The sequence below is a fragment of the Mauremys reevesii genome, linkage group 23 (assembly GCF_016161935.1).
Source record: "Mauremys reevesii isolate NIE-2019 linkage group 23, ASM1616193v1, whole genome shotgun sequence".
In the NCBI taxonomy this organism is placed as follows: Eukaryota; Metazoa; Chordata; order Testudines; family Geoemydidae; genus Mauremys; species Mauremys reevesii.
This window is the reverse complement of record NC_052645.1, coordinates 22,593,919-22,733,101: the sequence shown is the minus strand read 5'-3', so window position 1 is coordinate 22,733,101 and position 139,183 is coordinate 22,593,919. Positions and strand designations below refer to the sequence as shown.

Here is a 139,183-nt window from a genome sequence, read left to right as displayed (position 1 = left end):
CTGCAGCAGGCAGTGTAACAACTTAGCATGCTCCAGCCAAGTCCTCATTGCAAACCAATATTTATCCTTCTCTGGGAGTCCGCTGAGAGACCCTGTGTGGAGATGTGCAGAAGCGGAGGATCTTAGTCAGTTTTAGTTTGAGGGGCTGACAGGCTGCTGTTGGTGGAGCTAAACCTCAGTTACTGTTACACTCTCCCATTCTTATTTCATGCCGTGCCCAGATACTACCAATGTTCTCGCTTCCCTTCTAGGAGGAATATGAGGATTCCAGTGGGAATGTGGTGAATAAAAAGACCTATGAAGACTTGAAACGTCAAGGGCTGCTGTAACTTTCTCTGGTTGGAGGATTTGGCACCTCTGAGGCCCTTGGTGAAGCACACTGAGCCCTGTGCTTTCTTCTCCGTACTTTTGCATTTTCTGTTCCGCATGAACATACATTTCAAGGACACTTTGTAGAATCACTTTCTAGTAAGTCCCTTCTTGTGCAAGACAGAGTCGTGATGGTCCAAAATGTATTTTATACTAAAAGATACTGCAAAAATAAACTGATTTTAGTGTAGGAAGCCCTGAGTAACTTCTCTCCTTTTGTAGCCTGGTAAGGAAGAGCTCAGCTCGATGAAAATACCAAGAATCTCTCATGCACACAGCTATTAGAGATCCCAGTGTAATAGCGTCGCTTCTCTGATTCTCCAGTTCTTTGAGCTGCTTTGGTGGGATTGACTCTTTTAAAAACCACCTGTGAACATCCCAAGTTAAAGTGAGCACTAGGTCCACAGGACTCTGAACTGAGCTGTGTGAATAAGACTCTTTCAGTCCTGGTTTCTATCCATGCAGTTACTGTAGGAGGAATTGGGCACTAGGAAGCTGGTGAGCTACCCAGTGTGAGTGGCACTGCAGGAAAACGAGCAGCAGCAGGTAGTGTGAAAGGCGGGTTCCAGTTCTGTCAGCATTCTTGAGTTTTTAGGGACATTGTTCTTCCCTCCCTTTCTTGATCAAGAATATGACAGCGCCGGCTGCAATGGAGTGAGTGTCTGGAGGCTTCTGCACTGGCGGTGGTTAGGTGGTCCCCTTGACCTTGTACTGCAAGAAAACAGCCACCAGTCTCGTGTTATGTTACTTAACCACAGTAATGGCAGCATATGAGTCAAGTGTGTAGGTTCCTTTTTAGTCCTGCTGTTCCTGAACATGTAACATGAACTGCTGGGAAATGGAACATTCTGAATATCCCCATCGCACTACATCTGTTTGGCTCAAAGCAGTGTTAGCATCAGCCCATTCCTGAGCACTGTCCTGTCAGTGGGCTGTGAGGCTGCTTGAGCTGAGGAGGGAGGTGCAGGAGGCTGGGCAGGGGTTTACTTGGAATGAATAATAGGAGGGGCAGCCTTTCTTTTCCCGGGGATGAGGCAGCTTTAACCTCTCCTGCAGCGGGGAGAGCCCAGGTCAATATTTGGTGGTCGAGTGTTTGTGTCAAACAGTGTATGTCCATGAGAATAAAAAAGAAATCTCTCATCCAGCCCTGGGGGAGGGGAAGCAGGGGATGCAAGGGAGGCATCGTCTCTCCCTGATAAAGCTACTTGCATCAGGTCCCTGCTTGATAAAACTCCATTTTCAGTATGGCTAACCCTATGCCTGAACCTCTGCGTGGGGTGTGTTTTGTTGGGTAATTGCTGTCTGAGAGCATGGTGGCAGATCTAAATGAGGAAGACACAATAGAATGTCCTAAACTAACCTATTCCCAGAGAGCGAAGGTGGGTGTCAGTGTGACAGGCTGACAACACCCCGAACAAACTTTATTGAATGAAGTTAAACCCTACTTAGGGTTAGTACCTTTGAGGGATGTTGTATTGGAAATGCAAATATTATGTGTGATTGTGAGATTGGTGGGGACTTCTTTCGAAGGGGGTGGGGACTAATGCCCTCACTGGAAGGGATTGGGACATTCAGAGGTCTTTGGGGACAATATATGTGAAGTGGATTTCCTAGGAAATACCCTGGGGTGAGGGAAATGCACATTCTCTCCTCCAAGGCAACCCTTTGAAGATGAGGCCTGGGGAGAAGGATTCATTATATGCTAATTACCTGCTACAGGGGTCTTTGGTCTGGAGTTTCCAGATCTGTATAAAGGGCAAACTGAACATGTTATGGGTGTGCTTGTTCTGAGCTGAGGCTGTGAACACAAAATTCCCTGGCTTAGGATTTAAAGGAAGACTGCTCCTGCCAGAATCCATGTTAGGATTTGGGGGTGGGGGGTCCCCTGGTAAGCTTATTAGAATATGTGTGGGTTCTTTCACTATTTTTATTGTTTCTCTGTATTGCTCAGGAATACAGTAGGGTTGCCTAGAGAGACCTATGTGGTGCTTGTAACTGTACCAATTGCACTGTTAGCTGTCTCTGAAGAGAGAGCAGGCAGGTCTGTTTAGATGGACTCTCTTTGTTGGGGTAACCCAGTGAAGGCCAGGGAATGGTGCTGCCTGGAAATACCCCAGTCAGAAGGGAGAGTCATGGATTTCCATCTAGGAGAGGCAACCACTGGGGAGCTGGAAGCCAAGAGCGGGTGCCTTTGCTGGAACACAGCAGGGAAGTACAGGTGCAGTGGCCCTGAACTGTGACAGTCGGCTCTGCAGTTTCTCTGGCAAAGTGGCATCATTATCCAAATATGCAGCCTGCCAGACAGTGTCAGTTTAGCGAGTCCCAGCAAGCATTTGCAGAATTATTCAGCAGAGGGCACCCCAGCCACAGTCTTGGAAGCTGGTACAGGCCAGTCGTCTCTAGCATGTAACTTGTGCAGTTTCATCACTCTGTTTATGGACTGGCCAGAATTCTCAAATTGATTTGAGAATTTCCTGCAGAAGCTTGTGACTTTCTCCCCTATGTGAACAGCTGGCCTGTGTTTGAAATTCCTGCTGTTGATTGGCTGCATGTGTGGTTTGGCTTGCTCTGGTACTTGGCTAGAATCTAGCTGCTAGATGATGGAACAGCACAGTACAGATCTCGTAGTTTGAAAGCTGCTCTCAGTGAGTGCTCAAGCTTCGCCAGCCATTGTAAAGCTCTCGTATTTGGGGAAAGATCAGGCTGTTCAGCAGGCTTTGGAGCAGGTCTGAGCAAAGCCCCTCAGTTACCAGGGGAAAAGGAGTCTGTCCTGGAGGAAACTTGGAAACTGCAGGAGGAGGTGTGGTTAAGCCAGTGAGATGCCCCCTGGGTCTCATGCAGTGAATACGCACAGCTCAACTTCCAGGTTGTTTGGAGCATGGTTGAATGGAGTAATTCCCTAATCTCAGGTGCTAACCCCTCTTAAGATACATCCAGTATTGATCCCTAAACAGGAACCCTTAATGTCTGTGAGTTTAATATGGAATGATGTGCTGCCAATAGAAACAGACCTGGCACCATTGGCCTTCCTCTCTGATGCCACAGTGTATGCAGCTGCCCCTGCCTGTGTTGCTTTCCACTGAAACAGGGAGACTAATCACATACTGTGCTTAAGAGAAACAGGCTTCACACCAAGCTGATCTGTCACTTCACAGCAGATGAATGGATGGAAAGGACCAAACCCATTTTGGATTACAGGGAACATGGCTAGAGTGGAGGGTCACACTCAGTTTGGCACTGTAGCCTGATGGGCTGGATCAGTGTGTGACAGATACTTTTGGTGTGGCGGGGAAGAGTCTCCCTGTAGGAGTGTCTCCATCAGGAAATGCCAGGACGTGGGCTGCTGCTGTTCCAGAGAGCCGAACCCTCAGCCCATCTCCAGCCACTGCGATTCTGCCCCCAGCTTGGTGACACAAGATGTCTTAGGGGGAAGTGCAGAGCATGACTGTACCAGTGATTAGCTGCTGCCCAGTGCTCATGGTGTGAGGCAGAACTATGGAGAATCACTAGAGCGCATGTTCCTAGGAGGTGGGAGTGCTGCTGTCCTGAGACAGGCAGCTGGGGCTTGGATTCTACACCTGCAAGAAGTACAGGGTTTCCCTTGGGCTCCTCTGCCTGCCAGGCACGCTTGTTTGGCTCATTTTGCTCCGTTAAATTCCCAGTGGCCAGAGCTCCCTAGAGTGAGCAGGTCTGGGAAGAAAGGGAGTGAGTAATCAAGGCTAATTGGGTCTGGCTGGGCAGGCTGATTACTGTAATTACTCCAGCCCTGTTCTTGGCCCTGAAGGGAGGTGAAATCTAGTGAAGGTGGCCTCCCGTGTTGGGGTGGGCAGACATTGGAGATGGCTGCAGAAGAGCTAGGGAAGAGGCAACAGCCTGCCCCGTGCTCAGATCCCGGCAGTAGCTGTGCTGAGGCAAAGGCAGTTTCCGATGCGGGGCAGGCTGGAGCAGGTGAGGGAGCAGTCCCTGTGTGGACTTCGCTGCAGTCCCTTAGTGTCAAAGCAGCAGAGCCCTGGATAACAGCGCAAGGTTTGTATCCAGCAGGGAAAGCCCCACACGTCATGCCAAGAGCAGAGGAAAATACCAGTTTTAGCTAAGCGCCCCTTGGTAACGCACACAATGGCACCGCGGTCCCAGTGAGGGGGTTGGGACCGAGCGCAGAGCTGGGTCACAAATTCTAATCCCAGCTCTGTTCTGGACTCGCAGTGACCGTCTGTGATCAGGGACAGGGCGGCCCTACCTCCTGTGGGCTCTCCTGCACCGTTCCTTGTTCTGTTCCTAGCCTTCAGCGCTACAGCCGAGTCCTGCTCACGCCTGGGCTGGCAGCAGAACCATTGTGCCAAGGCAGCTGAAAGAATCTGGGACTGAAATCTCACAGGCCCAGAGTACTAGGAACAGCTGCCCCATGGGATGGCTCAAGCTACTGCAGCAGAGACCTTCCCATTCCCCAAAGAACCTGGGATTAAAACAATAGGGCTCATCTGCGCCCATCCCCCTCCAGCTCTAGAGTAGGGAACAGGTAACCTAATAGCATGTGCACCTAGGACAGTGATTAATGGTTGTCAGGACAACCTCTTCTGCCCTGGCAGAGTGTACAAAGGCTGGAGCTGGCTGGGGACTGGTGAAAAAGGATCGGCTGATCAGACAGTTGCTATGAGCAGAGAGCCACAAAATTGTTCCCAGTACTCCCCTCTCTGCTGATTGTTACATTCAGCAGCACATGTGGGTGGTGTCCCCAGGGGCTGCCCCTGATGATGGCACTTGGTCTCCATACTTGGACTTCTGGGTTTTATGAGAAATGCAGCCGTGCTCCGTTGTCCCTTAGCCTCTGACTGCCAGAAGCTGGGAGTGGGGGACTGGGGATGGATTGCTTGGTAATTGCCCTCTTCTGTTTGTTCCCTCTGAAGCATCTGGCAGAGGCTCCTGTTGGAAGACAGGATACTGGGACACAAGTCTGACCCAGTGTGGACTGTTTTTATATTGTACGAGCCCTGGAGAGCTCTGTGCGCTGGGCAGCAGGTGGAAGTGGGGAAAGCCAGCTGGGGCCACCAGTTCATCTCCTTGAATGAGAAGTCCCCAGCCCCACTCTAGAACCTGCCTTGGGAGAAGGCACCTGCTAAGCCCTAGGGGCTGCCTATTAGCTGCTCTGCACTGTGTCCTCTGAGAGAACATGCGACTGGATGTGAGTTAGCCTGTGGGTCTGGCTTCTCCCTGGCTGTGGGTCAGAGGGTGAGCTCTTTGGAGCAGGGCCTGTCTGTCTGTCTGTCTGCGATAAATCCTAGTGTCATGGTGGGGTAGGTGCCTCTTACTAGCTCTCTTTGCTCTGGGCTGAGTGTACAAGGAAGCTGAATCTGTCCCTTCAGCCCCCTGGCAGGTGTGGAGGACTCCCCGGTTCCGTGGGTGAGCTGACAGTAGATTCCCAAGTGAAAGGAACTTGAAGTGCTGCCATGAGGAGTCATCCATGTGACTGGCCTGTCCCTAACTGAGAGGGTGGAGCTGGGTGAGAAGGTGATTGCTTGTTACAGGCTACATGAGGCTGTATTAACCTGTGTAGGCACTGGAAGAGGGGCTGGCTGTTATCCAGGGCAGGTTGCCTGGCCTTGGCACTAAGCATAGGGGGCCTGGAGCCAGCTTGCCTGCCCAGCCGTGTCTTTGCCCCATATGGAGACGTGCTCCATTTGGCCGAGTTGTGTTCTTCGTAGCCCTCATCTTGTTCCCTCTGACTCTGTGGAGGGGGGATGGAGTTGGAGGCAGGAAAAGTGGTGGTGTGATGAGATAGCAAACTGGCCACTCGTCCTGTGCCATGCTCTGCCCATGCGGCAGGGTGGATGCCCGTTCCGGTGCTCAGAATGCACGTGCTGCTGGTGGCAGGGAAGGAAAGCTGCCTGTGTAGGGACCCGGGAAGTGCATGTGGAACCTGCCCTGCCTCCCTCGCTCTCCTGTTGACTGCAGGGCCCGTGGGGTGGAGGGAGACAGAGCTCACTCACTGCCTGTGCTGCCCTGACTCTTCCCACCTGCAGCCCCTCAGGAGTTTTGCTGTCACACAGGCTGGCTCATGCGCCATGTCCACGTTCAGAGAACTCCTTTCTCTCTGGTTAATGCAGCCCAGAGCTGTGCCTGTCTCCCTCCCCTGGACCCTGCAGCCCTCTGCAGCCCTGAGAGCGGCAGGTAACAAACACCTCTCACTGGCTAATGGTTTGAGCCGCTCTTCCTGGGCGGGGAGGTGGGGCTGCTTGGCAGGCACCAGAGTGAAGCACCTGTGCTGCATGCATCTCGGGCAGTAATTAGTGCCTAGCACAGGCACCCCCCTCCCCACTCCGGCTCCCTGCAGGGCGATCACCACTGCGGAGAGCAGACAGGCAGGGTGAGTTGATGCAATGGGCTGTCCTTCCCCTGCCCTGCCTTGGGAGGAAGCCCCCTTTCTTGGGTGGTTGGACCTGACTCTTACTCATTGTAATCTCTCCTGGAGCCGGGTGTGGCTGTGAGGAAGGAGACTTCCAGCACCTCTGTGCGTTATTCAGGGGCGGCTGGTCTTTCGGTAAGAGCCTAGGGGGAAGCAGGGACCAAAGCTATCAAAACCCCACCAGGCTTCCCCACTGGAGCTCACCGTGCAGCCCCAGAGTGCCAGAGATCCTCTGGGTGCATTGCCGTGGCCCCAGGCCTTCGACTGACTCTGATCCTAACAGAGCTCGGCTCAGCATGAGCCCAGAGCTGATTTCTAGCCTGCTCCATTCCTTCTGATCGCTCCCTGCTCTCCTCCTGAAGTGAGCTCCAGCCTCCACCCTGGAATGGCCCAGGTCTGCTGCCCTGGCCCAGATGCAAGAGCTGCTTAGGTTCTGCCTTGTTTCGAAGGCTGGGGATGGGGTAGGAAGGGGAACCTCACCCGGAGTTGGCTTCCAGCTCATTCATACTGGACAAGTGGCTGCAGTCAGGGCTAGCTGGAGTGGATGTCTCTGATTACCCTGAGGCAGTTCTGCCAACCCTCGCTGCTCAAAAAGGATGAGCCAGGCTGTCAAAATCAAGAGCTTTTTAAAGAATTGGGTTCTTTTTATTTGTGTCTGGTCTTTGAGCCTGTAGGATTCACAGCTTCAGCTTTTCACAGGCGCGAGGGCTAGAAATTTACTGTAAATGAAAGCTGAGATCCTCACGTAATTGCTGGACTCCAGGACATGGGGGTTTATGAGAAACACCAAATACAGCCAGACTCCTGATAAAATCATAACTGGTGGCAACAGGCTTGCCTGGTTCCCTAGAACCTGGGAGTGACCCCTTCCTGCTGTGAGTGGAGGCAGGGGCGGAGGCAACCAGCAAGACTTGTAAAAAAGAAATAAATAATTTTCAGTAGAAAATCTCGTGCTAGGCTCCCTGCAATCAGCGTGAGGAACCCATCCCCCTCCCCGTAGGACCAGCTGGGGCTCCAGGTGCGCTCCAAGGAGCGAGCTGGCAGTAGGAGGGTGATGGGTTTGTTCCACACACAGACCTGGTGGGAGCATCTGGACTTGTTCTAAGGTGACCCCGAAGGGCTGCTTGAGGGAGGCCCCCGCTCCCCAGAATGCACTGAGTGACGGTGCTGGGAATCTGCTTCAGCACCTCCCAATAATGAACCAGTTCTGGCCACAAGCGCTGCCATCCTTCATCAGAGCAGTGGGCCTGTCTTGCCTCACTGATCCACTGCACCGGGCCCAGTGTCCCTGCCTTGCTGGATCTGAGCGATGGTCGCTCGGTCTGGTATCTGGCCATGTCACGGTGGATCAGGCCAGCTGAGCTGGCTGTGTTGCTCCAAAACTGCTGCACTGATTATAACCAGACTCCCGTCCAACAAGCAGAGGGAGGAGAAATGTCTCTGCACATGTTCCTTGGGTGGCTTTTGTGGCCCCAGCCTGTTACACCCTTTATCTGGGCATCATTGCACAAAGGGCAGAGGTGCTTTTGTGTGTAAACTGGGTGTTCCAGGCAAGGCCCATGGGCCTGGCCGGTGTTGCTGTTTCAGCAGCAGTGATTCCTGCACTTGGTTGCCTCTCTGAGCAGCCTGTATCCGGAGCGAGCCAGGGTGGCCCCATTAAAATCATTGTCATGGAAATGCACGGCTTGGGCATGCCAGGGGGTAGGAGACAGCTTCTCTTTATGCCTGTCGCTGAGAAAGGGACTGCAGAAGGGATGTGGCCGTTTACCCTGGGGTCAGTCCAATGTTCTCCAGTTTCGGCACCACAGTTCAGCTCTTTACAATCCGAAGTGTTTCCCTCTCAGGTCAGTGGAGGCTGTTTTAGCTGTGAATGTTCCACATCAGTTAGGCCCATGTGCTGCTCTTTGCTAAACCCCAAGGGGCCAGGAGGGGTGTTTTTGGAAATAGGCATTTTTCTTGCTAGTATTTTCCATTGTCCATTCAAGCTGAAAATCCCCATGTGCAGGGGCCTGGCAAAGGCCTGTGTGCCCCTGACATCCCACCTGAGCCTCCCGCACGGGGCAAGCGGGAATGTCAGCCAGTGAGCGGAGCTAAACCCAGCCTGCCATGGCCTGCCTGTGCCCGGGTTCCCTTAGCCTCTGGGGCTAGCGCTGCCACCTAATGAATTCCGCACGGTTGTTCTCTCCGGGAGGGGCTCTCAATGGGGTAACAAAAGGGGACGGGCCAGAATGGGACTTAGCAGGTTTAACGAGCTGGGCGTAGGGCTGACTTTCGGATGAGAAGTAAACTGGGGCCATGGCCCCTTGTGGCCAGCACAGAGCCTCTGGCTCTTGGTTTGATAGTTGGCTGATATTTTACTGATGTCCTAAAGCTGGGGCCCAAGGGTCAGTTACAGGAGCTTTACATCAGGTTTGCGGACTAGTGAAAGATGAAGCTGTTGTGTCAGAGATGAGTGTGTGCTCAGAGGTTGTTACGCTCGCTCCGGTCCGCTTTGCACAGCACAAGACCTCCCATCAGCCCATCCACCAGGAAAGCGGCTTTGGCAGTTGGAGAAAGGTGAAAAGTCAAGTAAGCTCTTCAGGAGAGAGGGGGCGAGTGATGCTGCTGATTCTATTGGTCCATAGTGAAGGGAACCCAGATGCAAGTCCAGTGTGTTCCATAACTCAACTGATGCTGTAACAAATGGCAAGATCTACCCTGTCCTGTCTTCTAGCTCACTGGACCTTCTCATGGGAGCTGGGGCGTGTAAGTCCCAGTGTCCTGGCAAACTGCAGGCCGGGTAACTCCCCTCTGCGGCACTTTCACGTGGATGAGGGAGGGACTTGTCTTCCCTTGCTGCCCTGGACTCTTGTGCTGCTATTCGCTGTGAAATGTGTCTCAGAGCTGGTTGCACTTTAAAGTTGGGTGAAGTGATTCCTCTAGGGAGAGTTCTTAGCAACCCTGGGGTTCTTCTTCATAAAGGCCACTGGCTAAAGATGAGATGGTTACACTCTCCAGTACTCACTCTACAAGGATTCGTCCCTGCCCCAGGAGAAGTGTGACAGGTGTTCCCCAATGCAGGGTTCAGAGGGTTGAGCTGGGTGAGGAGTGCAGGATCACCAGCCCCCTCCTTTCCCGTGTGGGAGCCCTTAGCACCATAGTTACAGGCTCGCTCATGCCTGGCAGAGAGGCCCCACTTCCCCAGCTGTTCACATCTTTATTTTGAATAGCAGAAGCTAATTGCTGCCCGATGCCTATCAGCACAGTAACCTATAGGCGTTGCCACTCACCGGGTCTGTTTGCAGCTTTACGAATTACCTGTGAGACTCAGGCAAACACAATGTCGCTATATCAACCGAGCTGCACGGGGGATCCCATGTGTGTTTACTTCGTTCTGAGCCCCTGGACGATGCTGCTGGCTGGTTGCCATGGCAGCCTTGATGAGTTTGGGGAGCCTTACGGGAAACAAAATGATGGTGGTGCCAGGTTTGAAGTGAGACTCCAGGCCTGAGCCTGCATCCTTCCCAGTGCTGCATCTGCTAGGCGCTCACACTGCTCAGCTGAGCAATCTCTGCCCTCACCACATTCCTAAATGTCCAATATGATACCCCAGCCCCCTGGGTTTGCACAATGCACTGTGCCGCTCCCCCAGCTGCAGTGTTACAGAGGACAAGAATCTGCACTGAGAGACCCCAGGATCTATCTAGTCCCAACTCCTGCTCTTCGTCCATGTAGCCCAGGCAGCCTCTGAGGGTAAAAGCGGAGCGTGGCTCTGTTGCTGGACGACCGTGGCCAGGAATGCCCTACCGTTGGTATTAGTAGGGGGAAGGGGCTGGGTCATTAGCCCAGAGACCGAGGAGCCCCACTGGCCGCTCAAGAAGAGAACTCAGCATGGGCCGCCTCAGTGCACGTTCCCGGCAGGGAGCCCCCCACCTCTGCCCAGTCTGGGCAGCGCTGCGCCTGAGGGAAGTGGGGAGGAGGTGGTGGCTGTGAGTGAGGGAGGGCCTGGCCTGGCTGGAGACGCCTTGCAGGCCCCAGGCAGGACCGTCCCGCTGGCTTGGAGGCAGCCATAACCTGTAGCTCAGGGCCGTGCGGTTCTCTCTGGGACGAGTGCCCCTTGCCCATGCAGCGCTCTGCACGGATTAACATGGTGCTGCGAGGCTGCGGAAGCTCAGGCCCTGAGGGGAGCTCTGGGAAGTGGGCAGATTCTCTGACCGTCGGCCTCCGTGGAGCCCTGCTCCCTGAGGCCCGTTTCTGCTCTTGTTGACTTGCTGTGGCTGCCACGGTGACTGGAAGGGCCCCTGTTGCTGCGCCTGAGCAGGGTGGCGGCAGGGGCATTTCTTGCAGTTCTGCCCCTCAGCTCAGGAACCAGTGCGGGTGACGAGGGTCCCTGGGTGAAGCGGGAGCAGCAGCGTGAGAGGTGGGAGCTGCACCAGCAGGCACAGGTTGGGGCAGACCCAGGCCTGAGCTCCATTAGGCGCCAACAGCTTGAGCCCACTGGGGAAGCCTAATTAAGACGTCCCCAGGCTCAGCAAAGGGAGAGATGGGCTGGGTGCAGAGCTGGGGCGAGGGTGAAGGTGAGCCGGGTGAACTGAGTTGAGCTGCCTGTTCTTGCTTAGTCTGCCTGGGTGTTTCTGGGAACACCTCTGTCAAACTGGATCAGGTTAGAGCCTCCTGCGAAAGGGAGAGCTGCCTCTCTGGTGCGGCAGTGGGGGACTTGCGCCCCCCAGGAGGGCTGATTGGGAAGCTGGACTAAACGTCTGGTGAAATGAAGAAAGGGCAGAACTCACAGCGTGAGCCGTGCCAGAATGATCCGGGGAGCTCTGGGGTTTGAGGGACCGGTTGAAAGTGCACCTTGGAGAATAGCTACAGTGGAGTGATGAGTCTGAGGCCTCCTGGGTCTCTGGCTGAATTCTGATTCCTGTCTGCTACCTGCCCATGGTTAGCTCTGCCAGGCGCACAGTTTTGTTTTTGTTCCCTGGGGTGACTCACAACTAGCCAGTGCTGTGAGTTGTGACCATGTGTAGCCCTCTTCTTATTTATCTCTGATAGATACCCCAGGGCCAGGGCTCTGCCATGGGGAGCTCTCCAGTGTTGCTAAAGCCGCATTGACTTGCTTGTCTGACCAGCCTGCAGCCCCCGAACTGTCCCCCGGTAGCACCTCTGTGTATTTAAATCCAGGACTCGGGTTGTGATCAGGGCAAGGCTGGCCCTTCTCAAGCTCCCTGCCGAGCTGGGCTGCAGGAGCAGTTCTGTGCTGGCTCCCGGGGACATGGGGTAGAGCAGCCGGCAATGGGCACGTCCCTTTGGAGCCTGAGCCCAGGTGGGAGGGTGCTGCAGGGCTCTCCAGCCAGCTGTCTCTCCAGCATCCCCTGCAGGCCAGGAGCTTCTGCTCTGCTCCCGGGGTGGAGCTGCAACACTCAGGGAGGCCCTGACCCCACTTCCAGCTGCAAATACCTGGGTGTAGCCACAGGCGCCACATAATCCACACTGAGCAGCAAAGCCCCCTGGCTCCAGCAGCCGTTCAGTGCAGCAGCCTGGAGAGGGCAGCCGTGGCAGGGCTGGTGGGAACAGGAAGCTCTTTCTGAATGAGATCAGCTGCTGCCCGTCTGTCTTCAGCATGCTGCAGATGTGACACTCAGTGTGGAGCTGCTGGAGGGGACGGGGGGCTTTGGCTGCTGGCCCAGGCTGGGCGCCATGGCAGACTGGGAGGCAGTTTAAGACTGTGAGCTAGCCGGAGCGTCCGCGAAATGATGCCGTGAAAAAACGCCCCGTGCTGACACTGGCATGTCATTTGGTTCAGAGGCAAAGTCGACTGAGATAAGGAGGCTGTTAACCTGGAACGCGGCCCCGACAGGTGTCACTGGTCTGTATGATGCACCCGTCAGGAGGGGCAGGCTCCGCCACAAGGACTAGGAGTGTAATGTCAATGGAGAGCTTGGTTCTCCCACATGATGCTCTGGCGAGTGGTGGGGCAGGAGGTGCTGGACTCTGGAGATAGTGAGGCCCATGAGGAGAGCTGACCACAGACAACTGAGAGCTCAGACCTGGGCTTCACTGGCCCAGATTCCTTGGTGTTCTAAACACACGACCCGGGGAAGGGCCACGGCCAGCCATGGAGAGTTACTGAGATGTGACAAGGTCCTGAGATGCTCTGAATTGCCCTCTTGGGAAAGTATAAACGTGAATCCCGCTGGCCTTGGAGCCTTATGGCTCACAGGGAGCTGCAGCCGGGTCAGCACGGAGCAGTTTGTATCATGGGTGCAGGCTGGAGTCTATGTTCACATCTGGGTCCATGGCAGTGAGATGCGGCTCTTACTCTGTCTTCCCTCCCCGCCCCCAGGGTTCTGCTGCTGTGAGCGCCTCCCAGGCTGAAGATGGCAGGTGGGGAAGGCCGGGTCGCTCCAGGCCGAGGTAAGTGACTTCATTTCAGGAGCAAATCCCAGCCTGTTAAAAGCAAACCTGCTAAATGACAAAATGTTCCTCCTCCTCCGCCCCCTCAGACATCTGCCTCCAGGCTGCTGGGGAGCTGGTGCTGGAACCGCTCATGAACGAAACCCAGTCTCGCCACAGGGCATGTGCCACACAGTGCGAATGGGAGGAATAAGGCAGCGCGGAAGCTGAGTTGCCTCCAAGGGGGGTTCTTGGGGGAGAGTTGAAAACCCAGGGCTCATGTACCCCGGAGCTGGCTCTAGCAGTGTCCCAGAGCAATGCCTCAGTGTGGTCAGCAGCCCAGGCATTGCACAAAGCCTCTGGCCATGGGATTTCAGCTAGTCTCAGCCTGCGGTTCCTGCAGCCCGTTACAGTGTGTGCCCCACACACGGCCGCCACGTGCACTGTCCAGCGTGACCGGGTGGACGTGCTGGTGTGAGCCTCACTGACACACTGTGGAGGGAGCAGCTGTTAGTGGGGTGGCGACTGCCAGGGGTCTCGGAGACAGCAGGCAGCTCCCCCAGTGCTGTGGGAGAGGCTCTGCTACCAGGGCACCCTGCATCACTGGACCAGGCAGCTCCGCCACTTGCCCTGGTAACTCAGCAGTGCGACGAGGGGTCTTCTGCTGGGCTGAAGCTTTGTGATGATCTGCCATGCAGGTGCCTCTGCTCTCCTGGCAGTGCCCAGGCCCTCTGGCCTCTCAAAAGGCCCACAAATAATATCCTCTCCTGGCTCACCTGGGCCCTTACAGTTCTAGACAATGGCTGTGTCACTTGTGTGACACGAGGAATGGCAGGGTATTCACTCCCCTGGCCCGCGCTGGCATGCCCCAGGCAGTGTCCCAGCCCATGCACAGTGCGCTCCTGCTGGGAATTGATGGCTCAGGGCTGCATCCTGCTCAGTTACCAGAAGCAGATGCTGCTGCCTTGGTGACGTTTCCTGTAAACTGTGCGATGCCTACAGCTCACCCCATCCCTTGAGCAGTGAATACAGCATTACTGTTCTGTGTCTGCGACACGCTCCCTCTGCCCTCCACAGGCATTTGTCTGGGATTGGGGCTATCCTGGAGGTGTCAGTCCTGGATTCGGGGTGCCCTTCATGCTGCCTTGACAAGTGATTAATCAGTCTTCTTAATGAGCAAAAACAGTGAACTGGGAAGAGAGCAGTCCAAGGACAGTCAGTGCTAACGGGTTTGTGCCAGAGGAGGGAATATGGCTCTCTAGCTCAAGCTGCTCTCTCCAGAGCATGCTCAGGCTCCTGCAGCATTTCCTGCTCACAGGCTGTGCCCATTGACTCAACAGGGTGACGACCACCTCACCCCGCCCCCCCATGCACAGGGCTGTGCAAACTCCTCTGGGTGGGAGAGAGGTGAGCGCTGCGCCTCCCAGACACCCTCTTCTGCCAGGACTTTTAAAGCTGATGACTCAAAATGTCTTGGCCTTGGAGCCCAAGAGTGAGAACGCTGACACTTCCTTAATGCAGCATATTCAGCGGCAGAGTAACTCTGGCAGCAGGTGTTACAAGCTCAGCACTGTGCAATCTCCTCTCTCTGTTCCAGGGTTCCTCCTGCTCTGCATTTTGACTCTGCATTTCAGCTCTTGGAATCCTGTTGCATCAGCAGGTGAGGTGCAGACTGGCCAATGGGGAGAACTCTAGGCTCCTTTTGGGGAAACTGCGTTAAAGGTGGCAACAGCAACAGGTTTTGTTTGGACACTTGCCCCGCCCTGGCCGAGATGTTTATGGTGGGGGCACAAGGGAAACCACACACAGGAAAAATCTCAGCGTTTCTGACTCGTGCGCTGCAGCTGCTAGAGCTCCAGGAACCCCAGGTTTAACCTGCCTCCCCAGCTACCAGCCTGTTCCCTTCTGAGGCAGATCTAATTCTAGGAAAGACTTTTCCTTAGGCAAAGCGTCACTGGTGAGCGGGGTTATGGGGCCAGGCTCGCCCCTTCAGTGGAGGTCCCAGCGGTGAGGGAGGAGCTATAAAATCAGCCTCTCATTTATCGCTGATGCTAGTAGTCATGCAGTGGAGTGTTGTCCACACATGGTCTCTGGCTCCCCAGTCACACATTTAGAGTATTTCCCCTCTGGTACCTTCCATATCCCACACGTGATTTCTGTACAGCCCATCAGGCAGCGTGCTATGCAAGGGGAGGGCTGCAGCTTCTCCGGACACCTAGCTCGCAACTTGTTATGAGCACAAGAGACGTTTCCCTCCTGATGACTTATCACTCGGAAACCTTATATCTTCCAGACCCGAGCACTACTCCTCCTACCATGATTACGGTCATCACCCCCTCTGTTCTGGAGACTTCCCCTATTTCCAGCACATCTATGGTCTCCAACCACTCTGCGAATGGGACAGAAGACACACCTGTAAGGAAACTGCCATTGGCCAAATACTGTCCAGGGTTTCTGCCAGGAGCCTAGAGAGGCGGGAGGGGTGTGAGTGGGGAGCCGAGAGAAGAGCAGAGTTCCTTTGCAGCTCTGCTGGGAGGGCCGGGGCTCCTGGGGGGTGGCTGATAATTAAGGCTTCCCCCAAAGCTGGATTTCCTGGTGCTGCATGAGACCACAGAGTCCATCCAAGGGCAGCTGAGCAGACACTGCCAGAGGCAGAGTGAGCGATCTGCAAGGCAGCAGCAAATGACAGCCGAGGGGAGCGCTGCTGGGTGCATTGCCGGCGTGGGGTTAGCATGGGTGGGGTCGGGCAGATGGCAGGTCTGTAGCGAGAAAGGTGACCTCGGAGTGTGTGTGCTCTTTCTGCAGCTCACCTGCCAGAGTTTTCAGTGCTCTGGAGAGAGATGCTACCAGGACAAAGCTTATGCCAATGACACCGTGACCTGCCACAATGAGTCTCACTGTGAGGTAGGGGAGTTCTCCGCGCGGGCACTGTGCCAGTCAACTCTGCTGCTCCCTGCATGAGTGACCGGCTCGCACCAGCGCCCTGGGTGCAGCACTCCTAGACAGTGGGAGAGCATCCTGGCTGATGTCTCGGCTCTGCCTGCGCGAGGGGAGGGAGATCAGGCAGGTGCCGTAGAAGTGGCAGCCTAAACAGACCAGGAGCTTCCCAGGCTCTGGGTTGCTGTGATGCGTTTTGGGGGCGGGAGAGGAGGATGCCGTGTGAGTCACAATATTTCCCTCCCTCTCCAGCCTATTGCCTGGTAACCCCGGGGCTCATAAGCTGTGCCCAGCTCCTGTTCTTGTTCTCTCTCTCCTCTTGCACAGTCTGTCACTTCTTCTTGCTCTGACTGGTTTTTGTCACCCTCCTAACCCTGGTTTGTCCGTCCCCTTCCCCCCGTCCTGTCTCCTATGTTCTGACACCTGCCTTTGCTTAGCGCTCGCAGGAGCAGCCTGCTGTCTCCCATGCCCTGCTCCCCGGGATAGAACTAGCTCGCCTTACAGCTTGCCAATTGCTCCCTGCTGTCCGAGCCGGCTGTATCGGGGGTTCCCCCAGGCTCCAGTGTGCCCAGAGCAGTTCTGCAGGCTGTTCTCAGTGGCATGGGGGCGTGCAGAGATGAGCCCACCCCGCCCCCGGAGCTGCCTGGCTCCCCAGCCACCCCCCTTTCAAGCAGTGGTGGGCGAGTGTGGCTGAAGCATCTCGAGTACATGGCTCTGGCTCTTCCCTTGTCCCTGCAGCTCTATCGTCTCACCCACACAAACTACACAGCCAAGTGCAGCAGTGAGTGTGGGAGAGGGAACGGCACCGAGATGTGTGTGACCAACAGCAGCGTGAGCATGAGCAAATGCATCCTGGAGTGCTGCAACTCGTCCCTGTGCCTGCAACTCAATGCCACCGCCTACGGTAACCAGCCTGCTGGGACAGCCCGGCCCGCACGGGGCTTCTCACTCTCAGCAAGAGACTTTGCTTCCCGGCAGCAAAGAGAAGGGTTCAGTCTATGGCACGTGGCCAGAGACTGGCGTGTGTTGGCTCTCTCATAGGGCCCTGCTGCATTGTGGCTTTTATTTCTCTAAGGCAGAGGGCGTAGGGCTGGAATGGAGGGGGTGGGCCTGGGGCGCCTGCCACCGGAGTGGAGGAGTGGGTTTATTTTGTACTCTCACCATCTTCTCCTGCCCTTTGGCTGATGCATGGTGTAACCCCGGCCCTCTGCTCGACTCTCAGAGCTGCTCTCATGAAAGTCTGTGCTGCTAACAACTAGGGGGGCTTCACCTTGAGTGCCCGGTTCTGTGCGTGTGGTGCGGGATCAGAGTCTATCCCGCTGGGACTCTGAAGCCCATAGAGGCCATAGAGTAGCTGAAGTTCCTACGTGACAGCAGTCTCCATCCAACACGTTTTTCTGGAGGCAAGACACAACAGCAGAGGCAACTAGAGCCTACCCTTCCAAAGGAAGCCATGGGGAGCAGTGGTGGGGCCCTGCCCCTCCCACGCCTAGAACCCACCCAGGCCATAGAGTCTGGCTCAGGAGCCAGCTCTGGTGCTTGTGGGGGGTTGGATTCCCAATGGCTCTGGTTTGGCCAGAGGGATTACGTAGGAAGCCTCTTGCAGGATAACTAACTGAATTACGATCGCTGGCGAAGGCCAGGCCCCAGATTCCTGGGAGCACTGTAGCTTTCTAATGATGCTTTCTCTGGAAAAGCCATCCCGCAATGTCTCGGCAGGAGAGTCTGATACCCACAGCTGTGGGGGTCACGCAGCCCTGATGGAGTGGGCAGAGCTGTCTTAGTGGCTCAGTTGCGTGCACTTGGGGTTTCTCTTACTACTGCCTCCTCTAGCTGCATCGCAGTCACCCATTCGCCACCTCGAGAGCCTCCCTGTATCCTGATTTCCCTCATCCCATCCCACGGGGTAAACAAACTAGTTCTCTCTTCTTCCACTAGCAGGATCGTGCAGCACTTCCTGCTTCTCCCTTCTAGTCAGGCCAGCAAGTTGGGTGAATTCCAGGTCTCCTCCCTGGGAGTGACTCTGCTCTGCTGGGTCGTGGGGGGCACACAGGCTCATAGCTGGACTTCGCCACCTGTTCAGATTCCCATTAGGAGTGTGACTGGCTCACTCAGCCACTCCTCAGACTCACTGCCGTTGTGCCAAGGTGAAACTTGTGACCAAATGGTCACAGACTAACCTGTGGAACTTGCTGCCACAAGATGTCAGAATCCAAAGATGTGACAAGACTTTTTCTCAAAGGATTAGATGCTTCTCTGGATGATGAAAACATCCACAGTTCCATTAGCTGGGGCAAAAAATAGAAGGGCTTGGGGCAGGGAACAATCCTTACTGGAGGAAGAAATAACCTGCCTACAAGGGACATTTCCCAGATGTCTATTGTGGGGGTTCCTTGAACTTGTCTCCAAGGTGCTGTCAGACCAGATACTTGCCTTGCCTGGCCTGGCAGTTCTTAGGCATCAAACACACCTGAGCTTTGGTAGGGAGAGCAGGGATTGGTGGGAAGTAACAGATGTGGTTCACGTTCTGGAATGAGGCTGCTGAATACCCATCTCCTGTACTGAAGTGCCCTAATGTAAATCCCCAGGTTAAAATGACTCTAGCGGCTTCCACTGGGGCGTGTCAGTCTCTGGCCATGTTCTGGATTCTAGCCCTGGGTCCCAAGGCTCCATGGCAATGCAGCCCTGTCTCACCAGTCTCCTTTCGTGTCTGTTTCAGGTGACTTGCCGCCCACCACCACTCCAGCTCCCACAACTACCACCCCGAAGCCCCCTCCCAAAAATGTAAGTGTTGCCTTCCAGCATGACCAGACAGCAGAGCTGTGTAGGCATGCTGCCAGTGGGAGTGCTAAGCTGAGTAGTGTTGCCATGAACTGTTAAACTGTGGTGTTCCACCCCAGAAATGGCTGCCTTTTAGTGGTGGATGAAATGTTCCCCATGCTGTATGCTCTCAAAGGTTAATATGTAGCCTCTGTGAGAGGGAAGAGATTCGTATAGAGCCAGGCAAGGATACGGTCGGTAACAAGCCCAGCCAAATGTTCCTCTTCCATGTGCTGCCAATCCAAGTAGCTTGGAATATTAGTTGCAGGATGAGCCCTATTCACAGTGCTGTGGTGAATGGCAGGAAGGTCCTGGGGCACTGGGAGGAGATACTGAGACTGCTATCCTGGGATCCGTCTCTGGGGCCAAAGCTCTTACACACCGTGTTTGAGGGAGGGGCACAACACACACACACTCTGAAGGGACTCGCGTTCTGTAGGGAACTGTCATGCATCAGCCCCTGGGGAGATTGACTAGAGGGATCCATAACAGGACCCTTTCATCTCAGTCCTCTGATTCTTGGAAGAGATTCCCAGATGATGGCTGGGAGTTTGCTTATCTCTGTGGGACCCTGCAGAGCCCCCTCCACGAGGGTGGAGGCAGAGGAGGGTTTGGCATTTGCCAGCTAGAGTGCAATTTTAGCGAAGCTTTCTGCGACGTTTGGGGGTTGGGAGTTGATTTTTCTTTGATCTTTTGGTATTTGGGGTGTCAGTGAATGTTGTAAAATGTGACTGCCAGCCCCTGAAAGATGGTCTTGTCAATGCAGATTTGGGCTTGCTGGAACTACCTGTCCAATGCCAGTCACTGCCCAAGAGCCACCTGGCTCTTGGAGGGCAATCTGCTGATCCTGGGGTCCCTGGGACCTCTTGCTTTCCCTGTGTGAATTTTAGCTCCTCACACAAGTGTCTCATAACGACCAGGCGAAAGGAAAGTGACTTAAACGGCAGACCTTGTTCTGATAGCTCTGCACTCTGGAGTGATGGTTGTTCACGGTTGTCTTGTAGGGGAAAGTGTGCACAACCTTCTCCTGTAATGGAAATGGATGCTTCAAAGGCCAGAAGTCTGCTGCTGAATGCATCGTTGGATTCGACTTCTGTGAGGTACTGGATTTGTTTGTCAATTCTTTAACCACCCTGAGCTGTGCCTCTTAACTAGAGCCGTGAATGGAGCAGGACTGAAGGGCGCCAAGCCAGGTCTCGGCTCCATCTGTGCTGCCATTTCACAGCTGATGCTGGGCTCTTGACAGCACAGAGATGTTTGTGGATCTTGTGCCATTTTGACAGCTCTGGAGGGCTTCATCCACAGAGTAGCTAAAACAGAGTTAGCAAACTTCCCTGGGACAAACACCTGGGGCAGGGAGTAGTTGAGTCTCTGTGGTTCTCTTTGTCCTTGACCTCTTGCAGATTCCAACAAGGGCCTCGACTAGAGTCTTGATATGGGCACTGCAGCTTTTGTTAAAGCTGACTCTGTGCATCCTTTGCCTCTGAACCAGGAGGATGTGCCTGGGGGTTTGAGTGGGTCCCATTAACGTGAATGCAAGAACCCAGAGGGCTGCTAACGCCCAAGACTGCTAATGTCTGTCTCCTTCCTGCAGATGAAGAAGACTGGCTCAGATTACGTGGCTGGATGTAGCAAAGTCTGCAAGACCGCCAGCCCAGCCTGTGCCAGAGGAGCAGCTGCCTCCTGTTACCAGGAATGCTGCCAAGCTACCCCTAAAACTAGCTGCCTGAAACTGGATGGCAACGTGCACTTCAATGGCGCTGGGCAGGTGGCTCTGGCCCCAATCCTGAAACTCCTGGCCTGTGGTGTGGGTCTTGTCATACATTACAGCCTCTCCACTTTCCTTCAGGGTTAAGCAATGACCCTCTGAGCTCCGCAGACTGACTAGGGCAGGATTCAGGGGCACACACAATATTGGCTAAAACTGGCACAAGATCTAGGGTTTCTGTACCTCTTAAATTCAGATAAGGTTGGCTAGAAAAATCCATCTATTGAATCAGCGTCACAGGAAGGGAGATCACTGGAACCCGCAGGCCTTCTCCTCTCTGTGCAAGCCTGGCTAGCGCCCATGGAAGTTAGTAGGTAGCACCCATGGGTGTTTGTGAAATACAGACCCCAGTGAGTGCAGCTGACTGAGCTGGCAGGGTGCGTCTACGCGGCAGTAAAACAGCACTGCTGGCCTGTGTCAGCTGACTCCGGGACCCTGCCAGGTGGGAGGGTCCTAATCCCAGTCTCTACACTGTGAATTTTACAGTCCCGCACCCTGAGCCCCACGACCCTGAGTCAGCTGCCGCGGGCCAGCCACAGGTGTCCTACTGCAGTGTAGACAGACCCTTAGTCTCTCCCATGCGGATTCTCCAATTTGATACAGGGGAGGGTGGAAACTACTGGCCGTGGGGATGGATGTGGGGCTCCCAGACCTGTGGAGAGGGTCAGCATTGTGCCACATGCTTCCTTCTAGCCACAGGAGTGATGTCAGCTGCTCATCAGACTGACTCCTGGCTATGCTGCCTCCGCAGAACAGATTAGGAGCTGGCCTAGGGGCTGTGGGGCAGCCCTCAGTGACCCCCCCCTTCTGAGCGCTAGTGCCAGCACCTCTTCCTGACTCATGGGGGTGAAGAGGGCAAACTCCAGCCACTCTGGGAATTACTCTTCCACCGTTCACGCCTTGTTTGCATGTAAAGCAGCTGCCTGTGTAGCAGGGAGGGTGACTGAGTGAAATCACAGTCCTCTGCTGCACACACACCCCCAGCCCTCCCCCAACGTAGGAAAACACTTCAGTGGGAGTATCTGAGCAGGAAGAGCTTTCCCTGGTGCTTCTGAAGAGCAGCTACGGTGCCTGTGCTAACCCAGGGAACACGCTGATGAGGGGGCAAGGCAGGACTCGGGGCTGTCTACACTGGACACTTACACTGACATGGCTACGTCTCTCAGGGATGTGAAAAACACCTCTGGGAGATGTAGCTCTGCCGACCTAACCCCTGTGTAGACAACGCTAGGTCGATGGAACAATTCTTCCCTCAACCTGGCTGCAGCCTCTCAGGGAGAACCAATGGGAGAACCCCTCCCATTGGCATAGGCAGTGTCTGCACTAAAGCGCTACAGCGGTGCTGCTGCAGCTTATGTGTAGACACACTCTTGGATTCCTAGCCCAAGAGCTGCCCTGGCCGGTAAACCAACTGGCCTGAGCTGTCGGCTGAAATCATTGGCATCTTCTTAAAGGCCAAGTTTGTAGAACCTCCTGTCTTAACATCTCCTGAGGCTAGGCTACTCTCCCAGCGTCCTAGTAAACGCTGCCCCACATCAGGGACTAGTCAACAGCCCCACTGACCCCTACAGGCAGTAGTTAGCTTAGTTCCCCAGCTGTACGTATTCACCACCCATTCATAGGCCAGAGAGCACAAATCTGACCTTGATTTGGTCTGAGGTGGCAGCCCCGCTGCTGACAGTCACTGGCCCAGTTGACTTGAATGTTGGCTGGTATTAGGGTATCTGATTCTTCGGTTGATCGAGGTTAGCTCGTATTAGTAGTTCTGAATAGGAATAGGCTGCTGTTTCCAAGCTCCATACACGACCTCTAAGCCTTGTTTTAACTTCCCCAGTTAGTTCCTTTTTGGAATCTTATGTTTTTAATGAACCTTAAACCCTCATGATTGTGCCTCTCCCCTGTGAAATCCAAAGGGGAACAGAGCAGACACCCAGCATATGCATTAAGCAGGCTGCAAAGCTGCACTCTTCCCTGCCAAAACCCTGTAGGACTATGTGACTTGCAAACAAAGTGAAGCTGCCTGGGGCTACTGCCATGTGACTTTACTAGCCTGAGGTTTTGGATTACCTGGAATGAATGACATCCGCATGGGCGGCGTGTTTAATAGGCTGGGGAATGCTGTGCCTCCCCAAACATCCCTGCGTGGCCCCACCCATGCTCTGCCCCAAGACCCCCTCCTGCTGCTAGTTGGCCCCAGCTCAGGCAGGCTGCTCCTCTTCTGGGAAGCCGGCTGGGGACAGGGCAGCTGGGACTCGGGGTGTTTGGGGCCACCCAGTGCTTGGGGGGGCCCTTAGCGCTGGGACTGTGTGCCGCCCGCCCAGTCTCCGGGGTGAGGGGGGCCATGCACCGCCCACCTGGTGCTCTGGGACTGGTGGGGGGGAGGTCACACGTGCCACCCACCCAGTGCTCTGGGGCTGAGGAGAGGCTGTGCACTGCCCACCCGCTCGGGATCTTGGGCTGGTGGGGGGGCCACCCGCTGGGTTCTCTGGGGCTGAAGGTACTTGGATGACCCTGGCTGGCGGGGGTGGAGGGGCTGGTGGCTGTGGCGGGGGGGGAGGGGGCCTCTGGACTTTGGTGTGGGAAGGGGAGTGGGAGGGACAGGTCCCCGGGCAGAAGGAGTGGGCCAGGTCAGGGGCTATCCTCCCCGAGCCTGTGGTTCACCCACCACCTATGTGTCCAGGTATAAGAATGATGGGTGGAGGAAGCCTCTGAAAAGGCAGAAAATTCTGCCATAAATCCAGGCACAAGCAAAGTCCATCTGGGGTAGTGACCTGCTTGCAATGTAGCTTTTCTGAGCACTCACCTCAATAATTAGCTTATGACCATACTGATGATGGAATGTCTCCTGCCTGGGCGGGCTGAATTAGGAACACCCTATTTCTTCTCTAGAATCTTTCCCGAGGAAACAGGGTTTCTCTAAAAGTGGGACATATGTCTTAGGAGCCTGTTTGCCAGTCCCAGAGTCTTTACTATCTAAAGGGTGACTAATAAAGGTGGAGCAGGGATCATAAGGGACGGTTCATTCTAACCATGCTTTGACTCCAGGATTAGTCTCTGTGTAAAAGAATCTGCTGCAACCTACTGTTGCACCAAATGTAGCTGATACTGATTGAGTGACTGAATTATGTTTGCTGGAAACCACAAGGCAGAGATTGCTGATAACTGTGCTGCTGATAGTTGTGCTGACATGAGCTCTGTTGTGATTGTTGTACTCTGTTATTCTATTTTCAGAATCTGTCCTTTGAAGCGGCGTTATAAATAAATATATTTATCAACCTCCGTGTTTAATTATTGGAGGCGATCTTCTGCCGTGGCTACAGCCTGCTTCAGGGCTTGTCGTGCTGGGGAGGTCAGGGAGACAGTGACTCAAGGCAGTTGGGCAGTGGGGGAGGGTGGTTGGCAGGCCTTGGGTGATGAATGTGGCTGAAACAACTTGTACAGTAAACCCTTCATTGCTGTTGCAGCCTAAACTAGGAAGTGCCTGGCGACCTCCCTCTCGCTGGGGTGGGGACTCAGTTATTATTTTCAACCAAACTCTTTGAAGTCTCCAGTGTGCCCCTTCCTCTGTGCAGGACTCCTTGTTCCCATGACTATCTTGCCTACTCTGTGCTGGGACCCCTGCAGCCTAGTCCACAGCCGATTTGTTCTGATGTGTTTACAAACCCCAAAGGTGGGGGGGTTATATGTTACGGTCCTCATAAGCAGGGCACTGCTTAGTGCTAGTGGAAAAATTCAGCCTGTGCTAACAACTGCCTTTGAGAGGAACAGATCCTGCCATCATTGTTTGGGTGCAAACCTCAGCTGCTGGCAGACCTTGATGCTCATGTTTATACTAGAGCTGGTATAAATTACACACACAAACGTCCCCTGTGGCATTTTACAGATCCTTCTTATGGTTTGCGATCCCCAGGCTAAGCTTTCCTTGCAGTCTGCCTCCTCCCTTCCCACTGTTGTGAGCTTCTGCTGAGGAGCTAGCAGGAGCCTGGGGCTCTGGAGTAGCAGGTGTGCTTGTCTCCTACAGCCAGGAATGTTCCTGCTGTTCATTTATGGAACGACTCAGGGCATTAGCTTAGAAGAGGGATATTTACACCATCATCATCCCCAAAACCTGGAAGAGATGAAGCATGAAATGGTGCCACATTCTCAGGCTCCTGGAAAATGAAAAAACAGCTGCAGAATTGTAGGAATTCAGTGTCCCTCTAGGGCAGATGGAAAAAAACATCTACAGCAGCCTACTGGCAAAACAAGTTTTTTCCTAATATCCTGACCCCTCTACCTCCACTCCAGCCTGGGCCGGCTCAGCAGGTGCTGCTGGGGGACCAGCCTTTCATTTATAACACTCTATACAATGTGCCTAATTTCTTCAAATAATCATTTCCCCCCAATAACATTAAGTAAATGGAGTATTTTGGCCAACCCCTTTCTACTCTCCCCCTCCACAAAGGCTGTCTCACAGGCGTAGCTGGTGTAACCATTCTGTCCCCTCCTCTCCCATCTTAGCAGTGACTCCTCTCTGGTCAGATCCCTGTCCGTCAGACTGGGATGGTCTCACATTTGTGTAATGCTCTGTCAGCAGCATCACATATGCTGAATGTATAGAAACCACTGAAGAATTAACCCCCTCCCTCTATTTCACTCATGATGGGAGCATGGGAGGGAGGGTGTAGCCCCAGCCTCATGAGAGAATGCTCAGAACAAAGGCAGGTGTTTTGTTGCATAACTGCTTGGCCATGACAGATGCAGCTGGAACTCGATTGCGACAATTGTTAATTGAAGCCATGCTCTCCTGTCTTTAGTGTGCAGAGGGTTTGGTTTGGTTTCTTGGGCCTGGTCTACACTAGCAACTTACGTTAGTATAACTACATTGCTCCAGGGGAATCCACACCCCGGAGCAGCACTCTGTCGAGAGGAGGGCTTCTCCCATCGACACAGCTGTGGCCTCTTGGGGAGGTGGAGTTCCTGCGCCGATGGGAGAAACTCTCCCTGGCTGCATAGGTTGTGTCTTCACTGAAGCGCTACAGTGGTGCTGCTGCATTGGTTCAGCTGTGCTGCTGCAGGATTTTAAGTGTAGACAAGCCCTCGCTCTGGCACCTGCTCCCAGAGAGATTCTGCACTGATTGATTTGCATAATGAAGCAGATGCTTCACATTTTACTCACACCAGCTGTGGCACAAGATGTTGCTGCATTTTAATCGGAAATTATTTGTTTTCAGTAAGGTGCGGCTGAAGGAGATGAATTTTGCCATGAAATGAATCTTTCCAAGACTTTGCTAGTCCTGGAGTCTCCGTTGCTCTGATTAAAAATTTTTTCAGAATGCTCTGTAGAAATGAGATTTGATTTAAGCAGGGATATTGCTCCCTTTAGGTCTGATTTCTCCAAGCATGGGTACTCAGCACTTTCAGCAAATTCACAGGTTTCTTTGAGTCTCGGGTTTGGCACCCAAAATCACTAGTCAGTTTTGAAAATCTTCTCCAAACTCTCTAATCAGAGCAGGAAATAAAATATAAGAAAACACTTAGGGTTTGGAGGCTTGTTTATATTTAGTACCAAGAAAGAAAAAAAAACATTTTGGGGGAAATGTTTTTGCTCTTTTTTAAAGGGGAAACTATCTGGTAGTTTAGGCCAGACATTTGAGTTTATTTTTTTTTAAAAGCTTTTTGTAATGTTTGTTTATTTATGTACTTGTAATAATGGCTCTTAGTCTTAACCCTTCCCCTGCATTGTCTGAAATCCACCATTGCCGCACTGGGCCAGTGCCTGAGACACAGGAAGTGAAAGTGAGTCTCCTCTGGTTGTCCAAGTGGAAATGCAATCCTGGAGAAAAATCACGGTGATTATCTAATGTCTCTGCAGCGTTCTGATAACACTGGGAAGGACAACATATTTATTTATTCATATGTGATCTGTAAGATGACATAATACATTGCTTGTTATGTAATTAAAGGGTTACATGTGGAGGGCTCAGTGCAGGACGGGAGCAGAAAGCAGCAGGAATGCTGGGAGTTGAAGGAAGACTGCTGATGTCAAATGGCAGCCTGCAGTCAGGTACCGTACAGTGCCCCGAGGGCTGATCACCTGTCCCTGTGTGACAGGTGCCACGGAGAGGTGAGGCTGGGAAAACATATGCAGAAAAGGGCTTGGCTGTAGGTAATTAACTGAGAAAATCAGGAAATAGCTTGAGAAAAGCAAGGGGCACAGGCACCAGCTAACCTGGTGCAACAGAAACACTGGCCGTGGCACGTGCTTCAGGTGCCAGCAGGTGATGGAACAGTGTTCTCAGAGAAAGGCCATGAACTGAAAAAACCCACTTGCCGTGACGTCCTGTTTGCTGCACTGAGGGGCCGACAGCAGTGAGAAAAACCTGCTGACGTGTCAGGAGAACTAGCTCCAAAAGGGAACAGAAATCCATCTGAAATCACTGCAGATCCCCCCCTGGGCCTGAGCACGGATCTGGCCAGTGTCTGGGAGACAGAACAAAGATCGGCCTGTTCCTTTGTGAGGTGAGAGTCTGAAGGGCTCACAGGAGCTGGAATGCTGCTCCCATTCAAAGCCTGCTCCTGCTTGGATGCCCAGATTCCTGATGTGGAGATCTGGGACACCAAGGAGGAGGAAGAGGCCAGAGCAGATGGAACAAGCCAGAGAGGAAGTGGGAAAGCAGCCAGGCTGGAGCGGGGTGGAGAGGAAGTGGGGAGGAGGCCTGCAGGAGAAGAGGGGGCCGGAGCTGCAGAGGAGTCTGGCAGCAGACATGATTTCAACATTCTCATGACACAGTTTCAGAAAGCGAGTCTGGCTGAAGCCGCTTCAGGCGACTGCCGGAGCATCTGAGGTGGAGTGATCCCGTCTGCATCTCCAATCTGAGCCCTTAGCCGGAAGGAGGCAGGAGGGGAAGGATCGGGTACAAATACAGCAGCTGGTACGTATCTGATTTACATTGCAAAGTCTGCAGATAGCCATCGATTACCGGCCTGTATTCGGTATGCTGCCAGGTAGCATGGCTTGGTCTGTAGTGCAGACAGGGCCTGTTTCCCTGCCACAGGCTGGGGCTGAGGCACTCTGCCTGTGCTGATGCAACCCCGAGCCACGGTCAGATCAGCATGTCCCACTCACTGACTGCACAGTCTAGTGCGGCAGTATCTTCATTGCTTGGCACCACCTTGTGCCCTGGTTGTTGCGCAGCTGCATTAAACCGGCTTGGCGAATTCCCATACGTAATTCACTGACAGCAGCCCTTTGCATTCCAGGCCTGGAGGATGGATCAGTCAGTTGCTATTCAGGAGACCCTGGCGGATGGACAGACCTGCCTGATCATATCCTTTGCATCAGTGTTTCTTTGTAGATAAGTGAACGTGGCATGGAATTACCAGGGAAATCACACTCCTTTGTCCCCCATTTCTGCCTCTCTGAGTTACTGAGCATCAGTGGAGACAGGATCATTACCTGTAGGCCATCTGTTAATCCAAAACAACCTGTATGGCCCAGTCCTTTTCATGGCACACTGGCCTGGGTGCTGTGCTAATATTGGCCCAAATTCTAGGGTCCCTAATTGATCCAAAAACCCTTCCCCTGACACCTTTCATCCGAAACACCAGTCATGCTTTACAACTCCATGCATGGCTGGGGCAGAGTGGAACTGGACCACTCCGCCCACCACCGCAGGTGGAAGAGAGTCTTTCTCAAGAGGCGAGTGACAACACACAATGGCCCAGGACAGAGACTGGTGGGAGGATCCAGGGTTGAGCTGAAATGGCAGGAGGAATTTTAAGGAGGCAGAACACCTGGCTCCTAACTGATTCTGGATGTGAATGGAGGCTCCAGAAGGAAGCCCAGAGGCTGAGCAGCTGGTGGCTGCTGCAGGTTCAGAGAAAGAGAGAGAGAGCTCAGCGTCCTGCCTTTCTGGCTGCTCTAGAGGATTTGTGTCTCTGTTGGCCATTCCTTGACCGTGAGCTGTATGCGGTACAGGGTATCCTGGCCAGCGAGGAGAGTGTGGAGAGCCGGCTTCTGGGCCTCGTGCGGACCCATGGAGAGCATGCGTAGGTGCTTGAGACAATGTCGGATGGGCCACTCATATGGGGAAGGCAGGGTCCTCTGGCTGGCAGTCTCAGCAGGCAGCCCCAGAATTGAATGGCCTATGGAGAGTGCATGAACTCCCCTCCCATCCCAAAGGTGCCCTCTCCATGTTGGGCTTTGGCAAAGTAATGTGGGAAGGTTGTTTGCCCTGCCACTACCTGTTTTATACCTGATCTGTATTTAATCAGAGGAGCCTAGATTCCAGGGCTGTTAGTCTGGTACCTTTCACCAGCAACTTGTATAAATTAATTAACCCCCCCCCCCACCCTACTGGGTGCACTGGCAGGCACGGGGCAGGGACAGGAGCTGCAGGGGCTGCGCTAGCAGATGAGTGTGGTGCTGGGATAGGAGGTGTTGAACCATGCTTGCAGGGAGCTCAGTGCTGATGCTGGAATGGAGGTGGCATTACCTCCCTGTGCGTTGCCTGCAGGCTCTTCCTGTACACTCATCGGCGAATGGCTATAACAGCTGAGGATGTCTGCTTGGAGAGAGTTGTGCCCATCACAGAAGGATTTGCAGCAGAAGAAGGTAGAGCTGTCCTCTACAACCTTCACTCACTTCCTGGAAGGAGGTTCTTGCTTCTGCTCCTCAGAGATCAATCAGGTGCCATCTTTTCTTGGGGGCAGGCAAAGAGAGGATCTGTGTGTGGAACAGAATCTGGATTTTGTTCTACTGCTGCCTGAAATTTGGAAACTGATCACCTTTTGCCTTGTTTTGCTGTAACTTTGAAACAGCTGAAGCCAGTGTAATTAATTAACATTCTCAGGAAAAAAGGCTGCACTGGACCCCATGGAATCCAAACTATCCTCTGCACCCCCAGCTCTGGCAAGAGGAGAGCTCAGAGTTACCAAATAATGCTCATGGCCTCCTATCTTTTCTGATTTCTTCTGCCTCCCTTTCTGTTCCTTATCAGAGGGTGCTCAGGATCGGTCTGTCTGTCTGAGCTATTGATGAAGTATTATCCCTGGATAGTAGCAGCATGGCCCAGGCATCACTTGCCAGGTTTTCTAATGGAATTGCTTTTCTCTTTCGACAGTTACACCTGACAGTGACCTTCATATCATTGGTGAGTCTCTTCTGTTGCTATGATTCCAACGAGGTACAAGAAAGATTCCCATATACTAAGGTTACGAGCTCTGTATGAACCATTATTCCGCAGTTTTTGGTTTGTGGAGTTTGCTCAGGGTTGCTTATGGAATGTCGGGCTGAGCTGCTCCAAATTGGACACACTCTGTGCAATGATGGAGGCTTGTCTTGCTATTATTGGATAGTTTATAAATCTGGATACTATTACTAGTTAACCAGTGTATTGCCAGCCCTAGTTCATACCAATCATTTGGCTAAATGATCAGGGCCGGCTCCAGGCACCAGCATTCCAAGCTGGTGCTTGGGGTGGCAATCTGCAAGGGGCAGCAGTCCCTGCTGTTTTGCCCCCAAGCTGCGCTTGGAATTGACACCGCGGAGGGCGGGGGCAGTCCGTGTGCCCTTAGGGCGGCAGGCGCGTTTCCGTGGTGGCGGCAATTTGGCAGTAGCTTCTATGTTTAGCTATCCGCGGCAGCTTCAGCTAAACATAGAAGCTGCCGCTGAATTGCCGCCACCGTGGAAACGCGCCTGCTGCCCTAAGGGCACGTGGACTGCCCCCGCCCTCCGCAGCGGCAATTCCACGCGCTGCTTGGGGCAACGAAAACTGTAGAGCCGGCCCTGTAAATGATTCCAGATTGTTGCTAAAAGATAAGTTCTAGTTGGTCTCCCTAGCTTTCACTGGACTGTCAGCTGGATACTATTATTGTTTATTTAAATTGTAAACACCCCCAAAATGTGTTAAGCACTGTTCAAATGCAACTGTATTTCAGTGGCATGGGTAGGGATTCCTTGTCTAATTTTTCTGTTAGTTTGAGTTTATAAAATGTTTTGGGACCAGTTGGGCTGAAAGGGCCTAAAGGAATAATAATGATGATTATTTACAAATCCTATTTAAAAATAAAATAAATTCATCCAAATACAGGAAACTGAAAGAAGTGATGAAGCTGATTTCTTTCCTCGCAGCTGGCGTGGTTTTCTACTGATTTGAGTACTGCGGATGTGGAGGCATGTCCAGTGCTGGCGTGGCTTTTGTGTGCATGCAGCACCTAAAGTAGTGTTTAGAATCCGAAAGTGTCTTCTCCAAACTTAGCAGCATTAATTCCAACTCTCCTCTTCCCGCCATGTGTAGGTTCTGATGTGACTGTCCGGATAAGCTCGGAAGATGCTCAGCTGGTGGTGCGATTGCCTTTTGGGTCCCATACACGCATGTTCCTACAGGAGATCAGCAGGTGCCGCCCAGGTACAACTCTCTGTCATATATGTGTTGAAGTTAATCCATAGGTTGGTACAGATGCTGCAGATGAAGTGGAAGTCTAGGTTAGGGCTTTGTCTTTGTATCATATTTCTTTCATGGTAGGAGGAATGTCAATTCCAGTATCCCTGTTGCTGCCACTTGTATTTACACAGCTTACTTACAAGCCTCCAGATGTACTAACCTTCAAAATCCATCACTCTTGTCTGTCACTAGCTGGCTCAGCGAAGATGCCTGAGCTTTGCCTCAATAGCAAGTAGGAATAGTATCTGTATTGTAGTCTCGCTTGGGCGCCCCACTCATGGAGCAGGGAAGTGAAATGTAGCCTAGAATCGATCCTCAAGACACTAAATCCAAAGCTGTGACTTGTGCTAATGCTGTAAGAGATCACAGACAGCTGGTTCCAGGAAGGCAGCAACTGTTGGATACTCCTGTTTCCCACTCTGTCCTCCTTCCCTTAAAGACTAAGGCCTGGTCTACACTTAAAACTCAGGTCAACATAGCTACAGTTCTCGGGGATGTGAAAAATCCACAGCCCAAACTGCTGTAGCTACACCAACTTAACCCCCAGTGTAGATGCAGCTAAGTCACAGAACAATGCTTCCATTGACCTAGCTATTGTCACTTGGGGAGGTGGAGTTCCTACAGCAATGGCAAAACTCCTTTCATCATTGTAGCCTGCGTCAACACTACAGCGTTATACCGGCATAGCTGTGGTGCCTAGTTATGCTGCTATAGTCCCCATAGTAAAGACGTGACTCAAGCTGTATCACAGCTGCCATCTTTCCATGTGGGACTCCCTCCTGTGATCAGCCATGTTGGGCAGAAGGATTGGTGGTTCAGTTCATTTTCAGTTCTGTCCTAGGGGAGTACTATTGTGCTGTTAAACAATTTCCATGTTTCACCCGTGAGGTGGCTACTGTTCAGTGGTGGGTCCAGTGATCCCTGCGTGTGGACTTTCTCTTGGCATAGGTTTAGGTTTGAGATCCTTTGACTTGAGATGAAAGACACTAGAGGCATGTAAAATGTTTATATATTTAAAATCAAAATGTTAAAAATATGGTGTGGTGTTCCCTCCATCACTCCAGCCCAGGGAATGGCTAGGAGTCTTGGTATGCCTACCCAGAGCCTCATCAGCTTCCTCTAGACCAACAGAGACTATACCAGCATAGCTCAGCATCGTCGCTGTGCCGGCATAAACCCATAGACTGTATCTATACTGACAGAAAGAAAGGTTTTTTAATTCCAATATATCTTTTTTGAGATGGGGCGACCACATCCGTATGCAGTATTTAAGATGTGGGCGTACCATGGATTTATATAGAGGCAATATAATATTTTCTGTCTTATTATCTATCCCTTTCTTAATAATTCCCAACGTTCTATTGGATTTTTTGACTGCTGCTGCACATTGAGTGGATGTTTTCAGAGAACTATTCTCAATGATTCCAAGATCTTTTTTTCGAGTGGTAACAGCTAATCTAGACCCCATCATTGTATATGTATAGTTAGGATTATGTTTTCCAATGTGCATTACTTTGCATTTATCCACATTGAATTTCATCTGCCATTTTGTTGCCCAGTCACCCAGTTTTGTGAGATCCTTTTGTAGCTCTTCACAGTTTGCTTGGGACTTAACTATCTTGAGTAGTTTTGTATCATCTGTAAATTTTGCCACCTCACTGTTTATCCCTTTTTCCAGATCATTTATGAATATGTTGAATAGGACTGGTCCCAATACAGACCCCTGGGGGACATCACCATTTACCTCTCTCCATTCTGAAAACTGACCATTTATTCCTACCATTTGTTTCCTATCTTTTAACCAGTTAACGATCCATGGGAGGACTTTCCCTCTTATCCCATGACAGTTTACTTTGCTTAAGAGCCTTTGGTGAGGGACCTTGTCAAAGGCTTTCTGAAAATCTAAGTACACTTTATCCACTGGATCCCCCTTGTCCACATGCTTGTTGACCCCTCAAAGAATTCTAGTAGATTGGTGAAGCATGATTTCCCATTACAAAACCATGTTGACTCTTCCCCAACAAATTATGTTCAGCTATATGTCTGACAGTTTTGTTCTTTGCTATAGTTTCAATCAGTTTGCCCGTACTAAAGTCAGCCTCACCGGCCTGTAATTGCCGGGATCACCTCTGGAGCCCTTTTTAAAAATTGGTGTCACATTAGCTATCCTTCAGTCATTTGATAGAGAAGCTGATCTAAATGATAGGTTACAGACTACAGTTAGTAGCTCTGTAATTTCACATTTGAGCTCCTTCAGAACTCTTAGCTGAATACCATCTGGTCCTGATGACTTATTACTGTTTAGTTTATCAATTTGTTCCAAAGCCTCCTCTAGTGACACCTCAATCTGCGGCAGTTCCTCAGATTTGTCACCTAAAAAGAATGGCTCAGGTTTGGGAATCTCCCTCACATCCTGGCACGGGCGCTCTGAGGGGCGCTGGCTGGCACGGAGGGTGCGGGGGAGCCTGGCACGGGCGCTCTGAGAGGCGCTGGCTGGCACGGAGGGTGCGGGGGAGCCTGGCACGGGCGCTCTGAGGGGCGCTGGCTGGCACGGAGGGTGCGGGGGAGCCTGGCACGGGCGCTCTGAGGGGCGCTGGCTGGCACGGAGTGCGGGAGCCTGGCACGGGCGCTCTGAGGGGCGCTGGCTGGCACGGAGGGCACGGGGGAGCCTGGCACGGGCGCTCTGAGGGGCGCTGGCTGGCACAGAGGGCACGGGGGAGCCTGGCACGGGCGCTCTGAGGGGCGCTGGCTGGCACGGAGGGCGCGGGGGAGCCTGGCACGGGCGCTCTGAGGCGCTGGCTGGCACAGAGGCACGGGAGCCTGGCACGGGCGCTCTGAGGCGCTGGCTGGAGGCGGAGCGTGGGGAGCTGGCACGCGCTCTGGAGGGCTGGCTGGCACGGAGGGCGCGGTGGAGCCTGGCACGGGCGCTCTGAGGGGCGCTGGCTGGCACGGAGGGTGCCGGGAGCCTGGCACGGGCGCTCTGAGGGGCGCTGGCTGGCACGGAGGGCGCGGGGGAGCCTGGCACGCGCTAGTGATAAAGAGAAGGGGATGGGTGTGAAGGGGAAATGGAGGTGGAGAGGTCCGGAGGCGGAGCTTGGTGATTGGAGGGGCGGGCCCCGGAGGCGGAGCTTGGTGAGTGGAGGGGCGGGCCCCGGAGGAGGGGCTTGGTGATTGGAGGGGCGGGCCCCGGAGGAGGGGCCCGGGGGGGGCCTGCCCGCCGTGGGCGGGGCCTGGAGGAGGCTGAGCGGAGGGCCATGGCCGCGGCGGGGGGGCTCGGCAAAGGTAGGGGCCGGGGTGGCTGGAGGATCGGGGTGGAGGCGGCCGGGCGGGGAGGTGGAGGGATGGTGAGGAGGGGACGGAGGTGGGTGTCCGATGGGGCGGGGTGCCTGGGGGCGGCAGTTCTGGGTGCCGGGTGGGGGGGCAGGGGCAGGTGCCTGGTCTGGGGCCGTGCCGGGGGGGGGCGGGGGCCGGTGCCGGGTCTGGGGCCGTGCCGGGGGCAGGGGCAGGTGCCTGGTCTGGGGCCGTGCCGGGGGCGGGGGCAGGTGCCTGGTCTGGGGCCGTGCCGGGGCAGGGGCAGGTGCCTGGTCTGGGGCCGTGCCGGGGGGGGGGGCGGGGGCGGGTGCCTGGTCTGGGGCCGTGCCGGGGGGGGCGGGGGCAGGTGCCTGGGGGGGGGCCGTGCCGGGCGGGGGCGGGGGCAGGTGCCTGTCTCTTTGCCCTAGTCAGGCTGTGAACTCTGTAGTCCCTACCCCAACAGGCCTCCTTTCCCTGTCCCCCTGAGCCTCTTTTCTGGTTCACTGATTTCTCCTGCAGTTTCAGTGGGGTGCAGGATTCCTCTCCCCTTCTAATCTAAAACAGTGAATGGTCTTGCTGTGTGGGGCTTAGGCAGACTCTGTACCCCACTTCAGAAGCAGTTTGCTGTGCCAGGCAGGGGGTCCCTATATAAACAGCAGTCATGCCCTAACCCATCTGCATCTTGGTCCTGCACAGAGGGGCAACTCGCTGGATAAAGAGCAATTGTGGCTGCTGCTTAGTTGAGGGGAAGCATCCCTTTGCAACATCTGATTTACCCACCCCAGAAGTGGCTGCATCTGTGTGCTGGATGAAGTAATCTCCATCAAGGGTTTGGGGAGCCTTCAGGAAGGAAGGTGCTGTTTTGTGTTTTTATGATGTATTAATAAAATGCCACAAGAGAATGCTCTGAGCATGAAGATGCACATGTAGTTAATGGGTTCATGGATCATCGTAATAAGGTTGATAAAACAAATTCAGAACGAAACTTGTACAGGCACTAGTGCACAGCCAGTGTGTGTCTGAATAAATCTTATTAAAGAACCTGCATATCAGCCTTCTAAAATTCAAACTATTATAATAGGTATAAGATATTAGAAACTGTGTGGTTCACTCAGGGCTGCTTTCACACCCAATGTATGTGGTGATTGCACAACAGTCGGATAAGTGAACAGCCAGATCTCTCACTGTTTGAAAATATATAAAAACCTCTGAAGTTGCAGTCTGAGATCAGTGTAATACACTCAAAACCCAAGATATCCATGCTCATCTTATAAGATGCATGTTGTGCTCTCTTTGCATCCTTTCTAGATCACAGCCTATTCAGGGTGCATATTGTTTTATTTCCCCTGATTGTCAATGTGCTACCAGTGACCGACATTAAATCTTCCTAGACCTGTGTACAGTTTCAGAAATTATTCTGAAGTTCAGAATGGGAAACCCTGGTTCAGCCATACAGAAATGATAGGACCTCCTGTTATGTGTAGCGGAATGCCTTAGTTTGTCAGGTATGTGTACAGTACCTATCACTGCATTACCTAGGTCACAGTGCATAGCCATGTGTCTAACACATGTCTACCAAAGAGATGTTTCGTAGGGATTTTTTCATAGGCAACATGGGCCCTAATCATATTGCCTCTGTTACTTATGTAGTGGTATTGACTTCCTGTGTGACAATTTGAATACATTCCTGTATACACAGATGCTGGAAGGTCTGCTCTTTGGACTTTGGATTTGAATTTGCATCAGGTTACAGATAAAATAAGTTTGATTTTCCTAAATCCTTGTAGATATTTATTTGCAACATAGAAGTACCGTTGTCTGGCAAGTTTTCTGTTGTCTGTGAGTGCAGAGGCCAAGCAGGCTCAGATAGGTCAGCACAGAGGTGCTTTTGCAGAATTAGTAGAGGAACCACATCCCACTTCTAGCTCAAGGCGTTGCTTAAATAAGCATGTAAAACCCTCAGAGTGTCTCCTTCAATTAGTGTCAAACCTTGAAATGAAGCCTGCGACTTGCCACCAGAGGCAATTTCAGCTCGATTTGCACAGTATTTTAGTGTACTTGGGATTCTTTGTCACAAACATAGAATCTTAAAATATTAGTATAATCTGACAAAGCAGTGGATGGGAGTTACAGGCTCTGTGCAAAGTGGTGGAGGCTAACTTATGAAAGTGTCGCCACAGGGAATTAGACTTTTATAGTGCCCTGGTTACGCTGAGTTTACAGCTGGTATTGTGAAATACAACTGAATAAAACCTGTCAGCATTAGTCCATGCTTAAACAGAAGGAGGGAACTGGATTTGTGCCAGATTGTATAAAGGGAGCCTGGGTAGAGTGGGCTTTTAAAACAAACAAAAAAGTGACCCACCCCACTGCCAGCTCATGCGGCTTTTTCCTTTGTGTTTTTTCTATCACATCCTGATAGCGACACAAGACACCTTTGGAGATGCCTCTTGACAGAGACTGAGGCCAGGCCTACGTTTGGAAGGCTTTTCCAACAGAATTGTATTGATATACAAGACCAGCAAAGCGCTTCTAGTGTGGACACAACGTATATTGGCAAAACTGTGCCTTTGCCAGTGTAGCTCAGTTTTTCTGGTGTAACTGTGTCTATACTGGTGACTTGTGTGACCAGCATAGCTGTGCTGGCAAATCACACCTCGTCATGCACCTGACATAGCTATGCCAGCAAAAGTTTATAGATCTTGGGCATAGACCTGGCCCAAGAGGGGGTTGTTAGTTCTTGAAACTCTTTACCCTTCAAAAAAAAAAACAGGAGTACTTGTGGCACCTTAAAGACTAACAAATTTATTTAAGCATGAGCTCATGCTTAAATAAATTTGTTAGTCTTTAAGGTGCCACAAGTACTCCTGTTTTTTTTGTGGATACAGACTTTGTGGATACAGACTGCTACTCTGAAACTTTACCCTTCAGTACCTCTCCTTTGAGGTTATGGGTTTCTGTCTTCCCAGGGACATCTGCTTGAAGTTATCTGGACCACAGAGACTGTTAATAGAAACAAGATTTATTAAAAACAGAGAGAAAATAGAATTAAAAGAAAAACTGTTTTCTTAACTCGTTTAGATTGACACGTCTCATAAGCTACAGTAAATATGGCTTTCTCAGCTGTTACAGAAGAAAAAGAAAAGCAAATAGCAATTCTCTCTGAACATGCTGTGGTCTGTTTATCAGCATCCTGATACCGTCTCCCCTGCTGTGTCCTGGATTCTCTTTGCAAGTTCCTGCAACTTGGTCAGCTTGCATGTTGAGAGGTGCCTCTCCTGGTCATTTTTGTGTCAGAGGTGTTAGTCTATTAAGCTATTAGGATGAGGCTTCCTTAACATTTACACAAGAGTCTTTCATCAGAACTCCTGGCTGGGAGAATGATCAAATGACTATTATCTCCTAGAGAGACAAGGTGGGCGAGGTAATATCTTGTATTGGACCAACTTCTATTGGTGAGAAAGACAAGCTTTTGAGATACACAGAACTCTTCCTGATGTCTGGAAAAGGTACTCATAGTGTCACAGCTAAATACGAGATCGAATGGAGTCTAGCATGAGTAGTTAGCACATATTCTAAGCGATAATTCAAGTTGAGGTGGTCTGTTAACACCCCGGTAATCATTGGACAATAAGGGAGGTTGTGTTTTACAGATTATTGTAATAAGCCATAAATCCATTGTCTCCATTCAGTCCATGATGTTTAGTGTGTAGTAAAGTTATGAATTTAAGTTCCCGGGCTTATCTTTTGAAGGTGTTGTGCAGGTTTCCTTTGAGGATGAGGACTGAGAGGTCAGATATAGAGTGATGACTTTGTGAAAAGTTTGCACCCACAGATATGGTGGTTTTGTTTTTTATCATTTTCCTGCGTGAGTTCATTCGAGAGCATAGTGATTGGTTTCACCCACATAGTTGTTACTGGGGCACATAATGCACTGGATGAGGTACACCACATGTTTTGATAGGCGTATGTAGGACCCATGGATCTTGAAAGGTGTGTTGTGGGGTGTTGTTCATTGGGTCTGTAGGTTTTGTATCTGTTGTTTTAGTTTTGAGTTGGTGTGTGCTGGTCTGTGGGGAGCTTGCTTCTGATGATGAGGTTTGGGGGTTGTTTGAAGGTCAGAAGAGATGGTTCAGGAAATATTTTTTTTCAGGATGGGATCCCCACTGAAATGGGTTCTAGTTGTTTGATGATACCCCAATTGGGTTCCAATGTGGGGTGGTAGGTGGCAACTCAGGGTGTGTGGTTGGAGTGGGTTTTCTATATTTCAGTATTGAAGCAGGTTCTGGGTATTTGAGTGGCCTGTTCCATGATGCGATCTACTTCTCTGCTGGAGTGTCCTTGTTTGGTAAAGACGGGTTTTGAGTGTGTTAAGGTGTATATCCTGGACTTTCTCTCAGAGCATGTTCTCTGGTATCTGAGTGCCTGGCTGTAGATAAAAGATTTCTTGGTGTGTTTGGGGATAGTTCCTGGATCTATGAAGGTGGGGGGTGGTGATCCATGGGTTTCTTATATATATGTCTCTAAGGTACCATTGTTGAAACTGATCATGGTGTCCAGGAAGTTGAGGCTAGAGCGGCAGTGTTCCAAAGAGTTTAATGGACCGGGTGGCTGAAGTTATGGTGGAAATGTATCAGGGAGTTTAAGTCGTCTGTCCAGAGGATGAAAATATCATTGATGTATCTCAGGCATATCATTGGCTTTGTGGTGCATTTGTCCAGATTTGTCTCCTAATTATCTCTGGGAGCACATTACCTCACCCCACTCCCAGCCTTCCTGTCTCCAGTGTTGGTATGTCAAAAGCCCAATTTCCATTTGTTAGAGAAATCTGATAATCAGCTGGTGATCTGAACCATTATTCCTTTCTACAGAAACTAGCTCATGACCTCAGGCTGAATACACTATAACTTGGTCTACACATAGATTTTTGTACTGGTCCAACTGGTTAGGTTAGAGGGGGTGACTTTTTTTTTTTACTGAAATAATTATTTCACTACCACTTACTGTGGACAATTTTAACAGTATAAAGGTGTCTTATACCAGAATAGCTTACTCCCCTTCCCATACAGGAATAAGAACATGAGAACAACCATACTGGGTCCGACCAAAGGTCCATCTAGTCCAGTATCCTGTCTTCCGACAGTGGCCAGTGCCAAGTGCCCCAGAGGGAATGGACAGAACAGGGAATCATCAAGTGATCAGTTTCCTGTTGCTCATTCCCAGCTATACTGATATAACTGTCAAGTATCAGAGGGGTAGCCGTGTTAGTCTGGTTCTGAGGAAGCAGCAAAGAATCCTGTGGCACCTGTCTGTTAGTCTATAAGGTGCCACAGGATTCTTTGCTGCTGATATAACTGTGTTACACTCGGGAAGTTGTACTGCTTTAATTATACTGATAGACAAGGCGCTAGTCTCAGCCCATGCTGGACACAGATAGCTAGAATGTGACCCTTTAAAAAATATTGTATTAAATGCTCTCACCATAAAACGTAAGTTATTGACACGCCCTAGATCCTCTGTCACATATGTCTTCTTGTTTAGGCTTTATCTTATAAATATCAGAAATGGCAAGTCTGGTCTCATGAAGGACTTGTTGAAGGTCTCAGCACCTCTGAAAATCAGGCAACTTTAAATAGGGACATGACTGACGTGTCTTGGAGGGTGTTGTGAAGATTAGTTAACGTTTGCTAAGTGATTTGAAAAGGAAAAGCACCACTAGTACAAAATATTGTCTGGAATGTGTGAAGCCCATATGTACCTGTGGATTTAACACTGATGTTTCTGATAAGGGAGGTACTGGGAGATTAGTTCCTCATGGTCAGTGTGAAGGTCTGTGTGTGTATGGGGTGGAAGGCAAAGGAAAGATGCTGCTGCTGCTCTCTGGGAATTCCAGATAGCTTGTAGGGAGACAGCGGCCAGTGAATTTCTGCGGTTGCTGTGATTGTCCCTGAGCCACATTGGAAAGCACCCTTCCCCTCTGAAAATGACCCACTGAGGCTGATTTTCTCTCCCTCATCATTTTTTAAAAATAATAACCAAAGGGGAGAGGGATAGCTCAGTGGTTTGAGCATTGGCCTGTTAAACCTAAGGTTGTGAGTTCAATCCTTGAGGGGGCCATCTAGGGATCTGGGGCAAAAATCTGTCTCGGGATTGTTCCTGCTTTGAGCAGGGGGTTGGACTAGATGACCTCCTGAGGTCCCTTCCAACCCTGATATTCTATGATTCTATGAAAAGTTCTCCTCCAGTCTGACCTGTCAGTCATTTGAAGGTGGTGCAGGCAGGGGCAGTCCTCTTCCCTCTCCATGTGCTGGCGGTCAGATAGGCCTGTGGCACTTCTAGGCTGTTTACTGTGCCCTCTTACATGGGTGACCAGCAGCCACCAGGATTCTTGCAGCACTCTGTTTCTTCAGCTTGTTTCTCTTTACGCTCCCAGGTGTCCCATTGTATTTCATAGTGGCTATCGAGTGGCTGTGTCGGTGTTTAAAGCTTTCATCAATTGGAGGCTGTGGTTCTCTGTGACCTCAAGTTGCCAGCCATGCAGGCACGGTCTTAGGGGTTTGCAATGACTACTAGAAAAGGTGTCAACCCGAAGGGACTTGACCCCATTATCTGCAGACCTGTTGGGATCCGGCATACTCTTCCTCATTTCGTCCAAGGACTGTTTGCTGCTTCTCTCTGTGCTCAGCTTTAGAGCATCCAGTCTCCTGTGACCTTCCTGTTCTACAGGGGAGTTTTAAATCTGGACTGCAATGTCATGTTGTCCAGAATGACCTAGAGATGAGCAGTTTGTATCTTGCTGTGACTGAAAAAGCCTCAGGGAAACTGGACCTGGTTGCACTTTCCAATCACTGGCAATTGTGAGGCCTTATCACAGGATGATGTCAGTCTAGCAGATTCTTCAAGGGATCCTTCCCTCCAGACAATCTTGTGGATGGTCTTTATCCCTGATTGCTCTTCCATGACTCGGAAGCTGTTTGGAGCCTCCTCAGGAAAGCTCCCCGGTGGGGGATTAGCTTCTCCTAAGACCTATTGTTCTCCCTAATGCATTCCCCAGGTATAAAACAAATTTGTAATAGTTACATAGACAATATACAAGGCGTTGGTGAGACCTCATTTGGAGTACTGTGTGCAGTTTTGGTCTCCCATGTTTAAGAAGGATGAATTCAAACTGGAACGGGTACAAAGAAGGGCCACTAGAATGATCCGAGGAATGGAAAGCCTGTCGTATGAAAGGAGACTTGAGGAGCTCGGTTTGTTTTCCTTAACCAAAAGAAGGTTGAGAGGAGATATGATTGCTCTCTTTAAATATATCAGAGGGATAAATACCAGGGAGGGAGAGGAATTATTTCAGCTCAGTACTAATGTGGACACGAGAACAAATGGATATAAATTGGCAGTCGGGAGGTTTAGGCTTGAAATTAGACGAAGGTTTCTAACCATCAGGGGAGTGAAATTCTGGAACAGCCTACCGGGGGAAACAGTGGGGGCGAAGGACCTCTCTGGCTTTAAGATTAAGCTTGATAAGTTTATGGAGGGAATGGTTTGATAGGATAACGTGATTTAGTCAATAGGTCAATAACGTGAGACCACTGGTAATTAGTACCGAGGGTCAATGTTGGGATATTGAAAGTCTTTTTCCTGAGTGTCTGGCTGGAGAGTCTTGCCCGCATGCTTGGGGTTCAGCTGATTGTCATATTTGGGGTCGGGAAGGAATTTTCCTCCAGGGTAGATTGGCAGTGGCCCTGGAGGTTTTTCACCTTCCTCCGCAGCATGGGGCAGGGGTCGCTTGCTGGAGGATTATCTGCTACTTGAAGTCTTTAAATCAGGATTTGGGGACTTCAACAGCTGAGTCAAGGGGAGAGAATTATTTCAGGAGAGGGTGGGTCAGCTTTTGTGGCCTGCATCTTGCGGGAGGTCAGACTAGATGATCATAATGGTCCCTTCTGATCTTAAGTTCTATGATATGATTCTATGATAAATATTCCTAACTTCAGATACCAAAATGATACAAATAGGATAATCATACTCAGTAAATCATAACCTTTTCAGTGATCTCTCACATGACCTATCTTGCATAAAATACATCATAGTTATGCCATACTTATATAATAATAATATCTCTATGAAGAATATGGGGCGTAGTGTCACACATTCTAAATTGATTTGATGAAAGGAAACAAAGTTCCCAAGGGTAGAGGCTCTTTCTGCCTTTGTTACAGAAATTACAGATTGAAAGGTCCATTAAGTAGGTAATTTGGTTCATGCCCCTTTTCCAACAACTTGGGGCAAGTCCCACGTTGTTCTCCACTCTGACAACTGTCGGTGGCAGGATGGACTTAGGATGGGAGGGAGAAGCAGCTTCTGAATTATATTTCTCATATTTTGTACCCCTGTATGGCATTCTGTGCACATAGGTTGCTCACTCACTCAGGAGATCCTCATATGCAGATGTCAGGAAGGATGATGATGATAATACAGGATACCGTAAGTGATTTCCTTGACCTTTTCAACCTCTGCTACCATCTCCTGGCCCCTAATCTATTCTGTGTAGCAGCTCTGTAAGCAGCATTCACCATGCACCTGTGAGTTCAGGCTGCCAGCTCTTTTGCTATTTGTGGCATTAATGCTGTTCCACCTGCTGGCTGGTGGGATGGACTCTGTTTGGGCAACTCTGCACGTTGTGTCCTTCCCAGTCTGAGGATGACAGTGTCAGTTGGGTAGAGACCCTGCCCTCTAGGGATGTAAGCCCAGGCCAAATCTTGAGTCCCTGTTGGAATGGATTTCAGGGCCTAAACCAGAATACTTGCAGAGTCCCAGACAACACCTGATTGCTTAATGACTACACTAATGCTTGCGGAGAATGTTCGTAGCACTACCCCAGGGACAGTGCAGTGTTGCTGCAGGTTGAGCCGGGATGTTTGGAAGCAATGAATTAATTTTCATTAGTGTTTCAACTTATTTCAAGACTGAAGTGTATCTTGTTTGTTCAGTGTAATGTGATGCTGCAGCCTCTAGATTTATCTCGCTCTGCTTTGATTTTATAATGGTTAAAAAGCCTCAGGCAGGTTTGGCAGGCCCAAAAATTTGACTTGCCTTTTTTTGTTTCCTGTATATTTAGTACCCATGTGGAGAGAATAATCACACCTGCTTAATGAGGAGATCTGTGTGGCTCCTTAGCACATTTTTTTGGCTCCATCTACTTCCACCCCAGAGGCAAGTGCAGGATTGTTCCTTGGCTCCTTGCAGCAGATGCGCCAGTGTTTTCTGTCTAGCTTCAAATGTGATAAAATGCCTTGGATTGTGTTTTAAAAATCCCAAGTGGGTGAATGCACCATGGATCTAGGTTGGTCTGATTTTGTGGCAAAACAAATGAGGGAGATGCCCCCTGGGCAAGCTGCTAATTATCGTTCTGGGTTTATTCTTCACAATAATTTCCTGATGAAATAGATGCTGTGCCAGTCCCCTCTGCCTAAAGGCCAATTTCCTCCAGTGGATTGTTCCTCAAGATAGAGGAAAACAGCCCTCCCACCCCCAATCTGTTCTAGTGTGCAGCAGACTCTGCTCCCTCAGAAGCCTTGGCATTTCCACAGCTCCGTAAGTATAAATGCACTCTACAGAACGGGAGCAGATCTCCAAGGAACGCAGCCTTGCTCAGCAGAACAGTGGTGCTGATATGGCTTTCATCCTAATGGATCCCAAAGTATTTTTTGACATTCCTGCCGTAAGACTCTGGGCATGATTGTGTTTAGAGAGAGTGAGCGATCACCTTGCTCCTCAGGGAAGTTCATCAATTTATGGGGGAAAGGTGGCAGCTGTTCAGTTCCCATGCCACCTCACAATCTCAGAGGCTGGTACCGAAGTGGCAGTTTTATTCCAGATCTCAGGAATTCCTTTTTTCTGGATTAGAGCCCAGCATTCAAAGGAAGGCTTAGTTTATTTCAGGTAAACAAGGGCAGCAGGATAGAGATTGGAAGTACTTGTTGCTTTATCCTACTCATCTGAGGCTATGTCTACATTACTGCCTATGTCAGCAAAATTTATGTCGCTCAGGAGTGTGAATATTCCACCCCTTGAGTGACATAAGTTACGCTGACATAAGCAGTCGTGTGCACTGTACTATGTTGATGGGAGACATAGCTCTCCTGCTGACATAGCTTCTGCCTAAAGCCACGATTTGGTCACGGAAGTTATGGAATCCGTGACTTCTGCAGACCTCCGTGACTTCAGCCTGCAGCAACTGGGAGCTGCAGGCTACCCCCACCTCCCCTGGTGGCTGGGAGCTTCAGAGTACCCCTGCTGCCTAGAGTGGCAGGAGTCCCCCACAGCTCCCCAGCTGCTGTGGGTGTGGGGAGAATCCCCCAGAGCTCCCCAGACCCCATGGGTGCTGGGGACCCCCACAGCTCCTCAACTGCCACTGGCAGGTGTCCCTCCCAGCCACGGGGCAGCGGCCGCAGCTCCCAGCCACAGTAGGCAGGGTGCTGGATCCTCCCCCTTTTCATCATGTACATTTTTAATAAAAGTCACGGCTTCTGTGAATTTTTGTTAATTGCCTGTGACCTGTCTGTGACTTTTACTAAAAATGTCCATGACAAAATCGTAGCCTTATTTATGCTGCTCACGGTGGTGGTTTTTTATGCCAATGGGAGAACACTCTTCCATTGGCATAGATCGTCTTCACCACATGCGCTGCAGTGGCGCAGCTGTACCAGTATAGCTCCACCACTGCAGTGCTATAGGTGTAGACATGGCCTGAGGTGGAGTTTTGTGGATGAATGCTTGTGATTGAGACTCCATAGAAGCAGAAATTTCTATTGCTACAAAAACAGCACCAGCAGTTTCTGTGGAGGAATTGGCTTAGGTCAGCTGTGTAAAGATACTGTTTCTGTATGACATGTCTCCTTTCTTCTGGTGCTAAGCACATTCAAATATCTGCTCAGGAAACACAATCCGTGTACCAACTGGGTGAACCCACAGGGAAAGCTGGAATTGGTTACATCACATCTGGAGCCAGACACCACCTTGTTAGTGCAGACATAGATAAGAAAGAAGCACAGGTATTTGTCCATCTAAATCCATTGCTGCTTCCAGGCCCAGTTCCAACCCTACTTTGGATTTGTGAGCTATAATGAGTTTTGATCCTCATGCTCTTGGAATCAACCTCCAATAAATCCTCCTATGAAGTATTTATTCTCAGAGGGTTCTATGGGCAGAAAGAAGATTTCCAAGCTGAGGGAACCAGCTGCTTCTAGTCTGTGTGTGTTCTGAATCTCTGGGTAAAGTACGTTAAATTCTGTATCTAGTTTGAATTGCTGGCCTGGAGAGAATTTTGTAGAAGTGATAAAATCTTCAGCTTTGCTGCCTAGTCATTGTAGTACAGAAGAGCTCTGCTCTGTGTTTCAGTGAACAGAACTGTTCTGTCCAGCTTCATTTGTTAGATTTGTAATCTCAGAAACAAACTCTCTTCATTATCTGTAGGTTTGTGTACTAGGCGGAGTAAGCTGGAAACTGCCATTTTATAGAATTAGAAATGTTGGGCTGGAAGAGCCCTCAAGAGGTCATCTAGTCTAGCTCCCTGTGCGGAGGCAGGACCAAGTTAAACCTAGACCATTCCTGAGAGGTGTTTGTCTAAACTGTTCTTAGAAACCTCAACCTCCCTTGGAATCCTATTCCAGTACTTAACTATCCTTACAGTTAGAAAGTTTTTCCTGTAACTAACCTAAATCTCCCTTGCTGCAGATTAAGCTGATTACTTCTTGTCCTACATTCAGTAGACAGGGACAATAATTGATCCCCATTCTCTTCATAACCCCGTAACATATTTGAAGACTGTTAACAGGTCCTTCTTCAATCTTCTTTACTCAAGACTAAACATACCTGTTTTTTTAATCTGTTCCTCAGAGGTCAGGTTTTTTAACCTTTTCTCATTTTCATAGCTCTTCTCTGGACTCTCTCCAGTTTGTCCACATCTATCATATAGTATCGTACCCAAAACTGAACACAATTGAGGCCTCTAGCTGAGGCCTTATTGGTGCTGAGTAGAGTGGAACAATGACCACCTGTGTTTTACAGATGACCACTCTTGTTAACACACCTCAGTATGATATTAGTCTTTTTTTCGCAATTGGCTAATAATGTTGATTTATAATCAGTTTGTCATCCCCTGTAACCCCACATATCCTTTTCAGCAATACTACTGCCTAGCCAGTTATTCCCCATTTTGTAGTTATGCATTCAGTTTTTCCTGCCTACGTGTAGTATTTTGCACTTGTCTTTACTGAGTTTCATCTTGTTGATTTCAGACCAATTCTCCAATTTGTCAAGGTCATTTTGAATTCTAAGAGTAGCCTACAGAGTGCTTGCAGCTGCTCCCAGTTAGGTGTCATCCACAATTTTCAAGGATACTTTCCATTCCCTCTTCAAGTTATTAATAAAAATGTTGAATGGTATGGGACACAGGGCAGACCCCTGGGCTACCCCACTAAAGTCCCCCCAAGTCTGAGAGCGAAACATTGAGAACTACTCTTTGAGTATGGGGTTTTCAACCCGTTGTGCACCCACCTTGGAATAACTTCCCTAGTTTGCTTATGAGAATGTCATGTGGGCCTGTGTCAAAATATCAAGATATTTGTGTATCTGCTGCAAACAAACAACAAAAAAAAGAAAAAAACTCAGCTCCACAATTAAATAGTTATTTTGACACCTATAAGTATGGAATGTGATCACTGGAGAGGAATGCAAAATGATCTACTGCACAACAATGATTTGTTTAATATATGAGTTAAATTTGCATAGTGGCTGGTACTTTATTGTGAAGTGCACCTTGTATCAAGGCTGAGATCTGGCGCTTATCATGTTGCTTATGCTGAGGTGGGGCTGGCTTTCCACCAAGGACTCTGTACTGAGCAGGTCAGGGTGGGGACAGACTAAGTGACTAGTGAGTTGTGCTCTGTTATGGATATTTCAGCAGACACATGGAAGCCCTTGACCTGAGGTGTGTGTTTCTCTTTCCTTTCTCTCTGTTTCTTGCCTGGCTTTGGACTTGACAAAGGTTCATTACACGTGTAGGTTTTGAAGGGGGGATTGGGCAATGTTGGGACTGCAGAGGCCTTATACTGGGATCTAGAGATAATGGGTAGCCCTGTGACAGCGCAATCTAGTGGTGAGGCACTTGCTCAGGAGGAAACAAATTGGTACCGATGAGAGCAAAGGTGCATCAGTTATCAGCTCCTCAAGGTTCCTTTTCTGCAACATCTGATTATTATAAACAGGCCAGTCGTGTGGCCTGATTGCCTTGTAGGAGTTTTAAACAAGGAGTTTGAGCAGTTTTTCTCTATACTGCAGTGGTCCCCAAACTTTTTACCTTGTGTCCCCCCCCCTTACCCCTGTTTTTTGTTGTTGTTTTGTTTTGTTTTATGTCACTGTTCTGAGTTTTTCAAGCAGATGAATGTTACTTTTCCCATTGGTTCCTTCCCAATTCTTATATTACAAAATCCATATAGTAGTCTGTAACTCCCATGTGTATCAAATGTTTTGTTTTTTTAAAACTGGTATAGTAATTTGTGTACATATTCTTAAAATCCTCCAACAAAATGTTCCTGTATTTTTTTTCTTTACTTAGGAGCACTGAACTGTGCTTGTGGGATTATAGCCAGTATTTGGAAAGACCCTTTTAACCTTCTTATCCCATGAGGAATGCAACACACTTAAAATAAGAGCTTGTTTTTTTTCTGGGAATGTGGGATAGATTTTCCTTGTATTTGTCTTAGTGTGTAAGTACTGTATTGTATGGCATGTTCCCTTGTTCTGTGTAAAGCTTTTGTTTTTCTTTTAGCAGTTGTGGGGTCTGAAGACATCAATGAGAATGAAAACAATCTCGTAGTTAATCATAGCTGGAGCCATAACAGTGATAATAAAGCTACCCCTAGGTACAGTATATCTTAAATCCTCCTTATCAAAGGAAACTGTGAGATTGGTTGTGCACGGCACCTATGCTTGTAAGTTCTAATGAAGAATGGAATGGTGGCATTGTATATTTGGGTATTTAGCTGCTGTCATCCTCCACAGAGCATCATTGCACACTGGTGGCAAATGACGCATCGTGCCAGACAGGATGGGGGATGTCTGCAGTCAGGGCCGTAGCAACAAAGAATGTGGCCCCCTCCGAACATATGTCCGGGGCCCTTTACAATGCAGAAACATTTTTTTTGCCACTTTTAGGGGCCCCCTTCCTTGCGGGGCCCCCTCCGGTCGGAGGGTACGGAGGGCGGGTGTCTGCAGTTATTTATAGATTGTCCAGAATAGTTCTGAGCAGTGAAGTGATAGTTCACGTGTCCATGGAGGAGGAAGACAGTAAAACTTTCTGCCTTGACTTCCTGGTTTTCATGTGTCTGAACTAAGAAGCTATTGTGGAGAAAGGCAGCCATGTGGTACACACCAGTGCCACCTGTTGGCCAGCCTGTATTTGCAAAGCAAGAGAGTGAATAGTATGCAGTGTTGTAGCTGTGTCGTCCCAGATATTAGAGAGACCAGGGTAGGGTAGCCAGGTGTCTGGTTTTCGACCGGAACACCTGGTTGAAAAGGGACCCTGGTGGCTCCAGTCAGCACCGCCGACCGGGCCGTTAAAAGTATGGTTGGCGGTGCTCTGGAGCTAAGGCAGGCTAGTCCCTACCTGTCCTGGCTGGCACTGCACTGTGCCCCAGAAGCAGCCAGCAGGTCCGATTCCTAGGCAGGGGGGAGCACAGAACTCTGTGCGCTGCCCTGCCCCGAACACCGCCTGCGCGCTCCAATTGGCCAGGAATTGCGGCCAGTGGGAGCTGCGGGGGCGGTGCCTGCGGGCAAGAGCCGGACTTGCTGGCCGTTTCCAGGGCCTTGGGGAAGGGGCGGGGCTAGGGTGTTCGGATTTGTGGGATTAGAAAGTTGGCAACCCTAGACAAGTGGGGGTGTGAGGTAATAGAGGTTGGTTCAATAAAATATATGACCTCACCCATCTTGTTTTTTTAATAGGAAATAATAATAATTTTAGTCTGTAGGGCATTCCCACTTCTCTGACCCCCCCAGATTGCTGCTTTATAACAAAAATATAACATCCCATCCACTAAAACATTATTAAATACATAATATGAAAACCATACAGTACTAAATAAACTCCCCCCTTCCCCACCCCCACACAGGGAGGGTCCTGTGCAGGGACTGGCCTTGACGGGATGAACAGCTTGGGAGGGCTGGGTGGAGGGAGGCAGCTGGGGGGAGAGTTTCAGCTCCCCACCCCAGTAAGCAAGGCACACCATTTAAATTCCATCAGAAACAGGGTGAGTGAGGCCTCGCCTAGACACACAGGCTGCACTGATTTGATGGACTCAGCTTTTAAATCCCTGTAGTTAAACTGGTAGAACACTTGTGTACAAAAGATCTGAGTCCTCTTGAGAAATATTCATTTCAGCCTTGCTCTGTCACACGCAGCTGAGATGATTAAACAGGCTGACTTATGTGAAACAAGTTTTCAGTAGTAGAAATTATCCCTTCTTTGCAGGATGAGGATTGGTTGTTTTGGGTTTTTTTTTTTTTCCAGATCTAAATTGTGTTTTGATGAGCTTGCTGTCTGACACACAGAGTGTATAAGTGTCTTGTTTTGCCTTCTCTTTTTGCTTTCAGACAGAGTAAATCCAAGATGGATGTAACCACTGAGATGGTGCGATCCTCTAGCGGGATGGTTACAGACAACGCTTGTATCTTATCAGAGCAGAATTTTGGGCTAAGAGATACTATAGTTAAATCTCAACTGGTACTGAAAGAGGATTCCTATACCTATCTCCAGAATTTCAGGTAACAACTGTCCTTGGGAGTACAATTTTAGGCATAATTGCAAAATAAGTAAATCTCATACATTTTAATTTCACCTGAAATCCACAGCAATGGGAAATTTGTGGGGAAAATAGACGTTAGCCCCTGGCATCTGGAACAGCCTTTCTGTATCTCTCCTCCATTTACACAGTTGCAGAGGCGCATGCTGTCACATGAACAGCCCCTGCTTAAGCAAACAGCCTTTTTTGTACATCTTCTTCATTCTTTGTCTCTTTTCAGAACTCACCTGAACATGCTACATCTCCCTTTGCCTTGGATTCTTGTCTCTCCCTGGCTTCTGTTTATTATTTATCTCTGTAATAGCTTCTGGTTTTGGGGAGACCGTTTGTATGAAAGATGACGTTTAGTATTGAAAACTTTATTTTGGTTCAAATCTCTTTAAGCAAGCCCTTCCTGAATAAAAGAACAAGTGAGAAAATTGTCCCAAACTATTCCTACGCAACCCTGCTTGTAGTTCTTTTGTAAAGTAAATACACTCTATAAAATGCTGCAGGAAAGTTGCTGTCACAGGCGTGGATTGCAGCTCTAGGATTTTGTTGAACCCAAGTCTCTTTGCAGGTTTTTTATTGGAACGTACAATGTGAATGGCCAGTCGCCCAAAGAGAGCCTCCTGCCTTGGCTGAGCCGTGATGCTGAGCCTCCGGATGTTTACTGTGTTGGGTGCGTATTTCTTCCCTGCTAGCCCTTCCAGAAACTTCTCTGGGTAGCTGGCTGATGAATGTGTCGTGTGTAGCTATCCAGCCAAAGCTTTGCAAACAAGGGTTTAAAAGCGAAGACGTTTGCATTATCTATAGTGGCTCTTATTCCAGAAGGGTTTGTTCTCTCTACTGGCATAGTGTACTTTAGATGCTTTATGCCACACTGTGGTTAAGTCACTTTAATACTAATGGTCATTTACTTTTGCACTCAATGCACTGCTAAAATCAACATATCTGGATTAGAATTCCAGTTCCAAAATCACATTTAGTGCACAAAGTATAAATGATCTCTTCCCCGGCAGAAAAGGCTGGGAGAGTTAAAGCAAGTGAAGTGAATGCACCCATGTATTCCTCCCTCCCTCCCAGCTTCCAGGAGCTCGATCTGAGTAAAGAAGCCTTCTTTTTCAATGACACACCGAAGGAGGAAGAATGGTTCAAAGCTGTAACTGATAGTCTTCACCCAGACGCCAAATATGCAAAGGTACATGTGGCTTGGGGGTGAAGTTAGTTTTGAAACTTAAACCAGTTTCCAGTCAGGCATCTTCTCGTGTTTGCTTTCCCCTGGTTTGTTTCCAGTGTGTCTGTCTCCTGTAGGTTTTTGCCGGGCCAGCAATGCTCAGTGTGGGTGGTATATTGCACTTTTATGCAAGGCTCCTAGACATGGTCACACCCTCCTGAGAACATTCCCATAAGCATTAGTAGTGAGAGCTAAGGACGTTTGTGCCTCACACTCTGGGTTAGAGAGGGGCATAATGGAGCAACCAGGCAAGTTGAGCTCCCTGGTCTGCTGAGATGAGTGGATAGACAGTGTCTTGGCACTTGCCAACCTCTGCTCAGCAGCAGCACCAAGCAGTGAACTGTCCTGTAGTAGGACTATTGCGTTAATTTTGTTTGAGGTTTGGTACCTGCTCCTTAAAATCTTTGCTTTGGCTTTTTCTTCTCACCTCCGATCCAGGCATATACTTTCTTGGGGCTGCCTCGCCCCCAAGCAGTGATTGGGGTATTGAGCTGCTTGCCCTGAGCAGGGCCAGTTACTCCTGTCCTGTGTTGTGCTGCTGGAGCACCTCTGTGTGCGCCATGTGTCAGGTGGGTGGCTCCCTGGAAGAACAGTGTTGGAACATTAATATTTTGGGTTGTTTATACTTTGAGCTCACAACAGGGTGGGGTGAGGTTTTCCCCTGAGAAACAGTCCTGGCTATCGCAATGCCTTTGGCTTTCTCTTTCAGGTGAAGCTTGTACGACTTGTTGGGATGATGCTGCTGTTATACGTGAAGGCAGACCATGCTCTGAATATCTCCGAGGTGGAAACTGAGACAGTGGGGACTGGAATCATGGGGCGAATGGTAGGAATGCAGTGTGTGCATGGGCAGGTGGTGGGAGGTTGTCTTTGGGAGGGCCCTGAATACCTGTTCCCCTGGCCCTGAGTCACTATGACTGTTCCTGCAGCTAAAGGAGGCCTGGATACATCTGTCTCTCAAGGAGACACAGGGTGCTCCCAGGGCATGTAAGAGTGACGCAGAATCTCGCCTTTGGTACCTGCCTGATTGCATGTAGTGCAGGGCTGACTCTCGAGAGTTTGAAATCAGCATGGAAACCAGGCTGGGTTGTAGGCATCTGCTCAGAAGAACCGAGTTCAGTTCTTCTCGGGGAGATTTCATAAGCTTTTTGAAGATGATATGGACCAGCTCTTTGCCCTTAGAACCTCCCCTCTGGTAATCCCCGAGATGCTGCATGGTGAGGGCAGTTCTGAGCATGGCCCAAAGCTGCCTCGTCATCTTACAAAATATTCTTTATGGTTTGTGTTCAAAGAACCAATTTGTTACTTGGCAGTTTTAATTACTTGCCAAAGCAGCCAACCAGCTTACTCTTAATGGTATAATGTGCTGTCATATGAGCCGTGTCCTGAATTGCAAATCGAATTCCGTGCACCCTCCTGCTCTGCTTTGCTGCTGTTTGCATGGTGTACTATGCTCATACTTGCCATCCCTCCCACAGTGATGGAAGGGCATGGGCTGGCTCACTCTCTGAGGTTTGTGTATATTCTCCTTTGGGTTTTGAGCCTTTCTCTTTCCCCTGGAGCCAGACTGACTGTGCCAAAATCCTCTGGGTTGTCTAAACTGACAGTAACAGTAGTGGACATTAGTTCACCTACAGTCCCAGGAAAACTCACAACCAGTCTCCTCTCTTCCTGCCTACTAGGGTAACAAAGGTGGAGTTGCTATACGGTTCAAGTTCCACAACACCAGCGTGTGCATTGTGAACTCTCACCTCGCAGCTCATACAGAGGAGTACGAGCGGAGGAACCAAGACTTCAAAGACATCTGCTCTCGGATGCAGTTCTGCCAGTCGGATCCAAACTTGCCACCCCTTACTATAAACAAACACGAGTATGTTTCCAAGGTGTACATCCATCGGATCACGACAGTTCACTGCTTGGTCTCTGGCTTTGATGGGACAAGTGATGGGCTGTATCAGGGTGGCTGGCTACACTTTCTGGTGTAAGCAATTCCCTGGCAGGAGCTTGAGAGGTGTGGTCGAGTAGTCTGAGCACAGGCCATGGAGCCAGGAACTTGTCAGTTCTAGTCCTAGCTTTGAAAACGGCTCCCTGTCACTGTCTCGTTTTCCCCATTTGTAAAATGGGGTGAATACATACTTCCCTCCCCAGGGGGCTGGGAGGCTTAGTTTTTTTCATAGCGTGTTGGAAGATTAAAAGTACTATCAAAGTACTTCCGCCTCCCAGTCCTTCACATGCACACGTGCCCCTTTTCTAAATACAGAGAAACGAAATTGCATTGGAATGTTAAAGGGGGTTAAAATTCAGATTTCTTGGCCTCCTGGCTCAACAGGAGCCGGAAGGCGGCAGTTGGGTGGTGGGACTGTCTGGGCAGGAAGTGGTTGCTGTGTCTCTGCTATGGTGGCCTGGCAGACCTAGCCCCCGACTTCTTTCCTTTCCGCTAGTGACCCTTGGGAAGCTTGTCCCTGATGAAATACCTCATTCCAGGGAGTGAGGATGAAGCTAACGTGCCGGATTGGCTCTTGGAAGCTCCAGACACATTAATTTACTGTGCACTGTGCCTTGCCAAATTGCCCAGTTAATATGGAGGCATGTTTTCTTCACGAGTTCTGAGTTTCCTTTATGTGCTTGTATCATGGCAGTGTTGGTAATTAAGTCTGCAGACAGAGCTAGATGCTAAGGTAGCCCTGCTAGCATGGAGACACTGCAGAACTGTGCTTGGGATTAACTGGGTCCTAAACAGCTCAGCGCAGAGAGCACTGTGCCATTGGGATATTGCTGCACATACTGATGATGTGCAGCTGAATTTCTGCAGAGGTGCCTGGGGCAGCAGTCTGTGGCTTGTTCAACCCTCCCTTGCTCAGGAAGCTGTGGTTTCATCAGGCTTCCCCTTCACATGTGGCTGAGGCTGCCTGGTTCTGAGCACTGTCAGCAGGGTGAGATACAGTGCTGCATGGGGGCACGGCAGCCGGGGCACACCTGTAGGAGACAGAGAAGCCCTTCTGGCTGCTTGTAGAGACTACAGTAGCTGACTCTGTCAAACAGGGATTTCACCCTTGTGTGCTGTCCTTACAGTGTCATCCTGTGGCTTGGGGACCTCAACTACAGGTTAGAGCCGCTGGGGTTGGAAAAGATGAAGATGCACATTGAAAAGGAGGAGTTTCAAGATCTTTATCAATATGACCAGGTACAGACGTGTCCTCCCAGAGGACAGGTGGGCCCCACATCCTATGCTCCTAGGAAAATGACTCCTCTTTAGTGGGAGGCTTATGAAACTCTCGTTTGCTCTGAAAATCACCTGCACACTGGCCCTGACAGCATAGCTAACCCTGGCTTTCGGGGTTCGCAGCATTAGAAGCTGCTTTTGGGTTGGTTGGTTTGATGTCCATGGAATGATCTGAAATGGCTGCTGTCCTTGCACAGAAGAGTTTGAGCCAGGAGCAGCGGTCCCTCCCGTGGCTCAGTTGGCCTCAGCATGCACCTCGTACACCAGGTCACAATCCACCCACCTCCTTAATAGCTGGTTGTGGGGCAGGGCACCACAACCTGGCAGGAGGAAGTCAGCCCTTTGAGGTATTGGATATAAGGGCTGCTCAGAGAGTTAGGTAGTATTGCCTAGGGGAGTGTGAAAGCTACGCAACTAATCAGTTACGCGTCCCTTGATTTGCTTGTCCAGTGTGGTTCTCATGAAGGTTAATGTGAGTGCCCAGCTCCTCCTCCTATGAAGGGTGGGCGTAGGTGTGTCTGTGCCCATGAATACCTGGGTTCCGTCTCTCATCTAGAAAAAATATAAGTAGTGAAATGCTAATCTCCTAGTATTACAGTGAGACCTACGATACATGAATCAACAAGACATTTGTGTGTATATGCATTTTCACAATGGGTTCGATACAGGAATCCGTGGGTGAAAATTCTCTCTGGGCTGTGTTACGCAGGAGGTCAGACTAGATGGTCGTAATAGTCCCTCCTGGCCAGGAAATGTAAGACTCTGCATAAAATACTATTATCACACTTCAAAAGTTCTAACATTAGAAAAATCTGCCATTTTCATTCCTATGTGTCTATGGAGATTTCCTTTGGAAATGGCAGCACAAATGTTAGATTGTGTGTGCACAGATGGGGGACGTGTGTATCTGTGCACATACCTGCACACACTTTTATCACTTTCCTAGAATATGGTGCTCTTTTCCCCACTCGGGACTCCAGAAGGACTTGTTTAAACAATTTAAGTTTTCATCTATTTGGCTTTTTTCCCTACTAGTTGAAGAAGCAGATGGACGCGAAGGCTGTCTTTGATGGCTTTACAGAGGGAAAGATTACCTTCCAGCCAACCTACAAATATGACACTGGCTGTGATGACTGGGACACTAGGTATGCCGTGTGTACAACCTCAGCCGCCATGTCATTCCTGTCCATTAGCTCCTGTATGCATTGTTTAAGGCAGTAAAAACAAGTCTACAAGAGCTTTTAGATCTAACAGACCTAAGGAAGTGAGAGAATTTCTGATTTTTTTTTTTCAAATGCTTGTACAGATTTATCTTCCACATTTGGTGTGTGCGTGTCCAGCACACTTGGGCTGGAGATTTTTGGTCAGCGATACCCATTACTACTGGTGCTTACAGCTGAGGGTATAAAGATTAGGGGCCTCCCCGTCATCTCGCAGTTCCTTTTGTCTTCCTAGAGCTACCAGTTGGAGCTTGCGGTCATGCCTCACAGCTTACTGTTATCAGCATAGCCTCTTGCTCTTTGTCACTTGCCAATTAAGACAGCGTTCTTAGCCTCAATAACATCTGCTAGGAGAGGAGCTGCAGGCTCTGATGGCAGGACCTCCGTGTATGGTTTTCTGTAAAGATAAAGTTTCATGAAGGCCTCATCTGAAATTGCTATCAGAAGTGGTGTCAGATTTCCATTTAAATCAAATAATAAATCTATTGATGTTCTTTCTGAAACTGCCCGCTCATGAGGAGAAGAAGAGGTTACAGGCATTGGACATTTGCAGAGCACTCTCGTCTTATATTGACAGAACAAGGCTATGTAGCTCCTGTCTGAGTCTTTGTGGCTCACACTGAACAGATGTGAGGACAAGCTCTTTCAGCACAAAGATCTTCTCATGTATCAGGACTTGTTATGACTTAGCAAATGTGACATCTCCAGCAAGAATTACCGCACGTTCTACCAGGGCTTCGGCTACCTCAGAGGCTTTCCTGAGAAAGGTTCCAATCATGGACGCTTGCAGAGCCGCTGCATGGTCCTCCGTACATGCATTTGCTCACAGTTATGCCATCATCAAAGCATCCAGAGCTGATGCAAACTTTGGAAGGAAAGTCTGTTGCTGTTTCAGTTGACTCCGAGTCTCCACCGCTAAAGGGGCATTGCTTAGGTATTACCTAAAATGGAATATACATGGGTATAAGCACGTGAAGAAGCAACAATTACTTACCTGTACAGTAGCTGTGGTTTTTCGAGGTACGCTCTACAAATACATATTCCGTGACCCTGCCTTTGATCCCTGCTACTTCAGATAACAGCAAGATTCCGGTGCAAAGGAATGGGTGAGCCGCTCCACCCTGCCCTTCATGCATTCTTTTGAAGATTCAAGGATACACAAGGTATGTGCATCATCCCAATGGGTACTGCTGACCAAAAGTCTCTGGCTGGAGTGCTCCAGGCATGCACACACCCTAAAGTGGAATGTGTGTGTACAGTCTCGAAGAACCACAGTTACTGTACAGGAGAGTAACTGTTTCTTTGAGTCCAATGCCAAGGTAAATCCTTGGACACATTTTGGAAGACTGGGAATCCCATCACTAGGTTTGTGGGCACTTGTGCTGTCCCCTCTGCTCTGACTCTGATGTTTGCTGGATTTTTCCTACCCCCTGCCAGGAATAAACACTTTGATCTCCTTAGTTTTGAAGCTTTTTCCAATGCATCACTTTCTTCCTTTTCAAACAGAATTTTGGAGATCTTTTATTTGCTGATGCCCAGTAGAATCCTGCCTGGCTTGGCTTGACTTGGCACAAAGAGTGCTTTCTTACTGCAGATACCTACGTGCATCCCTCAAAAGACTGCTGGATGCATATGTTCTTCATGTATGTTCTGGCTGGATTGTAGATTCTGGCTGCAAGAGTCAGAATGTTTGATTCTGCACAATGGTGTTAAAGGAGAAATGTTAAGAGGAAAATTTAATTTTAAAACTGGGAGCTTTCTTGCTTTTTCCAAAGTCCCTCCAGTCTGAAGCAATTCAGGATAGTCTCTAAATGCTGCTTCTCATATAATGTCGAGGGGGGGGAAAACTTGCTCCCCTTAACAAGAACAAAGGTGACTGAGGGTACAGAAATACGTAGACAGACACACCCACCCTCTGCAGCTTTGCACTGAGGTTGTTTGGAAACAAGCTGCAGGTCCTGGTAGAGCACCGACTAAACCTCTGCCACTGGAGAGATGCCTGTTCCTGGCAAAGTTCTAATCTGTCTTGCACTGTTACTCCCCCAAGACTGTCTTCTGGGAAAGCTTTAATTGTGACTTCCTGTTTTAGTGAGAAGTGTCGTGCCCCAGCATGGTGTGATCGGATCCTCTGGAAAGGGAAGAATATTTCTCAGCTGAGCTATCGCAGCCACATGACTTTGAAAAACAGTGACCATAAGCCAGTGAGCTCCATTTTTGACATTGGGGTAGGTGCACCATTATTCATAGTAGTAACAATGCTAACCTTCTCCCTAAGGCAGTCACAGCGGCCAGCCATCCTGATTCTTTCTCTTCCCTTATAAGCTATTGCTCTGTGTTTGTGCTTCCTATAGCTTGGCCCTGATAACAGTGCCCTGAGATGGGACCATTGTTCTCGGTAAAACACAGGTGCGACTGAGCCTGTTGCTCCTGGCAAGATGCAGGTGAGCTCATCCATGAGCAGAAATAGGTAGTTGTTTATGAATATCCCCTTATGCTTTGTTTCCTCCTTTTTATCTATGTCCCTGGAAACTTGCAGCATTTACATCAGCAGACAGGAGTGTAATTCGCTGCCAGACTTTAACAAACCAATCCCAATGCAGGCTGGCTGATTTTATCTGCTAGGTGGAGCAGCCTTCCACAAAGCCACAAGCCTGCCCAGCAGTGGGCAAATGTTGGGTCAGAGACACTGGCCCGTTTTGTTCACATTAGACCATGAAGGCGCGCTTTCCTGCATTGTATGCATTCTTTGGTAAAGGCTGGAAACTGGTTCCATTTTAACTTGCTTTTGGTAATAAAATCAGGTTGCTCCATATGTTTCAGACTGTTACAATTCTCCTGCAGAGACACAGTAAATGCCCATTGGTGAGGTGTCTCCCCCTTTCAGGTGAAGGTTGTGAATGAGGAGCTGTACCGAAAAGCCTTTGAGGAAATAGTGCGCTCATTGGATAAAATGGAGAATGCCAGCATCCCGTCGGTGATCCTTTCCCAGAGGGAGGTAGGACATGTTCCCATACTTCCCCTCCCAGGGCCATCAGTTCAAGGGAGAAATGAATCCTAGAACCAAGAGGTAGTCCAGTGTAATTGTTAGCACCGGGGGCTGCGAGTCAGGACTCGTAGGGTCTATTCCTGGGAAGTTTACTAGATAGAGGAATAAGCATGGAACTGGCGATCAGGAGCTCCGTAGTTCTAATCCTGGGTTTGCTGCAGAGTCATGGTGAGGCCCAAAGCAAGTCACGATCCCATTCAGCCTCCCTTTGCCCCTCTGTGAATGAGAGTCCTGACCCAGGCCTGCTAAAAGGCTCTGGGATCCAGGATGTAAAGCAGTTGGTACCAGTGAGTGCAAAGTAGAATGCTCACTATTTGTAGAGTGAATTACAAAATTCTGCTGCTTGCACAGATGTTCCATAGCTGCTGGGAACAGGTACTTTCCATTCAAAAACCCAAACAGTCACCACCACCCTGCACTACCCAACTGGGACACGGAGGGAATAACTGTATCTCTCACTTTAACTTGTTCTTAAAAACAAAAAACCTAATAAACCCCGAACTAGTGAGACCTCTGGAGAAGGTGACTGCGTGAATGTCTCTGCTTGGAGTGCTGGATACCAGAAAATCTATTCAAATGGAGCATTTAAGGTCCCCTGTGTAGCTCTAGCTTCAGTGGAATTACACCAGCAATGAATTTGTCCCACAAGGCTGATTGGCACAGATGACCTGGGTTCCTGGGAAACACACAGCTTGGGCAGGTCACAGTTAACATCGGGAGCTGGGTGTTTAATGTTCAGGCATGGCCGATAGCTCAGTAACTAATGATTAAGTAGCTGAGACACATGAATGTTCTAGAGGAAGACCTTTCCCTGCTCTTTGAGGAAGTTGCCGGTTGTGGGCGGTGATGGAGAAGCAAGAGATGATGATGCTGCAATATTTGTTCCTAGTTCTTCTTCGAGGATGTGAAGTACATGCAGCTGCAGGTGGAGACCTTTACTATCCGTAATGGACAAGTGCCTTGCCAGTTTGAATTCATCAACAAACTGGATGAAGACAACTACTGCAAAGAGTGGCTGATTGCAAACCCCAGTAAGGGCTTTCTGTTACCAGGTGACTGACTCTTCCAGAAGATTCTGCTTCTAACTACTCATCCCATATTAATAAACCAGTATCTTGCTTGTTTCTGTTTGGAGTCTGTCATGGCCCCTGTTTTAATCTGCTATTTGCTAGGACTTGTCAGTTTCATGACTGTATTTACTGAGCATATGTTTATTTTCTTCCTGCAGATTCTGAAATGACTATCGAATTGGAACTGTTTGTTAATAAATCAACAGCTACACGTTTGAACTCCGGGGAAGAGAAACTCGAAGACATTCTGATTTTGCACCTTGACAGGGGGAAGGATTATTTCCTGTCTGTGATGGGAAATTACCTGCCCAGCTGCTTTGGGTCTCCAATCCAGACACTGTGTTACATGAGAGAACCTATCCGGGACATGTCAGCAGAGTCCATTCGAGAACTGGTAGGTTAATGAGGGAGCTGCAGATCTTTGGGAAGCTTGCTCTTCCAAGCCCAGTAGAACCCCCACTCAGTGCCAGGCTATTAAACCTCCAGCTGCCCCCTTGTCTCATAGTGTTAATGGGCATTCGCCCTGTTTCCTTTTATTACTATTATGGGGTTTATCTCCAATAATCACGTTGACACCACCTGTTCCCTTAATCCCAGAAGGGGCTGGCTTGGTTGATGCAACTTCTGTTCTCTGATGCAGTGCACCCGGGCTCTTTGAGCTATCTGAGTTCCATGCAGAATGTTAAAAAATGAGATTCTGTCTGCTCTTGCCTGGTGTTAAAGATCCCATGGCCCTTTTCCTATGAGTAGAGATCTACCTCCATGTCAGTGGCCTTCTCCTGATTGGTGTGCATTTGGTGCCCATTTGTTATTTCATTTAGATGGTGCCATACTGGAAATGTGTGTGTTTTGTGTGTGCATGTGTATGTATGTGAAGCAGTTTGCCATCCTTTCAGGTGGGGGTACTGTACTGTGTGTGCTGTATTAGTCTATACTCAGACCAGTTGGTGAGGCTGCCCTACTCTATAATGTTCCTTAACTCTGACACCCCCGTCTCTCACTCTCAGTGCTTTGCAGACTTCAGTAAGAGTCTGGCTTGCTCCTTTGCAGACCCTGCTGCCGCTACAGATGAGTGATGACATTTTTCGGGATGAGAAGCCCCTGGACATCCCCAAAGAGCTGTGGATGATGGTGGATCATCTGTACCGCAATGCTTCCCAGCAGGTAGGCAGTGTCTGCATTTGAGAAACCGCCCTTTGTTCTGCCGGACACTTAGCTGAGTTTTGAAGAACATCATGGAAATTACCAGCTTTTGTTGATGCTAGCAGTGTGGACACTAGCCAGAAGTGGGAAGAGTCCCTTCTCGCAAGTGTAAGGAGATATAAAGGAGACTTGTGTGACAAGAGGCACGAGCCCCTTGAATGCACTGAGAGTGAAGGAGACTGGCTTTGTGTAAAGAACCAAGTAATGCATGTCAGCAGCTGTTTTCCTTTGCTTTGTTTCGTACTGCAATACAGTAACCTGGACTAGAATGGTTGACAATGTGGTGCCTACTGATATGCACCAGTCTGGAGAGACTTTCATGGCACCTTGTACACCTATTGTGGGGTCTCTGGGTAAAGTATGGCTCACACATGGTTACAGTAAATAGCATCATAACAGATTATTCTGTTTGTTTCCCTCTCTGTGACTCCAACATCTGTGATTTTTCTGTTGCAGGAAGACCTGTTTCAGCAACCAGGCCTAAGATCTGAATTTGAGCAGATCCGAGACTGCTTGGATACAGCAATGCTCGATACACTCCGTATCCTTTGGAACTAATGTTCAGTGAGGCTGATTTGTGTATCCTGTGCTGGAGCCACTTTACACTTGGAGCCTCAAGCAGCCCTGGGTGCTCCATTACATTGTATTGTCCCTTGAACTCTGTTAATTGAGATGTGTTTCTTTAGCACTGATTGTATCAAGTCACAATGTGTCTGCCAGGTCTTTGCTAAATGGACCGCTGGTCAGTGCAGGATGACCAAGCTTGCTTGGGGCCACCCCAATACTGGAGTGAATTCCTTCAGGAATTAAGGCCCATCCCAAACCTTCCCACCTTTTCTTCTCTAACATAAACATATAGCAATATGTGTATTTATAAAGTCTGAGTCTATAAAACACTCCACTGCACACGCATCTTCCCCTGAGGAAAGGAGGAGAGAACAAACACATGACAGAAGTTAGTCACGTTGCTTAATATACTTCTGGAAGGTGTTCAGATCCTAGAGAGACTAGCGTGGTGTAAGAACATGTGTAGAATAGAATAGTGACTGGTACTGGGACCATTTATACCTGTCATTTGTTTGCTATGTGGAATCAGTCAGGATAGTACAAACTCTAGCAGTAGAGCCCTGAAAATCCGTGGGTATCCGCTTTATAGCCGTGGACCATTTTCACGGATGATAGCGCAGCTGCAGATACAAATTTTGTATCCGCACAGGGCTCTGACAGTAAGAGCTGGGCAGGCAGCTGTGAGGAACAGCAGCGCAGATCCTCCACCTACCCTGGGAAGGAGGCCTGGGGGTCAAGAACACAGGCCGGGGGCTGCTCGGGCTCCCCACCCAGGACAGGTGGAGGGGCCATCGTGGCTGCCCGCCTGTCTCTTACCATGGTTGGGCTGTGGCTCTGAGCCGCCCCCCTGGCCAGAGCCGGAGAGCCACGCTGGCAGCTGTGGGGAGCCTGGGTCCCTCTACCTGCCCTGGGCGGGGGGCCTGAGCAGCCCACGGCCTGTGTCCCTGAATCCCAGGCCTCCCACCCAGGGCAGGTGGAGAGTCTGCGACTTCGCGCAGACTCCCCCCAGCAGCCCATGCGGCTCTCCCTGACCAGGCTCTGGCAGGGGGGTGCCATGGTGAGGAGAGCCCTGCAAATCCATTCATAGCCACAGACCATTTTTGAGGATCGGATGCGGATACACATTTTTGTATCTGTGCAGGACTCCATCTACCAGCTATGAACATGTTTGGGAGTTGTGGTGAGACCTCACCAATGATTAAAGGTTCAGCCGAGATGCTAACAAACCAGATCACTGCACTACCTTTTCTTTAACCATCATCGGGTCAGTCGGCAGCAACCATTCAGTAGCTGAGGCCCTGCTGTTGTTCCTGGAAAGCCTGCCAGAGCCTGTTATCTGCTACAGCCTCTACAACAACTGCTTGCAGTGTGCCAGCAATTACACGCTGAGCCGTCAGGTAATGCAGGCACTGCTGCAGAGGGTTAACATAATGCCTTAAATGAACATGGAGTTTGAGTGTTCTGTGCCATGCAGATAACGGGCTCAAACCCCAACCGGCTTATAGTCTCATGGCTCTAGAAGGTACCTAGCACTGGGGCTCCTGGTTTTTATTATGTATCATTAAGGCTTGTGTAATTGTATTGATGCTTTGAGCTTCTAGCCATTCTCTTGGTGGCTTTTCACAGTAAAGTTCTTACTTTCTTTCCAGGTTGTCTCCATGCTGCCCATGTGCCATAAAAATGTGTTTAACTATCTGGTGGCGTTTTTACGGGAACTACTGAAAAATTCAGGGAAAAACCACTTGGATGTGAATATTCTCGGTAAGGTGAACAAAGTGACCAGTCTGCTCGGTGGGGCCTTGTAGTAGTTCATATAACAAGCCACGTGTTTCTCTGAAATGACTGCATTAGTTGGGCCCTTGCTATCTGCTATTTCTGGTGCCTGGTATGTAACCTGGCAGGAATCAGACTTCGGCCAGAAAAGCAGAAAATAAGGCATTGTCACACCAAAAAACACCCTCTATTGGCATGAACATTAAAAAGTGCTGCCGAAAAAAGGAAAAATTGTGATGGCCAACTTTGCACTACCCGCTCCTCCTCCTCTCCCACCCATCCCCAAGTGGAATCCAACTGCGCCACAGTTTTCTTTTGGGAGGAATTATCATTGACATCTGGCTATTGACTGGCTTTTATTGTCTTTCATGCAGCTAGTATATTTGGTGGCTTGTTGCTGCGACCTCCTCCCCAACATCCTACACCTGATGTAACTGAGAAGAGGAAGGCTCAGCAATTCATCGAGCAGTTCCTCTTGAGAGAAGGCAACTCTCCATGAATTCTAGATGCAGCTAATCTGTTTTTTAGATAAAGCTATTAAGTTACTGTAAAAATATTTTTGTACCGAGCGTAGCACCTTCAGAATGTTACAGTATTTTATTCAGAGTACAATCTATTGATATTAAATACAGATCAGACATGTAGAACCAGTTTTCACTGTATTAAGTTGTAAAAAATATTGAATTTCTAAATAAGTTTGATAAGACACAGAGCACTGACATTTTATACTGTATTTTAATTATTTAACTTGTAATAAAACCTCAATTTTAAAGTTCCTTTTATTTAAAATAACAATAGTCATCTTAGTGCACTCTCCCAGCCTGCCTTTCAGCCTGTTTCCCTGTTGGCTGGTCTGGGTGTTTTGGTCTGTTCATTTTAATTAAATCCCATCCCTTTAAAAGCATGAAGCAGAGTGAAAAATGAGCCACAGAACAAGAATTCCCAGGTCTCTTGCTAACATTGCATAAACTGATCAGTAGACTGCAGGGAAGAGCCTTGCTTAGGGTTTGTTTAGCGCTCACGCAAACAGGTGAATGAGAAGAAATTTAACAATTCTATACCTAGATGAAGAGACTGTGACAATGCTATTATCCAGACCTATGTAGATCAGCTCATTTGCTGAAGATGTTTGCTATTTGTTTTCAGGGCAGTGACTGATAGCCAGCATAATGTGAGATGGTTCAGTGCTAACTAAGAATATTGGGTCAATGAAAATACTGAGATGAAATTACAGTACTGATGAATTGTTATCTAGCTTTGCAAATTCCATTTTAAACATATTCCATCATATTGTACAGAGCAGCAACTTTTTCTATCTTCAGTTATATTTTTGTGCTATAATCCTGTTAACAATAGCTACAATGAGTGTTTGTCCTACTTCTTCCTCTCTGGATAGAGCTGCAGCCTGTGGTCTGTCACTTGGCTTCCTGGTTTTGGAGGTTAAAGCGCTCTGTCTTACTTCCTTCCCCTCCTAGATACCATTTCCTTTTCTCTCTTTAGTTTGAGGAATTCCTGGTCTTTTACACCTTTGTCTCCATCAATCTCCTCAACAGTTGGGAGGAAAAACCTTCCCCCTCACCTGTCTAGTTCCACTAAACCAGTGGTTCTCAACCCATGGGCTGCTTGCGGCCCAATCAGCACACAGCTGCAGCCCATGTGACATCCTCACACAGTACCTGTAAGGCCCTATCTATATTGTGTGAATGTGGCCCACGTAACACACAGAGAGCTGCATATGTGGCGCACAATGGTAAATAGGTTGAGAACCACTGCACTAAACCATAAGAGGCCAAATTCACCATTTAACAATTTCAGTGGCGCTGTACCAGTTTATGCCAGTGGTGAATTTGGCCTAATGATTTTAGTAAGATAGCATGTGGCTGCACAAAATATTCATTTGCACAACATATCAATTGTATTTTATTACTGTTTTTTTTAATTTACCATATTCCCCAAAACCATTATCTTTAACCAGAAAATGGCAGGTTGCAACTTTCTAAGGAGCAATTATCTATTTCAAAGTAATGACTAATTATATTAAAAAAAAAAAAAGTCAAGTCATTGTGAAAAACTCACTTCCTTTTAGGAATTTAAGGGACAGTATCTCAACTGCTTCAGTCTTTAAGTACAAAACTTCCTGTTATTGTCAAGTCTATATATAGTAAATCAAAAGCCAAAAAATGATACTACAGGCAAGTCGCATCATACGCGCATTTAATTTATGCAAATTCAACTATATGCGCTCAGCAAAAAAAAGAAAAACAAGATACCTGTAAATAGTGCGGGCGATTCTACCCAATGAGCGTATGCCCCGGAGTGAGCGTGACATGGGAGATGTGAATCTGCTGTTCCCTCGGTCGGTCTTAGTTCCCTCGTGTGTCTCATAGTGTGAGCATCTCGCCGTGCTGAGTGTGATTCTAGTGTTTAAAGATATGTATTTTTCATACAACGTGGCCCCTAAACGCAAGCCAACTACTTCATCTGGTGCTCAACCGAAGAAACAGTGATCTGTTCCAGCGCTGGAGGAAAAACTGTCTGTGTTGGACTTATTGAGAGACGGTATGTCGGTCACCAACATGGCACGTAAATATGGCCACAACAAATCTAGCATCCATGCCATCAAGATTCGAGAGAGACAAATTAGTCAAGCCGTGGCATCAAGTGCTCCAATAACTGCTAAGGTGACAAGCCAGGTGCGTGATAAGACTTTGTGTTGCTGATTGTAGACAATGCTCCTGGCCACCCTGCGGCACTCCAGTTTGCACATAACAATGTTGAAATTCTTTCTCCCCCCCCCCCCCCAATACCACCTCCGTTCTCCAACCTCTCGACCAAGGCGTGATTCGCTATTTCAAGGTCACGTACACAAGGCTTGCATTCTTACAGATACATAGCACTATGGATGCTGATCCCAATCTTAATGTGATGGAGTGTTGGAAGTCCTTCAACATTGCCGATTGCATCACTATATTAAACAGGCAATGGATGCAATCAAACCTGAAACAGTCAATGCACAATGTTGGTGAAACCTATGGAAAGAATGTGTGAATGATTTTAAGGGTTTCCCGACCATTGACAAAGAAGTGAAACGCATTGTTCACGTGGCTAGGCAAGTGGGTGGTGATGGCTTCGTTGACACCCTTGAGGAAGAAACTGAAGAATTAATTGAGAGCCATAGAGAAACTTTGACTAACAAAGAGTTAGAGGAACTGATAAAATCGTCTATAGAAGACGAAGATGACGACGACGAACAGGAAGAGCCAGCAAGTTGGAATCTTCATAAATTTGCTGAAGTGTTCCAAGCAGTGAAACACTTGAATGATTTAATTTCTGAATACGATCCCTCTATGGACCGAAGCCTCAAAATCACACGTAGTATTACGGGCGATTTGAGACTGTATCAAGAAATGTTTGAGCAGCTGAAGAGACAACAGCAACAGTTGCCAATCACCATGTTTTTCAAGGAAAAACAGCCAGCAGCAGATGAGCCTATGCAATCAACTTCTCAAGCTGAACCAGAGCCAACCACTTTGTCTAAGACTCGCTCTCTGTCACCTCCATTTCCTGGATCGACATCAAGCCCTGATGACCCCCTGTAATTACCCTCTGTAATTAAAAATACAGCATTGTAAAATTATATTTTGCATATGCACTCTTATACATATTACTATACAGGGTTGTATACACCACCACATCCAGTATACTGTAGTTTATGGGCGATTTAAGGGATTTTCAAGGGTAATTTTGACTATATGCGATTTCCACCTTATGCGCTGACTTTAGAACCTAACCCCCGTGTAAGATACGACTCCACTGTGTAATACATCATTGCTACTCTTAAACTTCAAAAGAAAGAAGACCCACAGTCAAAAATTGTTCTGTCCTTTAAGGATAGTTTCTAGGGAGCTTTCTTTTATATCTGCACTGATACAGCTCCAGGCCCTCTGTTCAATACATCGCTCAGAGCCTAAAGGAAAGGTAGAAAGGTTAGAGCTGGTTAATGGCTCCCAGGGCAATGGGGAGAAGAGAGGTTAAAGTTAACCCTACAATAAATTCCCTCCTCTCTGCTCTTTTGCTTTAGGAGCTGCTCAGGCCCAGGAGCAGGTGTGTATATGCCAGACAGGTGGGTCTGTGTATAGTTCACAACTGACTGGCTGCCCTTGGGAATTTGCTAATTTTAGTTTTAAGCAAGCCATTTCTAAGTACAAAATCACACTTAAAACAATCCCAGTTTTGCTTTAAGCCCTATCTGCAACCACATTACTGTGTAACCGCTGCAAAGTGTACTGTCAAGTCTGGAACCTCCCCGCAGCTGGTTGGTGGCAGGAGCAGTGAGACTAAGGCAGGCTCCCTGCCTACACTGCCTCCACACCCACCGCTCCTGGAAGGGGCCGACGCGCCCCTGCGGCCCCTGGGGTAGGAAGGATGGGGGGCACGCTGCCCCTCTCTGCAAGCACTGTCCCCACAGCTCTCCTGGCCCATGGGAGCTCTGGGGTGCTTGCAGGCAGGAGTAGCGTGTGCAGAGGGAGACCCCAGCCCCAGGTGCCCTGAAGCTGCAGTGGAGCGGTGTGGGGCTGGGGTAGCCTTAGTGGCAGCCACACCACTACCACTGGAGATTGTGATTGACTGGGAGATCCTCTAGGCTGGGAACTGTGATCAATGGGAGTTGCGGGGGCAGTGCCTGTGGGTGCATGGAGCCTCTCTGGCTGCCCATGCATCTAGAGGCGGCCGCTTTCTTGGAGCCATGGGAAGCACTGCCAGGACCCCACACCCCAATCCCCTGCCCCAGGCTGGTGTCTCCTGCCACACCCAGAACCCCTCATTTCTGGCCACACCTGGAGCCTGCAACCCCAGCCCAGAGCCCATACTCCGCCCACCCTCCTACCCCAGCCTGGAGCCCTCACCTGCACCCCAAATCCCTCATTCCTGGCCCCAACCCAGAGCCCACACCCCCAGCTGGAGAGCTCACCCCCCTCCCGCATCCCAACCCCCTGCCCCAACCCAGTGAAAGTGAGTGTGGGTGGGGGAGAGTGAGGGAGAGAGCGAGGGTGGGGGAAAGAGGGAGGAGGGATGGAGATGGGGGGATGGGACCTCAGAAGAGGCGGGACAGGGGTGTTCAGTTTTGTGTGATTAGCAAGTTGGCAACCCTACTCCTGGTGTTACTGTGATGTCTTAGCACTTACTGTCCCTGCTCTGCTGCCCGCCCCCTCCTCCGAGGCAGTAGTGCAGTGGTTAAAACACAGAAGTGAGTTATTGCCCTAAACTAAACCCCATATTCCCTGAATGAGGGGAGGGTAAACGTTACCCTCCCTGTCCTGACCCCAGCCCAGGACACACCTGGGCCCATGCTGCCGGGAGTCCCCACATTAAAAACGGCCACCCCTTTCTGTTCCTGTGAGGAGTTGTAGCCCAGCTGCCCTGGTAACAGGCAGCAGGTTTAAAGCAAAGAAAGGGAAGTATTTCTGCACACAACGCACAGTCAGTCTGTGGAGCTCTTTGCCAGAGGATGTTGTGAAGGCCAAGACTATAACAGGGTTCAAAAAAGAACGAGATAAGTTCCTGGAGGACAGGTCCATCAATGGCTATTAGCCAGGCTGGGCAGGGATGGTGTCCGTAGCCTCTGTTTGCCGGAGCTGGGAATGAGCGACAGGGGATGGATCACTCGGTGATTCCCTGCTCTGTTCACTCCCTCTGGGGCACCTGGCACTGGCCGCTGTCGGCAGACGGGACACTGGGCTGGATGGGCCCTGCTCTGACCCGGTACATTGTTACACTCCCTGGGCAGCCGGGGTGGCTGCTCCCTCCTCACACAGGTCCCAACCTGGGACCACCCCTGCTGGCACCGCCCCTTTATACGAGGCCCCTCCCCCTCTTCTAGCCACGCCTCCTTATTCAAGACACCTCAGCCTGAGGCCCCACCCTCTCAACTGTCCCTGAGGCCCCGCCCCTAGTCCGTCCCCTCTTTCCCACAGCCCCGCCCCTGCCACCACCTCCTCGGGGGTGGGGGCCGGAAGGGGCGGGTCTCGGCGTGCTCCGCGAGTGCCGGAAGCGGAAGTGATGCGTTGGGTAATCATGGTGCCGCTGGGAGGTTGCCGCTGCCGCCGTTGCCGGGCGCTTGGTGAGAGCGGGGCGCGCCCAGCCTGGGGGCTGCGTCCGGGGCAGGGGCGGCCCGGGGTCCTGCCGGGCCCAGTGAGCGCGGCTTGGGGCCCGCGAGCTGAGCCCGGCCGCCGCTGCGGGCCCCTGGCTCCGGGCGCCTGGCTCCGGCCCGGCCCGGCCCGGCCCGTCAGCCCGCTCGGGGTCAGCCGGCCGCGCTGGGCGGCCCGGCCTGTAGCCCGGGGCCAAGGTGGGGGCGGGGGCCTGGCCTCAGCCCGGGGCGGCAGCGGGGGCGGGGTGAGTGTGCAGCGCCGAGCGCGGGGGACCGGCTCCAGCCCGGACTCTGCTGCCATGTCAGGAGCAGCCCCGCGCCCACCTGGCTCAGCGCTCGAGGGCCGGCGATAGGCGCACGCTGTTCCCTGCTTCACTCTGGCGCTTGGCTCCCGGGGGTGGTTTTTCAGGGCTTGTGGTTGGTGCCGTCTTATGTCCAGTAGTCGTTTGTCTCCAGCCCGGCCCTGAGGTTCGCACGTTAGCAAAGCTCACGCAGTTTCAGCGAGTGCAGCCCTAGGCAACAAGCAAGAGAGGTCTGTGGAAGAGTAATGTGGTCTGCTGCCCTGGGCGTGTTTGCCCTCAGCTTGTTTTTATAAAGTCTGTGAGGCTTTTGCACAGAAACAATCCTGTTATAGCGTCATACCATAACCCGTTAACTCTGGCACTTTATATAACAGCTGAAACTGTTTCTCTTGCAGTTGCACCTAGAGACCCCAGTCAGGAAGTGGGGTCCTGTTGTGCTCTGCACTGTTTAAACACACAATAAAAAGACAGTCTTGCCCCAAAGAGATTCTTGCATGTTTTATAATTTCAGGGCAGCTCTCTGGCAATGATCTGCATGTGGCTTTTAGTAGACTTAGGTACAAGAGGCCCAATCTCTATGGAGGCATGTTTCTTCTAAATCTAAGAGAACTTTAGGCCCTTTTCAGGTCTCATACAATTTAGAAGATTTGGAGCACTTTGGAAAGTATTTTCCTATATGAATAAAAACTTAACTGCACTATTTGTCTTGGTTTTCTGAAAGCACGACAAGGTTTCTGGAAGTGAGTTAATGGGAACAGGAAACATAAACTTGAAGTTCACACCCTTAAGGGATTTAGGTGAAGTCCTTATCTAAATATTGATATTCTTATTCTTGTACTAATCTTGTTACAGATGAGTTGTTACATTTTAATGTCATGATGCTGCACTGAATTCCATTAACCATGGGGGAAAATAGTCCTGATGGCAGCATTCACTACTATGAAGTGGAGGAAGATGAACTGACCCAAGATGATAAAATGATGAGGTTTGTGGACAAAAATGGTCTGGTTCCTTCATCATCTGGGACAATTTATGACAGGACAACTGTTCTAATTGAACAAGACCATGGGACATTAGAAGATGATGAGGATGAAGGACAATGTGGAGATCACTTGCCTTTTTTACCAGAGGGTCATGAAGAAGGATTTCATTTAATAGCAGTTCATGAAGGAATGTCCCAGGGTTATGTGCAACATATTATTTCTCCAGATCAGATTCATTTGACTATAAATCCGGGTTCAACTCCCATGCCAAGAAATATCGAAGGAGCTACTCTCACTTTGCAATCTGAATGCCCTGAAACCAAGCGTAAAGAAGTAAGTGACCAACTATAATCGTAGAACTTTACCCATCTTGAGAGCTGTTCATCTGATGATCTCAAAGCACTTTGCAGATATTGTTGATTTTTTTTCCCCCCAAGTGGTACTGAGAATTTAGCTGCACACTAAAGGAAAACATATGACTAACTGCTCTGAAAATCTCAACCATTAGATTTAGCTTCACAGTAGCTCTGTGGTTGTGTAGGTAAGTACATAAGTTGCCCAGGATTGCACAGTCAGTCAGCAGCCAGAGTCAAGAAAGTAATGTGTCAGTCCTGATTCACAGTCTCTCCTGCTCTCACTACGTAGACCATATGCCTTATTATATAACTGCTAGTGTCTGAAGAGAACCCCAGCGTGTTTCATGACAGTGCAGTAACCACTAAATATAGTAATAAAAGGTGACTAGAAAATAAGGACCATGATAATAGTGCATGTGCTTTAGTGGGCTTTTTTTTCCTAAATAGCTTGATTAATCTTTCACAACTCTTAAATATTGCCCAAACTAAGCATTTAAAATGGATATAAGCTTTCTTAGCTTGGGGTGTACCAAGTTTGGCTTAGGAAAACTTCTGCATCCCAATTAAGTGTCAAATTCCAGCCCATTGTGATTTGAAATTTCTAAAATATTAAACCTTCATCACCCACACTGATTTGAAACAGAAGCTTGACACAACCTTAGTTATAGCATTATTACTGAGGTACTGTAATTAGCAGCAGCAAGTAAAGTTTTAGGAAGTCACAATTGTACTTGATTAAAACGTGACATTTTGAGCCAGCTTACTCATGTGAAATGGGTGGTTCTAGCAATAGAACATATGATTTTCATAGTGAATTTTTGTTGTGTTGAAAGCAAAGCGGGTTCAGACAGACTTGGTTTAAAAAAAAAAAATCTCCAAAAATAATGAATTGTGGTGTCTTTAGTTGACTAGTGTTAATATAATCTGTCAGCATTTCAGACTTCGGGCTAGTTCTGTATTCCTTGCTTATGGTGAATAAGGACTTACATGAGTATTTCCATTAAAGCCAATGGAACTACTTGTGTAACACTTACTCTCTGTGAATAAGGGTTGCAGAATTGGGCCTTTTAGTTAGTATGGAATCTGGGTTTGAAAGCCTGAATAATTTAGTTTAGCAGGGGACCTTGATTGGTGTTCACTTGGCAAAGTGAAAGTGGTTCAGTAGCAGCAGCAGTTGCTTTCAGGTAAGAGATGGAATTTCTGGACCAGAAGGTCTCACCCAGCAAATCTGTTAGCCTAGGACTCAAATGGGATATTTCCTCTTCCAATTTAAAGTAGTGTTACTGGCTTCTGCACCCTGCCTTGTGTTTAAAATACTTAGAAGATTTTTTGTCATGGTCTTTTCTGCTTTGTTATACACTGTAAATTCAGGCAATGACTACTTCACTCTTTGTAGAGGACTCAAGATGACTACAGAACTAGTAGCAGTGGTACAGTAAAAGTGAATCCTGGGGAAATGTGGTCTTATGTCTGCTTAATTTAAACACTTGACAACTAGTTGGGAGGAAAGAACTTTAAAGACTAAACACCCTTGCACCTTCAATTAAGATCTGAAAAAGCTATCACACTAGTTTGCTGGCCCTTACAAAACAGAGAAGATGACTTGATGTTGCTTATATTTGAGAGAGAAGAAAATAGAAACCCTTTATGAACATTCACAAAGTAGTAAAAGGGCTTAGCCCCAATTTCTTTAGTTTGGAGGTCACCTTTAATTCTATTTTGTTACATCTCGTTCTACCTTTAGTACTACTTTCCCCACGAGAATAGCTAGTAGTTGCATCATCTTCCATCTTCATTTCATAAGCTTCCTATTCATTGGTACTAGTTCACCCTGAACTCAATTTAATCTTGTAATTTGTGCTCCCTGGGTTCTGAATTACTCAGCAGTCTGAACAATGTAGCTAGTTGGACAATGTTCCATCCCATATGCCACCAAGTTTTCTTCGCCAATAAAGATAAACTTAACTTCCTCTTAGCCCCTACTCATATGTATGTGTAAAACCTAGGCTCCTTCTGCTTACCCTCCAAGGTTCTGCTATCGTTTCTTTGCAAAGAGAATACACAACATAGATATAGCCATTGCCTTCTACAGAACTGATATTGCTTTGAGTTTGTGTTCTGCCATCTGTGGCTGTGTCCTAGTGCCATGTTTCATATGTGGTGATGGCATCAAGGCTTTTTCTGGTAAACTCCATCTTTTCCTGCTCTGTACGCTGCATGACAGCTTCATTTTAGATGTTTGGTCCCCTCTGCACAGACCTTTTATCTACAGCAGGGGTCGGCAACCTTTCAGAAGTGGTGTGCCGAGTCTTCATTTATTCACTCTAATTTAAGGTTTTGCGTGCCGGTAATACATTATAAAGTTTTTAGAAGGTCTCTTTCTATAAGTCTATAATATATAACTAAATTATTGTTGAATGTAAAGTAAATAAGGTTTTCAAAATGTTTAAGAAGCTTCATATTAAATTAAAATGCAGAGCCCCCCAGACCTATGCCCAGGACCCAGGCAGTGTGAGTGCAGCTGAAAATCAGCTCGCGTGCCGCCTTCGGTACGCGTGCCATAGGTTGCGTACCCCTGATCTACAGTAAACAAATGTCTTCTGTACTAAAAGATGTGTATTGCTTTGAGTATGGTTGTATAGTTCCTTGTCTCACTACTTATATATGCAGCCATGAACCAAGCGATTGTCAATAGTTTCTGGTAGTGCCCACAATCTTGCGTAGCTCACAAGTATGTAAAACACTTTCATGTATTGCAGTAGTTAATGTAAAGATGATTCTCCTGCATATGGAGGTTTTTGATGCAGCAGTTTGCACCCTAACTTCAGGACAAACTGCATTACCAGGGATCCAATTTATTTTAGTGCTGATGTATATTGGTGATAATGAGTGGTACTAAAGCTGGTAGTCCTGTTAGGAAAGATAATGCATCTTTTTCAGGCTAATAAAATTCACTTTCCTACCCTGTGTCTGTTTTTAATCCACCAGTTTACTTTACATGCCAGACCTTTCTGATGCTTTGTCTCAGCCTATAACACTACAACTATAAGATCAACTTTTTAAATTGCCGAGCAGATGTGTAACTTTTCTGCAATGCTCAGCAAAGATACCTTGCATCAGCTGTCTTGCTGTTACTAAATCATGCTGTATGGTGTGTTTTAACTAATACAAAATTGCTATTGCCTTCTCTGCACAATGATTCTCCTCTCCCATGGATGCTAGATTTTCCAGTTCTCTATCTTGTCATGGACGAGTATTTAAAAAATGCTAAAACTTCACAAATTTCTGTTCTCACTTCCCTGAAAGCTGGTGCATGACTGTTATCTAGGCCTAGGATACTGTTCATTTTAAACATGTCCAGTGTTTTCTTTACCTTTTCTCTGCCTCAGCTGTCCTGTACTAGACCAAGGAATAAGAAACAAACCCCTATATCTGGCTGGTAGTGTTTCCCCTTTCCATCCAGTTAGCCCACTGGCGTTCCTTTGCAGATGTTTGTACCCACTCGTAAGAGGCCATCAGTACATGTTTCTGCTTGTGGCCCTCTACAGAACTGAGTGAGTAATCCCTGTAGGCTCCTGCGTGTAGACAGTATCCAGTTAAATAAGCACAAGTAGTGTCTTAGAATGAACCTGTTCTAGAAAATCCTGTGCAGCAATTCTCAGATGGTCTGTGGGCATGGTGCTGGCGCCTTGTTTTCAGCTGCATGAAGGACAGCTAAAATGCATAGAATTATAGAAATGTAGGGCTGGCAGAGACCTTGAGAGGTCATCTTGTCTGTTCCTTGTGCTGAGGCAGCACCGGGTACACCTAGACATTCACTGACAGGTGTTTGTCTAAACTGTTCTTAAAAATCGCCAATGATGGGCGTCTAGAATTGTGGACTATTTTACTATTTCTTTTCCATGAGCAGTTGCTGCAGGCAAGGGCATGTCCTCGTAAAGCACGTTATATTGGAGGCGGGTGGTGAGGGCTGGCAGAATGGTCTCCGCTGCTAGGGAGAAGTAGTTTAAAAAGGGAGAGGTTTAGTCTGTGGTGCTGAGAGTTGAAGGCTGTAGGTCTCCTCCAACCCCATAATGGCTCCTGTGTGACACCAAAGAGCTATCCGTTGCCCTCCTGTTGTAAATGCCAAGGCTGCTTTTCTTATTGTGGCAATGCATGCTTTTGATTCTTTCACTTCTGTCTATGCAATCTCTCTCTCCTTCCACGATCCACCCTCCCCTGCTGCTTTTCGTAGTTAAATATTTTCCATGCTATTCAGAATTCTTCAGTGTGTGGTGCTTTTCCTAACTACCCCTTTCCCTAGAGTCTAGAGTTACTGTGCTACCAGCACTTGGTAACTGCCCTTCCTCCTTTGATTTAACACCTTTGATTCCTAAAACGTTTGTATCTGCAAAAACAACGAGGAGTCCTGTGGCACCTTAAAGACTAACAGATTTATTTGGGCATAACCTTTCGTGGGTAAAAAAAACAGAAGTGGGTTTTTTTTTTAAAAAAAAAATAAATAAATCTGTTCTAGTCTCTCTTTCTAATTCCTCTCTTTTTTTTTTTTTAAAAGGTCTGTTCTCTTTTTTTCACTTTTTACTTACACTTATATAGTGGCATTCAGGGCTCATGGACTTTGAAAAGCAGGTGTTCATAGAACCATAGAAATATAGGACTAGGAGAGACCTCGAAGTCATTAAAACCTGCACCCTGTGTTGAGGCAGAACCAAGTAAATCTAGACCAGGGGTGGGCAAACTTTTTGGGCCGAGGGCCACATCTGGGTGGGGAAATTGTATGCAGGGCCGGGGTGGGGGTTGGGGTGCAAGAGGGAGTATGGGATGTGGGAGGGGGTGTGGTGTGCAGGAAGGGGCTCAGGGCAAGGGATTGGGGCAGAGGAGGGGTGCAGGGCATATGAGGGAGCTCGGAAGGGGGTTGGCGTGCAGGAGGGGTGCTGAGTGCGAGAGGGGGCTCAGGGCAGGGGGTAGGGGTGCAGGAGGGGTGGGAGGTGCAGGCAGAGGGCTTAGGACAGGGAGTTGGGGGGTGGGGTGCAGGAGGGGTTCGTATTCTTAAAAACTTCTAATGGTGAGGAGTCCACAACCTCTATTGGAAGCTATTCCTGACCTTAGCTACCCTTATAGGGAGAAAACTTACTAAAATATCTAACCTAAATCTCCCTTGCGGCAGATTAAGACCATTACTACTTGTCATACCTTTAGTGGACATGAAGAACAATTGATCATTGTCCTCTTTATAACAGCCCTTAACAGATTTGAAGCCTGTTATCAGGTGCCTCCTCAATTGTCTTTTCTCAAGACTTAAATGGTGCCCAGATTTTTGTTTGTTTTAAACCTTTCCTCATAGGTCAGGTTTTCTAAACCTTTGACATTTTTATTGCTCTCTGGATTCTCTCCAGTTTGTTCACATTCTTAAAATGTGGTGCCCAGAATTAGACACAGAGGCCTCACTACTGCCAACTAAAGTGAGACAATGATGTCTTACATATGACACCCTATATGCCTTATTTGCAGCTGCATTATAGTGTTGACTCGTATTCAGTTTGTGATCCACTGTAACTCCAGATCCTCTGCAACAGTATAACAACCTACCCAGTTATTCCCCATTTAAGTACTTTGCCTTGTCTTTTATTGAATTTCATCTTGTTCAGTTCGGACCAATTCTCCAGTATGTCAAGATCAGTTTGAATTCTAATCCTTCTCCTTCAGAGTGTTTACAACTCCTCCAGGCTTGGTGTCATCTTTACTCTCCACTCTATTGAATTGTTCTGGACCTAGGACTGACCCATTACATACACCCTCCCACTAGGACAGCGAACCACTGCCACGTACTCTGAGTATAGTCTTTCAACCTGTTGTGCACCCACCTTATGGTAATTTCCTGTAGACCACATTTTCCTAGTTAGCTTATGAGAATGTCATGTGGGACTGTGTCAAAAGCCTTACTAATCCTTCTCTAACTTTAACCTATGTTACTCTATTCCTCTAATACTAACGAGTTAGGACAGCCTCTCCCTGTGTAGCTTGCTTCCACAGTAAATTTGCCCAACATTAAAATACATTTGAATTCCAGGTGCTGTATAAGTGACCCCCATTCCAATATTTAATCGAAACTTCTATGCACAGAATTTCGCTTTTCCTACAGCCTGCGTTTTAGTTGGGAGATTCACTGAACTTCCCTAACTCCCTCTCTGGACCATAGCAGCACTTCAGAATCACTGTCACTTGTGTTCTCAAGCTGGCAGTGGGGTCTAGATGATTAGAAATGAATATGCTTATAAAGGCACAAAAATAAATCTTGTGCTTTAGGTACAGATGTAAATTAAGGCCTGTTTTTAGACTGAAGTTCTCCAGTCCCCATTAATCCAACATGAAGATGAGTCTTTGTAGGAATTTAATAGAATGCTAGAAAAACTTACCTCCTTTTCACAAAGTAGCTTAAATTATTACAATCACAGCCTAGCACCAAGGAGACAGGATTCAAACCCCATGTTGGTCACTGTGGAAAACAAAAAGTTCAGTTACTTTCTACTTAAGTGATTATTCTTCCCCGGCAGCTAACTGCTGTATTATAGCATATTTTTATTTGTTGGTGTGCATGAAGCTTTTGTATATGTAATTTGAGATACTGTAATGACCAGGATCTATCATTTCATCAAAGGAAAGTGAAATTAAATGTATAATTCTTTCCTCCCTAGTGTAAAATACTTCTATTGTATCAACAAGAGACTCTGGATTGAATGAGAATTGTGACAAATGTAATTTATATGTGTATATATAAATAAAAACAGGAGAAAAGGAATTAAATACCAAACAAAACGTGTCCCTAATCCCAAACACAATTATTATAACACCGAGGGGTTTAGTGCAAACTGTGACCCACTTTACTGCCATCAAGCCTTCTGCATGTTGCTTGCTGTAAACAGGCTTAAAAAGGCCCTGGGCCTCTGCCTTCACTTACATGTGTCAGTAGTGCTAGCCTCTCCCCTGTAGCTTGTATTCATAGGAGGCAGGTCACCAATACCTGGCAGGGGAGAGATGTCAGCTGGCCTTTTGCTTTTGCATCAGCACTTAATAATCCTTGTACTGGCAAAGTGCTGTGCAGTAAACAAAAGGAAAAACAGTCGCTGCCCCCAGAGATGGACAGTCTAAAAGGCAGGCGGCTGGGAGATCCAGAGGTGGGGATGTAATGGGCGGGGGGGAGAGGGAATGTGTCTTGTGGGGTTTTTTTAATGTTGCCCTTCAAATCCTCCTCCTCCATCTCTAGTGAAAGGGGCCTCACTGCTGAGCTGGCCCCATGTAGCACTCTCATAGGGCCAAAATGTGTGCTCTGTACACAGTCTCACGTTGGGAGTGGTGTGGGATTGCGCTGCCCCATTGGAGGCTTTGAGTTGGCTGGGGCCTATGGTTCACTGAGCCCTGTATCCATAGTGAATGTTGGCTTTGCTGTCATCACCCAAGTTTCTCACTTTCCATAGGTGACCTTTCAAACCAGCAGGTCTTGAGCTGTGCCTAAATGCCCTTAAAGGAAAACAAATGTCCGAGGGGCCATGTTTGTGAGGCTCAGCGCTGCAGGTCCCTGGGTGCTGAATTATCCAGCTGGCAGAGTCCTCGGAAAGGAGGGAAACCAAGAACACTTTCAAAAGTGGCCACTAGTTTTAATGGGCGTATGTCAGTTTTTAGGTGCCCAGCTTGAGACACTCATGACATTTTACAGGTGTTGAACATCTACAGCTCCCAGTGATCTCTATAGGCATTCTGGCTACTCTGTGTCTCTGAAAAATCAGTCCTAGTATATCTCTTGTGGGACAATTGAAACCTGATGCTTGCAAAATCAGTGGTCACTTTTGAATATGGTAGTCTTAGTGGCTAGCCCAGGGATTAGCAACCTTTGGCACGTGGCCCGCCAGGGTAAGCACCTTGGTGGGCTGGTCTGTTTACCTGCTGCGTCTGCAGGTTTGGCCGATCGTGGCTCCCACTGGCCGTGTTTCGCCGCTCCAGGCCAATGGGGGCTGTGGGAAGTGGTGCGGGCTGAGGGATGTGCTGGCCACCACTTCCCGCCACCCCCATTGGCCAAGAACAGCGAACTGTGGCCAGTGGGAGTCGCGATCGGCCGAACCTGTGGATGCAGCAGGTAAACAGCCCAGCCTGCCAAGGTGCTTACCCTGGGGGGCCGCGTGCCAAAGGTTGCTGATCCCTGGGCTAGAGTCTTGTCTTTTCTTTAACAATATTAGTAAATGTTATTACATAAAATCTCACACCTTTCCATCCTGTTTTCCATACATCCATGCAGCACACGGAGGGACCACTTTGTTTGGCAAAATACAGGTCTGGTTCAAAGAACAGTTTGGGGACGAAATGTTTAGTTCTCAAACTGTCAAAGAAATAGAACTGTTTAAAAGCTGTAGTAGAGAAATGTCTTGAATGTTTCTGAATCTAATGCTAGAGTCTGTAGGAAAATCCAGCTTCTAAAATCCAATTGGGCTTTTCAAAGTTTTTCAGCACTAGCCTAAATGCTCTCATTGCATGCAGTAATAACTCTCCCCAATTCAGTGGGAGCAGAGTTAGGCCAGTGCTGCATGTTTTTGAAAATCCCACCCCAAACTTCTGTTTAAAATAACTCATACAATTTCCAGAAGATCAACACACTGTGTGTAACAAGCTCTTTCCTAGCTCTATTGCAACCTTTGCATAGGAGGCACCATTTACAGAATCTTTTTTACGCAGAGACTGATTTTAATTTTGTCTCTCTGTTCCTAATATTGTATATAGACATTCTGAAAGGTACAGGGGAGGGGAGGGAGTGTGTGCACTAATTCTGCATGTGTATGAATCTGCTGCAAATCTATTTCCTTTTCTGATAAAGATTTTTAACACATCAAAGTGATGCTTTTAAAAGGGCAGAGGGAGGTACCATAAACATTATTACATAAGAATGTCAAGCTCATCTCCAAATAAAGACTAGCAAAAAGGCTTTTACCGAAAAGAGCCCCTACCTACTGTACTGAAGACTCACTGCTCATTCAACTTATACCAGATACAATGCAAAGCATTAACCAGATGCTTCCATTCCTGGCAGGACTGCAAGGGGCTTTCAGTAGGTTCTTGACCAGATGTGCTATTGGTGAAGTATTCTTGATGCTGATATTGTGCTGTTTGTCACATTCACCTAACTTCCGGTGTTTGTCACCTTGCATCACTTTAAGCAGCACCAAAATACATTTACAGCCTGATAATATACTCAGAAATCTGTCCCTGCTCCCTTCTCCTTCCTTCCTTAACCCCCCAGTGACACTGAAGAATGCTGATTCTCAAATATTCTTGCATCTATCTACTCTAGTAAAGAAAAGGGGTAGGGACAAGTGATGAATCACGGAGAGGATTAAAGTTTCTTTCTCTTGTCTTTCCCAGGATTTTAGGGAAAGGAAGCAGCTAGTATGGGTGTGGTTTCAGGCTGTGCTGTCTGGTCTAAGAGAAAAGGCTTTCAAAAATTTGTTAGGAAACCATGAGTTTGCAATGCACATACAGTCCTTGTGTCCACCCATAACAGCCATCCTAAGTGTTCTACATGTGCTGGTTGTGATACCTGGAGTCCACGTGAATCCAGCTGAACTGGTGAAATCGGTATTGGTTTCTCCCCAGTGTGGACAGGAAGCTATACGTGGTGTGGCTGTACTGGTTCAGCCAGTCTCCCCAATTTCATTGCACAGTTTGGTACCTTGGCTTTGGGATAATTTCCAAATACTCTTCTCGTAGCAATAGTACTGGGTGCTTTAGGAAAAGTAGCACTTTGGGAAATATAAGAAGGTTGCTGGCTTGTGTCCTTCCCTAGTTATCTTCCTATATCCAGTGATTAATCTTCAGAGAAAAAGCAACAAGTTCTTCCTACTGTATTGTGGCTTTGCTCTGTCTTTATAAATGTTTCTAAAGCTCTGCTGGAATACAGCATTTCCACTTGCCAGTCACCCACTCTGCACTGGGGCTCTGGAATCATTTTGCGACTGATGGGAGATCTCAGCCATTGCATTCAAATTAAAGCTGCCAGTCTAATAATTACCATTGAAGAGAAATCCAGTCTAGCATAGCAAATTGATTTATTCCATGTGGAGAGAGAGTCCAATTCAATGAAACATTCTGACTTCCATACTATGTGCCTCTAATGCACTCTCTCCCTGTTTGGTGCTGAAGCTTGGCAGAATTTCTATCAGTTCTAGTCTGACATGAGTTAGGTGATCCAAGCAGCTGGTTGGGAATTCTGGGTTACTTGCCTAGCGCCTTAAAGCTCCATGTTTATAATCTCGTTTTGGTTCACAAAACAATCTGCGTGGGAAGAATTAAAAGCTGTTGTATTGGCATGAGCTTCTTTCCAGTTATATCTCTGCAAACCTTTGCTTTGTTGAGCTGATATTCCCAGTTAGTGTGGTATCTTTGGGCAGTATCATCACATTATATATATATATATATATATATGCAAAGAAAATGCCCCAATTTTACTATGTTGGTGCTATAAATTATATTGATATGTAAAAAAAAAAATACAGACTAGCTGGAACAAAGCAATGTATAATCCACAGTAACTTGAAAGAGATCCACTCACTATCAGTGTATTGGAGCAGCATAGTGCAGTTATCCCTCCAGGGCCTGGTCTTGTGCCCCTTCTTGGGGGATGTCAGTGTGAGTTTGGAATTTGTACGGATTGCAGGGCTGCTCTTTGTAGACTCGTTAATGTGCGTTTGAAACTAGACAATTATCTTGGTCAATAGCCGAACATTTTAGAATATTTTGAATTTAAGTTCAGACACTCTTTTTTAAATTAAAAATGAGAGAGAGAGAGCATAGAGCAATATTTCATTAGACTCGCAGTCTTGTGAAATGCTGAGCAACTGTACTTCACACTGTGCAGGTCTATGGAAGTTAAGGGGGTTCAGCACTTTGGTGGATCAGGTTAGAAAAGTATGTATCAGTTTGCCTCTTCCTCCGAACATACCAGCACAGTTGAATGCCCGTTGCGAAAGGCTAAGTTTATTCATTTGAAATGCATATGGGGACTTAGACCTTCGCTTTGATTTATTATCCCACTAGACTCATGTTCCTGTACTAGCTAAACTCTGTAAACTTCTGTTTCTGTAGATTTGCCTGAGTTTCCCCCATAACACAATAGGAGGGCAAAGTAATTTGATACTTCATCTGTTAATTAAAAAAAATACATTGGTATCATTCTGGGGTCAGAAGCCAGCTTATTGTCTTTAATTAGAGCAAAAGCCTATCTATTCACACCAGGCAACGAACCCTATCGGAGCCCATGCTGTGGATTAGATCCCAGAAGTGCTAGAAACTTGGTTCAGCTGAATTGTACATTTTGTAGGCTTAAACTCTGCGGCATTTTTCTCATAGGTTAAGAGATACCAGTGCACCTTTGAGGGCTGCCCTCGCACCTATAGCACTGCTGGGAATCTGCGCACTCATCAGAAGACACATCGTGGGGAATACACATTTGTCTGCAATCAACAAGGTTGTGGCAAGGCCTTCCTTACCTCCTATAGTCTCAAAATCCATGTCCGAGTGCACACTAAGGAAAAGCCGTTTGAGTGTGATGTGCAGGGCTGCGAAAAGGCATTCAATACACTGTACAGGTAAGAGCCCTTCCGTGCAGCTCTGTTGTCTTGCATGGCAGATGGTTACCACTGTTTTTCATATCAAATTCAGTTCTTGTTTGATCACCCTGGCTGCAGTTTTTGGGAGTGGATCCTTCTCCCAGCTCCAGACCCAATCCTGCTATAGAATCTCAAATCAGCCAAAAGATCCTCTTCCATCAAAACCAAGAACTGGGAGAGCAGCATTTGTGACATTATCGTTAATTATTTGTGTTGCAGTAGAAGTAGTTGTGTGGTCCCCTTTGTGCTCAGCATTGTTCAAACACCCAGTGCTTTCAGACATTTTTGACCTGTGTACTGGGTGGCGTTTTGCCTTAATCCCCCTGAAAAGATCCTGTATAGTACTTTGAGTACAACATACTGCACTCCTTTATAAACACTCTGTTAGTCTATAAGGTGCCACAGGACTCTTTGTCACTTTATAAACACTGATATTGATAAATTTAATGAACAAACAGAATTTGTTAAGCCTTTGAACCTGTCTTGTGGTCCTTGTTATATGGCTCATTAGCCTTGCTGTGCTGCATGTGGTAAGAGGGATTTCTTTGGAATGCTTTGCAGGTTGAAAGCACATCAGAGGCTTCACACAGGAAAAACGTTCAACTGTGAAAGTGAAGGCTGCAGTAAATACTTCACAACGCTCAGCGATTTGAGGAAGCACATTCGAACACACACAGGAGAAAAGCCATTTAGGTAAGTCGCTAGAGGGCAGTTTCCCCTCTTCTGTGGGGAGAATGGCAGGTGAGTTTGGTAACTGACAGTCTGTGCAAATTAGTGAAGTCACTACAAAGAAGAGGCTCGTTGTAAGAATCTAGAGACAAACTGCCTGAAATATTTTCACTTTTAGTCCAGTGAGGGAGGCTAGATACATAAGCGTATCTGTACTGCCGCTTTTTCAGTTGGTGAGAAGAGTACGGCGTTGCAGTTACTTGCACTGAATTACTCTGTTGCCAGATAGATCAGGCTGGCTAAGCTGCTATGAGGAGTAGCACATCTGCAAAATCTGTTTTTTTTCCCTGCTATGGTGGAAAGTGCAATCCATAAAAAATGGTGATTGCAATAAATTGCTTTGTTCACTCTCTTATATTTTGCTGTCACATTGTAATCTGTGCAGCATGTGTAGCCAGATACCTCCCAATAGCTGCTATTAACAGAGTTTAAATCTGGAGCATCCTGCAGTTCAGTCAAGCACCCAATGGGAAGCATGACTTCGCATTATACCTGATATAGCCAAGAAGTCTGCTGCTAACGTTTCTCTGTTTGGTGCTTCACTCAGGTGTGATCACGACGGCTGTGGAAAGGCTTTTGCTGCAAGCCACCACCTTAAAACACATGTTAGGACACATACTGGTAAGTCTGGTGGGATCTCTTCTCTAACTGAGTCTCTTTTGTTTTGGGGGGAGGGATGGCTCAGTGGTTTGAGCATTGGCCTGCTAAACCCAGGGTTGTGAGTTCAATCCTTGAGGGCACCACTTAGGGGCAAAATCAGTACTTGGTCCTGCTAGTGAAGGCAGGGGACTGGACTTGATGACCTTTTGGGGTCCCTTCCAGTTCTATGAGATAGGTATATCTCCATATATTACAAACTTTCATAAGCCTAATATTGCCTATACCTGTAGTCTACAGAGCAGCATAGCAAGGACATTTAATGGCATGATCTGCCAGTCAGGTTTCAGTTATTTATTCAGGTGTAAGGAACAATAAAAAAGATGTCTAGGCACCCTGACATTTAATCTTTCAACATCATAATTCATTCAGCAGCATTTAATAAAAACAAACATTCAAATGGGAACAAATTAACTCAACTCAGCCAGCCAGTGAATCCACTACAAAAGACATCTTTCCAGTTCCTGTTGTCTCCTAGAACAAATTCTCAACCTTCTCCAGAAACCATAGCAAATAAACCAGTACTGTACCAAAAGTGGTGAGCAATTAATAATTCAGTTAATATTTTAATTAGCTGCCTTTCTTGTTTCCTATCTCAGGAATTTGGCAGCTATTGAATTTCACCAGCACACCTCACAAATGCAGCAATGACGTGTAAAATTTAAATATTCACCAACTCACTTGACACATTTGGAAACTTCTATTTCTAAGGCTATTATGCTGCACCCAGGAAGTGACACTAAAACTGTTTAGTAGGCTGTTCAGACATGTTCCCACAGGTCCTACATTCATTGTTTACTCTTTTCAGCATAACACTTAGTGTGAGGTTCTTTATGTGGTGGAATTCACCTTGGACCATTGTAATGTGGGTATGTTATGGAAATTCTCTGAGTTGCTGTTGCAAGCTTGTCTCTATGCAGCAACCTGTACAAGACATTCAAACTTGAGTATGTCTTTATGGGAGGCGATGTCCCTTTTTCCTTATCGAGTTATGGGGGGTTGTGATAATTGGGCCTACAAATTTACCCTAATTTTTAACTCAACTGTAAAAAATGTGTGTAAGTTCATAATGTCGTCAGAGTAACCTATAACAACAAATGTCGATGGGAAAAGGTAGGAAAGGGAGACAGACTGAGTTAGTCCAAACAAAAAGGCCTAATATAATTCAAGGACTGTGTTAAAATGATGCATGGTAAACAAGAAGTGTGTGGAACCTTATTTTGGCTAGTCGGTCTAATTGGTGGACAAAATAACAAGGGGATGCTTTATTCCATGCATCACTCCCTTTCTGAGTCCTTAAAGAAAGAGACTTTGGGGTGAGAAATTGGCTACTGGAGCAAGCGTCACCATAATGCCTGTGATCCATGTTAAAAGGGACACAGTCCTGTGGCATATAGACTAACAGACGTATTGGAGCATGAGCTTTCATGGGTGAATACCCACTTCGTTGGATGCACGATACCCCTCTGATACTTGTGATCCATGTCGTCTGCTGGAGTCCTGGACCCTCTTCATCCTAAACCTGACCAGACTGGGCCTGAGAGAGGGGTACCCAGATGGCTTCTCCAGCATCTCTGGCAAAAGGCCAAACATCACCTGGGATGGGAGACTCCTCTGCCTGTTCCTTGCCTCATCTGATTTCTTTTCTTTGCGATGTCTCTCCTTTTGTCTTCTCTGTAATAAAAGTTTGGCTTAGCCACCCAACACTGCTGTGAGCCCGTGATCAGAAAACGGCAGCTAAATGCAATATGCTAAACAGCCTGATGCTGATACAAATTTGCCAGGTCTCGGAGTGGCTGGTAAGATCGTGTGGCCGTGCCTGTTTTTCAGCAATGAAATTGAAAGTGAAAGTCAACATCAAAGACAAAAGCTGCATTTTCTGTCTTTGCTGTTCTTTTTGTTCCCCTTTTGTGTGTGTTTGTCTTGTTTTGTCTTCTAGGAAACGGAATTGGACTTTAACAGCAGCAGCAATAACAGCTCGAGCCCATTTCAACTAACTTCTTCTCTTTTTCCCAAAAGGACAGTTATCATCATCTTTGATGCCATCTGAGAGACTGTCGGGGGTGGGGGGTGTTTCCTTCTAGAAACTCTCTCCAGCTAAAGGAAAAGGGAACAAGGGATGTTGTTAAAATGAAAGCCTTACTTTACGTTTCAGATGCTTTAACTGTTTTCCATTATTTTCTGTATCTTTAATAAAATGTTACAAAGGATTGTTAATGGTGTGTTTGCCATGGGACTGAGCAGGCAGAGGTTTCTTTATACCAAACCTTGTTTAAAGCTGTTCAGTGTTGGACAGTGAGTGGGTTGTGTTAACACCTTTGGCCTATATATTCCATCTAACGTAATACAACGGTGGTTGAAGTGAGATGTACAGAATAGTGGGAGAAGAGCTGAAGCAGTTAGAGCACTTAAAATACTCTTGCCAGCTTACCGGTTTATTTTCCCATATTTTAACTAGTGCCATATCTTGGAGGATGATTCTGACTTAAGCAAAATGGCTTTGGTGACTTGTGTATTGTAAAGAGATGTCTAAAGTTTTGTACAAATCAGTGTGGTGTTTTGTGCTTGCTCTAGGAGAGAGACCCTTCTTCTGCCCCAGTAATGGCTGTGAGAAGACTTTTAGTACTCAGTATAGTCTCAAGAGTCACATGAAAGGTCACGAGAAAGGACACTTGTATAATGCACTTCCCAATAACAATGTATCTGAGGTCAGTAGCTTTCTCTTTGTTTCTTTAGAGCGTTTGTGGTAGATTGAAACAAAACCATATTTTGGGGAGAAGTTCCTGAGGCAATAAAGTGTGTGCAACATTGTGCTAAGCATATTTGGTGCACTGCTCCCACTGGAAATCTGTGGGATTTTAGTGCTTAACTTCTTCAGGCACCTCTGAAATTCCCAGCCTGAAACTTCAAAATAGATCGTGCCTTATCAAGGAACAAAATCAGGGTGGATTGATTTAAATCAGAGCTGTTTGTCACTGATTTTTAGTTATGATTAAAATCAGCAAGCAGGAAACCTTGATTTAAATAATATTTTTAATTGTGTTTTTGCATTTATACTTTTCAGTTATTTTCCTAAATAAAGGTTAATTTTCATTGGTTGGTAACCATTAAAACATGTTGATTTGCAACTAAATATATAGCCTTTACACTAAATTTGGGCTGCTTTTTGCAAACTAGGATATGGTGTATGTGTACACATTTGTTTATGTAATTATATATAGCTTAACTTACATTTATTCAAATTCTTAAATTTTTATTTTTTAATTTAGGAAATGGTGGCTTATGCATTTCTTATTTACTAGATTAATTTTTACTTGTGATTTGTGTCAAGCTTTAATTGGATAGAAATTCAAATTCAATTAAAAATGAATAAAAGCAGCATTTTAATTTTTTGTATTTAATAAAACTACCTTAAATGCACTTGAAACATAAACAAAGTATATCAAAAAATTTACCAAATCTTTTTTGCATTTAAAATGAACTGATTTATTAAACAAAGGAAATATTATCTGTAGTTAGTGAATTAAACTGATTGTTTCTGGTCACCATGTCCTTCAGGAGTTTAGAATGAGTAGACCTCATTGTCTCACACCTAGTTTTTAGTCATAGATTGGAAGAGGAAAACAAGGTTTCCTGCTTTTTCAACTCTTAATTGGTTTCTTAACTTTGAATGAACTAGTCATTGAATAGATAGTTGAATACACTGAGGTGAAGAAAACATTCTCTCTGTACCAGCAGAAGAGGCTACTGCTCTCAAAAGCTGGTTTAACACTTCAGCAAACTCTGATTCCAGGTGCTTAGCCAGTGACTTTCACTAGTTCAGTGGCTTGGACTTTCTTTAAAACTTGGCAGGAAATATGTACTAAATATTATTTATTGCATTCAATTTAAATAATTTAAATAGATTATAATAAATTTTGGCTTTGAGATAAGTTGTCAATTTCAGATTTAATTTTAATTTTTTTAAAATATTTAATTTAAATAAAAAATTAAAAATCAATTCTTTTTTTTTTAAATCACTGATTTTTATCTACCCTGAACAGAATAGCCTGACTAGCTGTGTAGATGCCTGTACCTCTAAAGAAAGTGATCTAAAATACTGTGGAATGTCCAATATTGCTGATACTGATTTAAATACATAACTGCAGTTGTATTTCTCTTCAGGATACAAACCACTCACTTTGTCTGAGCGACTTAAGCCTCATATCCACAGATTCGGAACTGCGGGAAAACTCTAATACAGTAAGTAACCATGCCTCTCCCAGAGGAACACAGGGTTTAAGTATTAAAAATTGGTTGGTTTTGTTTCACTTGCTCTGTCCTTTGGTATTATCTGCTTTTGGTCCCCATTTTGTTCCTGTTGTCTGGGCACGGCCCCTCTCTAGTGAGAGGGGCATTGCAGCAACTTGCTCTAGGAACGATGCCAGTGCAGTTCAGTGGATTTTTTTTGGCAGAATGCATTACTTCATGTGCTGACAAATGCATGCACTTCCTACACAGCCCTTCTGATTCCTTTCCTATAGTTGGATTTCACCATCTGTCATTATGAAATATTGCTGCAATCCTATTGGGTGAATTTGGCATATACAATGCATCTGATTCTGACTACCGAGGCAGATGCCGGTAATTGTAATACTACATACGATTTTAACTTTTTCTTCACAATATTGTTTCTGTTAAGCGGGGACAATTCCTTTAAGAGTGTGTCCGTTTGGCACTTGCAGCTAGTTAAGAGCCTTATGTTGAAGTCAGAATTAGCACCATTTGCTTGTACTGCCCTAGTCTCTACCATTTGGCTTTTCCCTCCCCAGCCATTTCTGTAACTTGCATTTTGCATCTATTGGTGGGAAGGCTATAACTGGCTGTGATGCAATCACTTAATTAGGTTGCCTCCAGGTGTTGCTGAAAGAGATTGCATCCTTTTGCAAGTTCATCTGGGAAGAGACTTGTAGGTACTTGTAGGAGTCTGTACAGGAAGTAATTCTATCTTGCTGGCATCTCAAGCACAGACTTTTGGTTGGTTGTTGTAAATGTCCCTGTAACCTGAAAACAGACTTGCTAATTCAGCAGAGTGAGAAGGAAGGATTTTTCTCCAGAACTAGCAGTGTTCCTTTAAAATCTAACTTTTATGTTAAAACTGTTCTCATCTAGTGAGGAATGTGGCCATAACTAAATCTTGCATAGAGAAGAATTAGACATTATTGAGGGGCTGGTATCTTTTAGTGGCGCTAGCTCATGGAGCCATTTAACAAATCCTGTTCTAAGAACAGTTCTGACATGACAGGTAACACTGGTGCACAGACTAGGAGGTAAACTAAGCAGAGCCATGTTGGCTTGTGCATAAGAAAAAGTTTCCCAAATGATAGGGGTAAAACTGATATAAACAATTCTAATGTTTAGATTCTACCCAAGTATTACAAACAATGGGTTAAAATGAAATACAGCTACAGAAGAATAGTTGTGCCCTTTTAAAGGGTTTGTCAAGTTCAGGGTTATACTTAAGTTCTCTATAAAGGCTTGTTCATTTGATTGGTGAATTTGCGTCATGGCTAGTGCTAGCTAACTTCATGCTGTGTGCTAGTTCCATAAAGTACAAAGTACCCTGCCCTTTCTGAGGGTGGCCCATTAAAATAACTGAGCAAACGATTGCAACATACATATGCTAGATGACTGGCGTTTATGCAAATAGTTTATTAAGATTGGGGAGCTGTTGTTATCTAACACTTTTCTCTCTCCTTTTTCTCCTCCCCAGACACATGGACGAGATCTTAGCACAATCTCACCAGCAAGCATTTTTGAATCTATGTTCCAGAGCCCAGATCATACAGCAAATCAGGAAGATTCTCAACAGACAGGTACACTTTGTATCTGTGCTCTTTGAGAGACCTTCCCGCCTATCCGTGCAGACAGCTAATTCCATTTATGCATCTCAGACTGAGAATTATTGCCTAGTGGATAATATAAAGCCTTAGTAGAAACCAGACAGGTGTCTCTTTGAAAGGACTGGTGGGGAGCATTGCCAGTTTAATTTATTTTGATTTTTAAAGTAAATAGTATTCATCATCTGTGAAGTGTTGAGACTGTGTCACTAGAACTGAGATCATATTTGCAGCAGCATGTGTCGTCCTATGGCACTGAAAATGGTGCTGCTGGGCTTATGTTCCTTATAAACTCCTCTGTACTAGGTTTTCTCTTGGAGCAGGTATTTATGGCTGAATGAATGAAACCATCTGTAGAAGGGGGTTTATAATAGAAATACTTTCAGCTTCTGAGAGCTAATGACTCTAACAGGAGTACAATGTTATTGGCTTCCTAAATTTAGATATAGAAAGGTCCCTGGCCTGGCTCCCTAAAATGTCCCTATTTAATTGGCTTGTGTTAATGAGTTTTGTACAGGGCTTTGACTGTGAAAAGCATTGCTATTGGCATTCTATTAGCTAGAGGGCAAGTCAGCCTTAGTTTCTCAGGGTTCAGTGAATAGCAGTTTTTCTGGACCATGTGAGACTTGGTGTATTCATATTTCTTCTTTACTTTGTTTCCTTTGGCAGCTGCCTTGATTGAAAGTTTTAACGGTGATGCAGACTCAGTAACTACTGTTCAGCCTTCTGTAGGAGATTCAGCATCTTTATCTCTCCCACTTGTACTGCAGCTTGGCATCTCCGAGCCTTCTCACCCAGCACTACAAACCTCCACACCCCCTCCAGCTCCCACCTCCATAGGAACCAGTTCACAGCAAGCTGCGTTTGGAAATCCTGCGACTATTTTACAGTCCCCAGAAGTGCCTGTTCCTCACAGCACACAGTTTGCAGCCAGTCACCAAGACTTTCTACCGCACACTCCGACACCACCACAGCCCATTGTACAAGGACTTTCAGTGGTTGCTGGAGCCTCTGCTCCAGCAGCATCGAGTGCCACTGAGCCTCTGCCGGGTGTGGTTCAGTCTGTGCCTGTGGGTGCGAACTCTGTTCTGACAAGTAATCCGACTATAACAATTACTCCATCTCAGAGCACTGCTATTCTGCAGTCCAGCATAGTCATGGGAGAACAGAATTTACAATGGATTTTAAATGGTGCCAATGGATCTCCCCAAAATCAAGAACAAATGGTTAGTATTTACCATAACATCGCTGAACGACTGTTCAAAACATTCATGTTCCTCACAAAGTGCAGGGCCTGTTTTTTAATGGAAAAATGTCTAACTTTAGTATATTGGAGAGGTACAGGATTCAATCCCATCCCAGGTGTGTCTGCTTCAGTTTTGGGTAGTGGTGATGTGAATGGCTCGGTACAGATCACAAATTGACAATTCCTGCCCTGAAGAACTTAAAAGGTGGTTACAAAGGAGAAAATGTCTGGAAAACCCAGAGATGAGGAAGGTTTAGTGGTTGTTTTCTTCTTATTGTCTGACAAACTCACTTGTATAGGCCTCACAGAGGACATGGACTTGCTTCACCTGTGGCATTGCAGTGTGAGGCCTGAGAGTAACTTGTATTTTTAATTTTTATATCCATCTTTGTGACAAAATAGAAGCACAAAAACTCTGTAGTGTTTTCAGCATTGAGGCATTTCATAGTCTGTACATTTCTGTAGCTTAATCCTATTGCCTCATAAATCGGAGGAGCCTTGTATATAAGGATAATGAAAAATCTTCTGCAAAACAAGGATGTGTCTGATGCTAAGTGAATCTGTGGGTTTGTGACCTCAAGAATAGCTTGTGTTGGGCTTTTAAGTAAAGAGCCAATGCTGTCTCTAAAGCTTCCTCTGTTGTGAATGCCAACAAAGAAAGAGCCATTGATATGAACGCTCTGGAAAAGATGGATTATTGGTTAAGTATTAATTAATTTTGTTGGAAGTGTGAACAGTGTGTGCTGGCAAATCCACAGCACCTCAGTTCAGCATCTCAGGACTACCTATGTCATTGTCCCAGTTTTGTGATATCCAGAACATGGAAGTCCCCATATCAAACCAAACTACTTAATTTGTAATCCAGTTTTCTAGTCATTTCTCTGGGATACACGTTTCTCTTGCTCACAGCTGTTTGGAGTTTGCTGTTGCTTAGTAGAGATCTGATTTTAACTGCATCAAATGTGTTTTTATTTTTTTAAAGCCACAAGTTCCAAAAGTGGAGAAAGTCTTTTTTACCACCACATTACCAGTGGCTGGCAACACAGGTATGTGCATTTGAAATGCAACTTCTTACCCTTTTAATAGTCCCGGTGACATTCCCTTGGTAATAGGTGACATCTCCCTGAATAGTACTTGTTGGGGTGTTTTAATTGCTAGTTAAAAAGTCCAAGAAAACTTTCAGCTTTTTACACTCTTAAAAGGTACTGGTTTAAGCCTAGTCCACTTTAGACTCATGTTTGACCTGCATTATAACATTGTTTCCTTCTTAAAGATAATAGCAAAGATACTGGGGAGAAATTTGAAAAATATATTGTCTTGATTAATTATCTCTTGTATTAAAAATCATATGGTATTCTAATGTTATGTGTGTATGAGATGGAAAAAGTCAAAGTAACTCCTTAAGTTAGATAATTAATGAATTCGCTGAGATTTGAGAGCACTTCCAACCTTAAATCCTTACATGAGGGGAGAGGGAGTAGCTGACAGTTTACATTGTTTAATCCATCCAGCATCAACCGTTTGTTGGCTGACCACCTCTGAGCTGCATCTAATAAAATATACAGTCACATATATTTTGTTTTTATCTAGCATCTTTCATACAGAGTATCAGATGCTTCACAAAGTCAGTCGTAGGCTAAAGAGGCTTGAAGATGAGATTTAAAAAGTGGAAAGGAGACAGTGTTAAATAAACGGAGGAGCACAAGTGAAAGTACCCTCCCTGCAGTCACTAGTCAGGAAAGCAGAGCAAAGAGAATGAACAGGAAAATAGCTGACTTTGAGGTGATGAGAAAGGGAGGCTGATGTGAGGCCCTTGGGATTGTCTCTGCTTTAAAGGGACAGAGGTATTTAAACAGAAAAGGGTTTTAATTTTTAAACACTACTCTGCTTAAACCCCTTAAAGCTGGTTTAAAACATGAAGTTGGCACTCGGGTAGCTGGTGCTGAGTGCTGTATAAAAATATAGATATTGACATTGGGACTCCTAAACACTAGTGTCACAGAACAGGTAACCTTTGCACTGAACGGGTTCTCCTGGCTATTGGCTGGCAAACACCAACGTTCTTGTGAAATGCCACACAGGAACTGAGCAAGGTAAGAAATGGCCCCACTTCATCCTGTGACTATGGGTCAAGTCCTGTATTAGAAGAAGAGGAGTTAATGACTGAAACCTAGGCAGACTGAATGTTGCTCCTCTACTTAATAGTAACTAGCTGCAAAGAGCTTGGTGTGTTCATGTGATCAGTGCTGGACTAATGCATCTTGACACAGCTCTGACTGCCTGTTACCTTCATTGCCTCTTATGGGGCTGAGCAGATTTATAGTTACGTGCTTTAGCTCATAGGTTAATGGCGACTTGGGCTTCCACAGGTCTCCTAGCTTTTAGTTAGGGTCATTCGAAATGCTGTTTCCCTTTTTCTTGATCTCATAGTTGTGGTTGTTGATGTGATGCCATAGGCATGCATGTTACTTGAGACAAACAAAAATGAACGTTTCTTGCTATGAGGAGCTTACATCTGAATTAAACCTAAAAGATTCCTTGGGTCTCACTGCACTGAGATTATGCAGTTCTCTCACTTCTGAGCCTATTTGTGTCTATTTCACCTTCAGGAAACTCTGTTCAGCAGATTGGTCTCAGCGTTCCTGTTATCATTATAAAGCAAGAGGAGGCCTGCCAGTGTCAGTGTGCCTGCCGAGACTCTGCCAAGGAGAAAGCAGCTAGTAAGAAGGGATGTTCCTCGCCTGACCCGAAACCTTTGGAGCAGCCGACTCTTCAGCTGCAGCCTCAGACTTTTCCTTCCTCCTCTTCGTCCTGTGAGCCCGCCGGTCAGCTAGCTAACCCTGCAGACTCTCAGACTGAAACATTAAGTGCCATATATGTATCCGACTTCCTGTCCCTCCAAAGCCCTGAAACCCCATCCAATCTGATTCCAATTGAAGCACTACTACAGGGGGAGGAAGAAATTGGTTTGAATAGCAGCTTCTCCAAGTAAAGATGATCCAGATTCTTCTCCCTTGCACTTGGAGGCTAAAATCCTCCTCCTTAGAAGCAGACACTGAAGGCTCAAGAGTTTTTTCTTGTTTTGAAGTTTTGTGGCCTACTTCTGCTTCTCGGACGTCATTTTAGTCACATCCCAGGAACATCCATCTTTGGGAGTTGAATCTTTAAAGAAAAAAAAAAAGGATGGAAAAAAAAGCTAAATTATATATGAACTGTTTTGGCTGCACTGTCTGTCACTTTTGCTTGTTGTCATATGTGAACATGGAAGTTAAGGTTACTCGTCTGCATAAAGATTATAAAAAGAAAGGGGGTTTTAGTTTCAGTCAGTCTCCTGTTGCACATCACTTTTATGTTTGGGGTTTTTGGTACTGGCAGCGAGTGGGTCTTTTGTTACAACTTCTTGGGTCTATAATCTCCTTCTGTCTCCCTCTATGTCTGATACTGACCATGCACTATAGAAGAGGCCCAGAGAATGATGTTTCTCTAGCAGAAGATAGTATTATTGTAGTAGGAGTTGTCTGATCTGGAGCTTTTCTGGAATGATACTTTAAGATGCTTTTGTTATTCATGGGATACTTGTCCGATCACCCCGTTAGTGGGAGGAGTTGGCTGTTTGTATTATGCTAACACTAATAGCAAAGCCAACGGAAACCTTTGGGGAGTTCCTAAAGAAGAGCATGAGGTATTTGTGCTCCTGCTGTGTTCATTCATTTGATTTAAATCAGGGCAGAGAGTACATTTCAGGCCCATTGCTTCCTAATTTAGAAATGTGGTCCGAGCCTCTGCCTGTGTAGAACCTGCTCTGTTTGCCTCTTCATGCAGAATGCAGTGGGTTTCACATGTGGTGATATTGGTGCCTGTTGTTGTTTTGACCAATCTGATCAACATCTGATTTTCTGTAGAAACGTGAGTCAAGCTTTAAAAATCCACATCTAATTCATCAGGAGCGCAGCAATTTTGCAGGTAAATCTCTTCTTTTGTTGACAATGATTCCTTGTCAGCATATAGTAAACTAGAATTCAGTGAGCATGTCCTGTAACAGTCCAGAAATGCTTCCTCTTTTCTGTTAAACTCTATAATCCCTGCCTGAATCGGCCTCCAACCTGCTGTAGTGTCAGCTCTCTGTGCATGGGGCTATTTCTTGACTAAAATGCATTACACAACTTAGTAGTTTTTCATATCAAGCTGAAACTCTATATTCTAACTGACTCAGGGTAAAAAAAAAACCACAAACTCCCCTTCCACCAAAAAGCCTGTAATGTTGCAATAAATGCAGTCTCATTTTAAATGGTTTATTTATGCTGCATTATTTTAAAAGATGTAATTTTATAGTATTTTATCCATCTGTCTGGCTTTGGCTGTGAGTCTTTTTGTGTTGGAGGAAAGGATATGAAATAGTCTTTATTCAGTTTACGGTGTTAGGTGTAGTGATATGACCATAAGCCAAATAATGCTGAGCAACTGTGTTCATTAGATTTAAGGATACAAACTCCTGGAAGGTGGAGGCCCTTCCCTTCTCTCCCTTTGGTTTTCTTCCTGTTTACTCACATCTTATCAAAGCTGTGCTCAGCATCTGTTCTTGGGGAGGATCCTGATAGAGCAGCCAAACCTTCCTTCTTAATGTACTACATTGGGGTGTTGGCTTCTAAAACCCTCCGGAGAGCTGTGCAGCCTTACCAACATCTGCCATCTTCTGAGGCTGGGACAATGACTTCATCTCTCGTTCTCTCCAATTGCAAACTCACTGCCTAGGTGCAGACAGAATTGATGCAAGGGAGCAGGCTTCCAGGCAGTCTGTAGATCTCCCCCAGTTCTACAGTGTGGGAAGATGGAGGATGGGGTGAGGATGAAGGTGTAGGGGCAGTGAAATGGGTGACTGTGAAGAGCAGTGACAATACTAGCACAGTACGCTCTGTATCCTGGCTAGCCTAATGACAAGGGCTTATGGGACGGCAATAGGACTGGAAATTCCCTGGCTGCTTTTCCTTTCCAGCAAGTGCTGGCTCCTAGTGCAGTTGTGTGGGATGTACCGCGGGGCCGGGGTGCGTATGGGTTCCTCCTACTGTTGCTGTAGAACTCAGATTTGCATCTGTAAAATATGAACTGGCAAAGCATTGCAGTGGTTTCTTCTCTCTGTGACACCACCCCACCCTGCTGGGCAGTACTGCAAAGGGATTGACCTGGGCTGGCATCTCACAGCCTTCGCTCGGGACACAGGCAGGCCAGCTGGCAGCAGTGAGGGGGGCTGTTGAACACACATGAAATAGGCTTGAATCTGTTTAGCTGAGAATCTTTTGACAATTGTCCAGTTTCAAGTTCTGCTTTGAAGTAGCTTGGAAGTGGGAGGTGTGGGGTCAGGGCAGCAATCTGGCAGCAGTGGGGCACTTGCACCTTTGTCTCTGGCTCTGCTTAGATATTTGGCTTTTTAAAAAGCATTTGAGAGAGAGGGAGTGTGTCAGTGAGAGAGAGAGAGAAAGTAAAAGTGTAAAATCCCAGGTCCTGCTGGGGTCATGGGAGTTTTGCCATTGAGTGCAGAAGGACCAGGATTTGGCCCTAAATCGGAAACCTTGGGCACCCGCCGGACCTGGCAGCCCTTCCTTCAGGGACACTGGGTGTGCAGTTACTCGCTTGTGTGAATATGTGCAGCCGACCTGGTGTGCTTTGGGAATGGTCTATAATATTCTCAGTTTAGGTGAGGCTAAGAAGGCCTCCTAAGGACGGCAGAGTAGTTGGCTTTAATCAGCACCTTGCCTGTCCCAGCACAAAGACACGTGTCCCTTAGGCAGTTGCTTTGTTAATGTTCTTTGCTTTTTTCACTTGTGCTGTATTTGTCTGAATGTTAAATTATGCTGCATGTGTCTAAGCACTCCCAGCGCCCTGCCGTGCCCCGCTGGTTCCTGTACTGCCTGAGACGCTGCACAGTCAGAAGCCCAGCTGAGGGGATCACCTGCAGACTGGTGGAGGAGCCTGCAAGTGCCTGGCAGGGAAGTGCAGTCTGCAGTTACAGCTGACCCATCAGAGCCCCTGACCCCAGCTGGAGGCTTTTCCCTGGCTCAATAAATTCACAGCAGTATGACAAACGGAAGGGAAAGTTTCTACCCTTTGGGACCTGCAAATGCCAGGTCTGACATCAGACTCCCAGAGTATACGCTGTCAGGCCCCTGAGATTGTTGTGAATGCCCTGTACAATGTATACAATTTGTGAATTCTTTTCCATATCAGTCTTCATAGCAGAACTGCACTGCTCCACATAGCTCTGTGTTTAAGCATTTACTGTTCGATGGCTAATGGAGGTTTACTTGGTTCCTATGGCTTCTAGATGGACACAAAACTTAAGTACAGAACTGATCTAAATACCAGCATTGGTAGTTCTGGAAGGCCAAGTAAGTAACCCCAGTGATCTGACGGAACATGCAGCTGCAGGTAGGAGAACTCACTCTTCATGCTTGTAGATGGTAGAGGCTGCTAGGGACAGAAAGTCAGCATTTGTTCAGGGCTGGTACTGAATTACATAGAACAATGTACAAATTGGGGACTTCTGTAATGCTGACTGTGTCCAGAAAGACTAGTTTGCAGAACCTCAAACCAGTATCTAAAATGCACTTTAGGTTATTTTATCTTTAACCCAATTGCTGCAATTTCTTTTGTATATACTTTCAGAAAGTTTATTTTTGCTCTGATTAAAAGTTAACAGGGGTGTGCGAAGATGAGCACTTATCCTGGTGCAATACTTGTCGCTAAAGATCATTGTCCCATGTGTTTGGTCTATGTCTGTCTAACTGAATTTGTGTAGTAACTAGCTCTGTGACCTATCACCCTACCCTGTCTATACACACACAAAATTATGCATCCTTAGCAAATGTCCAATCTATGCAAAACTTCCACTGAGAGCACAGTGCTTTAGCAGCCCTGTCCTCTCAAGCTTTCTGATAAGCTGCTTGTCACTTCTGTTAGAAGTAATAGGTTGTTTTTATTTGTTGTGTTCATCTGTATGTCCCCCCTCAATCTTATTTCAGAATGAACATGAACAGACGTGACAAACTGTTCCGAGACCGGCATGTTGCACCTTTTAGAGTTTGTCTTCACAATCATTTTCGATGTCATGTTATCTGCCTTACTTTGCTGAGAATAACTCTCCAGCAGAATCATCAAATATTGTTTTTGCAACTGCAGCAACATTGTTAACCTGTTTACAATACTCTTCCTGTACCAGTTAGAAGTAAGCATTGGCAAATGAACTCATGGCTGGCCTGAGGGTCTGGAACTGCTTGAGGGCGGGGGCCACTGTTAGTTTGTTAAGGTGTAATTGGCCTTGGAGCTCATAGGAGATGGAAAAACTAGTCTCTTATGGACAATATTATGCAGGTGGCAACTGAAATGGGAGGCAGCACAGTCCATTGTATAGGGCAGTGGACTGGGAGCCAGGTAATCTAGTCGCGACTCTGCCACTGACTGGCTGTGTGACCATGGGCAAGTCACTTAACCGCTCTATGCCTCAGTTCCCTCATCCATAAAATGAGGAGAGTGATGCTTGTTCACCTTTGTAAATGCTCTGAGGTGTATGAATGAAAAGAGCAAAGTGCGGAGTATTTACCAATATGAGCTAGCTGGGCAGAGCAGTTAATAGAGTCAATTGGACTTTGAGGCAAAAATAACCATCCCTTGAACACAACACATTTCTGATTGCATTGTTTTTAATTGTCTTTTTCCTCAATATATTTTGGAAACAATGTCAAGTTTTTATAAATGTTACTGTAGTCAATACTCATGGACAGGGCTGAACTTTTAACTTTTTTGCATCTTGTCTTGATATAAATCATATGTCCTAGAAGTTGGATTCTGTGTCTGCACTGAGAAATGCAAACTAAACTGGATATTTATGTAGTAGCATACATAGTCTAAATGTGTGTGTTCTTGGAACTAGTTTAAAAATCCCACACCATGCTTTTGATGGTGTGCAAGCTGGCCAAAATTTGGTTCATTATGCAGTGTACACTTTCTCAACTAAATGCAGTTTCTACTTTTTCTTACAATAAATTTTTTCATATGATCTTTTTCAGCAAAATCAAGGGTGTGTTTGCAGTATCGTAGCTACAGTAGCTGGCAGTCAGAGGTTTCCTTGCTCTGTAGCTTTGTGTCCTTCCACCTGCTTATAAAGTGAAGCTATTCACTTGACCCTTATTTTGAAGAGAAAATAATAGCTGACATTTTGCTTTATTTACACAGACTCGCATCAGTTAGGAGGGCAGGTAGCTGCTGGTTAGTTGGTGAGCATTTGCTTCAGCTTTGATCGCTGCATAATCTTCAGACCAGCAAATCTAGGAAAAGTTTAGGATGTTTATTTACTGCTTGTGTTTTACACGTACTGGGAGCCGGGCAATGGTCTTGGAGATGATTTTAAAAAACAAACACATCAATTTCTCAAGTGTGTGTGTGTGTATGGTATTAAAGGAATTTATTTAACTATGAAACATGGGAACAAATGTACTTGCATTGAGCAACATGAAGATGTTAGTTACAGGTACAGTACTTCCAAAGGAAGAGCATCTCCAAAACCCAAAAAGAGTAAATATGAATTTGTATTTTTGAAGAATGTAAAATGTGAAATAATGGTGTTTGCTTAATTGCTCATTTTGTATAAAGTTAATATTGTACTTTGAAATATCTGCTAAGAAGTGGGAAATTAACATTTTTTGGAATTGAAAGCAATATTAATACTAATGGAATCCTAATTAAATGCTTATTTAAACATTGTGGTACTGGAGTCATTCCTCAAGGGATTGATCAGTTTCTTTGGAATGTGAGTCTGAGCACTCTGCTCTCCTTTCCATCAGAACAGGGCACTGAGACTTTGGAGTTTGAGAGAGAATAGTTTTCCTATGCAATTGGATTTCTCCGCGGCCCCTCCTGCCCCCATACTAAAGTTTTTGGATCCAGGACCTTCATGTCCATAAAGGTACTTTCCGGCATGTGGAACGGTGGAATAGTTTGAGGCATGCAAAGGAGTAAGACTGGCTGTTGTAAATACTTATGCTGTATTTCCCCCCAAAATAATCCTAAGGGACAGTGTTTGTCCAAAGACCCCAAAGTACCTCACGGACACTTCATTCACCCCTGAAATGCAGCAGTTGTTCAGCAGTGCACACTCCCACCTTCCAGGAATTGAGGAATGAATATCTTCATCCATTTGAAACTGCAGAAGGAATGGGGAAGGTAAAATAGAATTGTTCGGTAGGGCACTCATGTTAGTATTACTGGTTAAAGGTGCTTACCTAAGTGGCAATAAAAGTAGAACAAGAGGCAAGTGATAAGGAGAATGGATTGGCCGCTACACAACCAGCTATGGCACAAAGAATTTTAAACAAATTGAGCTTGGAAAATGAAATTTCCTTTCTTAGAATTTCAGGTACATAAGAGGATCCAGACCAGGGGTGGGCAAACTTTTTGGTCCGAGGGCCACATCTGGGAATAGAAATAATATGGCAGGCCATGAATGCTCACAACATTGGCGGTGGGAGGGGGTGAGGGCTCTGGGGTGGGGCCAGAAATGAGGAGTTCAGGGTGTGGGAGGGGACTGTGACAGGAGAGTGAGGGCTCTGGCTGGGGATGAGGAGTTTGGGGTATAAGAGGGTGCTCTGGGCTGGGACTGAGGGGTTTGCAGGGTGAGAGGGGGATCAGGGCTGGGGCAGGGGGTTGGCGTGCAGGAAGTGGTGCAGGCTCCGGCTGGGGGGTTGGTGTGCAGGAGGGTGCTCTGGGCTGGGACTGAGGGGTTTCGAGGGTGGGAGGGGGATCAGGGCTGGGGCAGGGGGTTGGCGTGCAGGAAGTGGTGCAGGCTCCGGCTGGGGGGTTGGTGTGCAGGAGGGTGCTCTGGCCTGGGACTGAGGGGTTTCGAGGGTGGGAGGGGGATCAGGGCTGGGGCAGGGGGTTGGCGTGCAGGAAGTGGTGCAGGCTCCGGCTGGGGGGTTGGTGTGCAGGAGGGTGCTCTGGGCTGGGATCAAGGGGTTTGGAGCGTGGGAGGGGGATCAAGGCTGGGGCAGGGGTGCAGGCTCCGGGCAGCACATACCTCAAGCAACTCCCGGAAGCAGCGGCATGTCCCTTCTCTGGCTCCTACATGGAGGTGCGGCCAGGTGGCTCTGCAGGCTGCCCCATCCGCAGGCGCTGCCCCTGCAGCTCCCATTGGAGCACATAGGAATGGGACCACACGGCTGCTTCCGCGAGCTGCATCGAGTGGCCCCCAGCCCTGCTCCCTGACCGGAGCACTGGAGCTCGAGGGCCAACTTAAACCGGCTGGCGGGTCAGATGCAGCCCGCAGGCCCTAGTTCACCCACCCCTGCTCTAGACCACGGGCTGTTAGTAAGGATTGAGGAAGAAAGAGTAGGAAAGGCTTCTTTGCCCAGCCTTGGCATTATCTATCTTATGTACTTATTCTATATGTCCATTTCTGTAGCAGCTGAGCTCCCACCACCCTGGGGAGGTGCTTGTAATTTGACAGGTAGAGAGGCTGGGACTTGCTGAAGGCTACCCAGGAAGTCTGTGGTGGTGCATGGACTTCAACCCAGGTCTCCTCAGTCATAGGCTAGTGCCCTAACCGTTGTACCATGCTGCTGCCTAGCCTGCCACCCCTTTGTAACTGTCAGCTAGCAGTGACTGCAGGCAGTGACCCAGGGATAAGGGCATTGCATGTTAATGAAAAGCCTCAAATAGGTGAGAGCCTGGCTCATTCACAGTGAGTGGCCTCTCAAAAATGATCCAGAAGCTGCCAAAAGAGGGCACCTATTTGCTTTAGAGGTAGGGGAATCAGTAATGGCTGCTGGCCTCTGAACAAGTTCCTGGTGAGCCAATTTAAGGCCCCCAGGGGGTCCTAAAGCCCCTAATAATTTAGGTCTGAAGTGTTTGGGTAAGTCTCTCCCACGCAGCTGGGCTGACTGCATTCTGCCCTCTTCTACTGGCAGTGGTCTAGGATTTGTGTTATGGGAGCATGAAGGAACTCTGCTCCAGGATTGAGACCCCATTGTGCTTGACACACAAACTGAAGAGAGAATCAAGCTCTTCAGGACAGGGACCAAGTCCAGGATGATGAGAAAATAGCTGGATACAACAAACAGATGGGGGAGGACAAGGCCTGGGAGATGATCACACTTTAGGTACAAAGCAGTGGTCAGAGCACACCAGCTGCCACACTCAAGGTTCATCTCACTCCAGCCAGAGCCATGGCCCTGCCTTTCCAGGAGCATAACTCTTGAGGGGCAGTATGAGGCTCCAAGTGGGTCAATTCTTCCAGGACTATTTTAGGGACCCTCTTTCACCCAGTCTCAGACTGAAGTAAATCAAAGCATATTGGTCCTGGCAGCAGCTCCCTCAAACTCCTAAAGTGAAATGGCTAGTGTCAAACCAGGGCAGCTAGGACACAGGAACCAGAAGCTGCTGGGCTTCTGCATCTCCTCCATCCCCAAAAGAAGCCTGATCCATGGAGCAGCAGTTGTTTGACCTGCTGTCAAAGGCATCACTGCTCCACGGTAATAATCCTCCCCCATTCAAAATACAGATAGGACCATACCTAGGAATGAGGGGAAAGGAATTTACAAGCTGGAGCCATCCTCTGCTGAAGGTTATGAGGGGATGAAGGACACAGATCAGCAGGACAAAGGGTGAGATGCAGCCTCTGCAGTGCAACTGCTCCTGTGCACTGATCGGAGCTGGGTTTGTCAGACTGTTTCTTTTCCTCAGGCATTAACTTGTGACAGGCTGCAGCTTTTTCAGAGTTACAGCAAACAGTTGTGTCATTTATTTCTAGACAATGAGATTGGGAGTGCAGGTCGCAGCAATATGCACTTACACCACACCAAACACATGTAAAGAGTTCAGGGAATAGAGGGCAAGTATATTTTGCAGGGAACAGCCCAGGAGAGTTGTTGTGGCTTCCTCCATCAATAGCCCTCAGGTGAGCTGCTCATTAAGCATTTCAGGAATGCTTGTTCTCCTCTTGCACAGGCAAGGAGCTGCCCTCTGTTCTGGCAGGTGCCTAGCAAATAAAAACACACATGCATCAGTCCAATAACTCCCAGGAGGGCTTTAACACAATTTAAGGATGCTATAGACCTCACAGCACTAGGGTCAAGATGCTGCTTTCCAGAGCTCATAACATTTTCTAATGAACTTAGTAATTGAAAAAAAAAAAAAATGGAGCAACACCCACCTACCCACCCCAGTCTTGCCATTCATGTGGTGATGCAGCCTGTGGAAACCAGGGCACCCTACAGGAGTTGCTCCATCTTGAGCAGACCAGTTGTGTGATGTTAAAGGAAAAGCCCTTGTTGGCCCCCTTTACAGAAACCTTGTCATGGCCCTGCTGCTGCAAGGAAAGTGGGGAAGATCACAATACTCAACACAGAGAGCGGCCTGAAGACTGGTGATCTCTGCCATCAGCTCGTCACAGCTGGCAATGTTTGCCAGGAGGCGCTGCTGCCGGACCTCAAGGGATCGTAACAGGGTTCTCACACCTTCAACCTACAGAGGAGAGGAGATGAGTCATCACAATACGTTCTCCAGGGCCTGGGGAAGAGTAACTAGGGACCCCTCTGGTCTCTCTGTCATCCAGAGCCAGTGAGGGTCTTGCAATCTGCACCAGGCCTGGCAAACAGCATCAGTACCAGTGGGAATCTCCCTGGCAACTACCTACAGTGCCCAGAAGTCTTCCTGTAAAATCCACAGGACTGGAGCAGTTACATTAATTACACTTGGTCTTGAACATGAAAATTGAATCAGTGTTGCAATAAACCCTCTGGAGAGGGCAGCAGCTGAGCCATGCACAGGGCTTGTCCTCACCACTGAGTTAATTCAAGTGTTGCCTCTAACCTGAATTGTGTCTACACACAACCCCTTAACTCAAGCATGGTGGTGAGCTTGAGCCAGCTCAGTCTCTTTCTTTGAGTCCATGTTAAAATGCTGCTTTATGGCTTTGACAAAGTCTAGAGACAAACAGCACATAGAAATCTGAATTATTCTTACATGTAAACCTAACCTCATCCCTACCGCCAGCCTCCATCTCCTCATGCCATAAACCAGACCCATTCATACAGCCGTACAAACCAGTGACTCAGTGTCTGGGGACTGCTCAGTATCCTGTTTCATAGCTTCCTCTGCATCCATTGCCAAGCTAGAGTTGAGAGCAGATTGTTTTAATCTTAGGATCAGGACAGTTGGGTGTGGGAGATGACATCCAATATTACCAAGTTCTTGGAGTGGATCAGTAACACTGAAGAAAAAAATCAGTTATAAGGGGTTTCTCTCCCCTGCTCCCAATCACAAATTAAAATCCCAGGGTGGTGCTGGAGCAGGTCCTGTTAACTAGAAAATGAGAACTAATCTCTTTAGCCTCTCTGAGCCAATTGCTACCACCTGTTTTCCTTGAAACCTCAGCTTGTTCCATTTCTAAACAGGCCACACCTCTAATTATATCTTGTTCTTAAGGCTTCAAGCAGAACTCTAGTCTTTGTAAGAAATCTGTTTTTTGCTTTCCTTCATTCAGGCTTTGCTAAATTATCTCCTACAGGTCTTTGTTCTTTGCTGTAGTAAAATCGAAGGTCCCTATGGTGGGTGCCAGAAGAGAAAGTGGCACCCGCCTTGATGTGTCCTCTCCAAAGACAGCAGGCAGTACTGCGCCAGTCTGGGACAACAGTCACTCGGTCAAGCAAGGAAGGACTTTTGTGACTGGTCCCATGAGATTAAATGGTGCTGTCACAGGACCCTTTGGATCATGCTGAATGATTTCTGTACTTGTATAATGACAAGAGAGATTGGGAAGTGCACTAAGCAAAGGTGGCTTAATGTTTGGACTTACCAGGGCAGGGAAAAAAGAGGCTGGAACTACATATTAGCTTCTCAAGAGCTTCAGAAAAAGCAGATCTGAGAGGCATGGTGGCTCGGTGCATTCACTAGAAAAAGGCAGCACTCAGCTGTGCAAATCAAGCACTGTGGAAACCAGAGCCAGGGATGGGTGTTAACCAGAGAGTGGGCTGGGGAATGCAGGTCTAGCAGAGTAGACAAGAACTACACTCTGGGGTGTTGCGCCCCACCCCCAACCTGCACTGCCATCCCACGGCGAACCCTTTGGCATGGTAAGGGGATAGTGTATCTCCATGGCTGTCTACCCGCTCTGTTTCCTCTTGTATGAACAGCACAGGGTGCAAAGAACAATTCATTCACCTGCCTCACATGCTGAGACCACCTGGAATGTTCTGTAATAGTTGTATGAATGATGTGCTGGGCCGTGACTTACTTGACTAGAGCTTGCAATCCAGTGGATGCAAAGAGGTTAAAAAGGTGCTCTTGGGGCAGAGCAGGAGACGTGAGGAGTGTGTGTGTCACTAACTGTCTGGGTTGGTACAATTGGGTCATTAAAAGACTGGCTGAAACTGACCCATATCAGTGGAGGGTCTGGAAAGACAAGGGGAGCCCCCACTGTGCAACCATAGACACATCCCTGAGACACTACGGCAAGCAGAACACATGATCGCAGCATGGGTCTAGAGGAGAACGGGGCCAAAAACTGACGAGAGGCTAGGACAAAAACTGGCCTTTGGTGAGACACAGGGCTCTCACCTGGGACTGAAAGACACAGAGACAAGGTCCAGGGAGAAAGCTGAAATGGATTCCAAAGCAGCTTAGCTGGCTGATTGCACTGCCTTGGCCAGAATGGACTATGTCTTCATCTTGGCTTCTCTCGGCTAACCCAAGGATTTGCCAGTGATGTGTTCCAGTTGACTAATAAAGCCTACTCCATTTTGGAAAGGCAGCCAGAGGTCACTGCAAATACTTGCTGAGGTGCATTGGTCCCTGAAGAGTGTAAAGGTTCTGACCAGGAGTCTGTCTCAGTTGACTTGCTGGGCAGAGCTCATGGTGTGAAGCAGGAGTGCTGGAGTCCAGGCAGTCAGACTCGAAGGCAGTGAGGCCTCGTGGCCTACCCCAAAGAGAGTGAGACCTCCTGGGGGTCTGGCACACTGAAAGGATTCCTCTGAGGGACTGTTGAAAAGCTGGGGGTTGGCACAGATCCTATGGCTCTCTGATGCAGATGCAATAAGTAAATTCCATTGAGTTTCTTCTGCAAGAATTTTATTGCCATAAAGCACCAGGGTCATTCTAAATTCAGTGCCCATCTGTGTTTTACTAGGCCCCACTCCCCTCCCAGAGCCAGGGAGAGAACCCAGGAGTCCTGGCTCCCAGCCCCCCCTCCCAGAGCCAGGGAGAGAACCCAGGAGTCCTGGCTCCCAGCCCCCACTCCCAGATCCAGGGAGAGAACCCAGGAGTCCTGGCTCCCAGCGCCCCCTCCCAGAGCCAGGGAGAGAACCCAGGAGTCCTGGCTCCCAGCCCCCACTCCCAGATCCAGGGAGAGAACCCAGGAGTCCCGGCTCCCGCTCCAAGCCACCAGCCCCCCCTTCCAGAGCCACGGAGAGAACACAGGAGTCCTGGCTCCCAGCCCCCCCTCCCAGATCCAGGGGGAGAACCCAGGAGTCCTGTCCAGGAGAGGGCCTGTCTCTTTAAAAGGGGCGTGACCGGAATAACGTCATCGCGGCTCTTGCGGAAGTTCCTTCCATGCTGGGTGCGCGCGGGGCCGCGCTGGCTGGGACCCTGGGGGGCGCGGGGCCGGGATGGGCCGGGGGGCTGCGGAGCCTTCACCGCCCGCTGCCGCGGCCCGGGCCCGGGCGCAGCGCGGCGCAGCGCGACCCGCGGGGTGAGTCGAGTCGGGGCCGGGCCGGGCCAGGCGGGGGGGCGGGGCAGGGGGGGGGGGCGGGGGCCGGGGGCCGGGCCTGGGTGTGTCGGGGGCCGGGGGGGGGCCGGCGGGGGGCCGGGGAGGGGGGTCGGGGGCCCGGCGTGTTATCGCGGCCTGGGCGGGGCGCGTCTCCGCAGAGCGGCGGGAGCCTGGGCCGGGCGGTGCCTTCACTGGATCCGCATCCGCTCGGTGGCTCCGCGGCGCCCAGCTGCACCCGCGGCAAAGGCGGGCGAGCGCCGGCCCGGGACCCCCCGGGGCCGGAGGTGGGCCGGGGCGGAGCCGGCGCCCCCCGCGATCCAACGCTGTGGCTGCCCGGCAGGCTGGCAGGAGGCGCTCGCTGCCGCCGTGGCCGCGCTGCGGGAGGGCGGCCTGGTAGCGGTCCCGACCGACACCGTCTACGGGGTCGCGTGTCTGGCCCAGAGTTCCCCGGCGGTTCGGAAGATCTACAGCCTGAAGGGGCGCAACGGGGGCAAGCCGCTGGCGATCTGCCTGGGAGAGGTGGAGCATATTTACAGGTGAGCATGTGCCGGGCCGGGACCCGAGCCTCCGGGCACTGCAGGGTCACTTGAGCTTTATAAATAGCTTTTGTGAAACCGCCAGCAATAACAGGCCCTGTGAGCAGCGCAGTGGGAAGCTGTTTTTAAGCAAGTTTTCCTTTGCAGCCCTTGAGCACTGTCCAGGTAGCTACAGGTGGCTTTGTTTTCATGAGGTGTATAACAAAAGCAAAAGTGAATTGGATTAATGTGACATCATGGTTTGTGCTGAGAGAAATGCAGGCAGCTTCAATCACAAACGTACATGGAATGCTCAGAATTCAGTTTTAATATCTAACCAAGGGGTAGGCGACCCATGGCACGTGGGCCGAAGGCGCCACGCAAGCTGATGTTCAGTGGCACTCACGCTGCCCAGGTCCTGGCCACGGGTCCCAGGGGCTCTGCATTTTAATTTAATTTTTTAAGTGAAGCTTCTTAAACATTTTAAAAACCTTATTTACTTTACATACAACAATAGTTTAGTTATATATTATAGACTTGTAGAAAGAGACCTGAAAACATTAAAGTTATTACTGGCACGTGAAACCTTAAATTAGAGTGAATAAATGAAGACTCGGCCCGTCACTTCTGAAAGGTTTCCGACCCCTATTCTAACGTGTTGGTGACATTGGGGAAAAAGATGAGTTTGCAATATAGATTTTAAGTTGTGTCCTCTCTCTAAACATCTCAAGTCTGTGTCCAGCACAAGTTTACAGTAGAGCAGGTACCTTGTGCCGTATATTGAAACGGGGACAGATGTACCTAGAGAGCCCAGGGAAGGGAAATTCCCTCAGAGAAGGGCCTGGGACTGCTAAAATTCTCACTGAGTGGTGCTTTGGTCAGGGAGGGCCAGCCTGTTTTTGTTGCATTTTGCTACCTGCCTCAACTGTGCAATAGCAAAAATGTAAAAATTCAGGGGAGGGAGTGGCAGTAGCTGGGAGCGTGGCAGCACTCCCAGTGATGGTTAGTCTCTTGTGACTGTATCTTACAGCAGTTACATCTCAACGTACTTTATAGGTACTGTCATGTCAATGTGCCAGAAGAGCTGCTCCGGGACCTCCTCCCAGGACCTGTGACCCTGGTATTGCAACGCTCAGAAGGACTCAATAAAGACCTGAACCCTTTCACGTCGGTAAGTCTTTGGGACATGACACACACCTCTGCTATTTGATAGGTGGCAATCTTCTCCTTTGTGTGTAGTTCCTTGGCCTTCCCACTGGCGTTTGTTGGGTGTTCACGGCATTCAGCATTGATTGACATCTTCTTGAGGCTAGGTCCTGCCCTGTCAATAACGAATAGGAGCCAAGAGGGATATATTTGTCACCTGTCTGAATGTGATATAGCTCATAGTTTTTGATGTGCTGGGTGCTTCCCTCAAGACAGCTTATGAAGCTGGTAGAAAGACTGATCCTTCCTTTTTGGTTGTCCAAACTTTATACTGTGGGCCACATCCAGAAATAGAATTCCAGATTCTAGAATCAGGTCACTTGTTTTAACGGATTTAGAATGTACCATTAAGGTAGTTAATGGGAGTTAAGAAGTAATAAAACTGGAAAAAGTTTCTAGCACTTGACTCCCAATGTCCACATCAATATTTGTAACAGAACATTGGAAGCAGCAGCTGAGGGTGTTGCTGTCCAGCTGAGAAACTCCCTCAGTAGGGCCACAGACTGTCCATAGTTCAGACCCCTGGCTTAGTTCCCTCCCTGACAGTCCAAAGATCAGAAGTTGAACTTCAGTGACATATCAAGGCAGATGTGCCCCCAGACAGTTTTGAAATGGTATGCGGGCCCCCTTCCATACCCCCATCTCAGGGAGGAGACTGGCAGTGGATTCGCTGTACTCAGTGTGTGTGCTCAGACCCTTGGGCCAGTGCAGCAGTAAAGAGATTCCCCCTCACCCTTCCTTGGAGTGGGAGATGCCAGCTGCACTGACCATAGGGAGGCAGGGACAGCAGGCCCAGCCCCCCACTTAGCTGACTCGGGGGCTGTAGAGACCCAGCAGCCACTACCTCCCCTTCCAGCCATGCCTGAGACAGCGGCATTGCAGCCCAGTGGCCAGGGACCCACCAACCGCACAGGAGGTAACAGGCTGGGGCGCCCTTAGTACCTCCCAATGGGAGAGCCCCTGCCAGAGACCTGGCACTGTGGACTGGCAGGAAACTGGAGGCCCTGGTACTTTCCCAAGCCTCCTGCAGGAGGGGGGAAGCTAGAGCCCTTATGGGCTTTCCACTGGGGGCCTGTGGGGCTGAGTGGTACCAGCTCCCCCTGCACTGTCTGGGTTATGCCCTGCCCTGGCATCAGGGCATGTCCCAGCACAACTGAAAATTGTTAAGTGGCCGGGGCAGCAGCTAGATGGAATCATTATGTGGGCCAAATCCAGCCCTCAGGCTGCCAGTCGGACCACACTTCTTTAAGTCAACAGGGCTTCCTACACGTAATGTGATATGTATTGACCTGTAGCTCTGTGACTATTGCCTGTAAATGCATCCTCTCTTTGGCTGTTGCATATAAACCCAACTCTCTTCTCTTGTAGTTGGTTGGCGTTCGTATTCCAAATCACGCTTTTATTAGGGAGGTGGCACAGGCTTGCTCAGGACCACTGGCTTTAACGAGTGCTAACATCAGTACTCGGGAGAGCACACTGACCGTCTCGGTAAGGCTGGTTTCGTCACTGGGGAGAACTGCTGAGGTAGGAGTGGGGAGAAGCTACTAACCTGCTTGTACAGTAAGCCCAAGGGCCTTTCCCACGGTGGTTGTTCCTCATCCTGAACCGTGCTATTTCTGCTACAAACCCCCTTCATGATAGACTACAGATCCCCGCTGCTGGGCTGGGAGTCTCCCTAAAGACTGCGGAAGGGCAGAGTTTAAAGGCTTCCTGTGTACTTTACTAGACATGATTATGCAGCAAATGGTCCTGAACCTGAGAATCCTTAGAGGGCACTTGTAGCTCCTAAAATAGTGAGAGTTTGTGTTCCGCTGTCTATGGCATGTTCAGATCAGAAGCTCAGAGAAAGGAATGTCTTCCCTGACACTGGAGTCCTACAGAGCTTCACTTGTGGCATCTATTTAAAAACTAAAACAAAAACCCCTCAAAAGTTTGGTTGGCTGAACCCAATTTTCCCTTCTTGCCTCAGGAATTCCAAGACCTTTGGCCTCAGTTATCCTTGGTCATTGATGGAGGTGCAATTGGAGATATCCAGAGTCCAGAGTGTCGTCTAGGGTCAACTGTGGTCGACTTGTCTGTATCTGGGAAATATACCGTTATTCGGCCTGGCTGGTAAGCGCTCTTTGCTGACCATAGCTGCAGCTTTCACTTTAAATCAAACAAAATGCAATTGACAGTTAAAACATGGGGCTGGGTTTGCCCATTTCCCTACAGTGGTTAGTGTCTAATGTTGTCAAAGTGCAGCATTCTCTATCTCCTGCCTAATGAGCCTGCCCAGAGATGCTGAAAATCAACAGATACTGGGTTCAGCAGGATATAACTTGCTAGTTCATAGTATCCCCCTCTCTTTCACTGCTGGGCTGAAGATGACCTTGCTTAGCTGGTTCTCATATTTTCCCTTAACTGCAAAATACAAAACTGTGGACCCGAGTCCTGCAAATGGGAACTCCTTTCTAGTCACCACTCCACTTGCCTTTATTTCCATAGTGCACTGACACCGACAGTTGAAATCCTGGGGAAGAAATATGGCTTGACATCAGAACCTTCTTGTTCGTGAGATACCAAACTCTGGAAGCTGTGCAGTCGGTAAAACTGGGCACCATGTGCCCGCCTCTTCAGGAAGCCAGGGTCCATGGCCTTGTTTAATAAGGTCAATGGTTGTATCAGTCCTCATGTCTCACCCTGGGTCTCCATCCATTGTGTGTAATGGGGATTTGGTCTGCTGTGCATGGTAAGAAACAAACCAAGTACTTCTGACCTCCTTGTGCAAGTGTAATATCCCTGATTACCATACAAGGGATCATTTGCCTTGTGCAATGGGGTTTACTAGGTTTTGAAATAAATGTCTATTTGCGATATCTTGGCAAACCGCTGCCTCTGGCAAGGGACAGAGGATAGTGTTTTACTGAAATACCTGTGTACAGCACTTGGTTTGATTCAGATTTAAAGGCAACCAATTGCTGCTTTGACTTAAAAACACACCACAGTGTGTGGTGTGTTGTTTTTTTTTAAGGTTTCTTCTGTTTTACTTAAAAATATCAGGAATGCACAGTCTCCTCTTGCTTTGTTTTGCAGGAGTGAGCTTTCTCTCCTTTAGTAGAGAGAATCCTTCTTCCACCTGTCTGTTTGACTTAAATAGCAGAGCAACTGAAAGGAAAATGGCTTTTTATTTTGGTGTAATCAGTTTCTCATGATGCCATAATCTTACTGTTCTCCAGCAAAAAGTAGTGAGTCTAGACCTGATATTTCTAATGGTGCCAAATAGGAGAAACCTTTCAGCTGCTTTTTAGTTATCAGAAAAGCATCCCTTTTGCAAGTCATCTAAGTTTTACTTTTAAGTGATGGTTGCTAATCCTGATACTAGACTAAATTATTCCTTTTTTTTCCTTGTAAAAGGAGAAAAGACAGACCCTAAAGTGCAGTCTTTTGAGTCCCGCATGAACTGTTCCTTTCATAACCCATGAAGTTGTTGCTTTCTTTACTTAGCTGACCCGCAGACAAGGATCAGTCTGTAGTTTTTATAAATCTTAATTCAGTGAGATTGTTAGAACAACAGGAGAAGGCCAAAAGGGTCTGAGCCAGTATTTATTCTTCTGGGAACACTAAAATGAAATTAATCTGTTCATGAGGATATTTACTAGTGTTTAAAAACTTGTGACCAAACCGTTTGTTTTTGAAACAATTCTCTGTTATAAATGCTTAGATTTAAGGTGTTTGGATCTCTGCAATGTTTGTGTTAGTGCCATTAAAGTGTGAATTTTGTACATACACAGTTACCTTTGGAGGTGGTGGCTTTTCATCTTTCTAAGACTAACCTCTGTGCAGCCTACAGTCTCTCTTTGTAGAGATGAGGGTTTGACTAGCAACTACCCTGCTAAACAAGGCCCATCATGCAGCAAGGCATGGAGCAGCTGGACTCTTACCAAATCTTGAAAAAGATGAACGAGGGCTTTAGAACCCAGATGCTATTGTGAGTGAGACACAACTATGGGGATAGGTTTTCGCTTATTCCACTCTTGCACTAAATGGGGTGTTACCATGCACAGAACTTTGCATCAGGAGCTCTTTATATAAGATTCGTTTTTGATTGTCAGGTCATTAAAGTGGAAATATGGACAAAGTGCTGTGCAGGAATATAAAATAATAGTGCAAGTATGGAGGGACAGAATTGCAAGGAGAAGGGACAGGAGGAGTTACACCTGGTAAGGCCTATCAAAGGTAATAAGCAGAGGCTCTATGAGCTTCAAGAGTTTAAATACAGAGATGGGTGTATTTGAGTACCTAGTATTAAATAGGATATTCATATAATAGGCATCATAGAAATGTACTGAAATGATGATATTCAATGGGACATGGTAATACCAGGGTACAAAATCTATACAAACAGTAGGTTGTGAAAGAAAACACAGATTCATACAAAAAACTGTAAATGAGTCAAACTCTACCATAGAATCTCTTTGGATAGAAATTCCATGCTTGACAAGTAAGAGTGTAGAAGTAGGAACACACCACTGATCGTGGGAGCAGGCTGGTGCCGGTGACTGTGCAACGTGCAGACGTTATAAAAAAAATAATAATGGGAGCTCCAACTACCCTCTGACTGGGTACATGTCGCCTCAGGACAGGCTGTAGAGATGAAATTTCTAGACACCATAAATGACTGATCCTTGGAGCAGCTAGTCCTGGAACCTACATTGATTTAGGCTTCAGTGGAACACAGGATTTGATTCAAGATATGAATATAGCTGAACCTCTTAGTAATAGCAACTATAATGTGATTAAGTTTAACTTGTAGGGGGAACTACCCAAAAATGAGGAAGCTAATTAAATAGAAATTAAAAGGAACAGTTGCAAGAGTGAAATGCCTGCAAGCTGTATGGAAATGTCTTATGAACACCAGAATAGAGGCTCAGACTAAATGCTCACCCTCCATCCAGGGCTGAAGCCCTTGGGCCCCAGCGAGTCTAATACCAGCCCTGGCACTCCCATTAAAATGGGGGCCAGAACCATAGGACTAGATGACCTCTTGAGCTCCCTTACAGCCCTACACAGCTATGATTTTAATACTTTTCTTTGCCTAGAGTGATATGCTGGATAGAGCATTTAACAGAGAAAAATGAAACCACTAGTACTTTAACTGTGCAGCAAAAGTCAGAATTTGTATAAATGAAGCATAATTAATGTGACAAGGTAGAGCCTTGTGCACTAACTCCAATCTAAAGCTGCCACATCTCACTTTATTGATAAAAAGACAAGTTCTTAAAACAACAAATTTAGAAGGGCCTGCATGTACTGTAGTTACAAAAAACAGTATTTATTCTATAGTGATGTGTCCTACCAGAAGGAAGTTACATGACTGTTTGCAGGTGCATTTTATTGCAAGTGGCTGCATTTGATTTGATTCTAGAGAGGAGATAAAACAAAGTTAAGGCTAGGTTTTGAACATGTGAAACACTAAAAAAACATTTAGTACAGATCATTTCAGTTCATTGGTTGCCAATACACATAATAGGTTACATTCCAGCTCTAATTATTTTTAGTTATTTGGATGCAGTGGCTCACTGAGACCACCCAAAGGGTAGTTAACTGTATGGTTTTATTTCTACAATAAACAATTTTGAGGAACAATAACTCCTTGCTTTAATCAGCTAATAATGGAAGTGCACTGTCAGAGCTGCTAGTAGAGTGTAATCAGCAGGCAACTGGTGAAGGGCATAGGATAAAATGCATGCTGGGGGTAGGAGCCCAGCTAATATCTAAAATACCACACTGAACATATGCACTGTAAGAAAAACTGATCTCTTGCTCATTCCCTCCCTGGCCTGGTCATTTACAGGCCAGTTCAGCTCCAGAAGGGCTTTAAAAAGGGACATCTGTACCAAACTCACAGCGGCAATGGACCAGACTGCTGCTTAGAGACCCCTCTGTTCACTAACATTTCCTCCTGTGAGTGTGGAGTTAGTGCTCAAACCAGCCTTAGGGCTGGAGCCAACTGAACAAACCCACCACCCCTGACCAGAGACTGTGACCCATAAGATGCTTTTCCCAACTGCACCTTAAGCACCCCACAACTGATTGTGACCTTTTTCATAAAGCAAAGACAGGCTGGCTGAAGGCTTCCTGTGCAGAATAATCACATCAGCCATTGCTCCTTCTCCTTGCTGAAGTGTTCTGCCCACCTGCGGGTCAGCTCCAGATACATGTTGGGCTGATGAGGCAGGTAGTCCAGATACAGGCGTGTTAGTGTCTTCTTGGGCACTGCTTTCTCGATCTGAGTGCCTTCATGCCACTCATTGAAGGAAGTGATGGAGACTATCTCCGGCCTCACCATGAGTGCAGCCTGCAGAGCCGTTTCATAATATTTTCCATTGACTCTGTTGCGAGTGTTGTGGTTGTTCCATGGGCGGATACTAGTATCAATGTAGCCTGGGCCAACGCTGGGAATGAACATCAGGTTGTTTGAGTCACAGAAGGCTTTGATAACTTTCCAGTTCTGGTGGGATGAGCCGAAAGAGAAGCCATTGGATGCAAAATACGTGTACATGCCATCATATCCTGCGGCAAGAATATCATGCTTGTGTCCTTCTTCCACTAGCAGTGCTATGAACACTGCATCGTACGGGGTATTGCGGAGGGAGTGAGAGCCTGACTGGGTGAAGAGGTTGGCCCAGGATTCAGGGGGTGTCAGGTAAGAATCATAAATGTAAAATAATGGGAGGCTCCGTCCTGTACTGGTCTTGTACTTATAAAAAGCTACATGTGCTCCATACCTACAGAGAAAGCACAGACCATTTCAGTGAGTGAGAGGAGCCTGGGGAGCAAGCCCCATGCTGACTAGCAGGCAAGTATGCCCATTACAAGGCAAATGCAGCCTGAAGCCCAGCTCAATTGCATGCCCTGGTTGTTTCAGTTTAGGCCTTTGCATGCTCCCTGTGTCACCGTTTACCAGAATGGTTCAGCTGCATTGCCCATGGTTAGACCAACAAAGGGGAGGATGTTGCACTGGACTGATGAACATTTCAGACCCACTTTACCACGCTGAGGGAATGGCTGGAGGAACAGGAGAGCTTTGTTGCATTCCCTGAGCGACTCCGTCAGACTAACTTATATTTGAGACATATGGCAGTCATGATCACCATCGACATGCCAATAAATGCCCCGTGGACATGTGCCCACTTACAAACTGGCGAGAGATCCACCAGTGGATGGGAATAGCTTTTGGTTTACTGCCTGGCTTGCCTGCATTCCAGTTAGTGACCCACAGTGAAATGCTCTTTATCCCCCAGCATTTAAATCTTATTTTCTTGTTAACATCTCTGGCAATGGCCTTTTCGACAGACTCTGGGGCTAATATACTCACTTTACAAGGGTTGCTGAGGATCACATATAGGTAAAGGGCTATTTATAAGCCTTTGTGTGATGCTGTTGAACTTCTCTGCTACAGCACCCTGTGACATAACTTGCTCGCTCTGTATGTGAGCTAAGTAAGAAGTTTAGTGCAAGTAAGATATGGTTGGCCTGACACACTATATCTCAGCACAGAGTTGGGCCTGAAATATGTGCTTATGGCAGCTACTGAAGGGCAAGCACTTACTTGTCTATGATGTATTTAATGTTCTCATGCACAGTGTGGTCATCGCGCCCTTTGTATGGCTGGATGTGGAAAGCAACCTTCAAAATAAATCATGGAGACATGGTGACAACAATCTTACAGTACATGCTTTCCTGGTGACAGTAAGTCCCAGACCCTTTGAAGAGGTCACAGTGTCCACCCAGAAGCTGCCTCGGCAGCCCCCTTGCAGGAAACAGACTACGGGTCTGGTCCATCATAATAGGGCATGTAACCTATCCCTGGGAGCCGGTGCAAGAATGGTTTTTATAGTAGCTTTGCCCAAATTAGTTTTAATATTTGTGAGAACAAGCTGTAAATCCCTCTCATGAAGTGATGCTAGTTTGTGCTCAGCTGTTGCAAAATAAAGACTCCCCACTGCCTCCCATAATGAGCAGTTAAAAATAATACAAAGCAACTGAGACTGCAGAGCAGGCTCCTGCTGAAGAAGCACAGCAGCAATTCCTGGTTAATTTGAGCAATTAGTTTAATAGCTTCAAACAACAAGAGAGAGCAGCCTTACCTTTATGGCATATCTGTGTGCGGCATCCAGGATAAATGGCACAAGACTGTCTGATGGCTCCCCATTGTCATCTGCCAGGCCAGGTGGGTACCAAGACAAAACCAGGACTCCTGCAAGAAGTTGCAGAAGGAGATCAGGACCAAGCAAATGCATTGATATTTAAATCCTGCCTTCTGCCTCTCCCATGCAACACCAGAACTCAAACTTATTTCTAGTCAGTCTAACAATTGCATGGAGCCCTCTAAGCTTAGTTGTCAAAGCAGCTAAACCTCAGATTTAGGAAGGAAACCCTTAAAATAGGAGGGTCTGAACCACCAGCTCTACCCAGCCTGGCTCCTCTGTTTTGATACCCAGGTGCGGGGAGATGGTTATAATTGTCCTTAAGCATTTGCAGGATGTCAGCACCATTAGGTATAATTAGTAGCAGGGTAACAACTTGAGAATTCCTCAGGATGAAGTTAAAGTCTCAATCCTCTTCTCAATAGCACCATCCATGGCAGAGTGCTACAGGAGGAGCAATTTTAAGTGCCTTAGCTAGTGCATAGTAGAAAGACACTAGTCTGTATTAATAATAGGTTCCCGTTTAGTTATGTGGAAGATCAGCAGCATAGGTGTTTTAAATCCTGTTATACCACAAAGACACTGCATTTGGAAAGGAAAGGGTTAATTGACAAAACACTGCTCAACACTGCACCTTGACCTTTCTCAAAGGAAAAGCATCTGGCTTTAAAGGAGGTTTTTGTCCCTGTAATGCAATAATGGAGCTGTCCACAGCCTGGGGTGCTGAAATGTCATTTGTGCTTAACAGTCCCAAGCTAGCAAGCTGCTTCTCAGGTGATGGCTGGAGAACTATTAGACTGAATCCTGGGCAAACAAAGCCACTTTAATACCAGGCCAAATTAGGATGAACTGGCACAAACTGACTTCCTATTGCTCACTCTTTGATTAATGATAACATAAAGGTGTCATTAACTGACTCACTCAATTCTCACTGAAATGGAGCCAAAAGGTCCTGAACTCTTAGAATCAAAGTCTCATGAGAGCTGGGATGTTTGCCCCATTCAAGAGTCAGCTTTGGCAATTTACAGCATTTGTTTAATTTTGGAATTCACTTGTCCTGTGTGATCCTGTATCGCACAGAAATTTGAATGAGCTGATCTCTTCCTAATATACACTTTGGTACCAGTGCTCATGAGGCTGTTCAATACAGTACATAATTGCTCTGCTGTATTTAAACTACTACACTTTGCAAGCTACACAGCAAAATATGCAAGTTAAAAAGAAAACACTTAGCCTTTAAGGCAAGCACAGAATAAACCTAACCTATCAGTACTATTTTCATTCCAGCAACACCTTCTAGCGGACTTAAACAACTTTCTTTCCCTTTTTTTTGAAGGCAAAAGGCATAGTTTGCCAATTTTTAAAAGTCAAGTTTGAATAGCTTTGCTACAAGCTGCATTTTTGATCAGTTTTAACCAGTGCTTTTTAAGTCTTCGTGTAGAAGTTTTACTCTGGTTTGTAGAATGAAAGTTTCTCAGATCCTTGCACTCAGCCAAAGGCCCTTTTAATGTCCTGGGGTTTGTAACTATGCATCCCCGTCCTGCAAACACTCACCTGCTTAACTTGAGACATGCAAGCAGCCCCCTTAACTTCACTGTGAGTGCTCACATGAGTAAAATTAAGCGTAGATTCATAAATTGTAGGGCTGGAAGGAACCTTGAGAGGTCATCGAGTCCAGTCCCCTGCCCTCATGGCAGGACCAAATACTGTCTAGACCATCCCTGATAGACATTTATCTAACCTACTCTTAAATATCTCCAGAGATGGAGATTCCACAACCTCCCTAGGCAGTTTATTCCAGTGTTTAACCACCCTGACAGTTAGGAACTTTTTCCTAATGTCCAACCTAAACCTCCCTTGCTGCAGTTTAAGCCCATTGCTTCTTGTTCTATCCTTAGAGGCTAAGGTGAACAAGCTCTCCCCCTCCTTCTGATGACACCCTTTTAGACACCTGAAAACTGCTATCATGTCCCCTCTCAGTCTTCTCTTTTCCAAACTAAACAAACCCAATTCCTTCAGCCTTCCTTCATAGTCATGTTCTCTAGACCGTTAATCATTCTTGTTGCTCTTCTCTGGACCCTCTCCAATTTCTCCACATCTTTCTTGAAATGCGCTGCCCGGAACAGGACACAATACTCCAGTTGAGCGCAGAGTAGAGCGGAAGAATGACTTCTCGTGTCTTAGTCACAACACACCTGTTAATGCATCCCAGAATCACGTTTGCTTTTTTTGCAACAGCATCACACTGTTGACTCATATTTAGCTTGTGGTCCACTATAATCCCTAGATCCCTTTCTGCCGTACTCCTTCCTAGACAGTCTCTTCCCATTCTGTATGTGTGAAGCTGATTGTTCCTTCCTAAGTGGAGCACTTTGCATTTGTCTTTGTTAAACTTCATCCTGTTTACCTCAGATCATTTCTCCAATTTGTCCAGATCATTTTGAATTATGACCCTGTCCTCCAAAGCAGTTGCAATCCCCCCAGTTTGGTATCATCTGCAAACTTAATAAGCGTACTTTCTATTCCAATATCTAAGTTGTTGATGAAGATATTGGACAGAGCCAATCCCATGCAGGTAAGTATTTGGAGAAACACTTACTAAAAGGTACATTTTCCTTGACATTCAGCCTAAATTTTCCTTTAAATTATTCCCATTATTCCTACTGCAACTGCTTTGTCCTGTACCACCCTCAATGTCTCCTCTCCCACCTTGGTGCTTTACCTCCTTGTTAACTTAACCCCCTTGTCACCATCTGGCCTTCACCATGGGTTAAAGGTACAAAGCAACTGAGTCTTTGTCAGGAAACTTCACCGTGGATGAAAATTCAGATATATACACCTGAACACTGAAAGTTGTGATGCTAGCCTCTCTGAATTGGGGTAAAAGCAGTTTGAGTTATTTTTCCAGTATTTTAAAAATATTACCGTGTTTACCCCTGATGGATTTAAAGTCTAATGCTCAGCTCCAGCAAGCAGGTCTGCGTCTGGAACAGCAGTGGCTTCGCTGGGGTGCTGCATGGATGCAGACACTCACCTGCACAGGTCAGCTTGTAGGACGGGGGCCTCGTTTGGTACCCAACATCTAGGAAAGTGTTAGCGTGCACTGACGAGACAATGATGAAACATATGTCAGGGCATCCTTACCAATTGCTGCTGCTCTCAGCTGGTTCATGTGCTCCTCCAGCACTTCAGGGTCCCTGGAGCTGTAAGGTCCCAGCTCAGGGTAGAAGCTAGAGCCAATGTCCTCTGGGGGGCTGTGCCGCCCTTTGGGGTAGCTGGCAGATATCTTGGGGTCCCAGTGTGGCACCATGACATGGTCCCAGTGCAGGTACTTTCCTTCGAAGTGGGTGTTCCCGTACCACATGTAGTAGAAGATGTGCAGGTCGTAGTACACGGGTGGCGTTGGTGCCTTGGCGTCACTGCTGGTAGCCGCCTGAGGCCGGGAGATGGCCTCATGGGAGACAGAGCGCCTCTCCCCTCGCTCTGCGATGGGCGCCAGCTCCAGCCCTGGGGCCAGGTCTGAGAAGCCGTCAGAGGGTTTCAGAGTCCGTAGGCCCATCATGGTGCCGAAGATGAAGAGGGTGAAGAGGAAGAGGGCAATGCAGGCTCTGCGCCTCAGCCGGGCCATGGCGCCAGGGGCTGCACCAGGGGAGGGGGCAGGGCTGGCAGCCAGCCCCCGGCTAGCGGATGGGCTGGGGTCAGGGTCAGGGCCAGCGCTGGCCAGTGGCTGTGCCCGTAAGTGGTGTCGTGGTGGTCAGTCAGCCGTGCCCGGGGAGGGGGGAGTCGGTTGGTTGGTCACGGGGGTTGGTTGCGGAGGGGGTTGGTCACGGGGTGTCGGTCAGTCGGTCGGACCCAGCGCGGAGGGGGTTGGTTAGGCAGGTCGGTCATGGGGGCTCGGTCACCAGGGGGAGAGGGGGGTTGGTCAGTCGGGCGGGCCCGGGGTCGGTCAGTCGGGGTCGGTCGGTCGTGGGAAGAAGGGGTCGATCAGTCGGGCGGGCCCGGGGGTCGGTCATGGGGTCGGTCAGTCGGGCGGGGGTTAGTCGGTCGGTCACCGGGGGAAGTGGGGGGTCGGTCAGTCGGTCGGGCCTGGGGGGGGTCGGTCGGTCGGGCGGGCCCCGCGCGGGAGGGGGGGGTGGTTAGTCAGGCAGGTCGGTCACGGGGGGGTCGGTCGGTCGCCCCCCGGGGCCCGGCTCGGGCGGCCCCTGCAGAGACGCGGCGAAGCGCGGTCAGGGGAGCAGCGGCCCCGCCCCCCCACTCAGGCGCGGCTCCCGGCCCGGCCGCAGGCGCCAGGGCCCGGGCGAGGCCGCTCCACGCTCCGGCCAGCGGGGCGGCGGCTCCGCTCTGCGCTGCGGGCCCGGCTCCGAGCCGTCCGCGCCCGCCAACGGGGGCGGTGGGGACCCCTGCTGGCTTCCGCCGGGGCTGCAGCACCGCACTACGCCCGCCCGCCCGCGGCGTTGCGCTTCCACAGCCTGAGCGAATCCCACAGAAACGTCCCCGCAGAGGGCGGAAGCGCTCCGGCCGGAATTGGTGCGGGCAGGCCCTACACACGCAGAATCAACCAGCCTGGGGCAGCCCATCCACCGGTGGGCCGAGGAGTTCTGGAACAGTCTACATACGCCGGGGGGTAGGGGGAGAGGGCTAGAGAGGCCCCCTTGCTGGGCAGAGTGAGGGGCTGAGTTACCCCTCCCCCCGTTGGATGGTACAGTCCCAGCAGCACCATGGACGCGTGGGGACCTGCTCTGAATTAACTCCTTCCATGCTGCACGCCTCCCATTATTGTTCCTCAAATGGGATTGTGCTGCCGAGGGGCGGGGCTGGGCATTATTCCGGCCTGCAGGGGCGTGGTCTGTGCTTTAAACAGGGTCCGACCGTGGGCTGGATAAGCTGCCTGTTAGCACACCTGTGACCCATGCTGAGGCCCACTTGCCATGGCTTGGTCTGTAATGCCACCCGCTTGTGGCCGTGGGATGAGAGGTCACTTTCGGGACCCTCATGTTCTTGTATCACAGGAGCAATGATGTCGGCAATGTCAGTGTTAACGCAATCATCCCTGGACATCCGTGCTAAGCTTTTGCTAAAATGAATGGGGCGGGTCACACTTAGAGCTCTTGTTTCAGGCTCTCTTCAGACTCAGGCAGACATTGCTACATGGGTTACACATCATTCATGTTACTGAGGGTTCTTTGCAAATATTATAGCTAGAGACTTTATAATGAAGATTCTGGAGCACACGATGGCACTTAGCAGAGATAGCACTTACCATACGGAAGGGCCCAGCCTAAGCCCTGCATTATTGATGCTGTTTGGGCAGCCCGTGTGCTGCATGGAGTCCCAGTGAAGCCTGCAGGGGTTTGGCATGCACAGCCAATTGCCAAACTAGGGCCCAAACCAAACTCTGCCCACACAGGTTATATCCTTTCTTTGAGCACTGAAGACCCAATGCTGTTTCAGATTATGAGGTGCAATAGAAACCTTTTGCAAGAGATGAAGGCCTTGTCAGTCTCATTTAAACTCTTTGTCTCCTATCTCAACTCACTGATATGCAAAGTGCCACACTTATTTTCTCTCCACTCCCATCAGTACACTTTCACTCTGTATTCCCTTCCTCAGAGGTGATGCCTTCTCATGCACCAGATAACAGCCCTCTCCTCTGAAAAGCACCCTTCTCCTCCTCAGTGATGGAGTAGTGACCCCTCAACAGCTCCAGCCCAGGAAGCCTGCACTTTCCCCCAGTGCACCATAGATGGCTGGCTTGTGCTGTCTTTGCCTGAAGCTTGGGCTTTGTTCTAAAGGTTACAGCTCCAGCAGCACAGAGCCCCCCAGCACTAATCTGGTATACGAGTTCACTGCTGACTCAGAATGAAGGGGGCCATGTAGAGAATCCACAACACCAGTTCCTGGAGCACTGAAGCAGTCTTTGGAGGACTCTGAGCTAAACACAGACCATGGTTGTCTTTGCTTAACTTGTGTATTCTAACAGTGATGGCGGCAGGCAGTGCCAGGTAATTCTGGGAGAGTCGTTTGATTATGAAGTGTGTGTGTGTGTGCATGTGTACCTATAGTGCATGCGTGCATATGGCATGTGTGTGTCCATTGTGTAAGGAATATGGTTCTGCAATAAAAAGCTGATAAACCTCGAATATGTTCAAAGTGATTTGCTGGTATCCAATGCAGAGGGGCTTTCCAGGAGAATTTAAAATCAAGCAAGGTCTAATTTCAAGGGGAAACTTGACGCATTTCTTCTGAGCACTTGGACCCTCATGGGCAGCGCCAGGTACAGAACGTGTCTCACCAGGAAGAAAGTCTGAAATGTGTTTGGTGATAGATCCCATGGCGCTTGGCTCCCTAACAATACCTTTATAGTGAGATGTATTTGCGATAAAGGGCCGATTCTGTGGAGTGCTGAGCTAACTCTGATTGCAGTCAGTAGGAACAGAAGATGCTCATCTCGTTTCTGGAGCAAGCTCATAGCTTTGAATGATAATCACGATCTTGTTGGCCTGTGGTCTTTGGGTCCTTGAATGGCAGTGGGAGCAGAGGGAGGGTCCAGTGGTGGAGAATGAAGCCTGCTGCCATTTGCACTGGAGTCTCAAGTGAAACAATTCTAAATAAACAGCTGATAAAAGATTAAATGTATTGAAGAAAACGAAAACACGCTCCAACAAACACTGAAATGTGACTATCAGAGCCATTAACGGGAATAACATTTTAATTGGGTGACTCTGTTATGCACAAATGTTACAGACGATAAAACTCCTGCTAAATGGAAACTGGGTAATGAGATAAACCTGTCAAGGGAACAAATCGCCTACAAAGCCAGAGCCGGCGTTTCGTAGCTTCCCAGTAGGTTTGGCTCTGCCAATGACATTACTTTGCTTAATTGAGGCTGACACTTTCTCCAAAGTGATGGAGGTTTCTGGCCAAGGTTTGCTCACAGAATCTGTCCATGCAGAATGACATTCTTTATTAAGTGTTTGGCTAAGTGTTAGCGAGCTGGAGTAACAGCAAGGAGTTTGTCAGCTTGCCTTTGAGAGAGCTGAATGGTTTAGAATCTAATCAGAATTCTCTCTGCCCGGGTGAGACCTTAACTTTCAATCTTGATTCAGAGCTTTGGGCCTATGTATTATAAAATCATTTGCCTTCCCCCACAGGTGAAGTTAATCAAGTACTGCACGTTCCCTAAGGCATGCTCCACACTAGCAATGTGTGGAAAAGCCACACCGCTGAGCGATGGTTACCGCCCTAACTCCTGGTGTCGACAGCGCTCTGTCGGCAGGAGGGCGTCTCCTGTCAATGGAGCTACTGCCTTGCGGGGAGGTGGAGTGCCTACGCCAATGGGAGACGCTCTCCCGTCAGTAGCGACTTCACCAAAGTGCTAGAGCGGCACAGCTGCACAGACAAGCCCTAGGCAAGAGACCTTTACAAAGCTATCAAGAGGCTTCCACGATGGCTTCTGGAATCAAAGGCCAGGCTCCTTTCCTTAAACAAAAATAAAGACATAATCAGAATGAGCTTGGGAATCAAATGGACCCAATTAAGTTCTGTTCTGTTCTGTGGCTCTATCCCTAGCAGGTCCCTTGGGTATGCAGGGCGTTATCAGCTTGGGTTAGCTGTAAAGGTGTCATCTATGGAAGGGAAAGAACATGGTACAGTAGTTTCAGGCTTTCACCATCCAGTCAGCATTTCTGGCTGCTACCCCTTTACAGACCTGGCTATCCCCTGAGCTTGTGGTACAGATACACGTCCCAGTGCCATAGGTTCATTGAACAGGAGCCAGACCAATGCTCTGGTCACTAGCAGCTGTCTGTGCTCTGAGCATGTGGCATTCATTCATGTCAGCATCATCCTAGAGGTGAATCCCTCCTTCAGTTCAATGAGGAGGACATCTACAGAGACAAGTGACCTCTCGATTACAGTTACAGAGACACGAGTTTGGGTCGCATCAAAAGGCAGCATTTAACTTTCACAGGAAGGAGAGAAATAAATGTGTGCAATGTTATGACATATTCAGTGCTGCCAAGACTTGTGTGATTTTATAGCATGTCTTGCAGTACCTGGAGCTTTTCTCAAAGTCCCAGCTTCTGACGTCATGAGGGTCGAAGAGAATACCAGCTTGAATTTCTTTTTAAAGTAAGTTTCTAGCCCTCATGGTTGCAGAGAAAGAAAAGCTTGAACATGTGACCCGAGTGCACCCTCACTCGGAAACCAGAAAGCGAATCAAAAGACCTCCCGCCCTTTCAATTCCCCTCCCAAGTCTCATTATTTTTAAGTCAATCTCATGATTTGGGGGCCCTGACTCATAGTTTTTGAATGCTTGGGGTCGGCAGTGCTGTGTGTTTATTCATCAGCCGCCATTTGCTTGGGCTCCTTTAGGGGTCTATGTGGCTTTCCCCTCCCTGTCTGACTTGCAGTTATTTGCTAGAAATGGGAAGGCCTTTTAATCTAATTTCCATCCTGCAATCTCTTTCAGGTGCAGTGAGTGTGTCCCTCTGAGCCAGTTGGTTCAGTAAGTGTGACGTTACACCCCATGTAGTGGGTATTCACCCACGAAAGCGCATGCTGCAAAACGTCTGTTAGTCTATAAGGTGCCACAGGATTCTTTGCTGTTACACCCCATATTCTTCATAGAAATATGGTTATGATATGAATATGGTATGACCAAGATACACTTTATGCAAGATGGCTCATGTAAGATATCATTGGAAAGGTTATGATTTGCTGAATGTGATTATCCAATTTGTGTGCATGTATCATTTCTGGGTGATAAAATCACCTGATACAAAATACCTTGGACACTGCTGGTACTTTTCCTCGGTAAGGGGATGGGGATCAAACAAAGGTTTCCCGCCTTAGGAAAATCCTTTTTAAGGCTGGGAAGGGGGTTAATCTGGACTCTCTTCTCCATTGCCTACCCAAAAAGAAAAACTGTTGAAAATACTTGAAGAGACAAAGGAAGGAACCTGCAGGGAAAGGCAGGGCTGAGGCAGAGGTCCCGTCTGTGAGAGGAGATAACTGGAACTCTAAGCTACAGAAACTTTGCAACTTGCCTAAAATAACATTTCGGGTGAGCGATTATGTCTTGAAAGCAGGCTCTTTAAGATCTTGAGCTTAGTTTGCGTGTTTTGTTTTATTTGCTTAGCAATCTGCTTGGCTCTGTTTGCTATCCCTTATCGTCACTTAAAATCCGCCTTTTAGAATATAATAAAATTGTTCTGTTTATTAAACCCAGTTTGTGCAATTTCTAACTGGGGGGGGAGAAGTTGTGCATATTTCTCTTCACATTGAGGGAGAGGGCGAATTTTATGAGCTTGTGCTGTACAACGCAAGACAGTATTATTTTGGGTTATTCCCCAAAGGGGGGGTGCATGTGAATGCTGGGTTAATCCTCTCACACAGAGCTGACTTCAGTCTGTGTTTGCAGCTGGGTGGGGCCCTACCTGTGTACCTGTGTGCTCAGGGCGGGCTCCAGGCACCAGCGAAGGAAGCAGCTGCCTGGGGCGGCCAATAGAAAGGGGCGGCAGTCCATCCATTGTTGCGGCGGCACGTCCGGGTCTTCGGTGGCAATTCGGTGGCAGGTCCTTCACTCCCTCTCTTCCTCTTCAGCGACACTTTGGCGGCAGCTCAATCCATTTTTTTTTCTTCACTGCTTGGGGTGGCAAAAAAGCTGGAGCCGGCCCTGTGTGTGCTGCAGGAGGCTGGAGAGCCTAATTCAGCAAAACGGGGAGAGGGAATCCAGGCTGGTGGAGCAGGAGGGGCTCAGTAAAACCCCAGTACATCAGGTGGCGTCCCAGAAGGAGGGTCTAACCCGTCACAGCGAGTTAGTTATATGGTGCTCTAATGCCTTTTCTTGGCGATCTCTCTTCTTCACTCATGGGATGAGTGTGACCATCCAGTCTACAGCTCCTTGCGTTCCAGTACACCACAGCCACAAAGAACCAGATGGGGAGATGCAGCCAGTGAGGCTAACTGTTCAGCCCTGCCATCCCACGGGTAAGTGCTTCATTTCCTTTCAAACAGCTATCTGCAGCTGCTCAGAGAAGTCAAACGGCAGAGGGTAGATGGCTCCAGAGAGGTGGGGAAAAGCTTTAGGTTTTCTATGGCTGGTGCCCAGGAGATGGCAATCTGCAGTCCAGTGGAATTTGCTGTCAGCCTACCCTCCCTGCATGATTTCAGTTCCTGTGGATATCAGCAGTGACATTTAATTTATGACTTGGCAACGTAAATTGCTGGTGCAGGAGCCGAAGGCAAAGAGTGGAACCATTTACATGCAAAATATTCGGAGAGTAATGATCAGCTGGGAGAGTCATCAGCAATGTGAAATGCTAATGGGAACAGTCGATGTCGAATGGTGAGTTCGAATGAGGCAGAAGTAGTGGGGTTGCCAGCTTGCGCTGCATCGTTTCCCGTGTAAATTCTGTATTTTGAGGGACTCATGTGATGAATCAGTTTCATTATTGGGATCCTGTCCCCCCACCTACCATACTGATGAAATTCCCTTCGGAATGGGAAGGCCAAAAATGAGTGTTCCTAATAGATTTGAGATTGGGGCATCCATCACCGTCGGGACTGGCTGCCAGCTGAGATGACGTCTGAGCTAGTGTTTGTTTGATACATCAATCCACATGGACTCACCATCACTGCAAACCCCTGAACCATTCCTTGGAGTCCCAACGGGTCCAAACCCTTCCTGTCCTCCAAATCCCTGGTGAGGATGGCACAAGATGGGTTCCCACCACTAGATGGCACTAGGTCACTGCAGGGAGTGTTTAAACAGGCGTCTTTACCAGGCTGGGTGTAGGACAGAGTATTTCCCAGCTGTGTTTAAAAGTTAACATGTGAAAGCAGCATGTGATGCGGAGTGTGCAGGGTCCAGCTGTGCATTATCTGTGTACAAGGCAACACAAGCACCTTCGCTTTTTAAGGGTGCTGCAGTCTTTACTGCTCCTGGGGAGGGGGAGTGATGGGGGGTGGGTCAGGAGCAGGCCTGGAGACAGTGCTGCTTGCTGCTGGGGTGCAGAGAGGTTACCAGTTGCTAGTCGGTGCTGGAGCGAAGGAGTCTCGGTTCTGACTGTGCTTAGCACTTGCCACAGCAAAGAGGAGAAATTATCTCCCAAGTGTCATGGAATTGGTATGTTTCTGTATTGCCAGCGAGCAGCTGTTTCAATCACGGCTAATGGACCGTAAGAGACACAGGGATGACCCTACACTGACCTCCCCTCTCTGTGTAATGCGTCTGCTGATGGCAATTCCTGCTGGTGTACAGGAGACCCCGCATCTGCCCGTGGGAATCGCTCTCATTCACAAAGCCTTTCAGGGCAGGCCTTGGTTTTCCTGCAGCGCCACCCCCTGTGGACCAACACCCAGTGACACAGGAGGGCTGGGATGGTTCAGACGAGCACCGACTCCCCCTCTCCTTTAGACTATGCTGGGGACCCACAGCGATCGATCCTGCTCTGTGACTGCAAGGAGAACAACTGAGGCCTCAAGGTGCTAAAACCTGCAGATTTCTGTTTAACTAGGAGAAAACGGCAGCCCCCAGCCAGGGGAAAAACCTAGCGACCCCTCGCTCCTGCCAAAGCGGGCACTAATGAATCAGCCACCTGCTTTCTCTGGCTCGCTCTCCCCAGCAGGCTCCGTAGGCAGCCCAGGATGGGACATTAGTCCCAGCCCCACAGAGCAGAAGGGAGTGATGTTAGCTAAGAAACGCAGGAGATGCCATGTGGTAGAGGGCATTGAATTATTATCCTGGCTCTGCCCACAGCACACTTCTCCGTTAGCCCAAGTGACGTGGTGGGCCCCAAAGCCTTGTTTCAGGCTCGTGTCTCTGGCCCAGGCTTAGAACAACCCTTGCTGGTGTCTCTGAGCTGCCCTTAAGGTGGCTGGTGGGCAAGGGGCTGGAGCATGTTAGCTGGCTTGTCTGGCACTGATGCATTTTAAGCTGTTGGTGCTCTGTGCCTCTGCAGTGACAGCTTTATTTGTTAAACCAGAGTCAAGAGGACAAGCCGCATGTCAGGCGTCTGGTAGGATGGCTGGTGACCTTGCTTCCTCGGAGGAAAAGCGGTCACTATAAATTACGTCATTACTCTGGCTTCCAGGTGCCTTCTGGCTGCTGGAGCTGTCAGCACGATGCATTCAGCGCTAGCAGTTCAATCGTGCTCATGCTAGGGATTCAGTCACTGTCAGTGCCTCCAGGACACTACCCACAGTGGCAGGACTCAGGCATTTGCAAATGCTTGGCTAGGAAGGGAGAGCTGCAAGGAAGTGCTCTACCCACTGACGAACATTTCAGCAATTTCCTACTGATGTGAGGGGCTGAATAATTGTGTCAACTTTAAATCTGGTTCCACTTGCCTGTTCCCAAGGGCATTTTTTACTGGTTACTTTGGAGCTATAAAGATATGCAATAAGTAACACGCAGAAGACAGATCAGTCAAGAGCCATCCCCGCGACTAGCCTTCCCCCTCCCTTTTCTATAAAATGTGAATGCTTGGAAAAGGCAAGGCAGCTCCCTCAGCAACATGGAGCAAGACCCTTCCCCATTTGTAGAGGGAATGATCATACCGGTCCCACCCACGGCAGGGTTGTGAGGCTTTGTTGGTTACTTTGTGCAAAGTGCTACGAGAACCAGGGGTGGATGGGGTTCGAGAAGGTGGCAGGATGCTGCTGCTGCTGATTGATTACTGCGTGAACTAATGAGATGTGCTAGTTAAAAACCAAATCGAGAAAGTGAAAGGAGCAGAGGAAATAAAACTAGCAAAGGCAAAATGTAAATAATACACAGGAGAAGGAAATCCTCATTAGTGAGTGTTCGTTATACAGCCCCAAGGTCTGTACAGCCTCGGAGGTCATTGACACACAATAATGGACATGGTCGCTGCCCAAGGGGCTTAGCAGAAGCCCGGGGCTAGTGGGACCCTCTTGGATAGGAAGAAAGAGGTAGATAAGCTAAGGCCAACAGGATAAGACTGGCTAGTCTGTCCTGGCGGAGAGCTTCAGTGGGGTCTATTCAGCTACTTCCCAGTGGAGGAGTTTGTTGGTTGTTCCTGTGGTTGTGCTGGGAGGTGTTTGTTGAGGGCTGGCTGGAGCTTTGGGTCTGATCTCCACTCTGTGATGTGCTAACGTTGGTGTAACTCCATTGGCTTCACCGGGGGGATGCTGCTGTAATGAAGGGGGGATCAGGGGCTTTGCATTGGCCCAGCTCAGAGGCTGACCCAGTGGCAGTGAAATGGTCCAAGTTGCTTTCACCAGAGGTCCGAGTTAGGGCCACAGATTGAGCCAAGCTCGCTAAGTCCAGGCCCTATCTGGCCGGATGGGGAGTGCCTCTGATTCCCTGCATCCAGAAGGGAATGGCTGACAGGGCGGTGGAGGAACAGGCAGACAGACCAGTCGTATCCAAAGTAATTATCAGCTGGAGTTCATGCCAGCTCGGTGCCTCTTTTCAGCACCATGGCCAGGGGCACGAGTGTAGACAGCCAGAAAGGGTATGTTTCCCCTCCGTACTCGCTGGAAGAGCACACCTGGCTCCCGGCGGTGCGCCCATCACAGGGGGTCCAGGCGCCCCACACAGGAGCTGTGGAATGCTGTCGGGTAATGCATTTCCCCCACTTAGCCCTGATGTCTGAGACCCCTGAAGGCATGTGGGGGGCTGTGGAGCCCAGGAGCAAGGTGTGTGCAAGTTCCTGGGCTCCCTCCATTCCTGCTCTGATCTTCCAGTAGCTGGGTGGGCATCTGCCCTCCATGGGCCCAGTTCTACTCCCCGCACTCACACAGGCTCATTGACTTCCTTCCCTCCAGCGCCATCTCCTGCTCTCTGAGAAGGCAGCTGGTTTTTCTGTTCTAGTTCAAACAGGATGAGTCCAGGGGGTTCTCTGGCCTGTGCTCTGCAGGAGGTCAGATGAGATGAGCACAACAGTCCCTCTGGCCTTGGACTCTATGGCAGAACGAGTCAGACAAAGCAAGGAGATGGCTGTAGGCAACTGCAAGGAGCCTCGCAGCCCAGGGACCAGGTTAGACCCCTTAGAATAGGCAGCCCCGGGTGGAGTTTCCCTTGCAGACATGGGCGGCAGATTCATGGCCAAAGCCTCCTGCCGCCAAACCAACATCCTGACCTGGAAAGACCCTGTGCTGAGATGATTCCCCTACAGGGCTTGGGCTGCTCCTATTGAAATGCATGGGAACGTTGGCCTTTTTCTCACTGGAGGCAGGCAGGGGCATGACCTGAGTGAGTGCAGGACTTGTGAAGCACTCACCACTCTGTGGCTGAGCTGCTCAGAGACACAGACCTGCCAGCGGGATCTTTGGAGCCCCAGGTCTTCGGAGCACTTCCGCGGCGGGTCCCAGAATGGAAGGGGCCCCCCGCCGCCGAATTACTGCCGAAGACCCGGCTGCATTTCGGCGGCGGGTCCCACTTCGGCTGTAATTCGCCGGCGGCGGGTCCTTCCTCCCCGGAGCGGAAGGACCCCCCGCCGGTGAAGACCGGGAGCGGAAGAAGCTCTGGGGGCCTGGGCCCCGCAAGAGTTTTCCGGGGCCCCCGGAGCGAGTGAAGGACCCTGCTCCAGGGGCCCCGAAAAACTCTCGTGGGGGCCCCGGCGGGACCCGGGGCCTGGGGCAAATTGCCCCTCTTGCCCCCCTCTCTGGGCGGCCCTGGTGCTAACACTATGCATCTCCCTAGGCTCAGCCCCCCCACTCGCCAGCACTGGCCTGGTCCACACGAAAGGCCAAAGCTGAACACTGGGCTGCTTAAGGCTGTTAGTTACCACTTGGACTAAGACCTGGAGCTGTATCCAGTTCAGAGGGTTTTTTCCAATGGGAGCTGGCTTGGACCTATGGGAGTTAGACACTGAGGAGTGTTAGAGAAATATCCTTTTCCTTGCAGAGTGAGAAGGGCCAGGGACTCTTTGAAGTTGCTGATTTGGTTATTCTGCAGGTACCTGCCCCAGAGGATCACCTCTGCACATGGAAGAGGCTTCCCCATGGGAGGAGAACATGACATGGGAGCCCCCAGGTGCTCTAAGGGCAGTGGTGGGGCCAGCAGGATGCTGACTCACCTGGCTGAACTGGTCTGCTCCAATTTTAAGCAGAGGGATGGATCCCCTAGAATAAGTGAGTATCTGGTGAAAGTAAGAGCAAAGACATTTTCATGCTACCAGGTCCCGTATGGAACAGGATGTGCCCTTATGGATCAATTGATGTCTAACTTCCCCATGTTAAATGTCCTTGGATTTCAGGCACTAAATCCTATTAATTTCCACTGCTGGAGGGGCAGGATGATTATTTGGAAAGCAGCACATGCTGTACGGGGGGACTCCCGGGGTTCATTCTTCTGCTGTGGCAGAGGCATGAAGATTATTCATTTACCTTAGAGCACAAACTGACTCTTCTGACTTATGATAATGAACTTGGGGGACAAAAATTAATCCTCCGCTGGTTTCTTATAGCTGGGAACTTTAAACCTACATGGGAATCAGCTATTAAACTTGACAGGAATTCACAACTGAGTTAAAGCTGGATGAAAAAAAGCGTATGGGTCAGAAATACTTCAAGGATCCTGGTGTTTCTGATGTTCAAAACAATGAACTCCTGGAATTAATACAGCAGGGCAAGGTGTGAACTGCTTACAGTCTAAGGTGAACTTCCAGGACAGCTCAGCTTTCTAATGTCCCCACCGGGGATTCCAGGGCAGAGCTCTCTCCCCTCCAGAACTGAAAGGGCACGGTAGGGTCATGCTGTCAGGACCAGAGATGTGACCAGACACACAGCATGCACAGCACAGTCAAACTGGCTGCTGGGCTAAATTGAATTCCAGTCTCTCAGGCCACATAAGAGCTGCTAAGGCAGAGTCATCTCTCTGTCCCTGGGCCGGCCTTGACCTTCAGCTGGCATAACATCGCCCTGCTTTGGGGAAGGGAGGAGAGGGCAGGGCTCCAAAGGGACAGCACACATTCCCATGCAGTGTGCACAAGAAGAAGCCCAGAACTAGAGTTCCCAGAGAAGAAAGTGTCAGTAAAGAACCAATGTCACCCCAATTAGCTGCTGCTCTCGACAGAGGATTCAGATTCTACCTGCTTTTCTTGTTGGTAAATATTCAGCTCGGAACTCGGAGCTATTGCTGATCTGTCCAGAAATCCCCTGGCAAAGGGTGTTATCTGCATTCCTATGCAAGAGCAGCCTGGCTGCTGGGGCTGACTGGCTAATATCACAAGGGCTCAAACCCAGGCGTTACCGTCTAAATGGCAACCCCACAGGGATGCGAGATCAGAAACCTGAGAGCAGCAGCTGATCGATTGGGGCCTTTCAGTCCGTTCAGGGAAGTGCATGGTAAAGATGCAATTAGTGTCGGTTATAAAGTGCAGCAGGAAGCAAGTTTATTTTATCAGAACACCCAAGGAAGGCCAGAGCCCTTGGAGATCAGTAGGTGAACATACAAAAACTGCTGCAAACCAGCTTTTCTATCCCACACTTGGTACAAAGTCAGGGCTACTGTAGCATCTGTGAAAATCTCATTGGCCTGAATGCTCTGAGCAGAGAGACTATGGTTTGCATTTAAACTGGCATTTGACCACCCCCCCCACACACATAAAAACCATCTTTTGAGCCTCATTAATAGCGAATTCAAAGAGAGAGAGAGTTTAAAAGAGCAACACGAGACCAAGTGGGGCTGGGGCTGCACCCCGCAGTGTTCCCCCCCCCCACTTCTTCTCTTCCCAGCTGAGAGCGCTTCGGGTGCGGGCACCTCATTTACAGAGCATGCAGCTATGTGTCAATGTGTGACGGCACAGCCAGCTGCTGTGTGGGGACTTGTCTTCCTTTAGCTTTGGCCGCAGGGGAAGGGTCTGTCAGACTTACTGGCTCCAGGGCACGAGGGGATCCCATTTGGGTGGAAAAACTGTTAGAACTTTAGAAAAAAAAATCCTTTAGAGTTGGAGCTTGTTAGAGTGATGACTATGGCTGTGCAGCACCCGGCACAGCGGGGCCCCGATCTCAGCCGGGGCAGGGTCTGTCTGTCACTGTGTGTCTGTGCAGCGCCCGGCACAGCGGGGCCCCGATCTCAGCCGGGGCAGGGTCTGTCTGTCACTGTGTGTCTGTGCAGCACCCGGCACAGCGGGGCCCCGATCTCAGCCGGGGCAGGGTCTGTCTGTCACTGTGTGTCTGTGCAGCACCCGGCACGGCGGGGCCCCGGTCTCAGCCGGGGCAGGGTCTGTCTCTCCCTGTGTGTCTGGTGTAGCCGGCATGCCGGGCCGGCATGGCTGGAGGGGGCTGCGCTATGGCTGGTCTGTGCGGCCATTGTGGGCCATGGGATGCAGTCAGTTGGAGCAGCCCTGGGTCTGCTCTAGCTAGAACTGGTCAAAAATAGGAAAAACATTCTTAGAAATGTGCCCCTTTTTCATAGAAAATTTCACATTTCCAATTTCAGTGGCCAGCCGTGGCTGTATCTGGCACTGGGGTCAGGCAGTGTCCTGCATGTCTATCCCCAGGCTAGGAGCGTGCTAACCCTTCCCGCGCCATCCCTTCCCCGAGTGCAGCACCAGAGGGGTGGAGAATCGGGCTCCAGCACGTGGCCCTGGCCTGAGAATCTCTGTCAATACGGACTCGTGCACGTCCCCATAGGAGAGGCGATGACGCCATTCCACTCTGGGGGGACCCTCTTTAGAAGCGCCCCAGCCAGTGAGAAATCCCCTCTCCCCAGGAACTTCCTGCCTTTCACGCCTCTGAAAGGTGGCGGGTTAACAGATGCAGGCAGGGATATCTGTGGCGGGCTCGGATAGTGCAGTGATGGGGGTGCGAGACGTAGGCTGTGAAACGTGGCTCTGTTCAGCTGCAAGCCTTGTGCGGTTCATGCGCGCCGCTCGGTTTTCAGTACCCTCCTTGCTGTCAGAAATTCATTGCCAAAGGGGCAATGCAAATAGCCACCTGGCCTCATCACTGCTGACCCTGGGCAGAAAGCACAGTCTCACGGCAGCCAGCTAATCCCACTCATTTCCTGGGCCCGGCTCATCCAGGGCAAAATTATTCATGCATCAATAACGATAATAACATTGGAACAGAACAGGCCACGGTAGGGGAAAGCTGCCCAGATAGCTGCTCGGAAATGGCACGACAATGAGCTTTTAATGGGGAGTGGCGCATGCAATCTGCATAAATTATTCATACGATTTCAGTGGTGCCGAACTGATTGGTTGAATGGATAGCACAACTGCCCAGCTGTGTGCTATGTATCTTAGTTTATTTCAGGGGAAAACAGCTGACTGTTGGGGACACTTGATCTGGTGGGTTTTTTTTTTAATGTTAGTTAAATACATGCAGGAAATACCATGCAGGGATTTGTATTGTTATTTACAATGGGGGGTGCCCTAGCAGCCCCGGCCGAGATAAGGGCTTAGTGTGCTGTGCCTGACGGGGTGTGGGGGCCCATCCTGCTAGGGGCTGTACCTATAGGGTGTGTCTACACTAGAAATGCTGCAGCGACACAAGGGGTTCGTCCATTACTGTAGTGAACTCACCTCTCGGAGAGGCTGTAGCTAGGCTGACAGAAGAATTCCTCCCCAGACCTAGCAGTGTCTATAGCGGGGATTAGGTTTGCTTCGTTACACTGCACAGGCATTGACATTTTTCACAGTCTACACTACAAAGTCTGTTGTCTGTTGCTGTAGCATCGGCACTAGAGCGCTACAGCTGCAGCGTTTCTAGCACAGGCCTCCCCTGGGCGTTGTATGAAGCTGAGATAACTGTAGTGTAGACCAGCCCATAGTCCCTAATCTTCCCTCTCCAGGTGCGGTGAGTCTAACCCGCCAGGAATCCCAGTGCAGGGTGACCTGATCCCCGTCCCGCTGCACCCGCCTCACAGGGTGCTCTGCTGGCTACTTCCTCAACATGCCTGGTTCCGTTCAGACGGCCCCCGGTGCCTGCTGCTGCCAGCACATGGCCCTGTCTGGGTTTGGCGGGTGCTCCCCAGCCACTGACCCAGAGGGTCCATCGCCATCCTATCCCTGCATGTTGGATGAGCTCACGGGTGCTGCACACCTCTGGAGTCAGGGAAGCCAATGGCACACGAGGCTGAGGAATTAGTTTCCCAGTTTAAACCTTCCATATGCATGGCAGCCGGCTAGCCAGTGACCTGGGAGGGAGGGCGGGAGCGAGGGAGGGGCAGGACAGGAGCATCTGGGCGATGGTGAAACGTAGAGATGCCAGCAGCCTCTGAAACCCCCATGGGGCTGGAGCGTCCCCTGTTTACCGCACACATGTACCAAGGTTGGACAGAGGCACAGGAGGCCACCTGAGTGTCTCAGCCACAGATCCAGCTACCCGAGCTCTCTGCGACAACACACAAAGAGAGGTTCCCGCTATCACCCCGGCAGCAACAGAAGCTGAGCTGCTGCTGTAAAACACCCTCCTGCTCCCACCCCAGCCAGAGGCGGCTCTATGGTTTTTGCTGCCCCAAGCACGGCAGGCAGGCGGCTTTCAGCAGCACTGTGGGTGGACGTGGATTCGGTGGCTTGCCTCCGGGAGGTCTGCTGGTGCCGCGCCATCGGCATCCCCACCGCCGAATTGCTGCCAAAGCTGCGGGACTGGTGGACGTCCCTCAGGCGCGCCGCCAAAAGCCGCCTGCCTGTCGCCTGCCTGACACCCCCACAGAGACCGGCAGGCCCCCCCCCGGCTTGCCGCCCCAGGCACGCGCTTGCCGCCCCCCCAGAGACCGGCAGGCCCCCCCCCCGCTTGCCGCCCCAGGCACGCGCTTGCTGCCCCCACAGAGACCGGCAGGCTGCCCCCCCCCAGCTTGCCGCCCCAGGCACGCGCTTGCTGCCCCCCCAGAGACCGGCAGGCCCCCCCCAGCTTGCCGCCCCAGGCACGCGCTTGCCCCCCCAGAGACCGGCAGGCTGCCCCCCCCCAGCTTGCCGCCCCAGGCACGCGCTTGCCCCCAGAGACCGGCAGGCTGCCCCCCTGGCTTGCTGCCCCAGGCACGCGCTGCCGCCCCGAGACCGGCAGGTCCCCAGCTTGCCGCCCCAGGCACGCGCTTGCTGCCCCAGAGACCGGCAGGCTGCCCCCGGCTTGTCGCCCCAGGCATGCGCTGCCGCCCCAGAGACCGGCAGGCCGCCCCAGCTTGCTGCCCCAGGCACGCGCCCCCAGAGACTGGCAGGCCGCCCCCACTTGCCGCCCCAGGCATGCGCTGCCCCCAGAGACCGGCAGGCCGCCCCCGCTTGCTGCCCCCAGAGACCGGCAGGGCCCCCCCCCCAGCTTGCCGCCCCAGGCACGCGCTTGCTGCGCTGGTGCCTGGAGCCGCCCCTGCCCACAGCCCAGCACAGACAGAGACTGTTGGCTGGGCTAATGAAGCCAGACACGTCACATGACAATTTGTAGCTGATTAGATCTTTCAAACGCTGTTTATGTTGATCTCCTTTTAATTTACTTTCTCTGTAAGCCAGAGGCTCGGCATCAGACCAGGGCACAGGCAAGCGGGTCCAGCGGGAGCAGAGTCCAGCTTGCCAGACGCTCACAGCACAGAGTGGAGATTTTTCATCTCTGCGGCTCCAGCCAGCAGTGGCTGATTCTACCCTGCGAGGCTCTGGCTCTGTCCACGCGGTTCCTCCAGCCACGGGGTGAGGGGGAGCACTGCGACGCTGGGCTCTCTGCAGCGCTCTCCACCAGCACTGCTCCACTGGCCGCTAGTCTCACTGCAAACGGGGATGGAGCCTGCCTGGCCCCGGGCACGCTCCTGTAACGGCCTCTGCAGGGCTGAGACCTGGCCGGGGGGACGAGCGACCAGCCATGTTACTGGCTCAAGGCCGCAGAATAACAGAGGGCAGGTATTCCGAGGGAGGCCGGGGTCGTGGTCCCAACACTGGCCTGGGACTCAGGAAGTGGGGGTCAGCTCCCTGCTCTGCCCCAGACTCCCCATCTGGCCTGGCTGGACAGGTCACTTGGTGTCTCTCTGGGCCCCAGCTCCCCTCTGTACCAGGGGGACAGTTTCCTCGTGGCCACCCCTTGTCTGTCTTGTTGAGCTAGTCAGGGCAGGAGCTGGCTCTGGCTCTGGGCACGCGCAGTCGGCACAACAGGGACTTGATTTGTGATACAAATCCCAGCTGGAGGCAGAGCCTACGTGGCCATGAGGCTTCTTCCGCCCGCTCTAGGTGAGGCGAGTGGGACCGGCCGGGCTGATGATCTCCAGGTCTTGGTCAAGTCAAGACTCAGCTGTTGTAATGTGCTGCCCGGGGGCCCCATCTTGGGAGCACGTGGAAACTGAAGTTCACACGGAGCGCAGCTACCACCTCGCCTGGGGAGCACGGGCTCCCGTCGCTACGGGGTCTGCGCTGGCTGCCTGTGGGTTTCTGCGCACAGGGCAAGGGTCAAAGACCTCAGTGGCTTGGGACCTGTTTGCTCGGCTGATGTCTCTCACTCTCTCTCTCTGTGCCAGGCTGCTGTAGCAGAGATGAGTTGAGCTTCTCTTTTGCTATAAACAAGAGGTGGCTGCTGGCAGGGAGCTCGCCCTGACCAAACGAAAACACCCACAACACCTGGGAGCAATGAAATATTTCCACATTAAAAACCAAACCAAACCCCAGTGACACTCCAAGGAGACTGCGCTGGCAGCCTGCGAGTGACACTGACAACAAACAAAACTGAGCGTGAACACAGTGATTTCCATCCTCTCAACTGAGCAAAACATACACAGCCGAGCAAGAGCATAAAGGGGCTTAAACCAACCCTCTTTCCCTCCTGCTGATCCAAGGTGTGATCAGTGCCCAGGGAAGGACTCTTTCAAGTCATGCCCAAGGAACATAAACACAGCAGTGGTGCGAGCAGCGTGAGCCACAGAGTCTGCTCCGCCTAAAATGGAGACACATACATTGCTGGGTACAGCGTGGCATTCTGAGAGTTGGAACTGGCCCCCATGCCCACGTCCCCCCTGCGTGTACATCAGAGCATTTTGTCCTTCCATCTGCACTGATGCATATCGAGTGGCCACAGCTTCTCTTCCAGATCTGCTCAATGCACTTTCCCAGCAGCCTGGCTGGCC

At 48.5% G+C, this 139,183-nt stretch overlaps 6 protein-coding genes and 1 long non-coding RNA gene across 22 annotated transcripts in view; 5 read left to right on the top strand and 2 right to left on the bottom strand.

The window, feature by feature from the left end:
- SF3A3 (splicing factor 3a subunit 3) overlaps positions 1–570 on the top strand; it is a 16,772-nt gene extending 16,202 nt beyond the window's left edge. The window contains exon 17 of the mRNA XM_039511809.1: positions 252–570. Coding sequence (XP_039367743.1) covers positions 252–329 — 78 coding nt within the window. The 3' untranslated portion in view covers positions 330–570. The remainder of the gene's footprint in view (positions 1–251) is intronic.
- An 11,940-nt stretch (positions 571–12,510) lies between these two features.
- On the top strand, positions 12,511–23,099 carry LOC120389214. The gene is made up of 9 exons (XM_039511602.1): positions 12,511–12,614; positions 13,092–13,162; positions 14,739–14,801; positions 15,435–15,556; positions 15,947–16,045; positions 16,817–16,982; positions 18,798–18,862; positions 19,903–19,998; positions 20,493–23,099. The coding sequence occupies exons 2-9, from the start codon at positions 13,126–13,128 to the stop codon at positions 20,751–20,753; spliced, it is 909 nt and encodes a 302-aa protein (XP_039367536.1). The 5' UTR covers positions 12,511–12,614; positions 13,092–13,125; the 3' UTR covers positions 20,754–23,099.
- Positions 23,100–26,711: 3,612 nt separating this feature from the next.
- On the top strand, positions 26,712–64,334 carry INPP5B (inositol polyphosphate-5-phosphatase B). 14 transcript variants are annotated; one of them, XM_039511386.1, is made up of 24 exons: positions 26,712–26,772; positions 27,439–27,580; positions 27,909–27,974; positions 28,618–28,697; positions 29,165–29,262; positions 29,771–29,800; positions 30,947–31,057; positions 48,216–48,309; positions 50,036–50,206; positions 50,804–50,905; positions 51,310–51,424; positions 52,170–52,286; positions 53,143–53,330; positions 54,533–54,644; positions 55,719–55,828; positions 57,993–58,128; positions 58,788–58,898; positions 59,839–60,001; positions 60,178–60,413; positions 61,070–61,183; positions 61,679–61,763; positions 63,059–63,186; positions 63,439–63,550; positions 63,937–64,334. In XM_039511386.1, exons 3-24 carry the CDS (start codon positions 27,918–27,920, stop codon positions 64,059–64,061), a joined length of 2,595 nt encoding a protein of 864 aa, XP_039367320.1. In that variant the 5' UTR covers positions 26,712–26,772; positions 27,439–27,580; positions 27,909–27,917; the 3' UTR covers positions 64,062–64,334. The 14 variants fall into 14 exon arrangements, with proteins under 14 accessions (XP_039367320.1, XP_039367322.1, XP_039367319.1 ...); XM_039511385.1 differs by lacking the exons at positions 26,712–26,772; positions 27,439–27,580 and having other exon boundaries at positions 27,937–28,697; positions 59,839–59,980; XM_039511384.1 differs by lacking the exons at positions 26,712–26,772; positions 27,439–27,580 and having other exon boundaries at positions 27,939–28,697; positions 48,219–48,309.
- A 5,196-nt stretch (positions 64,335–69,530) lies between these two features.
- MTF1 (metal regulatory transcription factor 1) lies at positions 69,531–97,318 on the top strand. The gene is made up of 11 exons (XM_039511470.1): positions 69,531–69,680; positions 70,862–71,325; positions 82,740–82,978; positions 83,561–83,692; positions 84,276–84,349; positions 86,960–87,093; positions 88,550–88,627; positions 90,138–90,240; positions 90,934–91,490; positions 92,493–92,556; positions 94,120–97,318. The coding sequence occupies exons 2-11, from the start codon at positions 70,912–70,914 to the stop codon at positions 94,500–94,502; spliced, it is 2,178 nt and encodes a 725-aa protein (XP_039367404.1). The 5' UTR covers positions 69,531–69,680; positions 70,862–70,911; the 3' UTR covers positions 94,503–97,318.
- A 5,182-nt stretch (positions 97,319–102,500) lies between these two features.
- On the bottom strand, positions 102,501–106,126 carry LOC120389056. 3 transcript variants are annotated; one of them, XR_005590741.1, is made up of 4 exons: positions 106,112–106,126; positions 104,600–104,765; positions 103,898–104,017; positions 102,501–103,532 (listed from the first exon to the last, which is right to left on the bottom strand). It is a non-coding gene; the product is annotated as an uncharacterized LOC120389056 (long non-coding RNA). The 3 variants fall into 3 exon arrangements; XR_005590740.1 differs by lacking the exon at positions 106,112–106,126 and adding an exon at positions 105,351–105,365; XR_005590739.1 differs by lacking the exon at positions 106,112–106,126 and having other exon boundaries at positions 104,600–104,777.
- Positions 106,127–107,098: 972 nt separating this feature from the next.
- YRDC (yrdC N6-threonylcarbamoyltransferase domain containing) lies at positions 107,099–112,756 on the top strand. Its single transcript, XM_039511670.1, has 6 exons — positions 107,099–107,108; positions 107,599–107,794; positions 108,830–108,944; positions 110,348–110,467; positions 110,949–111,091; positions 111,467–112,756. The coding sequence occupies exons 1-6, from the start codon at positions 107,102–107,104 to the stop codon at positions 111,534–111,536; spliced, it is 651 nt and encodes a 216-aa protein (XP_039367604.1). The 5' UTR covers positions 107,099–107,101; the 3' UTR covers positions 111,537–112,756.
- A 1,440-nt stretch (positions 112,757–114,196) lies between these two features.
- Positions 114,197–120,997, bottom strand: MANEAL (mannosidase endo-alpha like). Its single transcript, XM_039511669.1, has 4 exons — positions 120,316–120,997; positions 117,112–117,221; positions 116,574–116,650; positions 114,197–115,749 (listed from the first exon to the last, which is right to left on the bottom strand). Exons 1-4 carry the CDS (start codon positions 120,797–120,799, stop codon positions 115,113–115,115), a joined length of 1,308 nt encoding a protein of 435 aa, XP_039367603.1. The 5' UTR covers positions 120,800–120,997; the 3' UTR covers positions 114,197–115,112.
- Between the last annotated feature and the right edge of the window lie 18,186 nt (positions 120,998–139,183).

Excerpts from the sequence above, each read along its gene's own strand:
- LOC120389214 (XM_039511602.1), top strand. The coding sequence starts at position 13,126 with ATGGCAGGTGGGGAAGGCCGGGTCGCTCCAGGCCGAG. Across the intron at positions 16,046-16,816 it reads ACAATGAGTCTCACTGTGAG|CTCTATCGTCTCACCCACAC; the intron begins GTAGGGGAGTTC and ends TTGTCCCTGCAG. Across the intron at positions 19,999-20,492 it reads TTGGATTCGACTTCTGTGAG|ATGAAGAAGACTGGCTCAGA; the intron begins GTACTGGATTTG and ends TCCTTCCTGCAG.
- INPP5B (XM_039511383.1), top strand. The coding sequence starts at position 28,411 with ATGGCAGGAGGAATTTTAAGGAGGCAGAACACCTGGCTCCTAACTGAT. Across the intron at positions 61,184-61,678 it reads ACCGCAATGCTTCCCAGCAG|GAAGACCTGTTTCAGCAACC; the intron begins GTAGGCAGTGTC and ends TTTCTGTTGCAG. Across the intron at positions 61,764-63,058 it reads AGCAATGCTCGATACACTCC|TCGGCAGCAACCATTCAGTA; the intron begins GTATCCTTTGGA and ends TCATCGGGTCAG.
- MTF1 (XM_039511470.1), top strand. The coding sequence starts at position 70,912 with ATGGGGGAAAATAGTCCTGATGGCAGCATTCACTACTATGAAGTGGAG. Across the intron at positions 88,628-90,137 it reads TGCGGGAAAACTCTAATACA|ACACATGGACGAGATCTTAG; the intron begins GTAAGTAACCAT and ends TCTCCTCCCCAG. Across the intron at positions 92,557-94,119 it reads ACCAGTGGCTGGCAACACAG|GAAACTCTGTTCAGCAGATT; the intron begins GTATGTGCATTT and ends TTTCACCTTCAG.
- YRDC (XM_039511670.1), top strand. Across the intron at positions 108,945-110,347 it reads ACCTGAACCCTTTCACGTCG|TTGGTTGGCGTTCGTATTCC; the intron begins GTAAGTCTTTGG and ends CTTCTCTTGTAG. Across the intron at positions 111,092-111,466 it reads ACCGTTATTCGGCCTGGCTG|TGCACTGACACCGACAGTTG; the intron begins GTAAGCGCTCTT and ends TTATTTCCATAG.
- MANEAL (XM_039511669.1), bottom strand. The coding sequence starts at position 120,799 with ATGGCCCGGCTGAGGCGCAGAGCCTGCATTGCCCTCTTCCTCTTCACC. Across the intron at positions 117,222-120,315 it reads GCTGAGAGCAGCAGCAATTG|GAGTCCTGGTTTTGTCTTGG; the intron begins GTAAGGATGCCC and ends AACTTCTTGCAG. Across the intron at positions 116,651-117,111 it reads CACACAGATATGCCATAAAG|GTTGCTTTCCACATCCAGCC; the intron begins GTAAGGCTGCTC and ends TTTATTTTGAAG.